At 45.1% G+C, this 144,179-nt stretch overlaps 1 protein-coding gene across 1 annotated transcript; it reads left to right on the top strand.

Moving 5' to 3' along the window:
- The first annotated feature begins 30,043 nt into the window (after positions 1-30,043).
- LOC136638852 (heparan sulfate glucosamine 3-O-sulfotransferase 3A1-like) lies at positions 30,044-127,574 on the top strand. Its single transcript, XM_066612883.1, has 2 exons — positions 30,044-30,435; positions 126,956-127,574. The coding sequence occupies exons 1-2, from the start codon at positions 30,044-30,046 to the stop codon at positions 127,572-127,574; spliced, it is 1,011 nt and encodes a 336-aa protein (XP_066468980.1).
- Positions 127,575-144,179: the final 16,605 nt, after the last annotated feature.

Raw genomic sequence — 144,179 nt, 5'->3', positions numbered from 1 at the left:
CTATCTCATGCAGCCTCACAACAACCGTTATAAAGTCTGGAGGCTTATCAAACAGCTGCTACATGGAAGTCATTTGTCAAATGCACGTCATGCTGAATTTCCTTTCTCCATCCCAGTAACTCTTCACATGCAGTCACATGCCATGAAGGAGACTCTCCCAGGGAATGGTGGGGGATTCTCAAGTCTGGTTTTGAAACAATGCAGAGGTGGTATTTCTGGTTGCAATCAGGCGATGCTGTGCACCTCTGAATTATGCTACTGGCAAGCTCTTTCAAAGATGCCGGTGTTTACGCAGTTATGAAAATTTCAGGCATAATAGGGAATGAGACGTTGATTTAAATAGAAGATTACAGCCTCAAAATACTATTTCTTCCAGCCAAACAACTGAAAGGGAATCACCAACTCTTGCCAGTGCCAACCCTTTGATCAAATACAATACTGTGCCAGTCAAATAACACTCATACGGACCAGGCATAAGCGGGAGGTGGGAGAAAAGAGAGAAAACATCTCTAAAAATTTCAGGGGAAGTCTTCTGGGAGCCTTGCACTCTCAGTAGCCTGAATCACTGGCAGCTTCTGCAAGTGGAAGAGACTCTTCTTCAAAGGAGTAGAGGTCCTTCAGGAAATCTTGAAGAGGGAGGCATCTTGGGAGGATGGTTGGAGAGTGATGTTTGGGATTCTTTTTTAGGTGGTCTCTGGATGTTGAGTGCATTCATTATTGATTTTAGGTGTAAAAAGGAAAGCATGTAAAAAGAAGGCAGAAGCAACCTTGGCAAACATCCAGGAATAATTCACAAAATGAAATCACAGCACTGTATCGTACTTGCAACTTGCATACCTCGATGGGGACATGATAAAGCTGGAGGAGCCCAGAAAACATGACTACAGTTAAGGCTGGTTCTACTTTTCCCATTCCAGCAAGCTATCAGGAGGGTGCTTTCCATTTTTCACCCATCTGCTATCAATTGTTCCTAACCAAGTCCATCGGTGTTTCCACCCCTGCTCCGTGTCCTACATGTGTGAATGATTCTTTGGCGGATGGAACACTAGGTTTCCTCCAACGCTGGGCAATTAGATTTTTTTTGTTTGTTTGTTTGCAGACATCAATCAAGGTGTCGGGGCCCCTCCCAGATGCCCTGACCCCCGACTTACCTGGGAGCAGGCACCCCATGCCCAGGGTGGGGAGGCTTCACTGGCCCCAAAGGGGGCAAAGCAGGTTGGCTCACCTCAACCAGCCAGAGGGGGCTGGCAGGGCAAACAAGGAACACAGAAGGAAACAAGCCAGGAACAGGAAAGGCCTTTTCTGACCCACCTGGAGGAAGGGGAGGGGCCAAAGGGGGCAGGCTTGCTCCATAAAACAGGGAGGCCAGGGATGAGAGGCAGTCAGTGTGAAGCAGGAAGCTGTGAGGTCAACAGCGCCTGCTCCTAGGCCAGGTTTGGCAGCTCTGCTAGGGAGGAGGACAAGGGTGCTGGAACCCCTTCCCCTCCAGCCAATCTGAGGCCTCCCTGGGGAGGAACAAGCCTGTTCCAGGCCCCTCCAGGGGAAGGCCCCTACACAAGACATTACTAGCATGCATACTAGTTAACCTAAGGGCTGCCCATCAATGGCAGGAATGATGCGGTTCACATCAGGCAGTAGATGCATGGAGCAGCGAGCAGACCTGATGTGCCTTTCTCATAGAATCTGCCTTTGCCTCCTTCCAGAATGCTTAAAAAAAAAAAAGAGCTGTATAAAATTTGCTATCCCCCCACCGCTGGCGCTGTCACCACCTCCACTGTCACCACACCTCCTCCTCTTTCAACAAGCTAGCGAACAGGCCCCTACCCTCTTACATCCCTTCATCCTCTTATGGACCCTCTAAACCAGGGGGATCAAACATAAGGCCTACAGACTGGATATGGCCCCCAGAAGTTCTTTATCTGATATGGCCCTTCAGGCTCTCCCACCACCACTACATGCTGATCTCAGCTGCTGAACTGTGCTGAGGCATCACTGCTGAAGGTGCAGCTTGCATGATAATTGGGCTGTCCCGTATCTTGAAATTATGATCAAGATTTCTGTATTTTCTCTTCTCTCATTTGCAGCTGAGTTCCTGAGTGAGAGAAAAGTGCTTCTTTCTGATCGCAGCCTGCTTAATGACATCACTTCCGGCACTCAGCAGGCATCATGAATGCTATTCGGTCCACTGTATGAAACTAGTTTGACATCCCTGCTCTAAACAAAGCAGGAAATGTGGAACATGCTAGGAGTGCTCCCAGCACTGTGCAAAGAAGGAATGTAATGAGGAGGTAGGGGGCCTGATCAGTGGCAGATCTATATTTTTGGGCCCCTGAAGCTTGAACTGTTATGGGGGCCCCTTCACAACCAGCAAGGAGGTCTGGGTAACCATGATTATCTTCTTTAATGGAGTTGTTCCATGACAGATTACCACAAATTTCGTTAAAATTGTTGAAATATATACAACAAAAAATTACCAATTTGAGTTGTGTGACTATTACACTATATTAATATTCTCTTTTTTAATACCCCTTCTCATAGAGGAATGAGGAAAAAATTTTAAGGAATGTGGACTAAAGTTGTTTCTGGGGCCCCGCCAGGATTAGAGGTCTGGAAGCTTAAGCTCCACTAGCTTCATAGTATGTCCGCCTTTGGGCTGGATCATTGCCCTAGTTTTTCCCAATGGCAGTGGCCACCAGCCTACTTAGAGATAGCAGGCTGGTGGCTGGCTGAGGGGTGAAAAGAGGCTTATGCAGTGCCTTGCTACCAAATTGCCCCTCTCCTAAATGGGAGGAATGAGAAAGAGACCACAGTGGAGGTAGCAGTGGGGTGGCAAATTTTCTATGCCTCAGGCATGACTGCTTTCAGACCAGGCCTGACTATCCTTAACAATGCCTTAAAGGCAAGATCATGCAGGACATCCACTGTGCTGAGAGGGACTGTCATGAATCTGAATACTGTTTCGCTGGTGGGGAGACATGATCCAGCCACCTATAGGTTTTTATCACCTGTTTTTATCACTCAGAGGGATATAATATGTGCTTGACTCATTGAAATGAATGAAAAGCAAAAGTACTTGTGCACTGAACTCACTGAGGCTCAAGAGGCTTACTCTTGAGTAGACATGAACAGACTTGTGCTGTAGGGCTGCAATTGTGTGCACACCTATTTAGAAGAAAGACCTTTTTGAACTCAATAACACTTCTATAGAGAGGTTTGGGCTGTATCTTCAGTTTGCTAGTGCCAATAGCAGACGTTTACTGAAAACTTCTTAAGAAGAAAGTACAGTATGAATCAATTCATAAAAACTAACAGAGGGTCTAAGGGGCAGCACTACAAATAACCAAGATCTTGGTCTCAATCTCACTTCTTCCATGAACTCACCAAATGACTTTAGGCAAACCTCAATTTTCTCAGCCTCAGTCCTCCATCTGCTATATAGAGGTAATAATACCTAAATATTGTGGCAAGATCTGTGTAATGTGTATGTGAAGTGCTTAAACACTGAAATATTATTGGAATTAGATATAATAAAGAAAGTTGAGGCTTCTGAGGTTCCATATATAAAACATATATAAAACCAGGTCTACTCAGCCTTCTGCAGGGCTCCCAAACATGTGGAGGCTGTGAAAGTAATGATCGCAACCCACTTCCGGTTTCGCGATCACAAACCGGAAGTAGGTCACAATTGTTATTTGTACATTCTCTGCATGTTGGAGAGCCCTGTGAAGGCTGGCGCGGAGCTCCCTGCACCCCTGGAAGGCTGCTGTACGCAGTGGTGAGTCCAGCCAAGCCTCTGTGCCCCTCCAAAGCGATGCCATCCTGGTGATTGCATTGCTGCCTCCCTCCTCCTTAAGGGGACAGAGGCCAGAGCTTTCTGGCCTGGGGTGTTGCGATGCCCCACTTTGGGAACCGCTGCCACAGTTTAAATTTAAATCCAGTTATACTGCCTATTGAAATGACCTTCTAGGAATCATTAGACAGGTTCTAGCCTGTTAGCCTTAAAATATGTCATTTGATTTAATTCTAAAAGGAAGGAAGTGTGTATGCCACTGTTAAAAGATTTTCCTGATTAATGCTAGAAAGACTTGATCTGGAAGTTAGTGGATGGTTCCAAGAGGACACCCAGCACCTTAAGCAAAAGCTGCTTCATATAAACTGCTATTTCTGCTACACAATAAACAAATGATTTGTTTTGGTCATACTGTGTGTGTGTGTGTGTGTGTGTGTGTATTTTCAAAAGTGGCACATCTGGTCAAAGGAAGGGAGGTCTCTCAGAACTGCTTCCAACCCCCCATTCTCAACCAGTGAGCTGTGGATCATTGAAACACTGGCCGTGGATTCTCATGCAAATAGATGGCCGACATGAGCAGATGTGAAACATTTGGTTCTCTTCTTGTTGGCTTGTAAAGAAATAATGCAACTGGGGGGAAAGGTGGTGTGCACAAGGGGGGGTGGAGGGGGGATATAGATACTTATAACAATGACTTTCTCCCTTGGTGGCCTACAACAATGGAGTTTATGTTGGCCTATGCCAAATTCTGAGCACTAAGTAAGCGGGACCAGTAGCAGCAGAATCCAGGTACAGCACGCGCACAAATATTATAAATACATGGAAGTGTGGGAGCTGTGTCGTGTCCAGAGGGGACTCATCAATCATTCTGTTCCCATCCTGAGTTTATAAAGCAGTTCCTAGCAGCACTTAAACGGTTTACTCAAGCAGCAGAGGAAAAAGCTTACAGCATGCTTCAAGTATGTCGCCTCTACTACAGCAGAGATGTGGGGGTACTCAGGCAGAGAGTGCCTCCTCCTCCTTCTGCCTGTGCTCCCAAAAAACTCTGAGGGTTCATCCATTAAAACTGCATTTTACCCTTTGGCCCTGTTCCACAAAGCAATAGGGGCATTTAGTTTGGGATCTAGCCCTGGCTAGACGGAATTTGCTAGAAGTAGGCAGCAAATCTGTGTGGGGGCAATTGCGGCCTGCTTCTAGGATAATGTGGAGACAGATGACAGATACCCTGGAGTAACATTAATCTGCTGCATGAATGAATGTATAATGTCGACATATTACAATAACATAATAAGCTCCATAAATAAAATTAATGCTACTATCATTATGTGTACTAAAGATTTTAAAGCTAAGCTCCACAAATGTTTATACTTAAATTTATATTTCAGAAGCTCTCCAGAGTCCACTTTTAACTACTGCTGTTTTGTCTTGCATTATGGGTCAAAGTGAACAGCAAAAACTAGAGTAACGTCTTCAGGCCAGGAGACTTGAGCTACATTTGTTCTGACCCTACTTAGGCCTTCTCATTCTCACATCCCCAGCTCCAATATGAGGATGATAATATGTACACAGTTATAGTAAGGATTACAAATGTAAAATACTTTGTGAAATACTTTGAATTCTTTTAAAAGTTGTATGCAAATGCTAAGTAATTAAGGGCACAATCAGGTGTCCTCAGAAGTAAGTCCTATTTTGTTCAATTAGGTTTACTCTCAGGAAAGTGTGGCTAGGATTGCAGACTAAGGCTACAATCCTATTCACACTTTCCTGGGAGTAAGCCCCATTGACTATAATGGGACTTACTTCTGAGTAGACATGCATAGGATTGGGCTCTCTTCATGCTGAAAACCAACATGGATACAGTGGAAGTCATTTTCCCAAATGGCATGTTATTGCTTTTTTATTTTTTAAAGTAGGTAGCACAGGTGTGGGCTGAATCCAGATTAAGCAGTATTGCAGCACAATCCTGAGCCCAGAGTTGTGCCACAGTAACTACGGCTGCAATCTTATACACACTCACCTGGAAGTAAGTCCCATTGAACTCAATGAGACTTACATCCGAGCAGACATGTATAGGCTTGCACTGTAATTCTTTTTATAATGCCATTGTACAAATCTATGGTAAGGCCACACCTGGAGTATTGCATCCAGTTCTGATCGCCACATCTCAGAAAGGATATAGTGGAAATGGAAAAGATGCAGGAGAGCGATGAAAATGATTACTGGGCTGGGGCACCTTCCTTATGAGCAAAGGCTACAGCGTTTGGGCCTCTTTAGCCTAGAAAAGAGACACCTGAGGAGGGACATGATTGAGACATACAAAATTATACATGGGAAGGACAGAGTGGATAGCGAGACACTCTTTTTCCTCTCACACAACACCAGAACCAGGGGACATCCACTAAAATTGAGTGTTGGAAGAATTAGGACAGACAAAAGAAAATATTTCTTTACTCAGCATATAGTTAATCTGTGGAACTCCTTGCCACAGGAAGTGATGATGGCATCTGGCCTAGATGCCTTAAAAGGAGACTGGACAAATTTCTGGAGGAAAAATCCATTACGGGTTACAAGCCATGATGTATATGTACAACCTCCTGATTTTAGAAATGGGCAACGTCAGATGCAAGGGAGGGCACCAGGATGCAGGTCTCTTGTTATCTGGTGTGCTTCCTGAGGCATTTGGTGGGCCACTGTGAGATACAGGGCTAGACTAGATGGGCCTATGGCCTGATCCAGTTCGGCTGTCCTGATGTTCTTATGTTTTTTTTCTTAATACAGAGGGGCCAGTATGTGTGTGGAGGGTACCTATGTTCAATCATCTTCTTGTGTAGCAGGCTTGGAAAGACCCCTGATTGGGGCCTTTGGAAACAGCGACCAGTCCACTCAGACAATAGTTGCCTAAAGGGAGCAATGTTTTGACACCTTATGGCAGCCTTAAATGTCTCCTTCAGTAACAGTATTTTTACACTTCAAGTTTAAAGAACCTCTTCCTTCAATCACTTGGTGATGTGAATGCAAAAACTCCATCAGCCAAGCTGTGGCATACCTGGGGGGAGGCAAGGGGGACAAATGCCCCATGTGCCAGGCTTGGGGGCAGGACACTATGCTGCCATCAACCCCCCTGAGGCGCCCCTCACAGCACTCAGTCAGCTAGTGTGACACTCAGTTGCTCAGTCACAGTACTCAGCTGCCCAGAGGTGTTCTGAGGGCCGGGGAAGAAGCACACAGCCTCCCCAACCCCCCAAAAGCCTTGTAAATCCCTCGGAGAGCCAAAAAATATCACTCCCAATTTCATAGAGGAAACCAGAAGTGACATGTATATGCCCTTAGAAGGCATTCTGAGGACCAGGAAATCTCCCCAGCCCTCAAAAGGCCTTCTGAGGGCTGAAAAAAAATCACTTCCAGTTTCCTTTGTGAAACAGAAAGTGATGTTTTTCAGCCTTCTGAGGGCTTTAAAAGACCTTTGGCAAGTCAGGGAGGCTGCATACGGCCTCCCTGGGGCTCTGGAAGGGAGGCGGGGAGCAGTAGCCTGGCCATTGAGGGGGCGGCAGCTTGCATCATGGCACTGGGTGATACTGGGCCAGGATTGCCACTGAAGCCAGGATGCTCTTTCAGATCTGCATTAACAACGCTCAGTCAGAGACATAAGTCATAAGGGAGGCTCAAAAACCATTTGAGCTTCATTGCATGAAAAAAGGGATAATTATGTCACTGGGGAAAAAAAACAAACCCATTATTCCCAACAAAACATCTTGATCACTTCTGAGCTCTCATAGTGGCAACACTAGAGAGTGGCCCTACCAAGGCCCACAGTCTCTGAGGGACCCCATCATTTGCTGTCACAGGATTTGCAGCAGCAGACTGACTTTGAAAATCTAGTCTCACATGGTGGCTTTCTCTACTCAAGGTGTGACACACATGGATACTTCCTTCTCCCTTCTGTCCTCCCCAGTGGCCAGGAGTCTAGCTTACTCCCAGGTGGCAGAACCACTTCCTAGGAGCAAGCTAAGGCAGGAACTACCCTCTCCCTCCCTCCCTCCCACCACCTCTGCTGAGTAAGCTGGAAGGATAGCGGCACATGTGTGCTTCACATGCATGTACAATGGGATCCAGAAGTGGGCTTTGCTCAAAGTCTGGGATGAGCCTATTAAGCTACTCCATTGATCCATCTTGCTCAGTATTGTCAACACTGACTGACAGCAGCGCTCCAGGGTTTCAAACTGAAGCCTTTCCCAGCCCTACCTGGAGATGTTGGAGACTGAGTCTGGGATCTTCTCCATGCAAAGCAGGTGCTCTACCACTAAGCCCTTCCCTGAATTCCAGTCAGCAACGCAGCAGGCACCTGTGGGAAATTTGAACTCAGGACCACTCAAAGTGCTTAAAAAACCATGAAACAAAGCCCTTGGAGAAGCAAACAAGAAGCTGATTGATTCAGGGAACATATTTTCATCTGCATAAACTCTAGTTCAAAGTAAGCTTCATCATCCCCATGTTTGCTAGGTTAGGTTTTTTTAAATCATCTTTAAACTCCCATGCTGAAGTGATGCAAGTTAAAAGAAAGAAAAAACCTGAGAAGAGAAAATGCAAAAACAAACCTTTAGGAAAAGACAAAAATTGGGACTCCTGGAGGAAAGAAGGAAAGTATATCCTGTGAAACAGCTGGGAAAATCATTCAGAGCCCAGTTCTTCAGAAAAGCGTTTTCCTGTCCACACAGACACATTATGTTTATTGTGATTTCATTTTGTGGTGCATTAAGGGCCGGATTTTCAAAACACTCCAGAGTGCAATTGCTTGCACAAAACCGGCCAATTGAACACAAAGTCATGGGTGCTGCATATGCAAATCAGGCATGAAATTGCATTGACATTTTGTTCCCCTAAACTCTTGAACCACTAGCCCGAGACATTTCTTCAGAAGACACCCAGACCCTGAAGAAGGACTGTTTGTTTTTGTGAAATGGCTGCCTCTCCCTTGGCAATGCCAGAGAAATCTCATTGCATGGGAGAAAAAGACCTACAGATATACAGAGAGAGAAAAAGTCTGTCAATATTCCTTTTAAAATATTGATTTGGTACTGCATATGACATACGCCTTTTGCCAGCAGAGCAGTCATAAATATAAGTACTAGGCCTCAAATGACCACCTCTGCTTCAGAAGGTATAAAGCAAACAAAAGAAGAAATATCACCATAAAAGTCATGAAATCCTCAATGCTGATGGCTTGTTGAACCCTTACCAGCTGATGAGCAGAATGGATATTGGATTCTTCCAAGACCTACCTGTACAGAATCTAGTGACTGGGCAAGTGGATATGACAGGAGACAAAGATAGGTTGGGACTTCGATCCCAGCTAGTACTCCTGCGATAGAGTAAGTTCCATTCATGCGGGGGAAAGGGGTGATTTTCAATAGTCCTGCCTTTCACTGACAAATTCTCTGTGCCCCCTGAAAATATGCCTTTTCCCTCTTGTCTGACTGGTATTTCCATTACAACAGTACTATGTGGGATCCAATTCTAGATGTGTAACACAAGCTACAGCCACTATTTAACACAGGTTTCCCTACACAGCATATCCCATGAGCTGCTGATATTAAAATTATTATTATTTTGCATATCACAGCTGCCCATTCTTTAGCTGGACTTGGCATTAATTACTAGTCGGGCCCCACCCAGGGGCCTAGAACGTCGTAATATATTTGCAAATGATGTGTGCTGAACCAAGCAGGGTAGGTTGTCAAAGTTCAGATGTTTGAAATGCTGTTCAAGCATTTTTGGAACGGCACCTGATGGAAGGTGACAGAATGACCAGGGTAATATGCAATTGGGGCAAAAAGCTTAAAAGCCACACTGCTAAAGCATAAAGGCACATAGAATAGTGAAAGCTGTTTTTATCTAAAAATCATAGTTAGTCTCACAGAAAAGCTGCTTGAAAGACTCATCTTAGAAGCTTTTTTTCACAGAAGCTGAGACCTTGGGCTTCAAAGGCTGTGCTACAGTTCGGAATTTGGAAAAGGGAAGTCGTATCTAAGGCAAAGATAGATAGGCTACATCTTGGCAGAAGTATACGGCCTGCCAAGATATCACAATGCTGAGAAAACTCGTATATGCAACAATTGTAATCATTAGAAGTAAGTTTTAGCTGCTGGCTCATCAGTTGGCAATGTTTCTTGGCAGACTGATATAGTGTCTAGCTAGCTGGCCACAGACACCTGCAAGAGACAAATTTAGAAAAAAGAATACATTTAATTAGATAACCAAGAACATCCTTGAGAATCAGTCTTTGTTTGAATTGCAACTGAAATGGAGAAAGGAATGTTTGGAGGGGGTTGATGCACGGTTGCTTCAAACAGTTTGCCTGGCATGTAATGTCTGAGTAACTTGTTTGAAGGTAAATGGGAGAAGGATTTCTTAAAAAGAAAATTTGATGCAGTGAAAGTTTGACTTGTTTTATGTTAAAATATATGAAAAATCACAAGAAGCTGGCTAAAGCCTTAGCCAGCCACTAAAGGGAAGACGATACTTCTAGCAAGGATATACACCACTATAGATCCCTCAATACCAAATGTACTCAAAGTAACTGGTCACAAATAGAATTAAGACTGTTAGTAAAACTGTTAAAAGGAAGTTGAATGGACCTTGCCTCCAGAGATTGGCAGACAGCCCCACAGTGTTTTGCTAAAAACAGGAAAGAATGCAGGAGAGATAAGACAGGTGGCTCAAGCAAGGCCATCCTAAGAGTCTGAAGGGAATGTATGGGTTTGAAGAAATGGGTTTGAAGTTCTGCCAAGAGGGACAGTCCTGGATAAAATAATGTTATAGCATCCCCTGCTGGTTCTTGAAAATTGTGTAATTCTGATGCCTGCTTACCTGTCTCAGAGCCCCCTCCCAGGAAGCCAAACCTGTAGCAACCATCACTACAGAGTAACAGAGAAAGGGGGGGGGGGTGGAATAAGGAAAGAAGAAGACAGGTGTTATGCAGGATCAAAGAGACCACTGAAACCAACATAAGTTTAAGGCTTTTATTGTGAGGAATGGAACCTGAACCAAATAAAAACACCCTTGTTCCAAATTCCCTGATTGAGTGAGGACCTGAGGCAGGCACTAGGCAGGCAGGACTATAGACACTGGCAAGAGATAAACTTTAGAAGAACAACACATATTTTAGTTAGATAAAGACAATGCTATCCCTTTTTGAAAGTAAAGAGGAGGCGAGAAGATAAGAGGAAGAAATAGAAAATACCAGAGAAACTTCTGCCTTTGAACTCTCTCTTTGAATTGCAACTAAAACAGATAACAATGAGCAGATGGGCGTCATTTGGCAGAAGAACACCCATCTTAGCAAAGACAGTCTACCTATGTCCACTTATAGTTTTAAAGATTGTTATTCTTTCATGCTTTTAAGGGCAAAAGACAGTGTCATTACCTTAGCTAGAAGCCTTACATTAAAACACTGGAAGAATTATTTTAGAAGCTGTTTGTTACTTTCACAGAAGTCTCACAGAAGCTGGGACTTTGAGCTTCAAAGACTGTGTTAATAAGGAAGAGACAAATATAAGTAAAATAGTCTTTGCTCTAAAGTGTAACCAACATATATGGGGACATAGTAGTCATTAGAAATAAGTTTTAACTGCTTGATTCTATTAAAAGCAACAAGGCTAAGTTTGACTAAAGATGCTTGAGACTCAAAGTCTGGAATGAACCCAGATAAGCAAATACCAGTCTGGGCAGACAACCTTGGCAGAGTCCGATGTCTTGGCAAAAGCATTCGCTAAGCCTGTATCTCTGTAGCCTGTATTGTAACGCTTTAGAAACATGTTTGGATTAAAACAAGAGAAAGGAACGCGGAAGAGATAAGAAAGGTAGCTCAAGCAAGGCCATCCTAATCAGGAAGAATCTGAGGGAGATGTATGCCAAGAAATGGGTCTGAAGTTCTGCCAAATGGTCAATGCCAGGTCAGTCCTGGATAAAATAATGTTATAGCACACTCTACTGATTTTTGAAAACTTTGTAATTCAAAATGTTTAATTTTACCTTTTATGGAAACTGTTACCTGAAACAAGCCTATCAAGTGCTTCCATATAAAGCCTATAAAGTTATCCATAGCCTATTAAGCGTCAGCCCCATCTATGATGTCAAACGTCAGCCAATGGGAAGTCTACATTTTCCTAGAATTGTATAAAAAGTGTCCCACTCCTTTGAAGAGTGCTTTTTCTGGATTTGAGCTGAGTCTCCCAGAGGCCCCAGACATGTCTTGTTGAAACAATAAAGAGCCTTCATAGCCTTCCACCTCTCAGTGTCTTGCTTATTTGGTCTCAGCGGCACTGGACAAACCCACCCCTGTCTACCAAATGGCGCTGCCTTTCTGGGCAGGGTACGACAATTCAATATATTTAATTGTTTAATTTTACCTTATTTGGGAACCTGTAACTTGAAGCTCACCTATCAAGTGTCTCTAAGGCTATCTACAGCCTATTAAGAGTTAGCCCCATCTATGATGTCAAACTTCAGCCAATGGGAAGTTCAAATCTTCAAACAAAGAACCCAGAATGTTATAAAGAGTCTGGTTAACATTGATACTCGCTCTCAATGCATTGGACAGTAGTCTCATGAGATGCCCATTGCTAGCAACAAAATAAAAGCTTGCACCCTTGACTACTGAGTCTTGCTTTCTGGACCTTGCAACACACCCAGTGTACCAATCACCACTGGGATAACCACTGCTGGTTTGTGCTATCATCTTTGAATTTCAATTTTTTAATCCTGATACTAATTTTTTCATGTTCTTTTTTATCAATTCTATTATTGCCAGGTATTGCTATGTCGATGATGGTTATTTTATTTTTTCTATTATTGTGATGTCTGGTGTATTGTGCGTCAAAACTTTATCAGTTTTTTAATTATAATATAGTTGTTGTTAACAGTATTTATGTACCACTTTTCAACAGAATGTTCACAAAGCGGTTTACAGAGAAAAATCAAATAACTAATGGTTCCCTGTCCCAAAAGGACTCACAATCTAAAAAGATGCAAAAGAACACCAACAGCAGCCACTAGAAAAGGCCCTGCTGAGGTGAGGTAGGCCAATTACTCTCCTCCTGCTAAATAAAAGAGGAGTACCCACTAGAAAAAGTACCTCTTACTCAGTAAGCAGGGATAAACTCAAAATAGGTCAGTTCAATGTCTAAGGGCACAATCCTAACCAACCTTCTAACACTGACATAGCTGAGCCAATGTGGTATGCACTGTATCCTGTAGTGGGGAGGCAGTCAAGGGGACCTCCTTGAGGTAAGGGCATGTTTGTGACCTCACTTTGGGGCCGCATTGCTGCTAAGTCAGTACTTGAAAGTTGGTTAGGATTATGCCCAAAGTCATACACAATGAAATTTAACAATTTGAGGAAATACTCAGATCTGAGAACCTGGAATGTGGCATCTTTGTTAAGTACCAGCACTACAGTGACTTTTTGTGCAACAATCCATTTAAGCCAATGTGATTCCGAAAACACGTGAAGTAGGTATAAAGCGAAGAAGAATTCTGAGCACGTCTCAAGTTCTTTGGTCTTCGTTCTTGAAAAACTAAAGCCAGTCCTCAGATATCCTGAATTATAGCTTCCAAGTAAAATTCAGCTCTGGGTTCTTATTTTAAAAAAATAATTATTAATATTAACTGTTTCCACATAAAGAAGTGGCCTGGGTGTTAAAACTTTAGAGAACAAACTGCCTGCTCAGAAAATAGTTTTGCTTGACTTCCATTGTTGGCCCTTGTCATCTATGATATATGCCCGCTCATGGCATTCGTGAAATGCTTTTATCACTGACTATTTGATGGTAGAAGATCTTTTGTTCCTTTTAGTACCTTCTGAAAAACACAAGGCCCCCTTGGGCATGCTTAGGGTAACTTTCTCTCTCCAGATGCTTGAGTGAAAGAGTCACAGAATGGAGTAATAAAATCTTAACTCAAAACAATTGAAAACAAAATAAAGTCCTTAGGCTGTTACCAGGCATGCTTTCTAAAACACATGTAATGTGGGAACAGGGGACATCTAGTGTGTGTGCTGGGACCAAGTGCAGTGGCTCCTGGCACAAGCCAATGGAATGGCATGAAAAGAGGAGGGAAGCGAGCTTAAAGGTGCAAAAATACATAGCTTTTATTTTGGGGATCAGTACAGTAAATTGAGAAAGGAAATTAAAAAGAAATGCATGCTATGTACATAACAATCACACAACTAAGCCCTAAATGTCACCAGTTCCTACAATCCATAAGGGCACAAAGGGAGAAAGAAGGGACAGCAGGATGTAAGGAAATCAAGAGACCTTCCCAGGGGGAACTTGGGCTGAAGAACCAGACTTTTTGCAATAGCCGGAGGGGAGGGTGAGATGAGAAAGGCCAGGGAAAGAAGGAGAAGGAGCAGAGAAGTACCAAGGTTCTAACTGCAGCAACAGACCATGGCTGGGTCTTTGTCCTCTATAGCCTGAACCAGGGCTACTGGCAAGGAGTCAGCCCCTCAGTGAGCCATAAAAGCACTTCACTCACTCGCAGGAGACTCTTGCCTCTCTGACCATGCAGTTCCTATAAGCAAGGCCTTAAAAGAGGCCTGAAGACCTTCTTATTTCAAAAAGCCTTCTGAATCTAGAGTTTTTTTTATAAAGGAACAGTTGCTGGTGCTGAGTCGTGCTTGTTGATTTTTATTAACTATTTAATGTCCTTAAGACCAATGGTTTTTATTGCAGTTGTTTTGCTGCTAGTTGGCTTTTAATATAGTGTTTTATGTATTTTAATGTATATTGTATGTATTTTTAAAATGTTATGAACCGTCTTGGGTGCCCTTCGGGGACAAAGGTGGGATGTAAATGGAGTAAATCAATAAATAAGTGACAGACAAGAGCTCAAAGGAAGTTCACCTTTAGTGTCCCAGTTGTCTGAGTAGCTGTGCTGACATTTAAGGGTTCCCACAGAAGTGAATGGGGATTGCAGAAGAGCACAGAAATTCATCCATTTTAATGGAGTATGCATAGTAGCCATTTTTTGGTGGATCATGCTATAGAATAAAATGAGCTTGCACCAATGAATTACAAGAATGTGCTGTGCCTTGTTCTTTTCTTTCGTATGATTGATATTCAAATTCTTGGAATTATAATGCCCTCATAATTATAATTAGAGCTAGCAGTTTCACTGACAAGGCTGTTGGTCTGGGAGAGAGGCAAGTTAGTATGTAAAAGGTGGTCTTTGGATGACATTAGACATATCCAGGATATTGGCCTATAAATCTCCTTAGTTTACTTGTCAGAGGAAGCACTGTTCTTGTTGTTGGGTGCATTACTTTATTGGCCCCATAAATTCTTGATGCTGACTCATTATGGCAAATTGTACAAGGAGATAGAAAAGTAATTGGCCAAATGTGGGTGTTTAACACAGAGAAAATGCTGGAAACCCGAAAGGTGGTTCTGTGAACCAAAGTTGCCTCTCAGGAAAGGCTTGTGAACATGAATTCATACAACTAGTGTTCAATTGGCATTTATGAGCTGATCAGCTTCCACATTCCCTGCTTTGTTGCCCTGGGAAAATATTACTGCTTTGATGTGTTAAGATGGCTCTCTTCAAGATACCTGAACTGTGAAAAAGAGAGCTGCAAGGTTGATTAATTAGTGAAATCAGTAATTTCCTATAATTGCCCTGAATGGTGTGCCGCAGGAGTTTGGGGGAGGGTCATTTATTAGTAGGGCCATTGGGGGATGTGAGCCCCCTGCCAACAGTGCAGGGTGCCTTGTCAATTGTCAAAAAATTGATGGTGTGCCTTGACAATTTTAGCGCCTTGTCAGTGTAGTGTGAGATGAAAAACGTTGAACATTGTGAGTTAAATTAATCAATTAAAACATTTTGCCCAATTAAAAAGATGCCTGTCATTGATTTTTTTAAAATAGCTCCTTACAAAAACCCATGAGTGACAGCCACTGTCTTAGAAGATGCATCCTTTTTTCTCTCATACAGAGGAGGGAATGTCTTTGGCTATGACATTGGCCTCAAACAATGATCTGGACATTGACTCTGCAGAGGGATTGGAGCTAGTGTAGGCCCTGTGGTCTCATGCACCTCCATTTCCAGAGGAGCTGAATGCTGACTGTGAGCTAAAGAGATCTCTTTAAATCAGTATCAAATCAGGAGCTAGGATTGCTGATTGCCTGGACTCCTTTAGCCTGAACTCTACTCCCCCGCATATGAATCCCACAAGAACTATAGAACATAAGAAGAGCCCTGCTGGATCAGGCCAGAGGCCCATCTAGTTCAGCTTCCTGTATCTCACAGTGGCCCACCAAATGCTTCAGGGAGCACATTAGACAACAGACACAATCTGAGTCCTGGTGCCCTCCCCTTCATCTGGCAATCAGAGGCAGCCTACCTCTACCTTGCACATACCTACCATGACTTGTAACCTGTGATGAACTTTTCCTCCAGAAATTTGTCCAATCCCCTCTTAAAGGCACCTAGGCAAGATGTTGTCACTACTTCCTGTGGCAAGGAGTTCTACAGACTTGCACTGTCTCCTAATACAATCTCCTATCTCACCAGAAATGTAAATGAACCTGTCAGTAAACTACCAAACAATAAAAATAAAAAGAAGTCAGGCGAGAACTATATTCTTTTAAGATTACAGTTCCCTGGAGAAGAGATGAGCCTGGCAGCCCAATCCTGAGCTGTACAAAGTGCAGGGCTGCCATATCCAGCATGCCCCAGGCAGCCACCGCAACCTCCTTGGGAGAAGGGAACATTTGTCCCCTTCCCCCGAAAAAAGGAAGTAGCCCCACAATGGGCAGTTCTGGAGCTGCCGCAGAATCAGAGAGCTCTGTGTTGGGCTGCGGGGCCCGACATGGATCTCAGGATCTGGTAAATCTGAGCTCCACCGGTCCCGCCCTCCTTCCACCCCATTCCCTCACTGGCACACCTCCTCCCTGCCGTCTCCCCACCCGGAACGCCTCCTCCCTGCCTCCGCCTATGCCCCCACCTACCGCTGCCCAGCGTTCAGGCAACCGCTAAGTGGTGGAGCACCGGTTTTCCACCAGCATTAACCCAGCACCAGCTGGTGCTGGGCTAGTTTTGGCTCTGGGCCAGCGCTGAGAGCTCACAAATGTACTTTATGGCACATTTGTGACAGTGCATGCAGGCGGTGAGCCACACGCACTGTTTAGGATTAGGCTCGGGCAGTGGGACATCTATGGGAATATCAGTCTGATTTGGAGACTCATCAGAATATGTTGTCTGCCACCTGGGAATTATCTTTGGTTCTGTAGGTGCTTCTTATGCTTTCTTCTGTTTGTAGGCAACTGATGGGCTATTGCAAAAAACAGTGTGCTGGATTACTAGATAGGTCTTTCTAGAACATTCCTGCAAAATGTCAATGAGGCCATCCGTAGGAAGTTCCCAAAATGAAATTGAAATGACAATTTTTTTTCATACATTAATTGCGCTTCTATAGTCCACTGACTCTATCTGCTTTCTAGCATATCAGATGTCTTATTCTGTACCAAGTCTTCTGAACTGTGTGGCTAGAACATTCCCCATTTGGCCATGAAAGCACTAAAGCTGCTGGATATCATTGGGTTTATTTAGGACTGCCATCCATTTACCATCCAAAATTTTAGTTGACTACCAGCACAATCCTATGCATGTCTGCTCAGAAATAAATCTCATTGTGTTCAAGAGGGTTTACTCCCAGGAAAATGTGTATAGGATTGCGGCCTTATAGTATGGGTATTACAGCCCAATCCCTCTCTCTATCCTACCTTCTCCTAAGTCCTTGGAGGTTTAAATGCTAGTAACATTGTCAGTTCTGGTGGCTATTAGAAGTAGAGGATAGGACTAGCTTATGTATGATTGGTAAGGCTTTTGTAAGCCTCTAAAAGACTCCAGGGGCAACCAACTCCCCACTCCCTCCTCTCAAAGAGTTCTGTTTCCATCACCTGCCTGCTAATCTAGGACAAAATAAAATGACTAATAAAATTGAACTAATAAAATAAAATTGAAGAATGAAGTTGCTGATCTCTTGACTAAAATATGCAACTTGTCCCTAAAAACTGCCATGGTGCCAGAGGATTGGAGGATAGCAAATGTCACACTGATCTTTAAAAAGGGAAGGAGGGGGGACCTGGGAAACTATAGGCCGGACAGCCTAACATCTATACAGGGTAAGATGGTGAAATGCCTCATCAAAGATAGAATCTCAAACACATAGACGAACAAGCCTTGCTGAGAGAGAATCAGCATGGCTTCTGTAAGGGTAAGTCTTGCCTCACGAAACTTATAGAATTCTTTGGAAAGGTCAACAGGCATGTGGATGCGGGAGAACCCGTGGACATTATATATCTGGACTTACAGAAGGCGTTTGACACGGTCCCTCACCAAAGGCTACTGAGAAAACTCCAGTAAGTCAGGGAATTAGAGGCTAGGTCCTCTCATGGATTGGGAACTGGTTGAAGACCAGGAAACAGAGTGGGTGTCAATAGGTAATTTTGACAATGGAGAGAGGTGAAAAGTGGTGTACCCCAAGGATCTGTTCTGGAACCAGTGCTTTTCAACCTGTTCATAAATGACATGGAGACAGGGTTGAGCAGTGAAGTGGCTAAGTTTGCAGACGGCAACAAGGTTTTCCTAGTGGTGAAGACCAGAAGTGATTGTGAGGAGCTCCAGAAGGATCTCTCCAAACTGGCAGAATGGGCAGCAAAATGACAGATGCATTTCAATGTCAGTAAGTGTAAAGTCATGCACATTGGGGCAAAAAATCAAAACTTCACATATAGGCTGATGGGTTCTGAGCTGTCTGTGACAGATCAGGAGAGAGATCTTGGAGTGGTGGTGGACAGGTCGATGAAAGTGTCGACCCAATGTGCGGTGGCAGTGAAGAAGGCCAGTTCTATGCTTGGGATCATTAGGAAGGGTATTGAGAACAAAACGGCTAATATTATAATGCCGTTGTACAAATCGATGGTAAGGCCACACCTGGAGTATTGTGTCCAGTTCTGGTCGCCGCATCTCAAAAAAGACATAGTGGAAATGGAAAAGGTGCAAAAGAGAGCGTCTAAGATGATTACAGGGCTGGGGCACCTTCCTTATGAGGAAAGGCTATGGCGTTTGGGCCTCTTCAGCTTAGAAAAGAGACGCCTGAGGGGGGACATGATTGAGACATACAAAATTATGCAGGGGATGGACAGAGTGGATAGGGAGATGCTCTTTACACTCTCACATAATACCAGAACCAGGGGACATCCACTAAAATTGAGTGTTGGGAGAGTTAGAATGGACAAAAGAAAATATTTCTTTACTCAGCGTGTAGTTGGTCTGTGGAACTCCTTGCCACCGGATGTGGTGATGGTGTCTGGCCTGGACGCCTTTAAAAGGGGATTGGACAAATTTCTGGAGGAAAAATCCATTACAGGTTACAAGCCATAATGGGTATGTGCAACCTCCTGATTTTAGAAATGGGCTACATCAGAATGCCAGATGCAAGGGAGGGCGCCAGGATGCAGGTCTCTTGTTATCAGGTGTGCTCCCTGGGCCACTGTGAGATACAGGAAGCTGGACTAGATGGGCCTATGGCCTGATCCAGCAGGGCTGTTCTTATGACTTCTGATGAACAACCTCTCGGTAAATATTCTGTCACCTTTTCCTGCAGTCTGTGGTTCATGGGGAGATGCAGAAGCAACTGTTTCTGAGCAGAGTGTCGTGTACAATGAAAAAAACACTGAGCCTTCTCCTAGCTGCTGTGCAAGAAGCATTGCTCCTTACAACTGTCCCTGTATTCATAGCAAACAATAAAGGTATGTCAGCTTTGCACCCGATACCATTTCCCTGGGAAAGGAGGGCAGCGCTTCCCAACTGGCATCCATCAAGGAGCCATCTGGGAGACATCGGCCACCAAGGCAGGAGCACCTGGACATGAATTAGTAAAGGAGAGTAAGACAAGAAGACAGAATAGGAAGCAAAGTCTTTTGAGGCCTTTGATAATGCTTTTCTGTCCTGACAGTGCGCATATGTTTTAACTTGATATACTAAACCGGGTTCATGGCTTCATACTGAGAACATGAGTCCATCACCTTAAGAATTCCTGAATATATCAGAACCACTCAAAGTGGAAGGGATCACAGAAATTGGACCCTAATTGTGTATTATAAGAATTAACTATTAAATAAGATGGCAAAAAGCAAATTGTTTAAAACAGTGCTTCTCACACATTTAGCACCAGGACCCACTGTTTAGAATGAGACTCTGTCAGAACCCAATGGAAGTGATGTCGTGACTAAAAGTGACATCATCAAGCAGGAAATTTTTTAACAATTCTAGTTTGCAATCCTATCCATGCTTACCCAGGAGTAAGTCCCATTTACTATAATTGTTAAAAGCATATACAGAGTAGCTTGTTAAAAGCACAGGTCTGTAACCATTCCCCAAATGTAGTCACATCCCATGGTAGCATCAAGTCTAATATCTTAAAAATACAATATTGAAATGAATGGGGACCCACCTGAAATTGGCTTGCGACTCAATGTATATGTGGAGAGGTTTGGCAACCTTACATTCCTAAACTTTTGTGCTTTAAGTTCAGATCCTAACCCCATTTCATACATGATTGAGACAGACCCAGATTCAGTCACAAGACTGGTGAAAAATTATATCTGAATGGACTCTACTCACACTCCAGAAGGGGAGAGAGAAGTGCATGCTCATGTTCCCACATCATGTATCAGGGTGGATGGTTTGGAGAGATTGTCCAATCTGGTGCACTGTAAACAGGCATAGATTTGGAGTGGAGCTGAAGCTGAGGGGGGCTCATCTAAAGCCACTGTGTGAGTTCACAGCTGAACATAGTTCAAATGCTTCAGACAGGGCCTATCCATGAGATGAGCTGAATCGGTTGCTTTGGGTGTGTACTGCACACACACCCCCCTTTGTCCACCTCTGCAGCTGCTTCAACTTGCTGCCTTTTGCCTCTGCTCTCATCCTCTTCTTCCTCCTCATCCTACTGCTCTGCCTCAGTCAGGGAAGCAGAGGGTGACAGGAACAAGTGCTGCCCGTCTTCCAAGAAAGGAAGAGAGGTCACCAGGCGACCCTTCGCCTCCTTGCAAAACAGGTCAAACACGTGCTTTGGGGGAAGACAGGATGGCACTTCTCCCAGCTTCTTTGTTCCAGCCTTGCTCTGTTGCTCCATTTCAAAACACAAAGCAGCAGAGCAAGGAAGAGGAAAGGGAAGGGACGGTGTGTGAGGGAGTTGGGTGGCCTGCCTCCAGCAGCGCTGCCAAAGAACATGGTGGGGGAGCTGGAAGAAGAGGTAGCCCTCAGAGACCCCATTCCACAATAGAAAATATAAGGTTAACACTTTGTGTATATTTTAAAAAGCAACACATAGTATCACAATGAAATTGGAATATAAAGTAGGCTACACTGACAAATATCTACATTTCAGTCACTGGCGTAATGGTGAAAGCCAGAAATGCAATCGCAGCATATCATAAAGATCCTGTGATCCTCCTGAGATGCCTTCTCACACCCTGACTTCAGTCATGTATTATAGTTTGTCCTATAATGAACTAAGGGCGCAATCCTAAAGCACACTTGGGCCGGTGCAAGTCTCGTGCATTGGCCTGGGACTGTTGCAAATGTGCTGTAAGACACGTTTGATCTGACTTGGGAGTTGGGGAGGCTGGTGCAAGGACATGCACTGTCTTCCCCATGCCGATGCTGGGCTTCCCACACCGACATGGGCCCTGGGTCTGGTAAGTTTGCACCAGCCTTTCCAGGCTGGCACAGGGGATAGGGGGGGCATGGGAAAGGCAGGGAGGAGGCATTTTGGGGCTGGGGGAGGGCTGTTGGTCCCATGGGTGGGCAGTAGGGAAGGGGGCGGGGCCAGGATCCAGCACTTATGCTGGATCCTAGCCCTGTTCCCGGGCAGCCTGGGGCAGCTCAGGCTGATCAGATTTGTGCCACCTTTTCAGATCTGAGTAGACCCGTTGGGGCCACTGCAGTGCGACACAGGGTAAAGGGAATTATTTCCAAGCCACAGCCAGCCCAAAACTTGTGCTGGGTACAGTGCAGGCCCGCTGGCATGCCTGTTTTAGTGCAAGTTAGGATTGTGCTGTAAATAAACTAGGCCTTCCTTAAAAAAGGAAAGTTTCCATTGCTTCCCAAATCTTTAGAACTAAACCCAGCCTCTGGTATAATGCTGGAGCAGCTACTTGAGAAGTTCCTGTAATTTCACTTCTTGAACGGAAGGGACTTTTAGCAATGTGATTCCACTTGGCCTAAACTGAGTACGAAATGCCCACATCTGAAAGGCAATGCAGCACCAGCATTGGCTAGAATGTGCACACTTAACAAATGGCTGTCTTCAACTTTATGTTTTGCCTTCACAATCTTCTCACATAGACACAAATAGCAGGTGAGGGGCTCCAAGGGCCTTCAGTGTTGTGTAAATGAGTTTGAGTTGGGCATCTTCTGGGCAAGGGAACCTTTGCAAATTGAGACTAAAGGGCCGAACAGGCTGAAGTAACATTTCATCTCAAACAGGAGGAGCATAAGGTAGTGGGGGGCCAATTTATGGTGCTGCTTTCCACTTCTGAGGTCCAGGCTGCTTGAATAGCCTTCAGGCTGGGTCACCCATGACATGAGTTTGACCATGTCAGCACAATTCCCAGCCAAGCCAGCACATTTGTCCAGGCACAATGAAAAGTTCCCCCCTCCCTCCCCAAAAGTCCTTGAACTTTCTGGTTGATTTCAAGGAGGGAATGCCCAAGAGATTACCCAGTTCAATAGTGGATTTGGATATAACAGGAGCCCCCATTGACTCCTTTCCTGGGCTCTCAGATACGCTGTCACTGGCTCCTCCCCGTTTGCTATTGTTCCTATTCATTCTAAAATGAAGAAGGGGCTTTTGTTGCCCAAACCTCATGGGGTCAGATAGCCCCTTGCTTATCAATCTGCCTCTCTCTTCTGTTTGCAACCTCTGTTCCTCTCCTCCTCCCCATGCAAACAATGCAATGTTTTCTTCTGGGGAAGTTTGCAGAGGGGGAGTGGTTGCCTTTGGCTTTTGACCTTGTAATCAGTTGTGAGGATGTGTTAGCCTCGGTGCCCTCTCCCCAAACTCCCCATTTAACCTCTAGACCTGTCTAAGTGATGGGAGAATGCAAAAGCAGAAAGCCTCCCAGTTTCCAGTGGAATGTGTCACTGCCTGCTCCGTTTGCAGCACCCCTTCCTGCCCAAGGCACCCGTCCGCTGGGCAAAGTAGCCTGGGAACACCTCTCCCCAGCTGGTTCGTGACAAGGCAATAAAGGAGTACTGAAGTTATTCACGTGCCTCCGTTTTGTTTCCTTGTTTGCAGGATGACAGTGGACTTAGCCTTTTTGAAATATCAACGCTCTTGGGTGCTTCAAGCTGTTTTTGTCCTTTAGAAAACAGAACATGATAAACTGGCTTTAATGTAAGCTGATTTAATGGATTGATTGAATAAATTGCCTGAAATACACATTTTTCAGTTCGACAGGGTTGTCATCGCAGCCTGTAAATCACTTTGGAGTCATGTGTTTCACCTTAAGTTGATGAAGGTGGATGAGGTGAGGTATGCAAGAACACTGATACATAAGAAACTGGTTTACACCAAGTCAGACCACTGGTGCATGTAGCACAGCATTGTCTACTCTGACTGGCAGTCGCTCTCCAGTTTCAGGCTGAAATCTTTCCCAGTCCTATCTGGGGACTGAACCTGGGAACTTCTGCTGGATCTAACATGGATCCCGCACAATGCATTTTGAGACCGATCCAAACAAACGGAAGCACTTTTAAGTCCCATTGAGTCATGGTTCCCAAACATTTTAGCACTGGCACCCACTTTTTAAAATGACACTCTGTTGGGACCCACCTAGCTTTATGAGACTTTTAAAAAAAAGGTCATCTGGGGAAAAATTATATTTGCATGTATTCATTTACAAGTAATATTTATTTATTTATTTATTTACATGAAACTCAATCAATTTCTCCTGAGACAGCCCTTATGAATAGCCTCAAGGCTTGAGGGGCTTAGTTATGTGACCCAACCTGCCCCATTACCTATCTTTGACGAACTTGGAAAAAAAACACACCAGCAAAAAAGATGCTCCAACATTTAGTTTCCTAAATTTACACATGCTTGCAAACTGCTGGAGCTCAGTTCTTTGCAGGGCAGTTAGTAGCTATCTGATTTTTGAAAAGCCTCAGGACTTGAGACAATCAGTTATCTGATCTTTTCATCACCCATATTTTCATTGGAGGCTCTCTGAGACGTACCAGAAATCAGGTTCCAGACCCACCAGAGGTTCCACCAAGGGTCCAGACCCACCAATTTTCCCAAGGCAGTTTGAGAAATGCTGCCATAGAGTTGAACAGGATGCACACCCCAGTCCTATCCAGGTGTAGTCAAACTAAATATTACTGGGACTTACTTCCAAGTAGCAGTACATAGATTTTAGCCATACTGCCACCTGATTGTTGCCCTGAGAACATTTTAACTCTTCCACTGAAAACCATTGTATTTTGGTAGAATGTTGCCTCTTTTGCTGGATAACGATTGTGATAGAGATTTCATTACCTAACAACATTCTTCTAGGCCAGTGAAGTTCAGCATTGGAGCTAAATTTAAATACCAAATAAACATGGGAAGATCTGAGTCAAATGTTTCGTGAGTAACATTTGTCTTCAGTTCTAAAATCCATGAAAAATATTTCAAGTGAAAAGGATTTTCCCGCAGGCTATGAAATAATGATGCCCTTACTAGCAGGCATTTGAGGCTGAAATGCGGAGAAGTGCCTATATATTATTCACTCTTCAAGCAGAACAGTTTAGTGATGAGAGAAATTAAAACATGGTATGCATAGTTATATGGAGACTGCTTTTCCAGTCTAGACGCTGTGTATGGAAGTGGATTTCTGCAGATGTCTCACTCTTCTGGGTCTGTACCTGTCCTTTCAAAAGGGTACTGGGGAATCTGCAAAACAGATCGATTGTATTGTTAGCTCTGAAAGGTACTGGTCAGCCATTTGCAAGGAGGCCCAAATTTAAACGCACCACTATCTCTGAATGCCAGATGCAAGGGAGTGGCGAGAGGGCACAAATCCTGCAGCCTTGTGTGCTCCCTGAGGGCCCAATCCTATCCAATTTTCCAGGGCTGGTGCAGTGGTGCCAATGGGGCATGCACTGCATCCTTTGGTGGGGTGGCAGTCACAGAGGCCTCCTCAAGGTAGGGAAACATTTGTTCCCTTACCTCCAGGCCGCATGGCAGCTGCACCAGTGCTGGAAAGTTGGATAGGATTGGGTTCTGAGGCATCTGGTGGGCCACTTTGAGATACAGGAAGCTGGATTAGATGGACCTTTGGCCTGATCTGGCAGGGTCCTTCTTATGTTCACCAAGTCATGAGTGTGATCAGAGTGGACAGAGTCTCAATCATCTGCTTTCAGAGATAAATCACTGTGTTCCTAGTGAGCATCCAGTTATGAGGGAACATCACTTGATGGGGTAGGGCATGTTTGGATTTTGAGCTGCAAATATGTACCAGAAACAAAAGTGAGCTCTGTCAGCGTGGCTTCACATTAGGCCTTTTATAACAAGAAGGTGACTCTTTGCACTCACCTTGTCACAGATAACTGAAGAAGAAATGAATTTCGGTCAACTTTGTTCTTTTGGCTTTTGACTTGTCTCCTTCCTGTTCACCTTTTACCCTGTTACATTGTTCTATCTACCAAATCAAGTTAGGCTACAATCCTATCCACACTTTCCTGGGAGAAATCCCCATTGACTATAATGAGACTTACTTCTGAGTAGACACGCATAGGATTGGCCTCTTAGATATACAGTTCTGGTGGGTGGTAGTGGTGGTGTTCAGCTGATCCCTCTATCTTAGAAGGGGTGAAATAGGAAGGATGATTAGTTAGGTACAGGAAATAGTCAGGGAAAAATAAGTTATGCTTCAAATTCTTGAGCTGAAAAGACTGAAGTTTAAAGGAATTAATAATTTGTTGAAGAATCTTATAGATCCAGCAAAAGGATGTAAATATAACTTTTGAGTTGATAAGGCACAAAAATAATTTTGAAAAACTATTGACGAATCCTGTTATTTTGAATGGACATGATAAAATGCAATATAAAAAGAGTGTGAACCCAAAATAAGGTAGGCAGAAAACAGGTGGTGACTCCTAGATGTCATTCTCACTTGTTCCTTTGCTCTCAGTGCAGCTTCCAATATCTGTGGGTAAAATTCTGTGATCAACAGCACAACCTTAGGTAAGTGTACTCAGAAGTAAGTCCCACTGTGTTCATTGGAGCTCTTACTCCCAGGAAAGTGTGCATAGGATTGCCGCTTAAGACTATGCTCATGGATATCCGTCAGTTCCTGAATATCATCTTTGTGTGCAGTTTGTATTATCCACTCTTGTTTAAGAAAAGTAGAAGTAGTTTTATTTTAAGACTGTTTTAAAATCTTGCCTTCTGCCACCACGGGGACAATCAGAGAAGCTTGTAACTGATATAACACAATTTACAAAATAGACAGGCAAGTCATTAAAATCATAATAGAAAAACACAAATAAATCAGTACCAGAGCAAAATAAAAGTTGTGGTCTGCAAAACAAAAAGGAAATATATCTCAAAAGCCAGTTGGACAAGACAATTTTTTACTTGGCATTTAAAAGAGCTCAATGTCTGGACAATTAAAGTCTCCTGACGAAAGAAGTTCCACAGGGGGCAGCCCAGACCTAACCTGCACTGGAGCAGCTGGACCGAGTGGCCGACTCCATACCCAGCACAGGTTAGGAGCTGGCTGGAGGTCTCCTCTATTTTTCCCCTTATCCCATGCAATGCTTCAGCCTGCCCAATGGACTTCTCAGATCTATGCCAGCTAAATCACTGCCGCAAATCCAAGCAGCTCCATGTAAAATTGCCAAACCCAGGAAGGGGGTTGGGATACAGCCGAAGCCTCCTCCGCAGATTCCACCCCCTCCTAGGCCTGTCTCACCCCCGTTCCACGCTTCCTTGCCCCATTACATCCCTTCCATGCCTCTGTTCCACTGTTCCACTACCCTGCCCCATTACTGTGCTGCTCGGCAGAGTACTTATCTCTGATGTCCTTTCCTTTGGATACAGCGACAGTGGGACAGCACCAGCCTTCCCACTTGTGCTGTTTGCTCTAGACTAGTTGCAAACAAGCTTTATTGTATGTTTGCGACACTCTAGGCTGGTGCAGCGGCTGCTGCACAGGCAGAAGAGGAGAACAGGATTACACTGTCAGTGTCTCTGCTGAGAATGTCCTGTCCATCTGACCTCACCCAAGATGTGGGACTTGAGGAAAGGTCTCTGATGAACGAATGTGTAGGAAGGAAGGTATGTGTGGGAGAAGGCCATCCTTCAGGTATGCAGGTTCTGAGCCATGTATGGTTCTGAGCCATACATGTATGTATGGTTCTGTATGTATGTATGTACATACATGTATGTATGGTTCATGTATGGTTCTGAGCCGTACCAACCAGCACCTTGAAAGGGGCCTGAACGGCAGCCAAAGCTGATAGTAATGCATGGAAGTAATGGAGTCAAACCAATCCCATCGCCCCCACCCCCTAAAGAACCTGGATTGCTGCATTCTGCGACAGGTGATGCTTCCAGGTCATTGCTTGGAAATATTTCATCTCTGGAGTTGAGTGGCCTAAGTTGAATTGTCTAAAACTATACCACTCTGAATGCACAGATAAGCAGGTTTTTTGTTTTTTTTTAGTAGGCTTCACGCTTTGGTTTCCTGAATGGCTTATCGTATTGGCAACCTTCAGTCTCGAAAGACTATGGTATCGCGCTCTGAAAGGTGGTTCTGGCACAGCGTCTAGTGTGGCTGAAAAGGCCAATCTGGGAGTGACAATCCCTTCCACACCGGGAGCAAGTGCAGTCTGTCCCTGGTCTGTCTCCCTGGCTATGGGCCTTCCTTCTTTGCCTCTTAGCCTCAGACTGTTGGCAAAGTGTCTCTTCAAACTGGGAAAGGCCATGCTGCACAGCCTGCCTCCAAGCGGGCCGCTCAGAGGCCAGGGTTTCCCACTTGTTGAGGTCCATCCCTAAGGCCTTCAGATCCCTGAATGGCTTACGGCTAAATAAATACTGGAGGTGCAAATGCCTTCTATTCAAAGGAAAACTGTGATAATCTCACTTTTTGTATTACTTTTTAGTACAAAGCTGATGTTGCTGATGTTGGAGGATGTACGAAATAGTGCATGACTGTCCATGTATGTGCATGTTTTAGTCTCCATACAGGTTATCATGCTGTTGATCTGGCCACCTTTTCTTTGGATGTGTTCCCTCTGCTGATAATGCCTAGAAGGACTCTAGCCATGATGACAACTGACTTTTTGCTTACTTTTTGCTGTTAATGTGGGGGGGGGGCACACAACTTTGTCGGGAGCAGTTTGTTCCAAAACACCTATTTATTCTTTTTTGTCTCAATAATTTTATTTCATTCCCTAAAGGTAGCAGGTTTGTAATTTGCCCTGTTCAAAAGAAATAGGGTTGCCAAATGTAAAAGAGAACAGGGGCTCATTCCCTGTTCCACCACAGGTGGTCCTCAAGACTAGAAGTGGTCCACAAGGTCTCAGGAATAAAATCACCTTTGATCACTTCCAGTGTATTGCTGAGCAAGCAATCCCACAGGAACCACCAGAGTGGTTGCAGGCAGTCCTTTCTCTGCCCTCTCTGGTGGTCCATGAGGAAGTCCTCACTTGGGAGATGCTTCCCCATGGACTGCCCACTGCTGGCATTGGAGAACAGACCACCCACAGCTGGCACTGCATGTGGTCCACAACAATGCCAGTTTTTGCCTCAGTGGTTTACTGGCTCATAAAGGTGGTAACCACTGGTTTACAGTGAACAGTGCTGGGAGGGCATTATGGGGTGGGCATATAGGGTCTTGGGAGAAGGGCAGATCCACAGTGGAGTCCCCAGTCTCATTATTTATATCTTGGAGTTGTGGCACCAAAAATGTTGAAGACAACTATTATCGTTTATGGGGGGGGGGGGGAGATGCACCTGTCTGCAACAGGTAGGCACTGGTGCTGTATCCAGGTGGACAGAAGCAATCCCCATCTCATCTCTTAATGAATCACTTGAGTTCTGCACCACGTGGGTGGGATTCATCATCCTGCAGCCGTGTGTAGCCATGGTTCAGGGTGCGACGGGCGATCCAGCCCTTCAGAATCACCTTTCCGGCTTGAATTTGGAGAAGGTCTCCCAGTTGGGAAGAGAAGCCACTCCAACCTGGGAGGCGAAGGTGGGTGTCTCCCTCTGAGTCCACGCCCCGCCTGCCCTCAGATCCCCCTCCTAGAGCCAGAGAGCCGCCCTCTTGCCCGTCTCAACGCCTCATTGGCTGCCGAGCACGTCCCTCCAGCGTGGAGGTGCTTTTTGGAGAAGTTTTCGCCAGCATCCAGAGCTCCACGTGTGGCAGCTGCCGGGAAGCAGAGGATCCCCCGTCGGCGAGGGTGACAGCGGGCGAGTGGAAGGGCTTTCGCCTCCCTCCTGTGCGGGCCGGGTGGAGAAGCCAGTCCGCGGTGACCCGCCAAGCATCTCCCGTGCAAAGGATTGCGCACGGCTCGTCCTGCCTCCTGGAAAGCCATCGCGCCGGCCGGCTGGCCTGGCTTTCGGTCCTCCCAGCATCAGCACCACCAGGCAGGCACGGCTGGGTAGAGGTCAGTGGCCGGGCTCGGGACCTCAGCCTCCCGGGGAGAGGAGGAAGCAGTGGCCGAGGTGAGACCTGCCCAGGCAGCAGCAGGTCCTCGCCCACGTTGACGCGCATCTCCCCTCTCGCTGAGGGTGCTTCTGGCTCGCGCCTGACTTCGCAGGATGGATCTCCCCCTGGATGCAGCCTCGGGCTAGGAGGACACGCACTGCTGCCTGCGGGGCGGATGAAGTCTGTGCCCTGCTGCTTAGATGCGCTGGTCCTTGTCGGCTCTGCCCCGCCTGCCTCGGTGCCCCCAAACCCCCCAGGAATCCCGCCCCCTGCAGAGCCTTTCTCCGTCCCGGGAGCGCAGATCTGACCGGCCCCCTCCCTTTCTGGCTGGGATGAAGCGCCCGTGAAGCACCCCGGAGAGGCCAGCGGGCAGCAGCTCCTCCAGTGGCCCACCCAGAACGCCCGTCCATGGGGCTGCTGGGTCCCCGCCGGTGCTAAGCGGCTGAGCGGAGGGGGGCGATGGCCCCGACGCGGGGGGCCGCCTAGCATGACCCGGGGAGCGGCGCCCCCCGCCACACCGCCCGGCCCGGAGCCCCTGCCCCGCCGCGCGCTGCGCAAGCTGCTGCTGGTTCTGGGCTCCCTGCTCATGTCTCTCTACGCCAGCTACTGCCTGGCCGGGGCGGCGCGCGTCCTCACCAGGGAGCCGGCCCCCATCGCCCAGGGCGAGGAGGTGGCAGGCACGTCCCGGGACCCCTGGCTGCAAGCCCAGGCCGGCGGCGAGGGCACCAAGCGGCTGCCCCAGGCGGTGATCATCGGCGTGAAGAAGGGCGGCACCCGGGCGCTGCTCGAGTTCCTGCGGGTGCATCCAGACGTGCGGGCGGCGGGCGCCGAGCCCCACTTCTTCGACCGCAACTATGGCCGGGGACTGGCCTGGTACAGGTATGCGCGGCCTGGCTGAACACTCCATTGGCTCCACCAGTGTGCCAGGCGCGGGGGTGTGTGTGTGTGTGCTTCTTCTCCCTTCCCAGCTCAGATGTTAATTGCCTTGGGCTGCAATCCTAGCCATACTTTCCTGAGAGTAAGCTCCACTGACTGCAACTGGACTTACTTCTGAGTAGACAGGCATAGGATTGCGCTCTTGGCCCTTAGCTGCCCCTGTTTGGGGGCTCTGGGGTGAATTCAGGGGGCTCTACTCTACCCTATAGAGCTACGAAGGTCTTGCCTATTTCACTCTCAGTTTCAGGGATGTTGAGGGATTGCATTATGAATTTGGTCTTGGAGCATCTGTTCTTTAATCCCAAATGTGCAGGAACAAGCTGTGATCACTTCACACATGCTCAGGAGCACTCTTTCCTTTGTTTACATTTGTCCATGGCTCAGCCCTGATACGAGGGGAGGGGTGAGTGGAAGCACCTGGGTCTTGGTTTAAGTTAGTTTTTGGACAACGTGAGCACTGCCCACTCTAATCTCAAGTCCACAGCATGCCTAAGGAGCCCACTCTTGCTCCTTTTCAAGGGCTTCAAATACTGTGGACTCTCCTTCCCACAACCCCATCTGTCAGCCATAATTCTTCATCAGTCTTTGTCCCAAGATGTGATCCTTTCATGGTAGCTTGAATGAAAGCCTTTCATTCCAAACTGACCCCAGAGTCCCAAATCTCTTTTGCAGAATCCAAACTTGTACCAGGCTCCCTATAGCACTTTTTCTTGTCCAGGGTCCTTGGCAGAGACCAAGCGTGAGTAACTCCACTCCACCATCTCCATCTTAACCAGCTACCTAGCATGTGGGAATGCATCAACCTTGCAGCCTTGAGTCATCCTCAACCAGCCTTCCAGTTCTAAACCACCTGTCAAAGCTACCACCAGCCTCTGCACTCTCTTAACATGCTAAGCTGTCACCGTCTTTCTGTCAAGCCCACTCCATTATTAGAAAACAGAAGGAAAGAAAAACCAAAACACACACAATTTTTTTCCCTACAAATATAGCCCCAAATCCTCTGCACAAGGGCAGGCAACAAACCACAGTGAGACATGAAAGAGAAAAAAGCCAAGTGCTAGCTTTGAGCTTCTTTAATTGATTTAGGCACATGCCAGTTTAAACAGACATTCTCTTTCCAGCCTTAACTGAAACCCCCCCCTTCTAGCCTCACACCTCTCCCATGAGCTCAGTTCCTAACTGAATCACCCTGAATCCACAACTGTACATATTACAATTTGCTCCCTACACAGCTTTATGCACATGCCACTATTGAGGTTAAGGTTTCACTCCTAGGAATAAGCCCCATTGAACACTGTGGAACCTACTTTTGAGTAGTCATGCCTAGGAGTGTGCCATTAGACATGCTATACAGAGAGCCTCCTGCTCATAACCAGCTCCAATACACTCCTACACTCCCCCAGCACCACCCCCTCCACATGTTGCCATTGCCACAACTTCCTCTATGAACTTTCTTTACACCTTGAACCTAAGTGCACATACAAGGAATAAATTAAATCTCATTAATTTCAACAGAATATCTGAGTCAAGTGTATTTTGGACTGGTGCCTCAAAGGACCCCCAGCCTGTTCCAACCCAATGTGTTTTCTAGGCCCCAAAGCTGCCCCATAAATGTTGCAAATAAATCAAATTGCCTTTCAGCCTTGCCATCTCCCTGTAAATAAATCCTTAATTAAAGCTCACACCCTTCCATGAACCCACTTTTTTTTTTTCTCCCTAAGCCATAAACCCTATTCTGTATATCTGACCTTTTCAGCTTCAGCCTTGAAAGTTCCCTACCTTGGTATCTGCACTGAACCGCTTTCCCCCTTATCTTCAGGGTCAAAGAGGAGGTGTGAGTGTGATCAGCTGAGCTCAATTAATCAAGGTCTCATTTGGGATGGAAAAAGGAAGAGGCAGTTCAGGCAAGGTCCCCATGCTTAATGGTCTAACCAATGTAGATTTCATACTTATATTTGAGAGGTGGGCCAGTTTATCACTTGTGTACAGAATCTAATAACTAGACGTGTTTGTTTCCAGTAAGATAGGATTATAGCCCAAGTCTTACTGAACACAACGGGCTTACTTCTGAGTAAAGTAAATAACACTTTTTAAAAATGTCTTTACTAATAACTACTGCCATTCAGCCCAGGAAAAGGTTTGAAAGTTTCCACTGGTGGTAACCACTTCCTCCCTTCCTATTACTTCTAGCTGTTAAATTAAAACAAATAGCAAGGAGTAATAGGTTGCAATCCTAACTTGGGAGTAAGACCCATTGACCATAATGGGATTTATTTCTGAGTAGACTTGCACCAACTCTTCGTAAAAGGAAGAGGCATCGCCAGAGTGTGGGCTGTAATTTTTACTGCTGTGTCACTCATTGAGTCTAGCATGCTCACATTTATGCACTCATAAAGGATAGAACTTGAGCCTTTGAGAAGAGAATGTTTGACTCTATCCAAAGAGACTTTTGAAGGCTGGTCTTGATCAGGCTGGAAGGCTGGACGATCAGCCCATTGGCATCAATGGAATTTAAGTGTGACAAACTTGATCTAGAGTGATACTGTAGGCTTTTATCAATAAATGTGTTTCCTCTTTTTTGTTGTTGCAAAGGAGAGCCAGATGCACAGATGTTTCATTTTTTCAGCACTCAAACTACAGTAGTTAGTCCTTAACCCCTCCCCGCCAAAAACACTATCCCAAGATAATGTGTCCTTTGTAACTGTGAGTACTGTATTGCTGTGGAGTGTATAGTTCCATAAATGTCACTAGCACCATTGAGAAATGCTCTTACAGCATCACTTATGATAAGCAAAACAGCGTTCCCACTCAGTCCTGCTGATGTCATGTTATGAACTTTTAATGGAGTTCTTTAGAAACACTTTGCATGTTGTATGTTTTGCATGTTCCACTCTAGCATTAATGCAGCTCTCTTTCTATTACAGAAGTGCATTTGTTCTTAATTTGTTTAAAAAGGGTGTCTAAAAATCTATTCAGTATTCATTTGGTAAACCAGACATGGTAAGGATGGTTGCTTACCATTTCTGGTGGACAGCAGTGACCCTCCTGGTAGCTGCCATTCTATTTTCCTACAGTGTCCTGGATACAGCACAGTTAGCGTCATTGTGGGGTGAAACATGGGGGCTGTGATGTTTTTATGGTAGCCACTGTCTTATTTTCCCCCATGGCCCAGGCACAGTGTTGCTGTAGAGCACTATGGGAAAGTAAAATGGTGGCTGCCTGGAGCCAGCTGTGTTGAGGACCTCTGTGGCACCCTGTATACAAGCAAGAAAATGTAATAACACTACACAGATAATAAAGCATGTTAGTAACAAAATGAACAAATCACTAACAAAATGATAAAAAATAATGGATAAGTATTAAAATGAACCATCAATTTACTAATAATGTGGTATTTGTAAGCCACCTTGGGCATTTGCTTTAGCCTAGGAAAGGTGGGATATAAATCTTTTAAATAAATAAATCAACAAATAACAAATGGAGAAATGAAACTATTAGTTTTGTTGTGAGAACAGACAAGAGAAAATATTTCTTTACTCAGCGTGTGGTTGGTCTGTGGAACTCCTTGCCGCAGGATGTGGTGACGGCATCTGGCCTGGACACCTTTAAAAGGGGATTGGACAAGTTTCTGGAGGAAAAATCCATTACGGGGTACAAGCCATGATGTGTATGCGCAACCTCCTGATTTTAGAAATGGGCTATGTCAGAAGGCCAGATGCAAGGGAGGCACCAGGATGAGGTCTCTTGTTATCTTGTGTGCTCCCTGGGGCATTTGGTGGGCTGCTGTGAGATACAGGAAGCTGGACTAGATGGGCCTATGGCCTGATCCAGTGAGGCTGTTTTTATGTTCTTATGTTGTGTATTCCAGTGTCTGTCTGTTGGAGTTGATGCAACTCCCTCTGCTTTCCAGAGGGGGCAGGATGCTGTCCAGAAGGGGTCAAGCTATGGCCCAGTGACTCTGACCTTTCTACCTGTTCTCTCTGTGATCCTTGTGGGGTGTGGCCCTAACCCTTTATCCTTCCCTTCTCCTCTGACCACCGACCTGTTAAGATGGTGTACACCAGGGCTCTGATGCCCAGGTCATCTTGAGCACAAGGCATGCAGGGTGAGACAGCTCTAGGGCTTTGCTATTAAGTGTTAGCTGAACCTCTGATCCTAATCAGAGTCTGTAAATATACCCTCAATGGAACTGTAAGCAAATAACTTCTTTTTGCAACTTTAACAAGCCATTGCCTCTTTGTCTTTTTTATTGATTAGCAGTCAGCCGGGTGAGGGAGGTTCTCTGGGGTGATACCCAAAGGGGGGGGGTGTCCGCTGCTTAAGCTACTCTACTTCCCCCCAAAGAGGAAACTATTTTTAATTTCCTCCAACTCTATCCTTTGACTTCCTGTTAAGTACTTTGCTATTTTCTGTATTTCTTTTAAGTGAAAGCTTAGGAGTGGCTTTGACCCTTGCCCATACTCATTCAGCAGCAGGGAAATTGGCATGTGCCAATATGGTGTACTGAATAGTCTGTTGAACTTGGGCCAAGGTACAAATATGATAACTGCTATAAAATGTAATGTAACATGTTATATGAGTCAAATGAGTCAAACACATGTTTCATATGTAACATGTTATATGAGTCATATGTGTATGACTGCATATGCATAACCGGTGAGTGCAGTCAAACACTTTTCTTTGAACAGGAAATGTGTGAATTGCATGCATGTTAATTTAAAACCAATAAGCCTTTCTGTCAGCCTTGGAATTCACTCCCCCTTTTGGCACTTTTGGGAGGATTATTTAGAAAGGCGGCCAAAATAGTTTGCGCATTCAGAGTAAACAACTTGTTTCAGAACTTTCAGAACTTGTTTTGTTTACCCAAAGTAACTGAATCTAACTATGATGATCGTGATGCCATCCTGTTCATTATCTTGATTTCTGATTGACAGGAATCATCTATGTGAGGGCTTTTAATAATAATAATAATAATAATAATAATAATAATAACAACAGGTATTTATATACTGCCTTTCTTGGTCTTTATTCAAGACTTTATTCAAGGCGGTTTACATAGGCAGGCTTTATTTAAATCCCTTATTAAATAGGGATTTTTACAATTTGAAAGAAGGTTCTTTCTTTCAAGAACAACTACATTCAGGTGTTTCATTCCGATCTGGCTTCACATTCTGGCCTCCATCCTCCCATGCTCAGAGCAGATGGAATAGCTCGGCTTCAGCTTGTCAGCTGCTCCAAGGTCGCACGGTGCCGGTGGCCTTGAACTGGCGACCTTGTGGATGTTATCTTCAGGCAGACGGAGGCTCTACCCTCTAGACCAGACCTCCTGCCCAAACTGGGGCATTGCGACGCCCCAGCCTGTGAGCCCTAGCCTCTGCCCGCTTAAGGGGCGGGGGCAGCCTGGAGGCAGGGAGGAGGCAGCAGCGTGATCCCCAGGATCGCGCCGCTCAGGGGGGCTGCAGAGGCTTGGGTGCACTTACCCAAGCCTCCTGCAGCCTCCCCAGGCTGCGGGGAGCACGCCGCGACCTGCTGCAGGGCTCCCCGCAGCAGTGAAAGTAAATGCGGAGCAATCACGCTCCACCAGCGGAGGTGGGGCACGATCGCTCCGCATTTACTTTCACTGCTGCGGGGAGCCCTGCAGCAGGTCACGCCGTGCTCCCCGCAGCCTGGGGAGGCTGCAGGAGGCTTGGGTAAGTGCACCCAAGCCCCTGCAGACCCCTGGGTGGCGCGATCCTGGGGATCTCGCCGCTGCCTTCCACCCGCCCCCGCTGCCTGCCCCCTGCCCACGCAAGTACTCAGTGGCTCTCAAACTCTCCCAGAGAGTTTGAGAACCACTGAACTATGTGATTAACTGCCTAATCCTATCCTTGGCCGCATTATAGCATGCAGCTGCGCCAATGAAGTGCATGCTGCATGCTGTGGTGGGGGGCAATCTGACAGTTTACAGAAGGTATCCTTTACTTACCTTCTGGTGGGCTGCTCAATTGCCTATGGGTCTCCTTGAACTTACGCCAGCTATTTTGCTGGCCCAAGTCTGAGGAGTACTGGTGGCAGAAAAATGGGGAGTAATATCCAACATGTGCAACTACCACCAAATCAACCCCTCCTTCCTTGGCACAACCCCCTGGTTCCTCCCTCAACGTGCCCCATTACTCCCCCTCCCTGCCCCCAGCCCACCCCTACTGCAAATGTAAAGGCCCTGTGGAGCCTCCTGGAGCCACTGCTGTATGTGCTGGGCCTCTCACTGTTTGCAGCAGCAGCTCAGCAGCGCAAGACAACAACTTCCACACTGCCGTAAAGGACCTTGGACTGCTAGTTTAAGCAGCTCAAGGCCCCCTAAATGAGGCAGAAGAGACTTACAGTGCAATCCTATGCATGTCTACTCCGAGGTAAGCCCCACTGTGTTCAGTGAGGCTTACTTCCTGGAAAATATGTATAGGATTGCAGCCACAGTCACCTGAAGAGTAAAACTGAGGGAGAAACCATAGCAGATAGGTGAATCAATTGCAGGGAGAATATTCAACTTTTTCAAGCTGTCTAATAATTTAATTTTTGTTTCCAAATATTGTACTGTAATCTTTCAGTCCCGTGAAAATGCTGCATTTGACCTGATGTTCACAACGGGTGGGCATTTGGTGCTGTCTAGGCACACAGGGTCCATTCTGTGCCCTAGAATACATGCATGCCACCCATGTCACCCCTTTACATTGTGTGTTGTGCGAATACACGTACACTTGTTGATCTACCACATCCATGGGATTCCCAATGGAGTAGAGTTTGTGAAACAATTATAAAATTTCCTGCTTTGAAATGTTCATTTTAAAAACAGGAATAAGTTTTTCGTTTTTCTTTGGAAAGGGAAAACAGTTTTTTTGCAGCAATTCTGCCTCAACAGGTTATTTTGACTATTGCTGTATGAAATCCAGCTTGAATCTTCTTTAATAATTAAGAACATCAAGCCTGATTCCACCAGCTATTCAGCACCAGCTTGACTCAGAGGGTCACTCATGTGTCTATGTGCATTTATGTTCCTTGCTGCATGTGGCTGGGGGCTGTGGAACGTCTGTAGTCCTGATTCCCCCCTTTCATAATTTACATAAACAACTTTCACAATGCTAGAATGTTGAAGAATCTAATAAACATTGGTTATAGGAGGTACCTGCAAAGGCGGCTTTAATCAAGTCCAATCAAATATTTTTTAATAGAACACATTTTTCATTTATTTGGAAAGGGACAAAAAAATGGAGGATGCCTCAATGATGTGCAAATAAACACCGAAGCCATAGGGCAATTGTTTTATTTGCAATTTGCATTGTTTAGATGGTTCTCCCACGTGCTTCTGTCATCTAAAGTTAATAAAGTTATGTCCTCTGGCAAGTTAATATGAAAATAGCTCGTTGGCTCAGCAAGCAATTTGTCTTCCTTGTACAGCAGAACAGCCTTTGTTTCCCATCAAATGTGCAAGAGTAAAACAAAGGGCTCTGTGGCTGGGATTGGTGGACACCTAGCAAGGAAATGCATTTGCAAATTTTCATCAGTACAACTCTCTTTCATTGGATGGTGTTGGAACAGAATTGGTGCATAAGATTGCAGTCCTAGGCTCGCTGACAAGGGAGCGACCTACGGATCTTGATGGGGCTTGCTTCTGAGTAAATGTGCTGCACACCTCATTCTGATTTAATCTTGACTCTAGATGCTTCGTTAATTGCCAGTGCAGTCCCAGCGATGTTCACTTTGAAATAAGTCCCACTCTCTTAAATGGAGCTTATTTTCAGGGAAGGGTGCAGAGGACTGCAACCTGAGCCTGTTGGTTGTAAGGGTAATAGTGAAAACAACGTCAGAGTAAATTCCGTTGAGATTAGCATTTCTCAACATTTGTCCCTCACTGTACCATTTTGCATGGTCTATCTATTGGAAGCGCCACTGGCAGTAACTGGTAATGATGTCATCTTCAGCTACTTCTGGGGTGGGAGGCCAAATGTGATGCGACACAAACCAGTAAGAGGCTCAGGATGGATGGGAAGGCTTTTTCAAGCATGTGAAAAGCACACTTTGTAGCTCTGCCCCCCATGCTAAGCCTCCAACCACTGTTGTGTCGTGTTGCTGGTCTCACTGCTGGGTAGCAGGTGCCCAGTGGTCCCTTGTGTTAACACCAGACACCGCTTCAAGTACCACTGATGGTATCTGTATCACTAGTTGAGAAATGCTGGTTTAGACAATTTTCTGACTGTGGTGATAGAAGTGTATTTGGGAAAGGGAAATGGAGACCATTGTATTTTAAATACCAAGATCCTCCCCTCCCCCAATTCCACAGATTTGATGGTATATGGATTATTTTGCCACTGAGAATACTTTCTATTCCTGACACCCCAAACTGCCTGGAACTGTATTTTCTTAACTGCATTTATCCAATTTTGCATGCCTTGAAAGAGGATCAGAAACATTAAAACCTCCAAAGTTTTTGCATTTATTCTGAAGGACATTTTTTCTGACTTTGAAAATAAGCACCTGATTTTTGGGGACGGTGCGTGGCCAAAAAAATTGGCTGCTATTCAGAACAACTGTTTATCTTTAGCTGTGATGCTAAGCAGATTTGGACATAAGTTCCACTGCAATCAAGGAAATGTTTTTGGGAGGGAAAGCTGCATCCAGAAACCTTGCCAGGGTGGAGACTACAGAACTGGATTGGGGACAGGAGCAACCACACATCCCTTACTGCTCCCACCCAGTTAGATTTCTTGAATTACTGCCCAGTCCTATCAAGGGGCTATGGCGGCAAGCAGTACTGCACAAATGCTGGACTCACTCAGATGCTCCACTGGTTCGGGACAGACCATGGAAGTTCAGAGGATGATTGGGGTAAGGAGGGAGGAGTGGGCTCGAAGGGGTGGATCTTGGCAGCAATGGCACATACAGGATCCTACCCCTTATTTTTCAAATTACCCTGCCCCCTTCTCCTCCTTGGACATAAACACAACTGAAGGCCTATTGAGGGGTTATATAGAAAAGTTGGCCTTCTGGTCACCTGCCCCCATCATAGCATGCAACATGTGCTCCATTGGCACAGCTGCATGCTATAGGGATAGCACTGGACTGCAAGTAGCATTAATTTCATAGAGATGAAATTGATCTTGGAACCATTTTGGATTCTGCTTAGTTTTGCATCCATCATATAATTTACCACTACACCCACCTTTAACCATGTTGTACACAAACCACACAGGGACATGGAAAATGGTATATTGCAAGAGCATTTGTAATAGGTAATGCAAAGCAAACTTGCAGTGACTCTACCTCAAAGCAAATCAAATATTTGTTCATTCGCAACCTTTCTTAAGCAAGTGGGCATCTATATTTGATACACAGACCTAACTTGTAGCCAGTGAGTTGGCCAGGCACATATGGGATTTGGCATCTGCTTTGGAGGTGGTCAGACCCTGGCCAAGGACCTATTACATCAGAAGACCCACCTGGTCAAGCCGACCCCTGAAGTTCGGTACTAGTGGCAGTGCCCAATGTGGTATTGGGATGGCAGGGACACGCAGGGAGGCCCAATTAGGATCTTGTCCCAGGGCCTCCAGCAGCCTGGCACCATAGATGGTTCTATGGTGTTATTCTGCCTCCCTGAAACACGAAGCAGGTAGTGAGATTGTTCTCCGTACCTTCCTAAATAGTGACTGAGACTGCAGTATGAGTTGTGCCTTGGCATCCTCAGGGATGTTCCCAGAACCCCTGCAGATGCAGAAACCAGAGGACAATGAAATCCACAGGTTAGTGCACACCAGATCTCCTGTCACGTCCTGAGGATGTTCTGAGACCTGGGGATATGGTGTGCAGCCTCAGAAGGTCTTCTAAAGGCCTTAGAATGTCGCTTCTGGTTTTTTGGGGAAAAGAAGGTCTTCTGAGGCCTCCGGGAGGTCTTAGAACATAACTTTGGGTTTTGGGGGAAAAATTGGAAGTGGCATTCTAAGACCTCCCAGAAGCCTCACTACACCCTCTGAATGGGTGTGTTTGTAGGATCCAGGTTGGTCTGACGCTGTGGGTTTGGAACCTGCGGGTAGTCAAATCCACAGATACCAAATCTGTGGATGAAAAGGACTGACCTATATTAATCTCATGTTTTAGTTATTCGATCCCTTGGAATTAGTAATACACAGGGCTGGCCCAGCCATGAAGCAAATGATGTGGCTCATGTCAGTGGCAGTGGAGTGGCGGATTTGGGTTGTCCTATACCCTGATTCTGTCACAGTCTCCCTCCAGCTCTCCACAGACCAAGCTGCATCACTTCCCAGTTGTTGATGGGAAGCAGATTATCTACTTCCTTGCTGCTCACCTTTTTCCTTCCCTCCTGCAGTCCCTTAAGTTCAGGAGCATTGGTGATAGGTAAGGAAACAGATTGCCACTGTCCACACCTGAAAAAAACCATCCGTGCAGTGGCAATCCAATTCATTCACCTAATTTCTTCCTCATGCAGAACATCTTTAAGGAACTGTTTGAGGAGGACCAATGTAAGGGGGTGAGGAAGTGTCCTCTTTTAAACAAAAGAGAAAGTGTGGTGTCTGCTAGGAATTCTCTGCATGATCTGCACTTCCTGTTTTGACTAAAAGGATGTATGGGAAGGAATGCGGGAAGTAATTGACTCTTTTCCTGCAGCTTGGCCATCTGTGTTAATACAGTGGGACATTTTAATAGGACTATTTGTGTCATAGCGATTAATAGTCTTTTGCACACGAAGGTCCAGTGACTTCAGAAATATGATGCTGAAAAGAGGAAGGGCGTTGCAAAATCACTTAAAGAGATATACACATGCCCTTGGCACTGCTGAGTGAGTGGGGAGAGCCACCGACTCATAACGTCCTGATTTTAGTTAGGTTTATCTTTGGAAATCTTTTCTTTTGCTTCCCACCCTTGAAAACAGCTTGAAAACAGTTTTGGATTAGCCCTACATGGAAGTGCATGGAGACTGGATTGTTGATTGCAAATCTTTAGCACATTTACCATTGGGAAGTGCACAGGTGTTGAAGACTACTCTGCAAACATTTCAGAGCCAACAAAGCACTTCAGCATCTGTTTAAAGCCTTGCAGAAGAAAACAGCTCACAGTCTAGTTCGTCTGAAAAGTAAGCGTTAATTGGGACGACACTGAAGTAACATCGGAAGCTAGTTATGGAATCTGTGCTGTTCCTCCTCCAGAGTTTAACATTACGGCGCATGCTTCCCCACCCCTGCCAGTAACCCATGTGAAAACCGTGCCTAATGAAGTTCCCAGCAATTAAGCTAAACCAATGCACTGTATGGATGTTTATGCTAGAATATATTAGTGAGGCCCAGTGTTTGGAATGTGGAGTGAGAAGGGGACACAGTGGCTTTGATATCAGTCTGAAGTTGTTCTCTTGGGATATTTTCCATTCCAGCTAACACAAGAGGACAACACTGACCCCTGCAGTTTGAAAAAATACAAATGGACCAGCTAGGAAAAGAAACTGATAGGAACCCTGTTTCAAAAACAGGTCTAAGAAGAGTTTCAAGTTGCTATTCTAATGGGAAATTAAAACCTTAGTAACAGTGTGGCCAGAAGCTGAATAAATGTGATTAAGCCCCCCCTTTCTTTCTTTCTTTCTTTCTTTCTTTCTTTCTTTCTTTCTTTCTTTCTTTCTTAAATCAACACATTAATTTTGATGAATCTAGGGAAGCAGAGAGGGTGTTCTTAGCAAAGCTCACTGCTAGCCAGTTCAAGTCCCACTGCTTGCTTATGGATCAGCATAGGAAATGAAACTTGTCTAAAGTGCTGTATGTTGACTCAAGGGAAGCATAGCTCCCCCCTCCTTTCTAGTGCTTTTCTTCTGTAAAAAAAAAAAATCAGATCACCCACAGGAGCATTTATTTTAAAGCAATCTCGGTGCTTTCATTTGGAAGCTCTGACACCTACGTGGATGGATCCATGCGAGTTAAATATGGAGGAGAATTTGAGTGCCTGCAGCAGTATTTTCTGTTTCACATCTCTAAGTTATGAGGTTCACAAGGGAGAAACTGGGAATGGTGGTGGGGGGGGGAGATGGGAGGGGAAAGCCAGCCACAATGGCTTCATTGATTTAAAAATCGAGGAATCACTGAACAAGTCTATTGAGCAGGCAGAGTTCAATAGCAGGTGAAGCTTCCTTCCACCACCCTCCTCCTCTTGTGTAATATGACTTTATAGAGCCCGCGGGGGAAGGAAGCCTTGTGTAGGTTGTGTTAAAAGTGTATGGGAGTAATCCAGGCCAGTTACAAAGTGCAGGGGGCGGGGAAAGGAATCATTACCAAGGGCATTCGGATGAAGGGGTGTTCTGAGAGTTGCTGTTTGGCTCTCTGATCCTTTGTTTAGGCAGGCACAGATTTGGTTGCCCACTGGAATTCCATTATCCTGTCAGTCACCCCAAGAGCGTCTATTTTGTATGTTTTAATCTCGCCTGTCTTTGTAAAGCTGCCACCGGATTTGCTAGAGGAAAGAATGTCACTATCTTAGACAGCGGGATGCAAGGAGATGAAAGATGATTCAGTGTACGATCCTTTCAAGGAGGTTGTTAAGTATTGGCACTCCTTGATGCCTCAGATCTGGGAAGTAACTCTGTCCTCTAATTAATACTGTATCTCTTTTCCTCCCCCCTCCCAAGCAAATGGGGATAGTGGGAATCAAAGCAAAGGGAGACGTTTTCAGTTCCTTGAAAAGGTTTGGAGAGGAGCCTGTTGTAGCAGCTGTAGGCAGCTGTGGAGCACCGTTTCCTGTACGGCTTCCCATCCACAGTGCCTGAAGCTTTTTCTCATATGAAAGGCAGAGATGAAATCTGAACCACCCGGACTGAAGAGTCTGGCAGCTGTGGAGGGTTCTGTGTGCATGGGGTGGCCGAACAAGCTGCATGTTCAGAGGGGCAGCATGGTGTCCCTCCCAGCAGTTCTTGAAGAAGCCATAGGTGTTTGTGGACACAGCGATTGACAAATTGCGTTAAGAAGGTGTACTTTGCAACATTTGTAGTGGAATGGGATAGACCTCATGCACATGGTGTTCTGCTTGAAAAGGGGGGGGGAGGTGTACGTGTGTACATGTAAACTTTGCATTTAGTAGGTCCCAGGATGAAGTTCCCGGGGCATCCTCAGATAAAGCAAAGAAAATTTCCTGTTTTGAAGAGAACTGCTGCCAATCAGTGTCAACAATACTGACCAAGATGGACCAATGGCCTGACAATATAAGGCAGCTTCCTATGTCTCTATCTCTCATTTAGTTGTTTACAGCAGTGGTTCCCAAACTGGTGGGTTGTGACCTATACCAGCCTAGGAAGCACCTAGCTCTGGTCCCTTAAGGGGCAGGGGGTGAAAGGCAGCAACGTGATCCCCAGATGGAGTGCCAGCCCCCAGGGGTTGTGGGGAGTCCTGTAGATGCCCCTGTAGGGCTTCTCAAGCCAAGAACTCAATTGAAAGCCACTTCTGGTTTTTGATCGAGAACAGGAAGTGTCTTTCAGTCAAGTTATTTTACTATTACAGAGGCTTGGGGAGCCCTTCAGGGGCATCTGCAGGGCTTCCCACATTCCTGGAGGCTAGCACTCCATCTGGTATGTTGAAACCCCATCCCCCAACAGCAGGACAATCCTGGGAATCGTGTTGCTGCCTTCCCCTCCTGCTCACACACTTCCAGTGCTCCCAGCTCCTTTGTAGGAGTTTGGGAAGCATTGGTCTACAGCATGAGAGGGGAAAGGAAGAAATGGCAAGGGGCAGAGTAAGGGAGCATATGAGCCTGGGGTCCATTCCAGGCACCATGCACGAAATGAGGGAAAGATGAATGCTCCCAAGTTGGTCGTAAGCCAAACTGTGAAAAGATCTGCTTAACTGTTGCATATAAAGACCATTTACTTTTCACAATTATAAATCGCTGCCAGATTTGCTGTGAAATTAGAAGTAAGGGAGGACATGAAGGGAACAGGGGAGCACTAGTCACAAAATAGCAAACCATAGTTTGGTATTATTTCCAAACCAGCTCACTGTAATTGACTTTCCTTATTCTTTGTTAACTTATGAGTTCTAATCACTCATCTTGTTAGGTAATTTTTTTTTTTGGAGGTATATTGATTTAAATTTTTAATCCTTGAAAGGAAAATTTAAAGTCCCACGCTAGAAAGCAGAGATTTTCTTTCCAATTATTTGCTGAATAGATAGGTCTTACCTTTAGAAACTGAGATCAACCTTTTGTTTTCTGTTGAATCTATCAATGACACCCAGCACTTTGACCTGTCTTGAATGTTGAGAGCTGAAGAGTGACAGCTTTCATGGTGAGGGCGTTGTTGGGTGGTGAGGGATGAATAGGTGAAGACTTGGTAGTTTGAGACCATATTTTCTTTGTGTCCCTTGAAGTAGAAATCGTTACCATGACTTATATGGGTCTAATTAACATTTTAAATATCTGGGTTCACCAATGACAGCTCCTTGAGTGTCACTACAATTTTATGCCTGTTCTTATCGTCTGAGTCTATCCTTCACACCTGGCTACGTCATTGCCCTTGATAGATTCACATCCACGTATACCTGATTTAGTATCAGACGATTTTGCTGTATCCAAAACTTTCAGTGTTTTGGGAGAAGTATCTAGGAGCACTGTCTTTTCACAACCAGAAGGGTTGGGTTATCTCCCCCAAAGGGAATGGTAGTTGTTTCAGAGAGTGTTTCTAAGATGTCCTCCTTTATCCAGATGGTGATCCTTGTGCCTGTTGACTGGCTTCAGGCATCGAATCCTATAAAAGCAGCTGTTGGCTCCTTGATGAGCTTTTGAACTCTGACCTATGTTTCCAGGGGTTGGGGTTTTCACAGGCTGGCTGGTCTGCTGGCAGCAGCTTTTAAATCGTGCTGTATCCTGTGTCTGTATCACCATGAGGTCTGATTGGGGAAGGGAGGGAGGGAAGGAGGGAAGTGCATCCAAGGTTGCCGGATAATACATCTTTAGAAGTAACTTAATTCATTTAGGACAAGAATAATCATTTGATTGTGACATCTGGGAGCAAGGTGAAGAATGTGCAGTGAGGTCAGTATGGGGTATAGGACTTGGGTGTTCCGTTTCCCTGAGCAAACCACAAAGTGTCTCTGAGCCTTTGAGTTTCTTTTGAGACACTTGCACGTACTGTGATGATAACATGGTAATGGGAGCCAGCAGTTTTGTTGTGTTATATAGTGATATTGTGGATCATTTTTCTTTTCCAGTACCAACAAACTAGGAAATGTTAGGCTTATCCAGAGGTCGATATCACTTCAAGTGAATGGGCAAATTTATTCCTAGCCTCCTGTTGCCTTATTTCGAATGTGGACACAGAACTATATTCTGCTGTTTAGTAAGAGGTACAAAATTATCTTTCATCTGTACCTCTCCCTTTTATAGGGGCAAGTCATTCCAGTGATTGCACAGCTTTGTAGTCTGCAATCTGGTTTGGCATATATTGCCCTCTGCATAGTAAAAATACATCATTATGTGGGCAGCAGCTCATGCTTTTTATTTCACATCTGCTAATGTAGAGCTGCTACCACTGCCTTGTTCTGAACTGGCAGTCAGTACTTGTGGAGAATGGAGACGGCCACTCTACATGCAGGAGAATATGGAATGAAGAGAGAGCAACCACAAGAGACTTCGTGTGTGCAAAGAGGTGGTTGTGATGTGCTAAATTGTGCGCAGCTCAAATTAAATTATTTCCCCTCTGCACCTGAAGCTGTTGCTGCTTTAATCACCTCTACTCTGCTTGCCTTGCATGGGATAGCTTTTGGTAGCTTGTCATCTGGCTGTGTGATGTTGAGTGCCATCTAGTGTATACATTAGGGGGAAGAGTTTTTAAAAAAAACCTAATTGGTAAACACTACAAAAGCTTACAAGCTGTTCTGGGATAAAATTAACTTTTTAATACATCAAAATGGCACTCTCGAACTGTGAATGTGTTGTTTTTCAGAGAAATACTGGGGTCGGGGTAGGTGCTTTGTTTATTGAAATTACGTACAGGAGTAATACACTGGTAATTGCAGTCTCTTCTGGACAGCTATGAGGAGTGAAATGGGCCTTATGCAGAATATATGTTTCCAATTCTTCCTACTTCCAAATGTAAAAACCTGCAGACTGCTTATTAAGCTCATGCTTGAAATTTGCTGTGTGACCCCTACGATCCTTAACCATCTGATCCAAGGTAATTTTGTAAGTCTTCTGTCGGCCTGGAACTGATCTGTAAAACTCTTGCACCCCTGAGGAGTTATGTCACCTGTATTTCTGCCCAAAGCAAAAAAATGCAAATCTTGGGTATTGTCTGGACCTTTTAAAAACTGTTTGAATAAAGTAAGTGGCAGAGTTCTGTATATGTTTTGCATACATAGCCCAGATGAATCATAGCAACTCTGTGATGGGTCTTTCTATTTCCTGCCCCCCATCCCCCTAACATTGATGCCAGTGGAAAAAGCAGGCAAGACTGGAAGGTAGTGCTGTGGGAGAAGGATGAAATCTAGGCTGCTTCTTCTGGAAATTAAAATTCTGCTCCTTCCTCCAAGCCCAGATAAGGGGCTAACCAAGGGGAAGTGTAGAATAAATCAATATTTGTATCCTTTTCAGCATCAATCCCACAGGTTGTGGGTACCTCAGGTGCTGTTCAAGCCTGTTGGTTTTTCAGGGAGAGTGAAGAACAGGAGTCCCTCTTTCTCAAGGCTCATGGGGCAACATGAAGCAGTACCTTCAGGCAGCAGAAGGCTCCAAAGGGTGGGTGGATGGGTTGGCCTGTATGTGCCATTTTCTTGCATCTCTGTCTATAGATATTTTTCCCCCAAAATGAACAGAAGAGGAATGCCATATTTACTTTTTGCTTCAGGCATGGGAATGTTTCAGGCTGGCCCTGAGCCTTTGCTTTTGCTTCCATTATAATTTATTTTGCCTGGATGATATGCCTCAGGGTACCAACTTTTCATCTTTAATCTGCAAGCAAAAGCTCACACAGCATCTTTGAAAACCAACTTTTTAGAGCATAGCAAATTTGCTAGCAGAGGTATAGCAGAATTTCGACATTCTTACCTTATTCTTCACCACCACCAAACAAGGTATGTTTGGGCCCATCCTTGCTCCCTGTCTGTGGATATGCTCAGACATAAACACAGGGGTAAGGAGCATATACTAGCATAATTGATATGTACTTTTTTCCCTAGGCAAGCACTCTTGCCATTAAGGAAAACAGGTGATGTGACTCATACCCCAATCCTACCACCATCCGATCAATAACATGCAGCCATGCCAATTGACTATGTGCTGCATGTTATAGTTCATGTGCGTGTGTGTATGGGGTGTGTGTGTGATCAGATAGCCATGAGAGGTGAGTAGAAATAACTTTTACTTATCTCCTGGTAGAAAACCTGATCGGCAATGGGTCTCTTGGACCCATGCAAGCTGTTTTGTTGATGTAAACTGAGAAGAGGAAGGGAGTGGATCTGGGCTTGGAAAGGGGGATGGAATCCAGCCTGCACAACTGCCACTGAGATCCTCCCCCTCCATTCCCCCTCCAGCCCCCCTGCGCTCCCTACCTTGAACCGCCCATGACCAAATCCCTCTGCCATTTTACTTGCTCTGGAGTGGGCTGGGTCTGTTGATGGTGGGCATGTGGAGCTGCTGACCATTTGTACCAACAGAACATGAATTCTGTCATCAGAAAGAGCCCCTAGGATTGGACTGTTAATTGGATACTTGGAGATACATTAATCTGTGACTTCTGTCCTTGTAGAATAAATTGCTATTTTCTTCTTGAACATTTGATGGGCCGAAGTTAACAACTGATATACTCCTTTGCTCCTTAAATTGGCAAAAAACTATAGGTGTATATCTAGAGACTTAGTAGTAAAGACCTTATTGGAGGAGGTAATGAAAAGGTCATTGGCCTGCTTTCTTGAAAGAGTGTAGGTGTTAATCCCAGTATCCTGGCTATATCCCAGCTCAGGTAATTCTATTCTTTATCCCATGAAATTGACCCTGCAGTTTCCATTAGAGGTAGCATCATTCCCCCCCCCCCCATCTACTTGCCTACTGTTTTACATTGTTCTATGGGATGCAAGAAAGACTTCCTGGATCTAGCCCAGAAGTAGTAGAATTTCAGTGCTGACCTTTTGTCTATAATCAGCACAGCTCATGGTTAGAGGTGGGGTAGAATCTGTTTACAAGGTGACTGTAAGGCAGTGCTTCTCATATTGTGGCTCCCCCCCCCCCTTGGGGGGCATACAGCATCTGCAGGAAGGATGAACATAACATTTGAGGAAGTGATGAGATTCTGAGGCAGATGGAGCCTTATTCCCAACATCAGCAACATACAGATGGACTGTATCCCCTAAAGAGGGGGATCCACACTGATAACCCACATTAGATTGTGGAGCTAGCTGTTACCCTGTCGTTCAACTCATTATTGGGAAGACCTAATGCTTTGTTCTAATGCTAATTCTCAGTGTGTAGTTTTAGGAAGGGTTGGAACTGTCCTGTTCTATCACCAGTGCACTAAACCCACTGACCCTTGCACACAATGGCAGACTCCATGAATTCAGCTCTTTGGAACAGCCAGTTGGTGCTGAAATGCAAGGGGCAGGAATGTTGAATACTTTAGAACAACTAAAAAGTTTGAGAAACACTGCTGTAAGAGAATTTGCATAATAGCCCTTATATTGAAGTCATTGGGTAGGTGTTGGAAATGGGCAAATTCATCTCATATTAATTTAGGAGTGATTTAAAGTGTTCAGAAAAAAAAGATAGATTTCCTTTTCAAGTCAATCCAAGGTCCTGAAAAATGACCCATACACTGAGGAGCCTGAAGCCCAATCCTGAGCTGCCTATTGCGCCAGGACTGCCACGGAGCTGAAATGGCTGTCATGGCATCCTGCGTGGAACAGTGCAGCTGCTGCCGGCTCCTCAGGGGAAGAGAGCTTTTGTCCCCTTCCCCCAGGTAAAGCAAGTAGCCCCACAATGGGGTTACTCAATTCTGCGGCAACCCTTTGGCTGCTGAAGAATCAAAATCCTCCATGTTGAGCCCATGGCCCAACACAGAAGCTCTGGATGCGAAGGAGCAAAGCTTTGCCAATCCTGCCTCCTTGCCCTCTCCTTGACCTCCCCCACCTCTACCCTGGAATGCCTCCTCCCTGCCACCCCCACGCTCCCACCTGCCTCTCCGCTACCTGGCAGTTCAGGTGGCTGCAGAGTGGCGAAGCAGTGGTGGTCTGCTGGCGCTGAGCTAGAACCTGTGCTGGACTGGCACTGAGAGTTGCAGACATGCCTTGTGGCATGTTTGCAACACTCAGCACTGGAGGAGGACCAGCGGCAAGAGCTCAGGATTGGGCTCTAAGTCACTCCATTATATTGAATAAGGGCAGAATTCACATACAGGTGGGGGACTTCACTATTCACAAGGGATCTGTTATCAGATCCCCTGCAGATACCAAAACCACAGATAAGGAAATCTGCAGTTTGGGCCCCTTTAAACCATCCGAAAGCAGCTGGAGCTGTGCTCCAGTTGCCTCCAGAGGGCTTTTTGAAGCCTGCAGAGGTTGTGGGTGGATCCATGCAGCCTCTGTGGGCTTCAGACAGCCCTCTGTAGATGACCAGAGCTGTGTTCCAGTCGCCTTCAGAGGGTTCAGGTTGGGCCAAGTCTGGCTCAACATGAGTCGCGGGGGGGGGGGGGCTGGGTTAAGTCAGATCTTCAGATATAAAATCCACAGGTAAACAGGTTTCACCTGTACTGCAGAGCCAAAAACTAAAGGTGGGAGGGGGAAACTAGTTCTCTGTGAAGGACACTTGGAAGAACTGTTTGAGGAACCGGTTTCCTCAAAGTGGTTCTGGGGGCTTAATGTTTGCGCAGCCCAAACCAGGAACAATGCTGTCAAGGAAATCACTGGTGTTGCATCAGCTCCAACAGCTGAGAATATTGGACACACCAGTGTGACGATCTAACCTTTTGTCCTGTTTAGCCCTGAAGAGGAAGTGAGACTGAAACTGAGGGTTGTCTGGAGAACTATAGTTAACAGTGCAGTTCTTTTCCAGATCCCCCCCTTCATATGCACATCCCATTAAAATATCAAAGTTTTTAGATCCAAAATGCACCTTTATCTAGATTGGCAGTACCATGCATATCTCATGCCAAGTTGTGTGGTTGACGAGGACATCCAGAGAGGCTTTTGTGGTGAGGCTTCACAGATGAGGTGTCTCCCTTTCTCTGAATGTCCACTAACTAGTGAGCCCGAGCGGTTCCAGTAGTGATACAAGGTCAGCTTGCTTCCATCATCTGAGAGAAAACTGCATCTAAAGTCTAGTAAGTGAAAAGATCTTATGTCGCAGCAGATATATTTTATGGGTTCCTATTTTTCTTGTATTTTATACGATGCTAAGCTCTGTGGGCACCTTTGCTTTGATAGGCAGGGTACAACTAGTTACAGTGTGATACAAATAAAATAAACGTACTGCCATGCACCTGTAGAATGGATTGGGTTGCAGAGTAAAAGAAGACACCACTAGTACTCTCTTTTACAACCTCCAGTGAAGGCAATTCCTTTGTTTCCTGAATAACCATTCATCTACCCATTCTTATTGTCCAAATATCCTTTTCCTCGTATTAAAACTAAATCCTGCCTGCTGTGCCTGAAAACCCTTCCACAGAGGTTGAAGAAGCAGGAGGTTCCCTTGCTTTTTATAGTAGCTGTTTGCAGAATTGAATGCTGCTTATTATTAAACACATCTCCTCCTTTGTTGATCTTCCCCCTTGTGTTTGGCTTATGCCATAAAGCTGGGACCCCACCCGCTCACTTAGGCTGCAGACATAATGACCTCCCCTTACACACACACACACACACACACACAGAGAGAGAGAGAGAGAGAGAGAGAGAGAGAGAGAGAGAGAGTTCGTCCACAGTAGTACCTTTGGGAGCAAGATGACTGAGTAATCTGGGACTATGAAGAACATCAGTGCGCTCCTTGCCACACTGTCATTAGATGCCTCCCTTGCTCTCTTGGGTACTTGAGTAACTGCCCATTATCCCTTCTAATCCTTACAATAACAGAGTCAGAGTGTCAAGGGGTCTCTCTTGCACAGGCCATGGTGGGGGGGGATGATGACATGACATCAGTCTTTGATTGCTGCAGTGGAAAAGCCCTGAGAAAATGAGAGGTGTGAGCTGTGCTGGGATGGGGAATTAGGCAAATTGAGTACATACAGGCTGTGGATTTAAAGAGGCTGACTGGAGCTATGCAGATGCAGGCCCAGATCAACATGGCTGCAGCATGAGTTGAGCCCGCGGCATTAAAACAGCAGATCTTTTTTCCTATACCTCAAACAGAGAATTCTCTCCTACAGTTTCCAGGGCTCCTCGAACATTAATTGCAGCCTTGCTGAATATTTCTGGCTTTTCCTTCTCTGGCATTGCAGAGTGACTTCTGCTCAAATCTGAACAGTTGAGATTTACAGCCAAGGCCTGCCTAGTGCCAGCGTAACTGGACACTTCCTCCCATCAAGGTAAACTGCTAATTTAATAGAAACCCCCAGTGCTCTTGTGCAAAGTGGGATGGCCTTTCATTTAGATTGAATTCAGCAATGAAATGTGTTCATTTCCGCAATCTAAGGTGGACGTATGTTTGCACGACCAAGTTCTTGCCTGAAGGAGCAGAAGCAGGCAGGATCCACTTGAGGCTGATTTTAATTGAGTAACTTTTCAGGTCTGGGAAACTGAGTGCTGAAGGAGCCCAGAGATTCTGTGGTCTGCTTCAGGACAGAAAAAAGCAGGGCTGTGTGCACCATCGAGGTAAACTAATCTACTTTGTGCTGTGTCTAGTTTGGTTTTCAGCAGATCTAGTTTGTGTGCACACTGAGAGCAATTAGTGCCACAGTACAGTTGTAAAACCTAGTACATTTCCTGCATCTCTACTGTCCCTCTCCAGCTCCATCTTCAAGCAGATATATACCGTCTGGCTGCTGGGAATGCTGTCCAATGCCTCTGCCCCAGACCCATTGTTGATGCAACTGACTTGGGCTACTGAAGCTAGAATACAGTCCCCTTCCTTGGCGGCAGAACAGAGCCGACTGGCTCAGCTTACTTCCCAGAATTATATCGATTCTTTTGCAGTAGAATTGGGGCAGCCATTTGTGTAGCTTCCAAAACCCTGTAGTTGTTTTGCACCCAGTATCACTTCTCCCCAAGGGCCCATCATCTGCAAAGGGGAGCTCAGTCCCCAGAGCCCCCTGCCGCCTGAGATGTAGAAGCCTCTGGGAGCCATTTGCTGAAGTTGGGGGCTGGATGAAACATTGGAGGGGTGACTCAGCTGAGCAAGTTGCATTGCCAATAGTGGTGGGCACCGCAAGGGCTGGAAGTGGCACAGGCCCTCAGCAACTGCTTGAATACTGACTCACCTTGCTTTGGGGTTTTTTTTAATGCTGGATTGGTTTGACCGCTTGGCTGGAACATGTGGTGGAAAGACAGTGGAGTGTCACTGAAAGCAAACAGGAACGCTGGTATTTCCTCGTATATAGCCAGCTTCAGGGAAGACCCTCAGACTTGTAGAGAAGAACCTGTGCAGTTCCAGAGCCTTGACAAGTCTGACCATTGGACTGTGTGACGGCCTAAGCCTCCCTTCAGAAACTGCAGTCTGATATTTAAGAATACAGCGGTGTGTCTTGAAATTGTTCCTCCTGTGACGGACTGAAATAAAGATTCTAGGATTTTTATTTTATTTCAATATCTTTAAAATTCTAATATCAAGCTAGAAACCTGAAAGTTTGCTTTGGTTGCTAAACCTGCAGTCTTTCTTTCCTCCCCCCCCCCCCACCTTCAGTTGGCTTATGAGAATATTTTGCCTAGTTTGGACATAGGCTATGTCTTGTGCACAAATTTATCTCAGGGTCTTACCAAAGCACAGGACTCTTCTCCCCCCCCCCCCATAGCAACATAACAGCTTGATGTGCACCAAAAAGAAGCACAGTAGGATGGAAGTTTATGTGGTATTCAGAGTATGTTAGGAGAACCCTCAGGCGCAAGGAGCATGACAGGCCTGGCTGCCAAAACAAGCCCTGTGTCACACATGCTCATGGATTCTGAAAATAAAGAATAGCTGGAAATTCAAGCAGCTGGCTAGAAAGCTTCTCAAGGGGCCAAAGCTGGGAAACATCTCACACTCTGACCTAAATACATGGTGCAAGTGTATAATTGAGTCTGATGGGCTTGAATGCCCCTAGTTAGACACAGCCTCCGCTTTGCCAGTGCAGCTCTGAGCAGGTTTACTGACTGAACTGGATGGCTCATTTATCCCTTAGCACACCCCTCCTCCCCTAAGCCCAACAGCAAAGGAAGCCCCTTGTATCTTGAAGGCTCTTTCCTGATACCCATTTTTTTCTTTTATGCCTGCAGTGCTGCTGTTTTCACATAGGAGTCCAAACATGGCTAGATTGTCACTGCCGGGCCTGGGACCAAGCAGAATGCGTGCGCTCTCCCCTTAAGCCAAGATGATGTGTGGGGGCTTTCAGGTCTCTCTCCACATGTGCTTTATGGAAGTCATCTGTTCATGGTGTCCTAATTGCAAATGATTAGGAGGCATTTGGCAGGCTGACAACGAAACTTTTGGAGCCAGGCTCATGTGTGTGAATATCCCTGGTTCTGACATGCCCATCTGTGCAATGCTGACATTGCAGTGCCTTCAGCCCTGGCATTTTTTTAAAGGCGTGTTTTAATATTCGGAATTATCCAGTAAGAGTTACTAGGTGCACTTTGCTAGCTCTATAGTGCAGCCTCCCCTTTCACTCCAGTTTGAAAGAGAAAATGTGGTGGGTACCAAACATACCCTTTCCTCATGTCTGTACCCTGATTTTCTCTCGTTTCTCTACAGCCCAACAGAGAAATTGGGAAGTGGCCAGTGTGGAAGTGTAAAAAATTCACCAGCTCTGGAATGCCTGTGCATGGCAGGCAAGATCACGAGCAGATGGTTTCCTCCTGGTGTTGAAAGCGAACGCATTTTGGCCTAAATTTCACAGTTCTGACCTGCCAGTTCCCTCGAAGGAGAAAAGACTGCACGTTTCCCAGTTGCCCTCAGAGTTCAAAGAGAATAACATTTCTGGTGTGCTTTTGCACACATAGTATGTGTGGTTGGTTTGAATGGTGGTCAGAGAAGAACAACAGTGAAGGTTTATGGTCCTCATGAAGATTTGTAAGTCTTCAGAAGGACATGAATTCTAAACATTTTCATGTCCTTCTGAAGACTTACAAACCTGTAATGAAATTTGGAGAACTTTTGCTTTCTTTAGTCTCCAGAGTACAGGAAAATGTTTAATATCTTTAATAATAGTAGCAGAAAAAGTTCCAAACAACACAGTCCTGGAACGTGCTGGAATCCCTAGCATGTATGCACTGCTGAAACAGAGACGCTTGCGTTGGCTCGGTCATGTCGTGAGAATGGATGATGGCCGGATCCCAAAGGATCTCCTCTATGGAGAACTCGTGCAAGGAAAGCACCCTACAGGTAGACCACAGCTGCGATACAAGGACATCTGCAAGAGGGATCTGAAGGCCTTAGGAGTGGACCTCAACAAGTGGGAAACCCTGGCCTCTGAGCAGCCCGCTTGGAGGCAGGCTGTGCAGCATGGCCTTTCCCAGTTTGAAGAGACACTTGGCCAACAGTCTGAGGCTAAGAGGCAAAGAAGGAAGGCCCATAGCCAGGGAGACAGACCAAGGACAGACTGCACTTGCTCCCGTTGTGGAAGGGATTGTCACTCCCGAATTGGCCTTTTCAGCCACACTGGACGATGTTCCAGAACCACCTTTCAGAGCGCGATACCATAGTCTCTCGAGACTGAAGGTTGCGAACAAGTAAGTAGCAGATAAATGATAAATACAGGTTGGACATTGGTATCAGCGGGAGAGGTTGTATGCCGCCTCAAAATGGTTGGCAACCTTCAGTCTCGAAAGACTATGGTATAAGCCAGGGGTGCTCAAACTTTCAAGTTTAGGGATGCTGGGCCTTTAACAAGTGTATAGAAGAGAGAATTTCAGCAGGTGCACCTTGTCATCCCACAGATGACAAGCTGCACCTGCTGAAATTATCTCTCCTACACAGTTTTAAAGGTACAGGATCCCTAAAGTTGAAAGTTTGAGCACCCCTGGTATAAGCCTACGCTACCTGGTATTCTCAGGCGGTCTCCCATCCAAGTACTAACCAGGCCTGACCCTGCTTAGCTTTTAAGATCAGACGAGGTTGGGCATGTGCAGGTTAACAGTTGCTGCAGCCTCAACAGATGTCAGAAAGCCTGCTGGACATGACCGGAACAAGGTTCTGGTTGTATCCAGGAGGTCCTCTGTGGGTCATCCTGCTGCAGGTTCGGAACCCGTGGTGGGTCAAATCTACCAGCAGTGCACCCACCAAAAAAGGTGCCTTTGTGCTATGCACAAACTGAACATCTGAATGGAGTGGCCCTGGGTCTGGGGAATCAGATGATCCTGGAGAGATAATCATGTGAGAGTGTTTCCCTTCAAGTTACAAAGCCTGCATCAATCCTTCATTCTGGGCAACCTGTCACTGAGGGAAGCCAGTGGGTCATTCTGCTGGCTAATACGTCCCCCTTATTTGTTTGGTCCTTTGCTGCACATAATTGCTGTCTCTCTAGATGTGAGGCCTGGTCCTTGTCAACATCTGACAAAGGTGAAAAGGGAGTGGGAGGTGTGAAGGGGAAGGCCAGAGTAAAGAACAAGAAATATGAGCCCAGGACTCAAGTCCATTTCCTTTGGTCACTACTAATTGGGTACAACACTTCCCCCACCTCTTTCAGCTGGATATGGGCACAAACAAAGTTTTTCTCTACAAGCCTGAGGGTTGTAAACATTAATGGAATCAGAGGGCCAGTTCGTACAGCACATGGGTTGAGATTTTATGGGTCTGGTTATGCAATTGTTTCCTCACAAGCACTGCTCTTATTTTTACCTGGGTGTGCTGTAACCCAGTTGCAGTATCTAGCATCCTGATAAATGTGGTTTGAGTCATCCTGGTGGTGAAGCAGTCACACAAAGGCTTTATTGCATTGTCACCTGTGTAATCATCCCATCCATTTGGTTCTGTGAATTGGCCCTAAATAGAACGACTATACCAGTGAACCACAATTTCTGCTTGTGTAGTGTAAGAGTATATTTACTAAGTATGCCCAGTCTTGGATAAAGGATCCAATAAAGGGATCCTGAAATCTGAAGGTTTGTTTCTTACCACTGAATACTGCTTTCTCTGCTCTGACCACCTTAGAAAAAAGGTAGCAGAGCTTTTTGGTACACGGGTGGGTAGGAGTACTCTTGAATCCATTTTTATTATATAGCCCCTGCACTTCTCTAAAGTTTACTGAATATCTGTCAATTGTCCCTCATTTAAATTAAATACTTTTTTTTAAAAGAAGCTACCCAATAACCATATGCATCAGGAAGATGTTTCAATGTGGTAATGGAAGCATCAGGCTCCCCCCCCCCTTTTTGGTATGTGTTTGGCTCACTGGAATTTTTCCTTGTGTTTTCCCATCAGTGCAAAATATTTAAACTTCCAGCCCATAAATCCAGGCTCTTGGCCATCAGGGAGTTGCAGAGGGGGAGGAAGTGGAAGTCAAAGGCAGAAAGCTTTGAGTACCTTAAAGGTCTCGCATCAGGATTGTGTTTCTGCAGCTTTTGAATCTGCCTTTCATACTGGGCACTTTTATAGAGCCATTCAATCCCAGGATGTAAGAGAGATGACATGAGGCGTGGAGGGGCTATAATGTTAGGCACTGGATCGGATTTCTCTCTTTCCCTCCACCCAAGTCCTCAGGAGCAGCCTCATTCGGTGGCAGGATACACTGTGTCTAAAGAATGCATTCCTCTGGCCTTATTGGACAAAGTGGTTTAAATCTGCTGCATTTCCTAAAGTAGAAGAGGATACTCATACCATACTTCTTTCAAGGGGGAGGAAGAGAGGAGAGGTTAGTAGTGTTGGTCAGATCATGGCCAGTACAATAACATTCATTCCTTCATTTTCTTTGTTTTTCGTTCCCTTTTTAATGTTTTCTAAGCAATTCTTGGATCTTTTCTCTTCAGACCCCCTCCAATAGGTTTAGTATCAACTGAAGCAAATTCTGATGAAGGATCAGTACTAATGTATCAGCCACATATTAGTGTATCTGGATTTCCCCTGGAAACCTGTGCGCACATAAACTTCTGGGCGCACCTTTAAGGGAAGCATCTAATAGGGAAAAAAGCATTTATGTTATCTTGACAATTCATTTCTAAGTCCTATACCCTTTGAGTTTTTTTTTTTTTTTTTTTTTTTACTCTTATAGCTATTGCATAGTCTGGGAAGTTGTTGTTGGCATCCTTCAGCCTTGGAAGACTATGGTATTGCACTCTGAATGGTGGTTCTGGAACAGCTTCTAGTGTGACTGAAAAGGCCGATTCAGGAGTGACAATCCCTTCCATGCTGAGAGCAAATGTAGTCTGTCCCTAGTCCGTCTCCCTGGCTACAGGCCTTCCTTCTTTGCCTCTTTGCCTCAGCCTGTTGGGCAAGTGTCTCTTCAAACTGGGAGAGGCCATGCTGCACAGTCTACCTCCAAGCGGGACGCTCAGAAGCCAAGGTTTCCCATCTGTCAAGGTTCATTCCTATGGCCTTCAGATCCCTCTTGCAGATATGGTCTACTTGTAGGGCGCTTTCCCTGCACGAGTTCTCCATAGAGGAGATCCTTTGGGATCCAGCCATTGTCCATTCTCACAACATGACCAAGCCAACGCAGGCCTCTCCGTTTCAGCAGTGTATACATGCTAGGGATTCTAGCTCGTCCCACGAGGTGATACCGAGGATGTGTCAGAGGCAGCGCATGTGGAAAGCATTCAGCTTCCTCTCCTGTCGTGTGCGAAGAGTCCAAGACTCACTGCAGTACAGAAGTGTACTCAAGACACAAGCTCTGTAGACCTGGATTGGCGAAGTTGGAGTGTCCTCTCTAGTGCGCAAAGCCTGGGTAAAGTAGATATGGAGGATAGCCTGTTACCCATGCAGCAAATCCTCCCTCTCCATGTTTCTGAAATGGTCCAATGAAAAGGCAGAAGCCAATAAGATTGGTTCCAGCGGCGTCGCAGGAGTTGCCAGAACGTGACCGTGTTCAGCCATGAACTGCCTCAGGGACTCCGGCTCCAGATTTTGCCTCGAGGTTGACTCCTGAAGCCTTTTCCATAACTGGATGTAGCCACAAGGCAGTGGAGGTTTGGAATCAGAGTTTTCCTCCTCTCAGTTGAGCTGCCTTCCCAGGCTAACAAGTCCCATCTACCCAGTGGCTGTTTAGTTGCCTCTTACGACAAGTACAGCCTATTCTTGTCTGGGAAGTAAATCCCACTGAATCCACTCTTCAGTAAGGAAACCTATTTGAATATTGCTGCCTAATGTGCACTTTATTCTGTGAAAAATGCCCATTACCACATGGATCTCTCTATGTGTGGTTTGACCCTGAGTAGTGAGATAGTACCTTGACCTTCAGGGAGGTGAGGATGAAGTCTCAGAAGCCTGTTGTAACTTATTTGCAGAACACTTTGCAGGACTTTGCAGAGTCTCAAAAGGCTTATCCCAGTGTGAATGTTGTTTGTCTGTGGTGTGTTGCTATTAATAGGATAGATGCCTGAAAGAGCATTTCAGTGCACATTTTGCCATGACATGAATTAGTTTCATTTGTTCTCGCTGATGGTACTATGCAGCCAAAGGTGATTGGCTTTCATGATGTCCTCACATTCACTGATGGGTTGGAATCACATAGGCAAGGAGCATCAAGATGCCTTGTTCATTCTTAAAAATGGCACCTAAGCAGCAGCAGGCTTTTCACATTCCTCAGAAACCATTCATCTTGGCTTTGAAATTGTTCAAAGTCATTTTTTTCTTCTTCTTCTAGATCAGTGGTTCTCAAACTTTCTGGAAGCTTTACCAGCCAAGGACCTCCTCAGCCCCACGCCCGGGGCAAAGCTCCACCATGGCGCCCCATGCAGAAATCCACCCCCCACCCACCAGAGGCTCATGGAGCCTCGCGCGACCTTCTCCCATGTCGGGGAAACCTCTCTGAGGTTCCCTAGCACTATAAACTGTGCTTCTGGCAAACCGGAAGCAAGTTTCCGCCCCCGTCGGGAGCCTCAGAGAGGCTTCTGTGGGGTCCTAGCAGCCAGCACCTGGGGCATCTGCCCCAGGGAAGCCTATGGTAGGTACTCAACTGAGCTTTACTCCAAAGTAAGTCTTTGCAGGAGAGGGGCAAGTGCAGCAATGCGATCCCCAGGTTCGCGTCACTAAGGGGGGACAAGGGGGGTGCTTTTACTTACTGTGTGATAGGGCAAGCAGCAGGAGGTGCAGGGAGCCCCGAGGCTTGGAATCTTCAGAAATAGCAAGTGCAAGTCACTTCCTGGCTGCATTCATAAACTGGAATAGCTTGCCCTAACACACAGTAAGTAAAAGCACCCCCCACACTCCCCATTAGCGACACGATCCTAGGGATCATGTTGCTGACTCCCCCCTTCCCCCACGCCTTAGAGGGATGGGGGAACCGTTACACGAACTGGTAGGTTGTGACCCACCAGTCTGAGAACCACTGTTCTAGATCAAGAGAAGGGTATAACGCAGCCTGATATAAACTAGCCCAATGAAAGGGATTAACAGATATTGAATAATTGCTGATAGAGCAACAAACAGAACTGAAACCAAAAAACTCTTAGACACTGTGAACTTGAAGAGTCATTTAGACAGTTACAGCCCAATCCTGAGCTTCATGGTGCCCACTGGAGCAGTGACGCCAAAGCAGCTACCACTGTATCCAGCGGGTGCCAAGAGGTTGGAAATCTCCTCCAGGGAAGCCTCAAGCCCTGCAATGAGCCTTCTCATGTCTGCGCCAGCTATTTTGCTGGCGCAGACTTGAGGGACTCCATGCTGGGCTTCCTGGCCCAACATGGAGTTCAGGATAAGGTAGTGCAGAGTTCAGGATATGGTAGGCGCCATATGGTAGTATAGGGAGTTCAGGATATGGTAGGTGCCACCAATCCTGTCCCAGTTCCTCCAACCACCCTGCCCTCCCAAAGCCCCCTCCCCACCCCCAGAGGCCACCCCACCGCCCAGTTGTCACACCCCTGGTGGTGGCGCATCCTTCCTCTGCTGGCTCTGGGCCCAGCACCTGACTGGCGCGGGCTCACTGCCAGCACTCCCTACTCTGAGGGTGCTGTAAACATGCTTTATGACATGTTACAGCGAGCCTGGGTCTGGGAGAAGGCTGGGAGAAGAGTGGACATAGGACTCAGCTGTGCTTGTTAGAGGCTGGGGTGGTGACTGCCCAGGGATTAATTGCTGTCTCCTCCTCCTCACCTCCACAGGTAGCTGTTAACAGCAGGCTCTTGCCTAGAGGTGTGAGCCTCTGACGTGCGCCGAAGGGCAAGAGCCAAAGGGCTCTTGGCCGTGGCTCTTAGCCCGTTGATCTTGCCTCAATGTGTTGGACCTTAACCAATCCATCCACAACAAAGAGAAAGAGAGAAATAGAAGGAGGAAAATCTTTGCTACTGTGCTCCTTGGCTGAGCAAAGAGGAAACTCCAAACCAGAGCAACAAAGTAAAGGTGCTGCGTGGAGGGGTTTTGGAAACGATGTTGATAGACCTGACCAAGAAGTGTTGGTGATGGCAACAGAAGGGAAAGAGGAATAAGCCTGCTACTGCGTGTAGTAAGAGGTAGCTGCAAACTGTGTTTTGGACTCCACCCAATGATAGGGAACAAATCTATAACAAATGGGAGATAATGACTAATATTTTAAGCTGTGTTTTATTTTTCTTTTAAAATCAATTTTAGGTAGCATTGTAATTGATTTTTAACTTGTTCAGATCCTGATCGTTAGCCTTTTATGTGTTTTTATATTCCTAATTTTATTCCTGAAGTGCTATACTGGCTCCCTACTCCTTAATATTTCATATTTTATCATATGCTTTTATTTTATATTTAATACATTTAATTCTTATACTTGGTCTACTGTTTATCTATACCTCCTTGTTTATTTTTAACTCATCTTAATCAGTTAATTTGATCAATAATTTTAATAATTTTACATTCATTATTACCAATTTTATTAATACTTTTATTTAACGAATCTTTTATTTAACGACTGCCCATTTAAACTAGCTATGGCAGTCAAGATAGTTATCAACTAAATAGAAAGCTTGATGGTGAATGTATATCTCCCTCCTACAACTTGTAGTCTAGACCTGGAAAGACAATGGATTGTTTTGGAAGAATATTTATTGAGTTTGCAAGGCAACTATCCCCCAGCTATCTGCTAATTGGGGGAGATTTTAATGCTATAATTGGTGCAAGTGACAATCAATTATTATTGTCTAATTTCTGGAAAAAAGATTTTTTCTATTATAATGCCATAGAAGGATCACTCATTTCTAAGGATAAAATTATTAACAAGGCAGGAGCTAGATTGGTAAATATGACTTCTAAACTTTCACTAACCATTATAAATGGGAATACTTTAGTTAATCCATGTGGTGAATATACCTTCATCTCACCACAGGGAGCTAGCGTCATTGATTATATGTTGATTGATGATGTAAATTATCCTAAAGTACTGAACTTCACAGTGAATGATCAGGCAATAAGTGATAATCTTCCTATTTCCATTAAGGTGCAAGTTGAAGATGTTTTACACTTCAATATTGGTCAAACAGAAACTCAGATGCTGCCTTCAAGGCAGAAATGGACAACCAAAACTGCTGAAGCTGCCAAAGAAATTATTTGTGCAGCTAAGGTACAAGAGCTTAAAAACGAAATGTTATTTGAATCAGACATAACTATAATATCCAAAAATATGTTATCACTCTTAAGAATGTTCAATCCTATTTTACTATCTAAGAAAGAAATAGAAAAAAAACTCGTTGGCAGACAAAGAGGTGGTTTGATAATGATTGTAGGACAGCAAAAAAATCAATGGAAACAACTCTACAAATTTTTTAAGGAAAACGTTACATCAGATGCATGTGCCTCCTTGCTTTGAGCCAGAAGGGAGTATAAAGCATTATTGAAAACAAAGAAGCAGCAATTTATGAGATCCAGATGGGATAGGATAGTCGTGGCAGCCAATGAGAAGTCTGGTATATCTTTTTGGCGACGAATTACTCCAGTGCTGAAGCCGAAAAGTGTTATTGGATCATCTGTATCTGTGGTAAATTGGAAAAAAAACATTTTAAAAATCTTTACAAGAAGCATGAACAGGAACCAGATTTGAACTTTGAGATCCATCTTGCACAGTTAACTGAATGGGAACTTGTTACTTGTAAGGAAGTCATAACGCTGACTTAAATTGAGGAAATCTCCTGGGATAGATGCAATTCCTGCAGAGCTTTTTAAGATAGACCCGATCTGGTGGGCACAGGTACTCGCACCCTTCTTTACGCTGATTAATGATGGAATTATCCCAAGTTCTTGGAAAGTATCCTTGGTAGTGCCCATATATAAGAAAGGGGACAGGACAGACCTGAGTATTTATCAACCAGTCAGCCTTTTAACAGTGATTGGGAAGATGTATGCATCTCTATTGCAAGAGAAACTGCTTGATTGAATGGAACAGGAGCAGATACTAGGAGACGAGCAAGCGGAGTTCAGGAAAGGCTACTCTTGTATCGATCATTGCTTTACTTTGGCGTCATTGATGAGTAAATATGCATTAAATGTTCCTGGCACCTTATATGCAGTATTTATAGATCTAAGAGCTTCCTTTGACTCAGTGTCTCACGCAGGACTCTGGAATAAATTGAATTCTACAGCTATGCCTAAAAGATTGTTAAAATTAATAATGAATTTATATATGGAAACTCCTAATATGTTAAACTAAACAAAGATGGAACTATTTCTTGCCCCATATCTGTTGAAAGAGGGGTTAGGCAGGGATGTGTTCTTGCGCCACATTTATTTAATCTCTTTCTCAATAACTTTGTTCCTAAATTACTTGATTTAGATATACATTCACCATGCTTAGATAACAAACCAGTTCCTGCCTTATTATACGCTGATGATCTTGTTCTATTGTCCAGAACTCAAATTGGTCTTATATGTATGTTGGCATCCTTCAGTCTCAGAAGACTATGGTATTGTGCTCTGAATGGTCGTTCTGGAACAGAGTGTCCTCTCCAGTGCGCGAAGCCTGGCTAAAGTAGATATGGAGATTAGACTGTTACCCATGCAGCAAATCCCCCCTCTCCACATCACTTAAATGGTCCAGTGGGAAAGCAGAGGTCAATACGGTTGGTTCCAGCGGCATCGCAGAAGTTGCCAGAACGTGACTGTGTTCAGCACCCTAAGGGACTCCGGCTCCGGATTTTGCCTCGAGGTTGACTCCTGAAGCCTTTTCCATAACTGGATGTAGCCACAAGGCAGTGGAGGTTTGGGATCAGAGTTTTCCTTCTCTCAGTTGAGCTGCCTTCCCAGGCTAAGGAGTCCCATCTACCCGGTGGCTGTTTAATCGCCTCTTACAACAAGTACAGCCAAACTGAGGGCCTATTCTAACCCCAGCCCCCAGGGGTTAAACGTGCCATTGGTCTTAAGTTGGTTGTAAATTGGTCTTAAACGTGCCATTAAATGAGAATAAATCTAAAACAATGGTTTTTACAAAACCAATAAGAAGGACCAATGAAAGATGGAAAATTGACCCATATAAGTTGCAGCTGGTTAATGAATTTCGCTATCTTGGAGCAGTGTTCCAATCTAACCTTGCATGGTCCAAACATATACAGTATTTTAAAGGGAAAATTGAATTGACGCTACTAGCATTGAGAAAAATTTTTTACATCAAAAGAGGACAGTATGTGCCAGTACTCCTAAAGGCATATAAAGCAATGGTATTGCCACGTATGTTATATGGCTCACCGATCTGGTTTTTGGGTTCAATAGAACAGCTTGGGTGACTCCAGCAAGTCTTTTTTCGGAAGCTTTTAGCCCTACCCCCATGCATAGCCTCTGAAGTTATATGGTTAGAATTGAGACTTCCAAAGATTCCAACCTTGATTTGGAAAGCTATTATGGGATTTAAATACAGGCTTACAATTGCTGAAAATCTTCCTATTTTCACAAAACTAGCAGCACAAGAACGCTGCTGGGTAAAATGGAATAACAACATTAATATGAAAATATGTGAGCTGCGCGTACAGTCACTAGAAAAATTCAGTGGAAGAAGCCATTCGCTGCTTGTTGAAAAGTTATTAATTCAAGATTGGGATTGCCTTCTAAGGGAGGTTAAGCATAAATGCTCCCCTTCTTATTTCGGAATTAAATTTCCCACTAAGTTTTCTTTACCCATTTATTTTTACGTGCTGACGGTTCCCAAGTTGAGGCGTGCTTATGTGATTACACGATGCAATGCTTTACCAACGGCACAAATGAAGGGTCGTTTTCAAAGGATTCCTCCTGAGCAGCGTTATTGTGATTGTCCCTTAACTGAATTAGACACCCCGGTGCATATCTTTTTCCGATGCCCAAAATATATAGGAGGGAGAGATTGATTCTTAAAGAAATGGATACATAAATTTTCTATGTTTTCGAACTCTTTAAGACTGAAATTACTATTAAGTAGTCTCTGCAAAGCGTGTGTTGTGGATATAGCTAAATTCTGTTTCTATGTGGTTTTAAACTCTGGTTTTAAGATTTTAGATAAATAGGTGTATGGCTTATGTGCTGATCAATCTAATAAACTTGAACATGTTACAGCACTAGGTCTCAGCACTGGTGCTGGGCCACTTTAGGATTGGGTCCTTAGTGTGGTCTGTCAATGAACTATCTGATCTTGATGCTACATTGTTTTTAAATGCCTTCCAACTAAGCAGCTTTCTTCATAGACTAGCAGTTAGTGCTGATTGTAAACACGGGTCTAATCTTGGGCATGCCGATAATTTTAGACAAGAATCTAAAGAAATTGTGGGAGGGAATTTCATGCTCCATCTGCTACTTCAATTGCAGTTCTTGAATGCATTTTCTCAGATGCAGTCATGGCCTTTTTACATTTTGACAATGGAAACCATTAGGCAACGTTTTAATTTATATTAGCAGTAGTACAATAAATAGATTGTGTGCCTATTCTGCCCCTGTGGTCAAGTTGAAAACGTCCCCACTCAGACCTGAATTCACTTGGTAGGCAAACCACTGTCACTTATCCTCAGCCACACATCTGTAATATGGGGAAAAATTATATTGGCCTGCCATATAGGATTGTTGTGCAGGATTACTGGCAAAGCATATGCAAAGCACTTGGGAAAAATTTTTATGTAAGTGCTAAGCATTGTATATCAATTGTGTTGCAGCCATGTCAGTGGAACCTCTGAGATAGATTGGTTGATTGGGGGGGGGGGGAATCTGGCAAGCCACTCTGTCAGTTCTCCCAGATCTCGGTATGTAACAATATAAATGAAAATTGTTATAAGATGATCTATAGATGGTCTTTAACTCCAAAAAAATTAGCGAATATGAGTAACAAGCTATCTAATAAATGTTGGAAATGTCATGAACATGAGGGGTCTTTCTATCATATGTGGTGGATGTGTAAGAAAGCAAAACATTTCTGGTCAGAAATATATATAGAGGTCACGAAGGTATTAAGATATACAATTCATAAGAGTCCAGAACTGTTTTTGTTAGGTTTAAACTTGGAGAAAATAGTAGTTAAAGATAGAGCCTTATTATGGTATATGGTGATTGCAGCAAGGATGGTGTATGCGAAGTATTGGAAACAAGACAAAGTGCCCGATATAGATGAATGGTTACAAAAGATGATGTATATGATGGAAATGGACAAACTTATGAGGAGTTTGAATGAGGAAATGTCAGAGAAATTTTACTCGGAATGGCATAAATTTAAAGTTTATCTGGAGAAAAACTAGGAGGTTAGGGGTTTATAATGCTTATTAGAATGTCAATAAGAGTAATATAATGAACAAAAGTTTATCTTGGTTAAAAATAAAATTGTAAACGGTAAAAACGCTGTGGGAAGTCCGAGGTGGGGAGGAAGGGGGGGGGAGATGAAATATATAATGAAATAAATGAAGATATGTAGAAATGTAATGATTGAAATGAAAGTTGATGATTTGGATCTACTGAAGATACAATGTATTGAGAAAATTTCAATAAAATTTAAAAAAAAAGTACTGTCAGTTCTCCAATAGTAAACAGCATACTGTTGGAGCCCCTGGCTAGTTGCAAAAACTCAGACACCTGTTTGCTGGCTCTGTTTCTCCTTAACCGCCATCCCTGACAATAGCCGCCAAGGACACTGAGCTGGTGTGCACTGTTGAAGCATCCTTCGCTCTTAACTCAACAAAACACTAGAGGTGTTCATGTGACACCATGCAATATCATTTCTGTCACACTTTGCTGGAGCAGGATTGCCAAGATTCCCAGCCCCCCACCTCAGCCCTCAGCTTGTTTCCTGACTGTGGGAAGGAGAGAGATTTACCTGCCTTTTATTTCTGACATACCCCGAGCTGCCTGCATCTGTGTCAGTGTCCTTTGCTGCTGTCGTATAGCCTCCCTTATCCTTGGTAATAATTACTTGAGTAAACAATATCTTCTCCACGCCTTGATCTGTTTATTTAGATTAAAGTGCCATTGAACTGTCTTTCCTTTCTTGGGCCCAGACAGTAGCTCTGTTTTTCTAACCCATCTTCATGGCCCATTTCTCTTCGCATTGTGTGCTGTTAATGTCAGTGAGTGCGTTCCTTCTTGATGCCTCTCCAGGGCACTGGGGATGGAGTATCCTGCCCCCAAGAAAAACCCACAGGCAAACTATATAGAACGCGAGGTTTTTTTGTTTTTTTTTTAAAATGGGGCATTAAATGCTTTCCCTCCTTTCTGTCTTCAAGAGGAAATGCTTGTGCACCCGTGTGGATTTTCCTTGCTGGCTGCATAGCTATTTCTGGGTTACCCAGGCAATCCACTCATTACACCGAAAGCTGATCCATATTGAGCTGGTTAGTTACATGCACTCCAAACTTTTTTTCATTTAAATATATTGCAGAGATATCAGCAGGAGCCAGGGACGCTCTGCTGTCAAATGTCAGCCTTGCCATGACTCTATCTTTCCAAACTGAGTAAATTCCTCACCCCTGCGGTGCAAGCTTTAATTTCTCATTATTATTGCTTTAATAAGACTGATACTTACTGTACATTGCTCATTTGCAACTAAAACTGGAACCATTAGAGCAGTAACTGCCAATTACCTCCTGAGCAGTACAGCATGCAAATACTTCCATTAGCTTCTCTCTGAAGCAGAGGTGCGGAGCAAAGTTGCACATGGCCTGGAATAGAAGAATGCAGCAGGGGTGGACAGTTTCTGCCAGCCCCTGGGATGACGGCTGTTGAAGAAGGGGGTAGGCAGACCCACAGCATCTATCATAGCATGACATTGAAGCAGAAATAGATGATTCCGCCACTTTAGAACTGGGTGCTAGGCCACAGGAACTCATAACGCAGAGTCACATTCAGGCTGTATGTTACAACCATTTCGGAACATCAGATAGATGTTGTCTATCACAAAACCACTTCCCAAGATTTCATTGTTCTCTCCCCACATTCCATCCCAGATTTTTTGTGACTTAAAAATCCAGAATCCAGATCAAGAATCCAGAGCAAGGCTGTTCAGATATGGTCTGGCTTAGTTCTCAGTGGCTCCCACTGCGTTCAGTTGAACAACTTGAATGGCTGCAATTTTAGACACAGCTGAGAGGCGAACCCAGCTGGAACTTTCCATCCCAGCCATCAAACATCCAAAATGGTTGGCAACTTTCAGTCTCGAAAGACTATGGTATAAGCCTACAGCACCCGGTATTCCCAGGCGGTCTCCCATCCAAGTACTAACCAGGCAGTGTTCCAAATATCTATTTGTGAGAGCGTCAACGTGGCTGTTGCCTTCCTCCTGTGTTTGGTTTTGCTCTTCTAGTTTATTCTCCCTTTTCCCTTGAAATAATTACTTGAGTAAACAATATCTTTTTCAACTTGGGTGGGAAGCAGTACCATTAAAAAGAGGGAGGGAAAGGTATAGGCCAATTTTGATCCATGATCAAAAATCTTTGGAGAGTTTCCCATCTCCCATCCTCTGCCAACAAGAAACTACAAAAGAAAAGCCACAAGAAGATTGGCTGAGCCTTTATGATATCACTAGCTTCTACACCCATTCAATTCCTTCTCCAATTTCTCATAACTATTCACTTGTTTTTATTTCATAGTATTCAATCCAGCATTGCTGAATAAAAATCAGCAATTAATAAAATGTGCTCATATGTGTTGAGGGAAGAGGCTATTGTGGAAATGAAAGATCATAGGGCAATAAAGCCTAGGTATTCGCTCCCATCTACCCACCCACCCACGCACCTCCCCCCCCCCCAAAAAAAAAACCCCTTCCCATTAGCACTGTCTACCTGCTGACATTTTTTTCAGGGAACTGTATGACCAACACACAGTTCAAAATGATTGATGAGAAAGGCAGAAGTAGAACGTACGGGAAGGTGGGATGGCTGAGACACTAAGGGCGCAATCCTGAAATGGCAAAGTGCCGAATAGCACTTTTGCGCCACCAGGAGAGCAAGGAGGCCGGCCCAAGCCTTGTTGGGTCAGCGAACAAGTAAGCCTGCACTGGCTGAGCCAGGCTGGAACAGGAGTCTGGGGGGCATAGGTAGGGCAGAGAGGAGGCATTTTGGGGTGGGGGTGTTACCAAAAGGGCTGTTTTGTTTAGGGGGGAATTATTACACTACCCTTATTGGAACCTCAGAATCTCAGGCTGGATAACAAGACAGTGTAATGCAGAGAAATTCCCTTTTGCTTAAAGAGGAGACTGAAAGATAACTTTTAATAAAAGATTATAGTTTTATTTCAAAAGCACAAAGGTAAACATAATGCACATGGATAAGGGTATGTTTCTTGGTCCTAATGCTTGAATCCAGTGTGCTTAGCTTTCATGGTGGTTGCGTGTAAAGAGTATTTGGTGCATCCGAGGAAATTAGAAAAAGGAAAGGTTGTAGGGAAGGATTTTAGGGGTCCCTGGTCTGCCAAACCCAATTGCTAGCTAATGATGGGGAGAGAAGGGGAGAAAAGGAAAAAAGGAAAAAAATTCCAGACGCCAGATAGTTACCTGTCTTGTAGAGCAGTTGGGAGGGGGGGGGAGTCCTGTGTGGAGGACCCTCTGACACAACACAGATGTGTTGTGACCTTGGAGGGGGAGCCAGAGAGAGAGATGTGAGCCGAAGCCCTCTCTTAAAAAGGGGTTTTCTGACTCTGCTGAGCTGAATGGTTACTTCCTTACTACCAGCAGGGTGCTTGGGAGTGTGTGAAAGGATTATCAGCAAAATTCAATGGGGTCTAATGGCTGGCTTCCTAGATGGGGGAACTTAAACAATGGGCAACACAGTTGCAGTTCAGAAGGCAGTTTTAGGTTTGCATACAGTACTTAAGCAGTGATTGAGTTAAAACAATACAATGAATAGGAGACACTTAAACAATGATTTAAGATGCCAGACTTCTTCCTATAATGTATGATCAGGGAGGTGGATTTAAGATGCCTATAACCACAGGAAAGTGGAGGTTGTGTAAGCTTGTGACTTGACCTGATTGTGACCTGTGTGTTGAGGTTTAATCTGCATGGAACTTCGGTCTATAGTACATAACCAGATAAAGAGAAAATCACAACTAAAGGGATTTTCATGTAACAGGGGAGGGCAGGCAGTAAGTGAGGGGGGTGGGACCAGGTTCCAGCACTTGTGCCCAGATCCTAACCCTCTTCCCAGGCAGCCTGGAGCAGCTCCAGGCTGCTCAGATTGGTGCCACCTCTTGAGGTGGCACATGTCTGAATAACCCCATTGGGCTGCTGTGGTTTTACCTGGGGTAAGGGGAAGGAATTCCCCTTGCCCTGGACCGAGCCATATTCAGCCCCAACCCTGCACTGAATAAGGGGGCAGGTCAGCCAGCTTCCCTGTGCCAGCATGGGTTAGGATTGGGCTGCACAAGCCTGAGTCTGCAATCCTATACACACTTTCTAGGAATAAGTGCCATCAAATGCCCTGTAAGATAAGGAGGCAGATGACGCAGCAGAAGGAGCAAAGGAAGGAGGGAGAGAGGCAGGAGACCCCAAGAGAAAGAAACATGGAGAAGGTTAGCTAGAAAGAGGGAAGAGAACATGACGATGACTCTTGCCCACCAACTCAGATGTATTCCATCTTTTGAGTACATTTTCATGTGCTTTCCCACTATCACAGTAGTTCATTCAGAATCATTTTTGATTCATAAAAAGAGTAGGAAGAGCTTTTATTCTTTTCAGTTTTTGACAAAATTGTGTGTCATGGACATACCAACAGTGAATACTGCTAGCCTAACTGCCAAAAGTGGGTGTGGGGTGGGCAGCAGGGCAAAGTGAGTGACTTTCTAGCTCTGTTCATATCCTGTACTTTCTCCAGAACTGACAATGGGGATAACCTATGTTTACGAAGGAGCTGACGACGCCTACTACAATTAGGCATTTTACAGCCTAAACTGGCACACTTAAAAACAACAGCAGAACGTTGGCTAAATACACCACTGCTCATCCTACCCCTGTGCTCCTGCTTTGTGGTTCTGCCAGGCATTATCTTTGCAGAGTGCCTAATTGTTCATTAGACTTGTCTATTGAAATAGTGCACACCTGCTGGGGGTGAGTAAATCCCTCTCTATTTGTAGCTATGCTGCCCTAAATAAGTTAGTGTGGCTTAGCTAAATAGACCCCAAGATGGTACGTAAGCCTTTTAATTCCACTGACTGCTCCCTGATGGAACAAATGCAGGGACTCGGCAGAGTCTTTTCTTGAATCCTTCCTGCAGGGAAGAGAGGAATGCAGGGTATGGCAGCATCTTGATTTTTGTCCTGGGAAAAGGGAAGCTGCTTTATAAGGCAGATGGCAAAGACTGATGAAAAGCCCTGGTTGACTTAATATGCATTTTGGCATGGACAGGATATAATCTGAATACAGCAGTGGTGTCGTTTTAAAACATATCCTGAATAGGCCTGCTCGGCATTTGATTACATTGCGAAAGCAACCTGCTGCATTGTTTGCCCTGCTTCCCAGACAGAGTAAGGCTGCAATCCTGTGCGCACTTTCCTGAGAGTAGGCCCCATTGAAGACAATTTGATTTCCTTCAGAGTAGAAAAGCATAGGATTGTGCTCTAAGCCTCTTCTGACATGACTAGTAGTTATTAACTACTTGCTGGCCCAAATGAACTGGTTGGCAACCTTCAGTCTTGAAAGACTATGGTATAAGCCTACAGCACCTGGTATTCCCAGGCGGTCTCCCATCCAAGTACTAACCAGGCCTGACCCTGCTTAGCTTCCAAGCTCAGACAAGATCAGGCATGTGCAGGGTAACAGTTTCTGCCAATGAACTCCCTTCTTGAAAACCAGGGGTAGAGGAAAGACAGAAGTAATGAGAGGGAGGAGAAGACATGGCAGTGGCATACCACTCATTACTTCTGTCTTTCCTCCACCCCTGGTTTTCAAGAAGGGAGTTCATTTGGGCCAGCAAGTAGTTAATAACTAAGGAAAGGGGACAAGGAAGGGGAAAAGGGGGACAAATTCTCCAGGCATCAGCCTGGGTGGCGTCACACAGCCATTCACCCCCCTGTGATGCTCCCCCCCCCCGCACCACCCAGAGGTTATCTGAGGGCCAGGGAACTAGTGCATTACCTCCGGGCTGCTGCTTACCAGTCTCCCTACCTCTTGCCCTTTGCTCCCGATTTGCTGGTTGAAGGCAGGTCCTTGCCGGTATGTAGACTTGGCTGCTTCACAATTGTTTCTTTCCACAGGAATTAGGCTTGCCAACCTAAAATGAAAATGTGGACCCGAATTGTCTAGTTCAGGAGTCTCTAAACTTTTTGGCTGAAGGACCGCATCAAATATCTGGTACAGTGTCAAGGGCCGGAAAAACAAAAATTAAATATAAAATTTAAATAAATACAATAGAGATGGAACTTAGATGATTGAATAAATGAATGAATGGGCTCAAATGTCTAGGATTTCTCCAAATACAAACACAGCCCAAAGCACACACTTAAATGGACCCCCATTTCCCCACCCCACAAGCACAACTCCAGTTGTGTTTGGTCAACTGGGCCAGAGGCTCTCCGGGATCAGATGATGGTCACGGGCCAGATAGAGGCTTGCCACAGGTCACATCTGGACCCCAGGCCAGGGTTTGGAGATCCCTGGTCTAGAGACCCCTGGCCTAGATCATTCACCACTCCTGGAAAAGGAGCATTCAGTTCATGTAAATGGGGTCTACTTCTATAACCATAGGTAGGCTGCAGTTTATGTAGTTTATATGCATATGTTTATAAGTTAAAGCTGTAAACTATGTGTTTATAGTTTACATGCTGTAAAGATTACACAGGCAGTGTATAAGGTTCTTGCAGCACTTGTTCTATAAATCTGCTCAAGGATGATGTTTTTGATGCCATAAGAGAGATTCCTGTGGTACTTGTGCTGTTAAATTCCATGCAGCTGTTTCAAGAGTGGATGTACTAACAGCCCAGTCCTATCACCTGTCACTTACCCCCACCTCCTGCTGATTCAGCTGTGCCACAGGAACACGTTGCATCGTGTGGGGGAGGGGGGGCTGTCCCGGAAATGTCCTCCAGATAAGGGAACTTTTCTTCCCTTGCCTGGAGGAAAACCTTTGCTGTCCAAATGGGTCTGCTCAGATCTGCACCAGCAATTGTGCTGGTGCAAGTCCAAGTGAATCCAGAAAGGAGGATCAGGAAAGGGGTAAGGCTATCTGCAGCATCACTGCCACCGATACTGTCCCTTCCCACCTATGATCTGCCTTGTTGTGGCGTATGCATGGAGCTTCCTGCTGTTTCCACCAGTGGCTCCTGAGGGCACAACAGTAGCATGACATTTATATTGTTGCAAGGCTACTTTTAGCAGCAGTTCACCATATCTGCTGCTGCAAGTCCCCCACTGGATTGGAGCATTAGAATCAGAGAGAGAGAGAGAGAGAGAGAGAGAGAGAGAGAGAGAGAGAGAGAGAGAGCCTTGCCTAGCCATGCCCTCCCCAACCAACCAACCCTAATGCTGGTTAGCCTCCTTGTTCTGCAAATAGTGAAGCAACAAAAAAGTACACTCACAAGTCCTTCTCAGATTTAAAAAAAAAGAAGAAGACGAAGGGAGCTGTCAGTGTGAAGAGCATTCCCCTAAGGGCGAGTCCTCCCATGACAGCCTGATGTCTGTGTTCATTATGCACATCCCTTTCTTATGGCCTTCATTACTCGCCTGCTATCTTGTGTCATTAAGATATCAAGTTCATTTAGGTACATCCACGTTGGCAGTTTAATTATGTCTGAGTATCAGTCCGTATTTTATTCATGGGCTAACACAGGGTGGTTGTCAGACATGGGGGCCCAGGAGATAAAGGCAGAGTGGCTGCAGAATGCTAATGCCCTGCTGGATCTTGCCTGACGAACACACGCACTGGTTATTACCCAGCTGATTATTTCATTCATTAAGACCACAGGCATCAGCTCTCTTCGCTCTGGATTATTGTGTACATTCATCTTTTGGTAAACAATTACCTGACAAGGCTGAGACAGGAGGGGCAGGGAGAGTGAATGCCCTGATGGGATTTTCCCTGCTTTGGGTCAGCAATGAAATGCTGAGCGGAGAATACCCTGTTGACACCATCACTTCATTAATCAAATTAGGGACAACAGTGCATCACATGTGCTGCATGTCCCCGAACAATGCTCGACCAGGTTGTATTGTGCTGTGCTGGTGGCTTCGTTGTGATTGGACCTGCTTCCAGTGTGTCAGCATTGGGAACAAGCAGGAAGATCCCAGCGGTAACCTTCAGAAAGCATTCCTTTTAGAAGTGCTGGGTACAGCCACAGCTCAGTTGTCAGTTTCTCTTTCTTTCTTTCTTTCTTTCTTTCTTTCTTTCTTTCTTTCTTTCTTTCTTTCTTTCTTTCTTTCTTTCTTTCTTTCTTTCTTTCTTTCTTTCTTTCTTTCTTTCATCCAAAGCATTTGCACGAAAGGAGGTGCTTTGCTTACTGTCACTCTACTCTTCTTCTGCTTCTGCTCCTCTATGGCGTTGTTAACTGTGTGTATACCGTTGCCATGTCATTCATAATCTGCACTGCATATCCTGCAGATACTAAAGTATTGGATTCCATCCCAGCCTTCCCTTGCCTAACTTCCTGGTAATATCCCAGACTGGCAGGACTGGCCTCATGTGGCAGAGAAATGGGAATGTTGTGACCTTCAACCTTTTACCTTGGGGTGACCGAGCAATATACAATACCAACCCCACAGGTGGTAATAAATCCAGCACCAATTTTGTCATATCTGAAAGTTGCATGAATGCCAAAGGGTGACCTCAGAAAATCCTTCTCTTTTATTTACTGTTTCTCATTAGCAGTGGAGACAGTCAGTGCCGATATTTTATAATATCTTTGAGTATCGTATGTTAATCCTGGCACCACTAAATTCACTCTCCGTATCTAACAGTCTAAAATAGGTTTCTACCCCTGGCATAGAGGTAGACAGAGAAGCATTTTTTTGCTATGAAAATGGAACATTTAAGGAAAGGTTATTGTGTGTGGCAAAGAGACAGTTCTTAACTTTTGACCTTGTTAAATGTGGCTATAATCCATTAAATGAGTTGATGAGACCTATGCAAAAGGTCTGATTTGCTGCTTAGCTGTTCCTTTCCTTGCCTTGAATGAGAGAAAATTTTCTTCTTTTCTCTATTTCTCTCTGAGATGTCTTTGCCCTCTTTGACTCAGGGGTGCCCTTTGCTTACCATAAAAATTACATTTAACGAAAGGAGAAAAATAGAGCAGTGGAACTATAAAGAATAGCTTCAAGATTATACGAGTGTTGTCCAATATATTTCAGATAGTAGCCCAAGGTCAGTAGTTCTAACGCAGATAAAGATTTTTTTGTTTGGCCTTGCAGTGGTAGAAAATATACAGCAAACTATAAAGAAGTCATATCTTGGAATAATGTTCTCTAAGGGGGTACCTCATGTACCATAAACCTGTCCTGTGATGAGACCAAGGATAGAGATTAGAAATATCTGGGACAGAAGGAGTTGTTTTAAGACTTGAAAGGGAGCATTTGTTTTGGATGGTCCAAGTGGCCTGAGCTGAAGGAAGGAGAAGCAAGGCAAGAGTTTTGAGGCTCACTGTGTTACTGGCACATTGGATCTAGGAGGACTGATAATCATCTTCCATCCCAAGCTATGGGAACAGCTTCGCAAGTCCAACCACCCAGAGCTATTTGGCCAAGTTTCTCTCCTTGATGGTATGTAAGAGTAATATGCCCTGGACCACTGTTTTCAATTTCTTGAAACGATGAATATCACCCGTGCTTGTATCAGTCCATTGGCTGTTTTGCCAGTGTATATACATATTCAAGTTATTTGCAATATTTGAAGCCACAAGCCCTGGGGAAGGCAACTTAGGATGCCTGAAGAAAGAAGGCCCTCTTTTTTTTTTATTGTGTGAGTTTGGAGGCCCTCCCTCTGGAAGATGGAACCCTTTGAAGAGCTCCCCAAATCACTATTCAAATTCCTTGCTTAGATTCTTCCAGGAGAGATGGCAAAGTTCGCTTTCGGCTTGCTGGTGTTTGAATTTTCCTCTGCAGAAGATATCTGCAAGTTCCAGGAAGCCCCCAGTTGTCTTTAGCACCCAGAGGAAAAATCGAAGGGAAGGCTTCAATTACTAGCATGAAAAATGAGTTGCCTAAGAGGAGGCCTTTCCACTCGCCAGCGGTGCTTGTTTTTAAAACTGAATTATAGAGACGGCTCCATTTCCCCCCACCCCTTCCTTCTAGAGACAAATGCATTAATTTTTCTCAAAATAGACAAGAGGGAAGCAGAGGGAAAATAAGATAATAAGAGTTTCTTTGTGGTGATTTATTTGCCTTTGTGAAAAAAAGAATGTGTGCTAGGACAGCAAGCATACTAGTGGCTGGCCAGGGGGAGGGAGAACAAAGCCGGAAAGATTGCTAGAGCCCAAGAAACATTGTTGTTTGTTAAATTATCTAGGATTATTGCTGACTAGTTTGAGAAATATTTCAATATGTGTATAAATCATATGCTTTTCAGCGCATGTAGGGATGAGCTACATATTATACATGTCACGTAAAAAGTACTGGAAAGAGCCTCTGAGGCAGTGCTTTTCAATCTTTTTTTGTCTCATGGCACACTGACAAGGTACTAAAATTGTCAAGGCACACCATCAGCCTTTTGAGAATCGACAAGGCACACCATGCTGCTGGTGGGCAGCTCACTTCCCCCAGTGGCCCTACGAATAAATGACACTCCCCCGAACTCCTGTGGCACACCTGCAGACCATTCGCGGCACACCGGTGTGCCACAGCATGGTGGTTGAAAATGGCTGCTCTGAGGCATGATTTAGGCTGCCACAGCACATGGTTTGGCCCAACCCTAGAAAGGTTTTCAATGCTAGCACAAGCATTTCCATACATTCCTGGCAATTCTTAAGGTAATTCAGACGAGCTTAAGCCCTGTGCAAATGTGATGATGGACACCTGGAATTGTGGAGCAAGATGGCTTGTGTTGTCCTCACTTGCAACTACCACACATTCAGTCAGAGGTCTTTGTAGTGTGAGTGTGAGTGTGTAGTGTGAGTGCTGAGTGTGTATCTGTGCACTTACAGCCTCCTTTCTGTGCAGTTGAGAGTGCTGCTGGTCTGTCAGTCTCCTGGAACAAGGAGATAAAAACACATTGAAATGTGTTTCCATGCATATTCTCTCATGGGATCATTTTTAGCATTCAGTATGAACCTCCCCATGTCTGTAAAAACCTTTAGAAAATAAGGTGATAATTCAAAATGGAAGTGTGCAAGTGATTTGATTTTGCAGGTTTAGCGTAGAATGGAAAAGGCACATATGCTGTTGCTCATATGGGAATTGCTAATCCAGGTAGACATATGACAGGGTTGCTCTGAAGGTTGTGAATTTTGAGCTTTCTTGAATTGTAGCATCACTTCCTGCTCCCTGTCTTGGATCATTTGTTTCAGTTAATGAGGAACTCTCTCCAACTTTGCTTGCTCCAGGTTACGGTTTGCCTAATTAACTATCTCAACACAAAACAGAGGTGAGAATGAAAATGGCCCCGGATTATCCAGAGACTCTCTTCTGGTTCCTTTCAGTATTTTTTTAAAAATCCATTTGTAATGTAAATGGATGTAAGGTTACCTGAAGCAAGGGTAAGAGTTCATCTCTAAGATGTTAGAAAGAAATTACCTTTTCCTGGTTCTTTTAGCTGAGCAGCCAATCAAATGAAAATACTTGCAGTTACTGTTCAATTAGAACATCCTTATTCTCCAGCACATTAACATACAGGACAACATACCTGTCCAAGGACAACAGGACCAACTCTCCAAACCTCCCCTTGCCTGGGGTTTATATAGTATGCAGCGTGATGATGTTTGCATCCCTCATGTCTTGAGGTACTCCACCTTCTCTCCAGCAGAGACAGAGGATTTCATGCAGCTCAGTGACGATGATCTCTTTGCAGCACTTTAGGACTTCAGCAGGGATGCTGTCTTTTCCAGGTGCCTTGCCAAAGGCAAGGGAGTCCAGGGCCACGTGAAGTTCTTCTAGGGTTGGTTCACTGTCAAGCTCTTCCAGCACAGGCAGGCACTCAATGTTGTTCAGTGCTTCTTCGGTGACTACATTTTCTCTGGAATATAGCTCAGAGTAGTGCTGCACCCAGCGTTCCATCTGCTGCGCCCGATCCTGGATGACCTCACCTGTGGCAGACTTCAGAGGGGCAATTTTCCTCTGTGTTGGACCTAGGGCCTGCTTGATATCGTCATACATCCCCTTGATGTTGCCTGTGTCTGCTGCTATCTGTATCTCGGAACAGAGCTGGAGCCAGTAGCCGTTAGCACTTCTCCTGGCAGTCTGTTGGACTTTGCTGCGAGCAGTTCGGAGGACCTGCAGGTTGCGCTCACTGGAACAGGCCTTGTATGCTGCTTGAGCTCTCCTCTTTTCCTCAGTGACTGGTGTCAACTCCTCAGAGTGGGCTTCAAACCAGTCTGCCGCCTTGTTGGTCTTCTTGCCGAATATGGACAAGGCGGTGTTGTAAACGGTATTCTTGAAATGTTCCCATCTGTTGGATGCGTTTGCGTCGGCCGGGCCTGGAAGAGATTCCTCAAGCGCTTGTGCAAATTCCTCCACTTTTCTCTGATCCCGGGTCTTGCTGGTATCAATGCGAGGTCTTCCTTCCTTTTTCGTGTGATACAGTTGCTTTGTTCGCAGTTTCAGTCTGCTTCACACCAGGGAGTGGTCAGTGTCGCAGGCAGCACCATGATAACTGCATGTGATCTTGATGCTGGGAAGGCTGGAGCATCTGGTGAGGATCAGGTCGAGCTGGTGCCAGTGCTTTGATCTTGGATGTCTCCAAGAGACTCTATGTTGGGACTTTGTGTTGAAGAACGTGTTGCTGACACAGAGACCGTGATGACAGCAAAACTCTAGCAGGCGTTGGCCATTTTCGTTCATCCTCCCAGTGCCAAACTGACCTAAGCAAGTGGGCCATGAACTGTTATCAGCACCAACTCTAGCATTGAAATCGCTGAGGATGAACAATGGCTCTTGGATTGCAACAATGGATGCAAACATCATCACGCTGTACAAGAACAAAGGTGACAAGGGTGACTGCAACAACTACCGCAGCATCTCTCTCCTTAGCGTTGTAGGAAAGCTGTTTGCCCGAGTTGCACTAAAGAGGCTCCAGGTACTTGCAGAGAGCGTCTATCCAGAATCGCAGTGTGGATTCCGAGCCAACAGGTCCACCACTGATATGGTATTCTCCCTTAGACAACTGCAGGAGAAATGCAGGGAACAACGACAGCCACTCTTTATAGCCTTCATAGATCTCACAAAAGCTTTCGACCTGGTCAGCAGAGATGGCCTCTTCAAGATTCTCCCCAAGATCGGATGTCCACCCAAGCTCCTCAGCATCATCAGATCTTTCCACAAGGACATGAAGGGCACTGTTGTCTTCGATGGCTCCACATCAGACCCTTTTGACATCCGAAGCGGAGTGAAGCAGGGCTGTGTTCTTGCGCCAACCTTGTTTGGGATTTTCTTCGCTGTCCTGCTGAAGCAGGCCTTTGGAACTGCAACAGAAGGCATCTATCTCCGGACCAGATCAGACGGAAACCTCTTCAACCTCTCCAGACTGAGAGCAAAATCCAAAGTCCAGCTGAAATGTCTGCGTGACTTCCTCTTTGCCGACGATGCAGCTGTCACTACCCACTCTGCCAAAGATCTCCAGCAGCTCATGGATCGTTTTAGCAAGGCCTGCCAAGATTTTGGACTGACAATCAGCCTGAAGAAAACACAGGTCATGGTTCAGGATGTGGACTCACCTCCCTGCATTACAATCTCTGCGCATGAACTGGAGGTTGTCCATGACTTTGTGTACCTTGGCTCAACGATCTCCGACACTCTTTCTCTCGATACCGAGCTAAACAAGCGCATCGGTAAAGCAGCTACCACGTTTTCCAGACTCACAAAGAGAGTCTGGTCCAACAAGAAGCTGACGGAACATACCAAGATCCAGGTCTACAGAGCTTGCGTCCTGAGTACACTTCTGTACTGCAGCAAGTCATGGACTCTTCGCTCACAACAGGAGAGGAAACTGAGCGCTTTCCACATGCGCTGCCTCCGACGCATCCTCGGCATCACCTGGCAGGACAAAGTTCCAAACAACACAGTCCTGGAACGTGCTGGAATCCCTAGCATGTATTCACTGCTGAAACAGAGACGCCTGCGTTGGCTCGGTCATGTTGTGAGAATGGATGATGGCCGGTTCCCAAAGGATCTCCTCTATGGAGAACTCGTGCAAGGAAAGCGCCCTACAGGTAGACCACAGCTGCGATACAAGGACATCTGCAAGAGGGATCTGAAGGCCTTAGGGATGGACCTCAACAAGTGGGAAATCCTGGCCTCTGAGCGGCCCGCTTGGAGGCAGGCTGTGCAGCATGGCCTTTCCCAGTTTGAAGAGACACTTTGCCAACAGTCTGAGGCTAAGAGGCAAAGAAGGAAGGCCCATAGCCAGGGAGACAGACCAGGGACAGACTGCACTTGCTCCCGGTGTGGAAGGGACTGTCACTCCCAAATTGGCCTTTTCAGCCACACTAGACGCTGTTCCAGAACCGCCTTTCAGAGCGCGATACCATAGTCTTTCGAGACTGAAGGTTGCCAATACAAAATATAGTATGCTGTAAACAAGTACGTACGTAGTTACCACGTAACTGCTACATCTTCCAAATTATCACCACCTTACCTAATTTAGACCTGTTTTCTCCAATGAGACCCTCTTATGAAAGCTTTGGCTCTCATCCCTGGACTTTCCACAATTCCCAAATCAGGAGGTCACTCTGCCCTAATCATTTTATAACATCTTCCCATATCTTGACATGTTTGTGCAAAAAGTCCCTGACAAAAAGTCCCTGGCCCACATCCGACTAAGGCCTTGGTCACAACATGTTTTTTACTTTATCCTGCTGCATAAGCAGGCTGAAGCTGAAACTGTATTCTCTCTGGCTGATGCCATGACACTAGCCCTGTCTTGTATGTTTGCATAGTTATATTCATTCCTGGCTCTTCAGATGGCCTAACTCACTTCTATTAGATGAATATAAGATTATGAATGTAAGAGTATATAGAAATGGGTGAAACCACTAATTTCTCTCACAAGATCTTGGTAATAAGCTCAACAGCAGCAAGTTCTCAAACACGAGAGTGACCCAGATGCAAACTAGAGGTAGTAGAAACCTTTAACCAAACCTTTTCAGAGTACAAGGAAGGATCAGTGGGATGGCAGCAGGGATACTAAAATGGCCTAGCCATCTGTAAGTGAGAAATGATTTCAGTTCTGCCCCAAGTCCAGCAGTTTTTGGTTTCATTGTGAACATTCACTTAGATATGCCAAGCTATAGCCATAGTAGGAAGAGGGCATCGCATTCAAAATTTGTCTGTACGGCAAGGAAGGAATGGTTGACAGAAATCTGACTGAGGAAGATTTCACTGCCGTCATCCATTGTGAACCTTCAGTGACTGTGCTTTACGACATAAGCTTCTGCTGCACTGGTTTTAAAGCAAAGCTATATGCAAAGCTAGAACATTCAGGTGGGAGATAGGTAATAGTTTTAAGTGGAGCTGAGTGATTTCAGAAAGGCTTCACTTTCCTCATGGGAAGCATATACACACATGCTCTTCAGCACTCTCTGGCCTCTGAGACAGTGACACCTCAGTGAAACAGTTTTGAACCAACACAAAACCCTTGTTTACCAGAGTTGGAAGTCTAACAAGTTCCCTCCCATGAGCAGGAATCCCTTCTTCAAACCATCTACAACTCCCTGACAAAAGGCAATGTCTCCAGCCTCAGAATGTATAAGCCTTCCTGGGTCAGAACAAAGATCTACCTAGTCCCTTGTCCTGACTGCCATAGTGGCTAACCTGATACCTTGGGAAGCCCACAAACAAAGCATGACCGTCACAGGTGTGTCTTGTTGCCCTGGAATTGGTATTCAGTGAGATCCTGCCTCTGAACATTGGAGGCATCATGAAGTCATTGTGCATACCTATTAGCCATTGACAGACATCTTCTATGAATTTGGTGAACATCTTTTAGGGTCTATCTTAAGGGTCAAAATTAAACATGTGCATGTGTGCATTTGCACATGTGTGCATGCATACTTTCTAGCTTAAATAGTAGCCACAGGGTTAATCAGGAACTGCAGCAAGAGTAGCTTTTATCTGCTCCCCCTTCCAGAGTCTCAGACTGCATTTAGCCTCCATGGGTAGCATTTGCTCTGGGAAACTCCCACTGGAGCTCCCTTTGGTGGAGGGGAAATCTAGATTGAGACCATGGTAGGGGCAAATGGTTAAGCCCACTCACCCAATATCACAGTCAGATCTTAGTGTGCCCCCCAAAGGAGAGCCCCCTCAGATTAACTAAGAGAGTGGGCTGGAATGTATGGGAGGTGATCCCTCAGATAAGGCCTACCCCACAGGGTTTTGTTACCCTGCACATGCCTGATCTTGTCTGATCTTGGAAGCTAAGCAGGGTCAGGCCTGGTTAGTACTTGGATGGGAGACCGCCAGGGAGTACCAGGTGCTGTAGGCTTATACCATAGTCTTTCGAGACTGAAGGTTGCCAATCATAATCATCACAGGGTTTTGTTAGGATAATGGAAGGGAGAGAACCCATGTTCACTGCCCTGAGCTCCCTATAGGAAAGTATGTAAATATGAAAAATAAAATTTTTCTCTTTCTCTGAGAAAGAGAAAAGCATTTCTGACCACTTTCTTCATGCCTCATATACTTTTATAAACCTCTGTTTCCCCCCATTATGTTTTTTCCTAAATTATTTTATTTTGTTTTAAAGCGTCAAACTTTTTTTTTTTTTGTCACAGAGAGGATGCTCTAGCCTCCTGATAGTTTTGGTGGCCATTTTTTGCACTTTTCCAGCTCTTTTCCACTCCTTTTGAGAGTAATTTACAGTATGTCAAATGCAACTTTGTATATATAAAGGCATTCCAATACTGGCAAACCAGAATTTGCTGAATTTTACTTGTTCCGTTCATTTAATTTTAACTACTGAACAATTAATGTTGTGCATTAACTTTAATGATCACTAATTAGTTTGGTTAGTAAACCTATTTAAGTAGGCATATTTAAATAACCACATTAATTTAACAAGTAAACAAAAAGACATCTTAATTTTCTCCCAATGAGAAGTACAATAACTCTAAAAGAACTTGGCTGATGCTTTGACATGATGGAAAACTCTTGAGATCAGCAGAGTGCAGGTATAGCTTTATGATACAACCTCAAGAGAAGGTGTCTGGTATGCTTGTAGTGTACAAGCCCTCCATGGTCCTTGGCTGATGGACAACACATTTTTTCGCTTGTAGCTCCTTCTCAAGACTAAGATCTGAATTATATAGATTGCAACCCATTCAGTGCTTCAAAACGGCTTTCACTTAAGGTATCAACTTGATGAATTGTGAGGTTTTGAGCACATATGCATTTTATGGCAGGGACAGAAATGGGGAAAAAAAAGGAAATGGAGTCTGGGGCTGAAAAAGGTATCCAAAGATCATATTGCAGAGTGCAGAGACCCTACATTTCATATCATAAAAGCAGTAGTCTATTATCTTCCTTTCCTCTCCCAGTACACCAGATAGAAGACAAAATTGACTCTCGATTTCATAAGTGATCCACATCTCATCCACCTCTTTAGTGTACAAATGGAGCACACCACACAGAGGTCTCCTGTAAATTAGAAGGTTTTTCTGAACATACAGTAGAGAAGCTCAGTTTTGTGTATGATAAGAATCAGCAGTTACTGTGTGTCCTCCATCTCAAATTCTTGTGGCTAAGTGGCAGGAACCAAGGCAGGAACAGCAATGTATTAAGAACATAAGAACAGCCCCACTGGATCAGGCCATAGGCCCATCTAGTCCAGCTTCCTGTATCTCACAGCGGCCCACCAAATGCCCCAGGGAGCACACCAGATAACAAGAGACCTCATCCTGGTGCCCTCCCCTACATCTGGCATTCTGACTTAACCCATTCCTAAAATCAGGAGGTTGCGCATACACATCATGGCTTGTACCCCATAATGGATTTTTCCTCCAGAAACTCGTCCAATCCCCTTTTAAAGGCGTCTAGGCTAGACGCCAGCCCCACATCCTGTGGCAAGGAGTTCCACAGACCGACCACGTGCTGAGTAAAGAAATATTTCCTTTTGTCTGTCCTAACCCGCCCAACACTCAATTTTAGTGGATGTCCCCTGGTTCTGGTATTATGTGAGAGTGTAAAGAGCATCTCCATATCCACTCTGTCCATCCCCTGCATAATTTTGTATGTCTCAATCATGTCCCCCCTCAAGCGTCTCTTTTCTAGGCTGAAGAGGCCCAAACGCCGTAGCCTTTCCTCATAAGGAAGGTGCCCCAGCCCCGTAATCATCTTAGTCGCTCTCTTTTGCACCTTTTCCATTTCCATTATGTCTTTTTTGAGATGCGGTGACCAGAACTGGACACAATACTCCAGGTGTGGCCTTACCATCGATTTGTACAACGGCATTATAATACTAGCCGTTTTGTTCTCAATACCCTTCCTAATGATCCCAAGCATAGAATTGGCCTTCTTCACTGCCGCCGCACATTGGGTCGACACTTCATCGACCTGTCCACCACCACCCCAAGATCTCTCTCCTGATCTGTCACAGACAGCTCAGAACCCATCAGCCTATATCTAAAGTTTTGATTTTTTGCCCCAATGTGCATGACTTTACACTTACTGACATTGAAGCGCATCTGCCATTTTGCTGCCCATTCTGCCAGTCTGGAGAGATCCTTCTGGAGCTCCTCACAATCACTTCTGGTCTTTACCACTCGGAAAAGTTTGGTGTCGTCTGCAAACTTAGCCACTTCACTGCTCAACCCTGTCTCCAGGTCATTTATGAAGAGGTTGAAAAGCACCGGTCCCAGGACAGATCCTTGGGGCACACCGCTTTTCACCTCTCTCCATTGTGAAAATTGCCCATTGACACCCACTCTCTGCTTCCTGGCCTCCAACCAGTTCTCAATCCATGAGAGGACCTGTCCTCTAATTCCCTGACTGTGGAGTTTTTTCAGTAGCCTTTGGTGAGGGACCGTGTCAAACGCCTTCTGAAAGTCCAGATATATAATGTCCACGGGTTCTCCCGCATCCACATGCCTGTTGACCTTTTCAGAGAATTCTATAAGGTTTGTGAGGCAAGACTTACCCTTACAGAAGCCATGCTGACTCTCCCTCAGCAAGGCCTGTTCGTCTATGTGTTTTGAGATCCTATCTTTGATGAGGCATTCCACCATCTTACCCGGTATGGATGTTAGGCTGACCGGCCTATAGTTTCCCGGGTCCCCCCTCTTTCCCTTTTTAAAAATAGGCGTGACATTTGCTATCCTCCAATCTTCTGGCACCGTGGCAGTTTTGAGGCACAAGTTGCATACCTTAGTCAAGAGATCTGCAACTTCATTCTTCAATTCCTTAATAACCCTTGGGTGGATGCCATCAGGGCCCGGTGACTTATTGATCTTTAATTTATCAATGAGGTCTGAAACATCTTCTCTTTTAACCTCTATCTGACTTAACTCCTCGGTTAGGAGGGGCCGTTCGGGCAGCGGTATCTGCCCGAGGTCTTCTGCCGTGAAGACAGATGCAAAGAACTCATTTAATTTCTCTGCCATCTCTAAGTCTCCTTTTATCTCCCCTTTCCCTCCCTCACCATCCAGAGGGCCAACCGCTTCTCTGGTGGGTTTCCTGCTTCTAACATATTTGAAGAAGCTTTTATTATTCCCCTTAATGTTGCTGGCCATGCGTTCCTCATAGTCTCTTTTGGCCTCCCATATCACCTTCTTACATTTCTTTTGCCACAGTTTATGTTCCTTTTTATTCTCCTCATTAGGGCAAGACTTCCATTTACGGAAGGAAGCTTCCTTGCCCTTCACAGCCTCTCTAACTTGGCTGGTTAGCCATGCGGGCACCCTCCTGGATTTAGTGGAACCCTTCTTTCTTTGCGGTATACACCTCTGCTGGGCCTCTATTACTGCTGTTTTAAGCAGCCTCCATGCACTCTGGAGAGATTGGACTCTTTTTACCCTCCCTTTCAACCTCCTTCTAACCAGCCTCCTCATTTGAGGGAAGTCCGCCCGTCGGAAGTCAAGGGTTTTTGTGAGAGATTTGCCTGGTATTCTTCCCCCAACGTGCACGTCAAAACGGATCGCAGCATGATCACTGTTCCCCAATGGCTCAGTAACGTTTACATCTCTAACCAGGTCCTGCGTACCGCACAAAATTAAATCCAGAGTCACCTGTCCTCTGGTGGGCTCCGTGACTAGCTGATCTAAGCCACAGTCATTTAGCACGTCAAGAAATCCGGTTTCCTTATCGTGACCAGAACACAAGTTATTTTTCCGAAGTGCCCTGGCTTCCCATCGTAGTGTCACTCCAGACAGGGGTGCCCAAACCCAGGCCCTGGGGCCACTTGCAGCACTTGAGGACTCCCAATGTGACCCTCAGGGAACCCCAGTCTCCAGTGAGCCTCTGGCCCTCTGGAGACTTGCTGGACCCCACACTGGCCTGACACAACTGCTCTCAGCTTGAGGGCGACTGTTTGACAACTCGTGTGAGCTGTGGGACGAAGACTCCCTCCACTGCTTGCTGCTTCACATCTGTGATGCAGCAGTGGCAGCGAAGGAAAGGCCAGCCTTACTTTGTGCAAGGCCTTTTATAGGCCTTGAGCTACTGCAAGACCTTCATTCATTCATATAAGTTCGTCTTTAATATATTCATTTATGTAAACTTATGTAAATTTATTCAAATTTTAAATGTCTCGGCCCCCAACACAGTTTCAGAGAGATGATGTGGCCCTCCTGCCAAAAACTTTGGACACCCCTGCTCCAGAGCAATGCAAACCTGGCAGCCAGGACAACTAAACAGTCCCCCTGCTGCAGCAATGAAAGTGACTACTGTAGTGCCCACTGTTCAGGAAGCCCCACTCACAGCAGCAGTGAGAAAAGGGCTGTTGCCTTCTGTTGCTGCAGCCATGCTGGTGACTGCTGCAGCTGCCGGCTAGCCTGGGGCAGAGCATCATTATGCCCCTAGTGCAGATGCAGGGCTGTATTATGGGGGGAGGCAATGGAGGGCATTGTTCAGAAGCCCATTAACTCAACCTGACACAGGCTATAATCCTATGCACGCTTTCCTGGGAGTAAACCCCATAGAATTCAGTGGGACTTACTTCTGAGTAGACATGCGTAGGATTGGGCTGACAGTTGTCCCTGATGGAACACTTTGGAAATTATTTGACCAAGACTGCAGTCCCCTAATAAAGTCCCCTTGGCTAGGAAGGCAAACCCACTAAATTCACTGGAACTTCCAAGTAGACAAGTTTAGGATGTGACATTAACCTGTGTCTTTTCTCATGTGATTTGCTCTCCATATGAATGTTATTAGTGGCAAGAAAAAAGAAATCAAACGTACTGTTTGCCAGTGTAGGATTTGCATTTACATGATAGACCAGTTGACGTTTCGTGTGAAAAAGGCCTAATAGCAGATCATTGCATGCATGGAGCTTTGGTGTGCTCACATCACAGTGCATGGTTTCAGACGACGTTGGTGAGAAAAGTAGCAAATTACCAGGCAGTAGATGTTTCTTTTCACCGTGGCAGGAGAGTAAATCTGGTTGAATATTGAGAGCCTACCACCCACAGAGGTTGAGATGGCAGGTTGTGGATTATCATTAATCTTCTCAAATGGTTTTTAGTCTAATTTTATTTGGTCCTCCCTTTCCTCATCAACTGCATGGCAAATGCAACTGCCAGAACAGTGAACTTAAACGTTTAGTCAAATGCTGACTCATCGAGCTGGTGAACAGGGAAGCCTCTTATTGAGACACGCAACTTCCTGAGTGGACATAATTGAAGCCTAAGGAGATTTCCCCTCCCCCCCCCACAGATTCATGGGTTTTCAAAAGCAGAAATTTGCATATTAATAAGAGGCTGTTCAAACTGATTGGCTTAATGTGTTTGGGGTAAGTATAATTAAATGTCAAGGGAGATATATTATGAAGTAATGAAGCTGGAGGTAATTTATCAGAAATTGAGCCTAGAGAAAGGCATTTCAAATAATAAACAGTTTTTTAACCTTCCTTTTATAGGTAAATTGCTTAGTCTGTACTAAGACATGCCATTTTTTTAAATTGCGGGGCCAAATAAACAAAGGTGCTTTTTCTTTCCAGAATGGATTTTTTTCCCCCAAAGTATTTATCTTCCCAAGGATAAAAGTTTCAGTCCATCTGCTGTAGAATCAAGAGAAGCAATCATCCTTTATAGCATGGCAGTCCATTATTGCTACCTCCTGTTGCCATCCAGAACTGTAATTTAGTCTCCAAATGCTACTGAGGTAGACAGGAACTTGTAGAATAAGACCTGGTTTTCTAATCTATTCAGCCTGGGTGTATTTGGGTAGTTTGGGCTTCATTTAGATTTTTTGCAGTCATGAAAAGCCGTGAGGGATCACTCTGATCATTCATCCATTTACCTTTCTCATATGTGCATACAAATATGTCTCTTGAGAGATGGTCACATGTTGGACTTTACCAAGACCTGGATTCAGGTATTCACACATTCAATGCAAAGTACTTTGAGAGCTGATTTGTAAAAAAATGAATTCATTCATTCATTCATTCACGTGGAACTATGAGTCCTGGTATAGCCATTCTGTACCTAGGTAAAATATAGTATGTAAGTAGCCTTCCATTGCAGATGGGACCTCTTGCTCAGTTTGTATCAGACAGGAGCTGTGAATTCCATCCAGCTTATTCAACTTGCAAGCATATTCAAAGCTTGTTTGCTTTTTTGTTGTTGTTTATTTTTCTTTCCCTTTCTCTTCTGCCACATACATCCAAAAGAGGCTTACATATGATAATTGTCTCTTGTAGAGGGATGAGGAACATTGTTTAGAGGCCATGTACCAAATTTTTAATTGTGTAGTAGGCTTTATTAACAAACATGTACACATACATCCATTCCAGAATCCCCCCCCCCTTACTGTAACCTACGGAAGAGAGAATCCACAGGTCGGGTCCATTCGGACCTCCACGTGCAGCCGGAGGTGTTCTGAGGCCCTTGGAGGTATCAGAAAGTCACTTCTGGTTTTTGTAAAACAGGAAGTACCTTTCAGAGGTCTTTCGGAGGCCTGGAGAGGCTGTTTCTGTAGGAAGCAACTTGAACCATTCACTAATGAGGCTATGCCGTATCTCCAAAACTAGATGTGAAAGGGCAAAACAGATGTCGTTTTTGGAATCAGCACCCCAAATATACCCAGGAATAGGTATAACTTTTAAAAAAGCAAAATGTGTGTTGGCCAATGTAAGTAAGTAAGTCAGTCAGTCAGTCAGTAAGTCAGTCAGTCAGTCAGACAGACAGACAGACAGACAGACAGACAGACAAAACATAGAAGAAAGGAAAAAAAAAAGGGTAACCCAATGACATGCATTAAACAGAATACCTCTCTTAAGGCAACGGAAAGCTTGTCTTAAAAAGGTGTGTTTAATCAGTCTCTTAAAACAGGGCAAGGAAATTGTCATATAACCAAGCAAGACTGAGAGAGAGAGAGAGAGAGAGAGAGAGAGAGAGAATTTAGACTTGGGTATTATAAGAACCCCCAGGGTAGGCAAACTGCAAAGCTGGGAGGAAGCTGCGCTCACGCTGTGATTGACAAACCCGCTGTGACTTTTCTGTTTATGTATGCTTGTCTTCACTCTGGGTTCGTAGGTTTAGCCTCTACCTCCACCCGTACTGGGTGCAATGTGTCGCTGTGAGCTTAATGGACCCCTAGGGTGCTTGCAGCGCACAAACCCCCTGCTTCCTGCGTGCCCTCATGCAACACATGTCATAACGATGGGCCTTTTTTTCTGGTATGAAATTGCAAATCCTCAGAACTACCGCACAGACAGTACATTTTCCACTGCAGGCTCATTTTGTTCCTGTCGAGTTGAGGTGGGAGTGAGAACATAGTGGGCTAGACAGTGAAACACAGGAGCTAATAGTGTGGCAGGAAGCTCTTTTTGTGTAACGGACCCCCAGCTAGAAGCAACAGCGTAGGCAGTCCTTAGAGATGACAAGGAAAGAAAGGTTGCTGTGTGTCAGTTTTCATTGAGAAGCACCAGAGTTTAGGGAAAATGAGCACTACTTAGATTAATCTCAGCAGGTCCACTGGGAGAATGTGAAATCACTTCTAATTTGGGAGTTGCAACAGAGACATTAACCAAGCACAGTGTGATGGGCTTTCAGGGTTGTCTAGAGCTGGTGATTTGGGAGAAGTGCCAGCAACTGACTCTTGGGCGATTGTGGCTTAGGTGTTGAAGTCAACCCCCTTGAATGAAAGTCTGATGTGAATTTTTTGACCCATGTCCAGATTGCTCTATCTCACCTCAACCCATTTTTGTAGACTCACAGTCTGAATGCCCCATGGACCATTTGCAGAGGCTATTCAGGACACCAGAATCCTCTACAAAGGACAATTTGTGTCTATGCCAGCATTTTTATTTGGTAATTAAAATATTTCTGCACTGCCAACTTCTACCAAAGCATCTCAAAGACACAGCTTTCAGCCAAGTAACAAATATATGTATTCACAGATCAGTCAGGACTAATGGGCTGAGTGTAGAATCAAGACATAGTAGAAAATGTAGGTAAGAGGGTCACAGACTAGGCAGCTCCATCGTCACAGCAAAAGGAAGTTGTTCAGATGGCATTGTCAGGGCAGATGGAGTGTTTCTAGGACAATGAAATGCCAGTGGTCCCTTCTGTCACTTGAAGAACTATGATGTCAGCCTAGGCATATCAGGGATATAGCTACAGTACCTTATTGCAGCCAGCTTCAATGGCTATGTTCAAGTGGAGCAGGCAGCAACAGGTTTAAGGCACCAGCCACTCTCCATGGGAGCATTCAGACCAGAGTGCAGGACTCCCTGGCTTGAGACTTGCAATGCCTTCCCTGGGCTTCTTGAAGTCAGTGGCATCACTAGGGTCCACGTCACCCAGTGCTGGAGGCCAGCACATCGCCCCCATGATGTGCCTCCTCCCGTGCAGTGAGCGGGGCAATGCCCCATGCATTGAGCATGGTGATGCATCATTGCCCCATCCTGCTGGTTTTTTCACTATAATTTTTGAAAGAACAGAGATATTTCAATGTGGTTTGTTTCATTGCACTGTGTATGAAATTATGCGTTGAATGATATATAACATGAGTACGTAGGATACGGTGACAGCTCAGGATTGGGCTGCTAGTCACCATGAAAACCAGTGTCTTCTTAATCTAGATAGGCCTCTGGATAAGAACATAACAACAGCCCCACTGGATCAGGCCATAGGCCCATTGAGTCCAGCTTCCTGTATCTCACAGTGGCCCACCAAATGCCCCAGAGAGCACACCAGATAACAAGAGACCTGCATCCTGGTGCCCTCCCTTGCATCTGGCATTCTGACATAACCCATTTCTAAAATCAGGAGGTTGCGCATACACATCATGGCTTGTATCCCATAATGGATTTTTCCTCCAGAAACTTGTCCAATCGCTTTTTAAAGGCGTCTAGGCTAGACGCCAGCACCACATCCTGTGGCAAGGAGTTCCACAGACTGACCACACGCTGAGTAGAGAAATATTTTCTTTTGTCTGTCCTAACCCACCCAACACTCAATTTTAGTGGATGTCCCCTGGTTCTGGTATTATGTGAGAGTGTAAAGAGCATCTCCCTATCCACTCTGTCCATCCCCTGCATAATTTTGTATGTCTCAATCATGTCCCCCCTCAGCCGTCTCTTTTCTAGACTGAAGAGGCCCAAACGCCGTAGCCTTTCCTCATAAGGAAGGTGCCCCAGCCCCGTAATCAGCTTAGTCGCTCTCTTTTGCACCTTTTCCATTTCCACTATGTCTTTTTTGAGATGCGGTGACCAGAACTGGACACAATACTCCAGGTGTGGCCTTACCATCGATTTGTACAATGGCATTATAATATTAGCTGTTTTGTTCTCAATACCCTTCCTAATGATCCCAAGCATAGAATTGCCTTCTTCAATGACGCCGCACATTGGGTCGACACTTTCATCGACCTGTCCACCACCACCCCCAGATCTCTCTCCCGATCTGTCACAGACAGCTCAGAACCCATCAGCCTATATGTGAAGTTTTGATTTTTTGCCCCAATGTGCATGACTTAACACTTACTGACATTGAAGCGCATCTGCCATTTTGCTGCCCATTCTGCCAGTCTGGAGAGATCCTTCTGGAGCTCCTCACAATCACTTCTGGACTTCACCACTCTGAAAAGTTTGGTGTCATCCGCAAACTTTGCAACCTCACTGCTCACCCCTGTCTCCAGGTCATTTATGAAGAGGTTGAAAAGCACCGGTCCCAGGACAGATCCTTGGGGCACACCGCTTTTCACCTCTCTCCATTGTGAAAATTGCCCATTGACACCCACTCTCTGCTTCCTGGCCTCCAACCAGTTCTCAATCCATGAGAGGACCTGTCCTCTAATTCCCTGACTGTGGAGTTTTTTCAGTAGCCTTTGGTGAGGGACCGTGTCGAACGCCTTCTGAAAGTCCAAATATATAATGTCCACGGGTTCTCCCGCATTCACATGCCTGTTGACCTTTTCAAAGAATTCTATAAGGTTCGTGAGGCAAGACTTACCCTTACAGAAGCCATGCTGATTCTCCCTCAGCAAGGCCTGTTCGTCTATTTGTTTTGAGATCCTATCTTTGATGAGGCATTCCACCATCTTACCCTGTATAGATGTTAGGCTGACCGGCCTATAGTTTCCCGGGTCCCCCCTCTTTCCCTTTTTAAAGATAGGCGTGACATTTGCTATCCTCTAATCTTCTGGCACCGTGGCCGTTTTGAGGGACAAGTTGCATATCTTAGTCAAGTGATCTGCAGCTTCATTCTTCAATTCCTTAATAACTCTTGGGTGGATGCCATCAGGGCCCGGTGACTTATTGATCTTTAATTTATCAATGAAGTCTGAAACATCTTCTCTTTTAACCTCTATCTGACTTAATTCCTCGGTTAGGAGGGGCCGTTCGGGCAGCGGTATCTGCCTGAGGTCTTCTGCCGTGAAGACAGATGCAAAGAACTCATTTAATTTCTCTGCCATCTCTAAGTCTCCTTTTATCTCCCCTTTCCCTCCCTCACCATCCAGAGGGCCAACCGCTTCTCTGGCGGGTTTCCTGCTTCTAACATATTTGAAGAAGCTTTTATTATTCCCCTTAATGTTGCTGGCCATGCGTTCCTCATAGTTTCACTTGGCCTCCCGTATCACCTTCTTACATTTCTTTTGCCACAGTTTATGTTCCTTTTTATTCTCCTCATTAGGGCAAGACTTCCATTTATGGAAGGAAGCTTCTTTGCCCTTCACAGCCTCTCTAACTTGGCTGGTTAGCCATGCGGGCACCCTCCTGGATTTAGTGGAACCCTTCTTTCTTTGCGGTATACACCTCTGCTGGGCCTCTATTACTGTTGTTTTAAGCAGCCTCCATGCACTCTGGAGAGATTGGACTCTTTTTACCCTCCCTTTTAACCTCCTTCTAACCAGCCTCCTCATTTGAGGGAAGTCCACTCTTCGGAAGTCAAGGGTTTTTGTTAGAGATTTGTCTGGTATTCTTCCCCCGACATGCACGTCAAAACAGATTGCAGCATGATCACTGTTCCCCAATGGCTCAGTAACATTTACATCTCTAATCAGGTCCTGCGTACCGCACAATATTAAATCCAGAGTCACCTGACCTCTGTGACTAGCTGCTCTAAGGCACAGTCATTTAGCACGTCAAGAAATCCGGTCTCCTTATTGTGACCGGAACACAAATTGACCCAGTCTATATGAGGATAGTTGAAGTCCCCCATGATTACAACCCTGTCCCTCCTTGTCACCTCCCTGATCTGTTTCCTCATTTCAAGGTCCCCATCCGATTTCTGGTCTGGAGGACGATAGCACGCCCCCAGTATTACATCGCTGCACAAGCCTGGTAATTTAACCCACAGAGATTCTACGGTGGAGTTGGGACCCACCTTCAATCTCTACTTTGCTGGATTCTATCCCTTCCTTAACATAAACAGCCACCCCACCTCCAACACGTCTCTGCCTGTCCCTCCTGTAGAGTTTATAGCCCGGGATTGCGGTATCCCACTGATTCTCCGCATTCCACCAGGTTTCCGTTATGCCCACTATGTCAATGTTTTCCCTTGTCACCAGACATTCCAGTTCTCCCACCTTTGCTCAGAGACTTCGGGCATTCGCATAAAAGCATTTGTACACGGAATGCCCCAGGATGGGCTGCTTATTCGCTCCTTTGTCCCCGCATCCTCTCATTGTGCCAAACCGTCTATCACATCCCATCATGCTACCTTTCCCAATTTCTTCTCCTGCTCTGCCTTTGTCTTGTTGTTCTCTAACCTTCCCATCCTCATCCCATAGGGATGAGGAGTCCCGAACCGGATGCCCCTCAGCTCCTGTCGGCCTTCCCCCAGGGATCAGTTTAAAAGCTGCTCTGCCACCTTTTTAATGTTATGCGCCAGCAGTCTGGTTCCATTCTGGTTCAAGTGGAGCCCGTCCCTCTTGTACAGGCCCTGCTTGTCCCAAAACGTTCCCCAGTGCCTAACTAATCTAAACCCCTCCTCCCTACACCACCGTCTCATCCACGAATTGCGAGCCCTGGTCTCCGCCTGCCTAGCTGTCCCTGCGCGTGGAACAGGTAGCACTTCAGAGAACGCTACCTTTGAGGTCCTGGCTTTCAGCTTCTGGATGCCTGCTCTTCTGTCATTTTCTTATTTTCCTATAGAGCAGGGGTCTCCAAACCCCGACCCAGGGGCCAGATGTGGCCCGTGGAGAGCCTCTATTCGTCCCGCAGCCAGCCTCTGATCCCCTGAGAGCCTCTGGCCCAGTTGGCCAAACAGAACCAGAGTCGTCCTTGTGTGTGCTTTATTTCCTTGGCTATGTTGGTGCTTGGATAAATCCTGGACATTTGAGCCTATTCATTCATTCATTCATCTAAGTTCCATCTCTAATGTATTTATTTAAATTTTATATTTAATTTTTTTTTTCCAGCCCTCGACACCGTGCCAGATATTTGATGTGGCCCTTTGGCTGAAAAGTTTAGAGACCCCTGCTATAGAGAGCTGGAAAGACTCGAACAAAATGTCCATTGCTTATGGAACTTTCCAATGTTTTTTCTAGAAGCAGCTGGGAGCACAGGAAGCTGGAATTGTGCCACACCAAGGATCAGGCAGCTGGACACAGATCACTACCCATCTAGCCACTGTTGCTGGGACTTGGAGTGGACAGTTCTGTTGTAAAGAGCTGCTGCTATAACACTGTGCTTGCAGTTCTCCTGTTTAGGCATAGCTTTGCTCTTCATTTAAACACTTCTAGCTCTAGCCTAGGCAGCTTTAATCAAAACTGAGCCCTGCATAGGTTAATGGAACTGAGTTCTCTATTAATATGTCCCTTATGGACTGCTGCCTGTCTGTCGCATTCCCATCCTCATGCCCATATTCATGTGCTGCATTCTTCCCCCTCCCCATTTAGTAGACTTTTGTTAAACTCCCTCCCCTCCATATGACTGTTTTCGGAATATGTTGATTAAAGCTTCCCTTTACCATCCTACTGACTATTTCTTAAAAGAAAAAAAGATTGCATCTATAATTGCCTCCAGTTTCCCTCTTATTACTCCTGTGTATTTTTCATCTTACATAAGAGCTGGTCTCCAGGAGTGGGGGGAGGAATAATTTCTGAATATGTAAACACTCTTGAACCATGTGTGATACTGGTTTACTAGCCTTGTCATTTTAAAACACTACATTTCTAATCTGATCCCAGGCAACAGCAGCAAGAGACACAATCAGATTGCTCAGAGATCACATCCCCTCTTGCTAAGGATCAAGCTAAAAACATGCTGTTTTTCAAAAGACAAGGTAACCCTTCTGTGCAGTAACTTAAAACCAAGACCATATGGTTCAGGTGTGTTTACACACCTCCCCACCCCATTTGCATTCCCTGTGTTTTGTTCTGTTCCTTATCTTTCCTGCTTTGTTGTTTTTCTTTTCTTTTTGTATGTTTTTCCACATCTGTCTTGTATAAATGGCACTGTCTGTACTATACGCCACGGCTGCTTTCAGTTGAAAGTGATTAAGGGCGCAATCCAAACCTATGTTGGAGCAGGCAAACCAGGAGGCTTGCGCTGCATCCAATGCAGGTTGCTCAGCCAGAGGCAAGGGGAAACTCTTCCCCTTACCCCTGGGTAAGGGCTGCTGGCCCCAGTGGGTCTTCTCGGACCTGTGCCACCTCTGGAGGGAGAACAAGTCAGAGGAGAGCGGAGCGGCTTGAAGCCGCTCCTTTCTCCACGGGGACGGGGGTTGGGATCCAGCATAACTGCCGGGTCCCAGCCCCACCTCTGGCTCCCCGCACGCCTGCCCATGGGGCTGCCCATTGCCCACCCTCCCCCCGCCCAGAAACGCCTCCTTCCCTCTCCTCCCTGCCCCCCACACCTACCTTTGCCGCTTGTGTCGGGGTAGGCGCGCCGACACAAGCGGCTGTGGGGAAACCGCTGCGGAGGCTTATGTCAGCCGACGCAGCTTCCTCTCATGGAGGCGCAAACATGCTTTACAGCACGTTTGCAGCCCTCCTGGGCCAGCCCAAGGGACCCTTACAACAAGGGACTTGGGCCGGCCCATGTCAACTTTAGGATTGGGCCCTAAGGGGTGAAGATGATCACTTCACCTGTGACATTCTACACGTGCAAAATATGTGGAATCCGAAAAATGAATTTGTCTTTTTGTATTTCATTTTTTTTTGTTTGAAATTTAATTCCTTTCATATCCTTGTAATTATTAATAGTTTCCTAAAAGGAATCATGAAAAAGAGCTCCTAGTGAATTATTAGCATTATATATCGTACTTTGTTCAAAGTACTGTACTCATATCTATTATCTCAGTACTGTTTACAACAAACCTGTTAGGTGGGACACTGTTATTGTCTCTATACTGTATTACAGCTGTGATCTTGGAACTCAGAAAAATTAGACAAAATAAGCGTGACATTAGTAGTGTGTATAAACTTGTATCTAACCCAATTTAAACAGCAGCAGGAATGAAAGTGAGAGGGAGACAGAATTGTCCTGCTTTTAGCAGCTTACCACCCTGCAGTCTCTTTCTCCATTGTCTTTAACACTGACATTCTTCTTTTCTTTGAAGAGGAACTTTTTTGTCTGCAGTGGATTACTTGCTAGACAGCATTTTCCAAGCATTTAGAGCAACAGTTCCACCATGAGTTTTCATATGCTTTTTTCCAAGAGATAATCAGTAGACTTTTAAAGTTGAAAAGCAGAATATTTAAAATACAGGGGTGTGCCACTTAATGGCAGGGATATTTTTCCTATCTCTGTTGTTATGCAGTTAGGACATTAAGTGAACATTCAACCCACTCTAGTGCTTTTGTTGCGTAAACAGACACTCCCTACCAGACAATAGGTGGCTGCACAAGCTACTGGAGATAGACTGCCTCTTCTTTGCCTTAAGAGAGACTCTGCTGTGCAAACAGATACTCTGCTGCAGGCTATGGGTGATGAGATTGCCTCATTAAGAGCATATTTATTGTGCTTTGACCACCATCATATATGCGGTCTACTGTTAAGTGAACGGTTGTTAAGCAGCTGCATCCCAGGAGCCCCAACAAGTATGCTGAGGAACTAAGGAGTTAATCTGGGCAGGTGGGTGTTGCAGTCACCTTCCCCCCCAGAAATGTACCTACTCCTCAGCTCAAACACTTGAAGCGATGAAGTTCCAGTTCTGGAATTTCTACAAATCATTTGGGGCAATTTCCTTTCACAATAACAAGAGATGTTTAAGCAGCCTTTCCTACTATTTGTTTTATTATAGAGTACAAACATTAACATACCCGCACATTATTGAAATACATCAGAAAGGAAATATATTAAAGACTGTTGTCTACTTTTACTCATGTGTTCCACAAAAAAAAATTCATTATAAGTGGCAATGTACTTTTACAAGAGGTGCATTTATTTTCTAACAGTGGGCTCTGTTACCCATAACAGTGGTTACAAGTCAGCTAGTATAGTTTTAAATACTGAAACCTTGAAGAAGATTGTGATGCAGCCTCCTCGCCCACACAGATTCCAGAAGCAGTACAAACCCTGAATGAGACACTTGACTAGGTAAGAACTAAATGTACACATTATGCTCTCACCGCTAATGCACGTCACCTCCGTTACATGCATTACCATGTACAGAAAACATTTCTGATGGCAGATCAGACGTCTAGGTCACCAGTAGATCTTTGGGAACTGGTATGTTTATTCCTTTTTGCAACAGTACATTGATGCAGAATATGTCACACTAACCACAGTATATAAAAGGGTGGGGGGGGGAGTCCGCTATACTTCTCATGTTCTGCGTTCCCAAGGAACAATAAAGCTAGTTACTTACATAGGTACAACAGAAGATGAGTATATATAGGAGGAAGAAACATAAATGTAGTGGCAGGGGCCTGAGATCAGTGTTAGAACACCTGTTCTGCATGCAGAAAGCCCAGGTTCAATCCCTTGTCTTGTTAACATTTTTGTTGAAAGTTGTATATAAATATTGTTTACATGGCATTAATATAATTCCTTCCAGAACCACATCGAAAGGAAGGCTTTAGGTTGTGGTCTCCTTCTGTTCCATAAGCAAATGGGGTAAGGGGAGAAATCCTGAAGAGGAACGGTACTCACCAACAAGCTGGTGTTGGCATTATTTTGAGATGTCCTTTGTGTAATTCCAGTTGGAGAACCCTTTCTGGAACAACTTTTAAAATGGAAGAAACCACTCTCAGGTCTTTTTTCTCCCCAGTTAATTATACCAGGTCCAGAAGAAGAAAAATATTTCGGGGGGGGGGGGCATATTGTGACGATATCTACTGCGGCGAAGGCAGTGGCGTAGCTAATTATTGTGTAGTCCGGTGCCAAGTTCAAAATGTTGCCCCAGAAGTGATGTCACAACAGGAAGTGACATTACGCCCAGGTTTTTAAAAAAGTGAAAATTGGGAGGAACCCACCTCCTCCCCCCAGCAGCTTGCCACCTACTTGCTCTGCTGCCTTCCCCCCAGTCAGTGGCATAGCTAAGGCATCTATCTGCTACCTGGGGTCAATGAAGATTTGTTGCCCGCCCCAGACAAAATCAAATTTAAATAAGTAAATAAATAAAAAGTATGCCCCTTATCGGTCAGAGACACTGCTGGAGTAAAGAGGAATGGTTATTCTCCTCTTGCTAAATATAAAAGGGACACCACTGGAAAAAGTGCCCTTTTACCCAGTTAGCAGGAGTAACTGAATTATGATACATGGAAATGAGAGCTGACTCTTATTAACACCTTATTGAACAATCAGTTCAATACTAAGTTCAGTCAGAACAATCAGTTTCACAGGTCAGTTTTGTGTTAAGAAAATCTACTTTTTGTTCCATAAGGCAGTTGTGTTTTCATTTTATGGTTAATTGGTCATAACTTTTGATAGAATACAGATATTCCAATGCAGTTTGTTTCATTGCATTCTGCATTAATTTCCAATGATTTATAACATGATGGTATTATTCAGACATACCATGATTTTCACAATTTTGGTCACTTGTATCAAGCTCAGCTTGTTGCCCCCCTAAATCTTGATGGCCAGTGCAACTGCTACCCCCTTCACCCCTTAGTTATGCCACTGGGTAGAGGGAGACTTTAAAAAACACCTCCTGTTGCTGCAAGGGAAGGATTTGCTGCAGACTTCTGCAATCCCAAGTGCAGCATTTCTGGCAGGAAATTGCTTCTAATTCAGCAGGATTTTTCTTCCGGGAGCAGGAATTAGACTGCTTTCCCTGCACTACCCAGTCTGCATGCATCTTCTCTCCCCACCTCCTTTTCCTCTTAGAAAATCATTCCTGCCCAGAGTTCTTTGTAAAAGACCAAGAAGCAAACAAAAAGAAATGTAAAAGGGTGGCTTGCGTGATAATTGGGCTCTGATCATAATTTGCATGTTTTTCTCTTCTGTCATTCGCAGCTAATGAGTTCCTAGGTGAGAACAAAGGGCTTGTTTCTGATCATCACCTGCTTAATGATGTTTGATCTTCTGTCTTATTCTCTTGCCACTCCCCCCCCCCCATTGAAGTTCTTCAGAGCTAGGCATTTTGTGAGGCATCCCAACAACAATAAAACAATTCCTTACTGTTGGCACAAGGGGCGTGATGGTATAGCATCCAGAAGTTTAAGTTGTCCCCAGTGTCCATGGCAGAGGAGCGGAACAGGTTCTATCATTTCAAGGACATTATTTCAGTGGCTTGTATGTATGACTTGGCACAGGTGTGCACCTTCTTCATTGAACAATTAACCACATGTTCATAAACATCTGACTAGAGTTTGAGAGTATTGGGGAAGCAGTTAGTAAAGTAAATATTGTTGTGCCCACATCTTATACATTCTCAGCTCTGTCCATGAATGAAGACCAGTGAGGGACTAGCATGGGCAAGAAAGTTGGACAACCCCATTGTGGGACTGCTTTCCTTATGCAGGGGAAGGGGAAGAATGCCCCCTTCCCCTGAGAAGCTGGTGGCAGCTGCCCAGTGCACTCAGGATGCCACGGTAGACATTTTTGCACCACGGCAGCCCAGCATGCTGGGCTGCTCAAGATCGGGCTGTCACAGTCCAATCTTATGGGCCTTTTCCAACAGTGGGACCAGTGCTAGGATTGTACCACTGCTAGGCCGTTGACGCTATTGCTGCAAAACAGCTGCAGTAGCAGATCCCTGTAGCAGTAGATCCCAGATGGCACTGATGTGGGGGGCAGGGATTGGCCAGAGAGGGGGAGGAACTGTGGGGCGTGTCAAGACTGGGAGGGGATGGATCCGGTAGCAGTGACTTTTGCCAGATCTTATCCCCCATTTTTCAGCTCAACACACTCACTGGTAGTCCTCTGACTTATGCCAGCAAAAAGCCTTACATTGGTCTGAGGAGACTCATATAGACAATTGGGCAACCTACCAGAAAGTAAGTTAAAAATACCTCCTGCAGGCTATCCAATTCCCCACCACTGCCATAGCATGCAGCATGCACTCCATTGGTGCAGCTGCATTCTATAATGTGGTGATGGAGAGGATTGGGCTGCTAGTGTACTTTTTGGAGCTTTTAAGACCAGTGTACAGCCAATGCAAGAACAGGACCACTTTGCCAAGGAACAAACCAGAATCAGCATAACCAGTTGAAGCTGCAGAAAGCCCAAGGAACGTGACTCTCTGCCAGCTCAATGGCAACTGTAGAAATGTAAAGGCGGTGGAAAGGACTAAAGAGCCAATGAGCCAAACATTCGGGTTATATAAACTGTAATGATTTCCTTGTTAAAACCACAAAAATCAATGAGCTGCACAGCTAATGGCATCAAAGGGTTCCTTCTTGTCGATAACACTTAAGGAACTGATTGTCTCCAGGAGGTTTGCAGATGCGCTTCTCGGAATAAGCTCCATCTGGGATTCTCAAAGGTACAACAGTCCTGGAGCGCAGTAGGATTCCATGTCCTATTTCTCCTGCAGCCAGTGCTAATTCCTTAACAATAAGGCCATAAAAGGGAGAGATTATGGGGAACCTTCTTAGATTTGGCACTCCCAGATTACCTGAAATCCTAAAAAGAAAAGCTTTTATTTTTTTATTGCATCAATAATTCAACAAGGCAATTAGGAGAGGGCTTGTAATCGGCAATTAACTGTGATCAGTGTGAGTTCCCCCTTTGCCCAGTAGGCCAGCTGATCCCCTATAGCTCAAGTTCAGCTCTTTGGAAGACCCAGTGGCCATGATTCAGAAAATGAGAAAAAGAAAATAGCAAAGAAACAGCCCCTCTTCTTCTTTCCTGCAAATCTTGTCATGTCAGACCACAATCCTGTCGTCTTCGGATGGCGCAGCAGCTGCTATGCTGGCCAAAAGTGTCACAAACATGCTGTAAAGCACATTCATGATACCTCAGGAGTAAGCTACACCAGTGGAGCAGTCTGCCCCACCTACCAGCACTGCACTTGGACCTGGGGCCACCAGTGCAAGGAGGTACCGCTGTACCAAGCAGTACAGGGCATGGGGAGGGTGGCATGGAGGGAAGGAGGAGGCGTTCTGGGCAAGGGAGGGCAGAATGAGGGGCAGATCAGGCCCAGGAGGTTGTGTGCCCAGCAGAGGCTCCCTCCACCATATCCTAATCCTTCTCCCTGCCCTCCTGGCCTTACACCAGGCTTTCCAGATTTGGGCTGTCAGTAGCAAGCAAGCACAGGCTGTAACCCTCTCTAGGTGTTATAAAATCATGGACAGTTCATGGCCAATGTCTCTAGTTGGGGGAATCTCTTCCCAAATACAGTGTTTGCAAATGCTGTATGCATGATGTTTGGGGCTGTGGAGCATGGTGGGGGTGGAGCTTGCTGGCACATTCCCAGATATTGTGAAGTTGAAACTCTCCACAGTTTTATATCATCTGAAGAGGGTTTATTTGAAGTATATATAAAATTCATCTTATTCTGACATTTGGAACTAGTACTAGACAGGGAATGCAGTATGTCCCCCTTTGAACCAGAGATGCCACTGAAGTTCATTATTACCTGGTTCAAAAAGTAGGAATTTGTCCATCTCATAGTGCGGGGTTATATTATGAACTGAGTGTCATTTTCCATAGAAGATTTTCTCTAACTTGGGAGCGGAAGTGAGATTCTGCTCTTGCACAGTCATAGGAAGCAGCCTTATGCTATCATTCCATTGGGCCAGCTAAGCTGCAATCCTGTGCACTCTTTCCTACAAGTAAGCCCCAACAAGCACAATGAGAGTTACTTCTGAGTGGACATGCCTAGGATTGTGCTGTTGGTTCAAAATGGTCTGTACTGATTGTTAGTAGCTCTCCAGGGTTGGGAGGGGGCAGTCTTTCCCAACCCTACCTGCAGATTCCATGGAGTCAACCTGGGGCCTTCTGTGTGCAAAGTATGTGCTGAATAGAGCAGCCACTCCTTTTAACTCACTACTCAGCAACAGCAGCAAACTGTGTAGAAGTGAAAATCCTGTGAATCATCACAGCTGCCGTGGGTGGAACTAACAATGCCTGCCTTGCCTTATCCAAATCACTGCTTCATTTGTTTGTGCTAGTGGCATACACAATGCCCCTATTAGCTGTGACTGACACACACCTGTTCAGATTCCTGTTTTTCTCAGCAAAATAAACAGAATGCAGAAGTCTGGAAAGGCTCAGGTTCATACTTTCTATCTCTTTTATACTTAATGCTTTAAACGCACATGTGTGTATTACAAATAAAGTTGTCTGTACCCCTAAACCAGAACTGTTGTGGAAAGCATCCTTCACAAGCACATTGTGGACTCATTGGCTACTTCTGTACCTGTACCACCACACTCTACCCTTTTTACCCAGATGAGCAACATTTCTCAAGGTTTATTATGTTGTGATCAAGTGTTGATTCACGTACAGTGGCAGTCCTGATATCTTAACCCTTCCTGGTCCCAGTCTATCTTGTGTCACCAAATTCCTGGTGCAGGTCAAAGTAGACCCATACCAGCAGTGGAGGCTTACCCCTGGGAACAAATGTTCCCTTATCCACAGGAGACCTCCAGGATTCCTCCCCACCACAGTAGAATGCAGTGCACGCTCCAGTGGTGTGGCTGCATTGGTGGGGGGTGGGTAGATAAAATTTAGCAATTAGAATAGGAAACAAATACATTAACTCCAGACGTTTCTGCATTTGGGGGAAGAGGAGGGTAGGTCAATTGCCTGTCTTTCATCAGCAGTTATACAGACTAACAGGCCATTGATATAAGTGACCAGTGTTGTAGGACCTACCCTCTCATCTAAATTCCTTCTTGTTGTTGTGAGGGTGTTTGGGTAGAAACCTACAAGTCGCTTCCAGTTCAGCTGTTTCCCAGGTGTATATTTATGGTTTGGCTGATGTCTGCATGCAACTGTGATGAATGTTAAAGCAGAAAATTCTACCTTGGAAGCAGTGAGCAAGGACAGATAACACAGGCCTACAAAACTGAGGGTCAGAAAATTTTTCCCAAACTTTATGGTGGTTTGATATGAATTTGGGGTGCCAATTCAAAAAATGGCATCCGTTTTGCCCTATCACGTCTAGTTTTGGAGATATAGTATAGCCTCATTAGTGAATGGTTCAATCAACTTCCTCACAAGGAAGCCATGGTGTAGGCTTCTCTATGATGGTCCACTCTGCATCCTTTTACACATCCAGGATCATTGTAGGGCCATGGGGATAACAAACAACCAGTGGCTTGTGTAGGGCCAGCAACAGAAGGGATTGGTGAAGGCTTTCCATATATCCTGCATAAACCAGCTGCAGCAGAGCTGCCAAATAAGGAATTTGGGGCCAGGCATAAGGGGGGGGGGGTAACTAGGCCACAAGTAAATCCATTGCAATCCTGCTTGGACTCATGTTGGCAACCTTCAGTCTCAAAAGACTATGGTATCGCGCTCTGAATGGTGGTTCTGGAACAGTGTCTAGTGTGTCTAGTGTGGAACAGTGTCCGAAAGGCCAATTCGGGAGTGACAATCCCTTCCACACCGGGAGCAAGTGCAGTCTGTCCCTGGTCTGTCTCCCTGGCTATGGGCCTTCCTTCTTTGCCTCTTAGCCTCAGACTGTTGGCCAAGTGTCTCTTCAAACTGGGAAAGGCCATGCTGCACAGCCTGCCTCCAAGCGGGCCGCTCAGAGGCCAGGGTTTCCCACCTGTTGAGGTCCACTCCTAAGGCCTTCAGATCCCTCTTGCAGATGTCCTTGTATCACAGCTGTGGTCTACCTGCTTGGACACTACTCTTAAATTAGGCACCAACCATGCGTAATCATCTATGGTGCCAGTGTGAGTGGGGAGAGAACCCCTTTCCTGATTATTCATGGTATGCTTGGAGTCTAAGTTGGAAGCTGAACAATCTGCTATTAAGAGACCAACACAACTGAGTGTCCAGGACTGTTCTTGAGTGATGACTCTCCTGCAGTCTTGTCAATTGAACTCTAAATAGAGCTTTCCTGTGATTGAATTAGCTAAATTTTTTTTCTAATTCAATCACACTGCATCTTCCGAGTTATGTCTGCTAACCTCCATTACACCTAGGAGCTATTTACTACTTACAAAGGCTGAGCATGAGAATGTATTTGCTTGCTTATTTATTGGATTGTGTGTCGCGTTCTCTGCTGTGAAACATGGAGCCCGAAGGGGTGTCCAATTGCAGGAAAACAATAATGGTGATAAAACATTCTACAAATTTAAGAACACAAATGTTGAAAACCAGAAATAGCCAGGAATAATAAGTTCAGAGTGAAAAGATATACAGATAAAAAAATAAAAGGAAAAGAGCCAGCTCCAGCTACTAGTTGCCAGGAGAAACTGCTTCGCAACAGAGACAACTTTAGCTAGGCCTGTGACAAAGTTCACACTGGAAAACTTTCATCTCAGAATTGTGAGGAGCAACAAGGGAACCCAACCCACATCAATTATGGGTGGTTGAAAGCCATGGGTGTGTGTGCAAAGCTCACCGTGTGCCCCAAGCTCTTCCTGGTGGTTACTGACTGGCAGCCACCATCTCTTCTCTAGAATCCCCATATAATTACGTACAAGACCAAATCCAAGGCAAAAGTAATATGGAGGAAATTTCAAAAGTATTGCTGTTTTCAGGGATAGAATAAAATTCACAGTAGGGAATATGAAACTCGCTGAGCACTCAGCAGAGGTGGTCCTGGGCTTTTCCCTGCCTGGGGCCACCTCTGCCTTTGTGCCCTTCCATCCCTGACCTGGAAGTAATTGAGGTGATGTCATCTTGCCTCAAAGCACAGTGCTTGGGGCATTTGCCCCCCTTGTACCCCTTTAGGTATACCACTGGCACTCCAAGTAGTTGCTGGTTGAAAGTCACTGTTTCCCCCCAGACACCCCTAGAACAATGACATAATGTCACTCCATGAGACTTTTAGTCAAACAAAATGGTGTCACAGCCTGTTCTTTTCCCTCCAGAAACCTCTGTCAGAGTCATGCTGCTTCATTATGTGGCACCTTCTAGAGGGGTAGCCAGACTGCTAGCTAACAAATGCTAGTCTGTTGCAGCAAAAATAACAAAGATTCTTGTAGCAGTCTTTCATTTTGTCTGGAAAAAAATATGAGGGCTTCTTAACTCTATAGCAGTGGTTCCTAAACCTTTTAGACACTCTAGAACAGTGATTTTCAACCTTTTTCAACTTGTGGCACACTGACAAGGTACTAAAATTACTGACAAGGTACTAAAGGTACTGACAAGGCACACCATCAGTCTTTTGACAATTGACAAGGCACATCATGCTGTTGGTGGGTGCTCACATCCCCTAATGGCCCTACTAATAAATGACCTTCCCCCATACTCCTGCGGCACACCTGCAGATCATTCATGGCACACCAGTGTGCCACAGCACAGTGGTTGAAAATGGCTGCCCTAGAGGCTGCTTCCTGATTTATTAATGTGAAGGGGTGTGGCTATAATGGTGATTGGACAGCAGTGCCCCCCAGTAGCAGATATTTAACTATTGATGCACGTAGCTTAATGTGCCTTGTCAGTTTCATGATCCAACCATAATTGGGTCACAACCCACTGGTGGGTCCTGGACACACTCTTCAGGAGGCACTGCTCTGTAGTCTTAAGTAACTAAGGATTTGGGGCTTTGCACTGCCAGAACTGGTATTCAGGCATGACAAGACTCTTTCCAGTACCTCAAAAGTCAGCCAGCATTGTGCACTCTCAGGCCACAGCCACGAATAGGCAGTATCCAGGTATATGCACATATAGGGTATATATGTGTACGTATATATGTTATGATATGCTACGTGTGTGTGTGTGTGTGTGTGTGTGTGTGTGTGTGTGTGTGTGTGTGTGTGATAATACATGGATCATACTACATAAATGAGACTGAGGCCCAAATCCTAACCAGTTTTTCAGCTCTGACATAGCTGTGCTAATGGGGCATGTGCTATATCCTGCAGTTGGAGGGCAGTCATGGAGGCCTGCTCAAGATAAGGGAATATTTGTTCCCTTACCTCAGAGCTGCATTACCCTTACCTTGGTGATGGAAATTTGGTTAGGACTGTGCCTTGAGACTCCTAGGATTCTGAAATTTGTGGCCAATATTTCTGCTTCTCAGACTGTCACAGTTGACATTCAGCTTCTCCTGCTCAGAAATGAAAGGCCAAGTCGACAATGGAGAGGCACTGGGAATCGTTTACTTTCCAGGATATTTACTTGTTGCAAGCATCTTGCTCCCTGTGAAGAAAATAAGGAAGAGCAGTAGCTTCTGGATGACAGCAGGCAGTTGGGAGTCAAAGCAGGACAAGTAAACAGAACACAAAATAGCTTCATAATAAACCAAATCAAAAATGCATCTTCTGCTCCGGCTTCCAACCTTAAGCCATTTCTGCCCAACATTGCATATATGCAACAGGGATCAAATGTGTACACCTATGGGCTGGGCAGGAAAGGGTGAATAAAAGGGTTATGTTTGCTAATGCTCTCATTGTTCCAAGGGGAAATACCAGTGCAGTCTGCATAGTAGCAAGCAGCCGGGCTCTCCAAGGAGAGTACTTTAGAAAAGGCACTCAATGTGCCTTTCAGGACTCTCATTCTATGTGGGCTCTTATGCCTTTTGCCAGTGAGATGTAGACATTCCTTCCAGCATTCCCTGAACAGCTCCTGAACTTTACCCACAGCAGTTGCTACCCGAAGTGTCAGTGTAGGTTTGTTTTGGCTCATTCTTGAACCCCTTCAGGGGAGTTCTGTATGTCTGTGACTTGAAGAAAAACAGTAAATCCCTTCTCCCTTTCTGGGACTGAATGTCACACACAGAAGCATAAAAGGTGTTTATCCATGAAAACAGATCAACGGGGCCACATGGCATTAAATGCTTCCATTTTCTTTAGTAAACTGTAGCAGGATGAGGGAGGGACTCAGAGGTCACAACCATAGTGAGGAAATGGAAGGGTAACCTAACCCTTCTATGGTCTTTATCTGGTACTACCCCCCTACCCTATAAGTGCTATTTGCCAAGGGGGAAAAGAAAACTACTATTGGTGCCAGTGTTTTTCCATACCCTCAGCCCTGTCCTATTGAAGGATTACACCAAATGTCCCCTTACCCCAAGAAGAGCCAAAAAACCCCTGCAGGAGGCAGTGGAAGCTGTGCCAGTACCGCTGCATTGTCACATGCGGATTTACTGCAGGTAGGATTGGACTTTCTGATAGTTATCTAACACATAACCAAAAGCTATATGCTGAAGTCAATGGCGGACTTCCTTGATATAAGTGAGTTTTCATTTGTTGCAGTATCGTTCTTTCACTGAAGATCAATTGTACAAATCAGTTTAGGAACAGATCATAGAAGTTCATTTACAATTTGCATATTAGAAATCATGCTGGAAACCATATTTCCATTTTTTTTTTTTGTTCACAATGTCAAACAGCAGGATAACCATTTCTCTCTCCTGTCACTACAATTCCTACCAAAAGAGAACCAGAAATGGTCTGTCAGTGAGAAAGAACTACAGGAGAACTAAATATTACATGCAAATGCATGATTTGCTATCCTCAGTTTCTGTGAGGGAAAAGCAGCTTTAGGAGGAGGCAATTTGGACTATAGCAGCAATGTTGGGAGGTGCTCCACTCAGCCCTTTCCCTGCTTTCCACCACAGTTGCCCCTTCCAGGGTTCCAGATATGTGATTGAAAGCATAAACCTATGTTGGGAAGCCTTTGGAGGTGCACATCTGGGGGAATTGTAGGGAAAGGGTTAAGCTCTCCCTCCAGTCCTTCTATGCTCCAAATCACACCCCGCTTCCTAACTGAAGTAGCCATCATGATGTTGTTACATGTGTTTGTTTGTAATGGGGTCACGGTGTCCTGCAAAGTGTCTTGCCACCAGCCTGATATTCTATTCCAGCTACTGTTCCCACATTGAGAATTCCTTTTGTACGAGTACAACAGGAGTTATCAAGTTACCTTCTCAAGCACAATTGTTTGTACCACCTTTTCTTTCCTGAGGGATCTGGGGGACACTTTTTTTGTATCAAGGTGCACCTGAGTTCACCCACTTGTGAGTGACTTACCCAATCCTATGCCTGTCTACTCCATTATAGTCAATGGAGCTTACTCCCAGTCCAACTTTCCAGCACTGTTGCAGTTGCAATGCAGCCCTGAGGTCAGGGAAGAAATATTCCCATACCCATCACAGGAAGCAGTGCATGTTCCATTGGCACAGCAGCACTGGCACTAGAAAATTGGATAGCATTGGGCCCTTAAAGAGTATGTGCCTCATGATGAACGAGTTCCAGAAGTTTCTGGAACTTCCAATCTAGGGGCTCACATTGTGCATACCATATTTATGAACTTCCTCTTAGGAGCTCAAGCAACTTCTGTAAATCTTTTGATGTCAGGTTGTTGATTCTATAGGTGAGAACAAAATCTTGTCTTCTGAATGTGTGAACCATCTATAACAAGGTGCTTTTGGTTCATGAGTTAAACTGGTTAGGAGCTCTACAAGCTCAATGGATAGGTAGCAGTATCTGATAAATGCCAGCATTATGTAATTATCCAGCAAATTTGATTCCACTGTGTTGAGCGCAGCTGATCAGAGATGAGTTGCAGCTCACAGCAGCTTTTTAAAGTTCCTTTTCAGGCTATCTGCTTCGCCTTGTCTGTGTTCAACTCTGTTATTTAAAAAGAGTTTAGAATAAGCATCAGGTTACTTATCAGTGAGGTAAAAGGAGAGGCAGGAATGTGATGCACAGAAAGAGAGCTTCTCTGATAAGATGTAGCTTGACAGATAATAGCGTGGAAACAGATGCCACAGGCTGCTGATGTAATGAGATACATAAATACCGAGGCCTGCTTGAATAAATGGAGGCACCCTCTTCCATAACGATGTCTGCTGGAGCTCCAGACATCAGGAGCTGTATGTTTCAGCACCAGCACTCAGATCTGTTTGATTTCAGAGACAGAAAAAGATGTGTTACATTGAGATTTTAATCAATAGGTTCTTTTTTCCACATCCTGGCTGAGTGTGACATCTTGCCTTGTAGCAAGCATTGGAGATGGTCTCTGTGATTGCACAGTTACTTCGCTCGATGAAATTAAAGCTGCCTGTACAGCATCTTACTAAATGCCTCTTTCCACTGAAGCTTAAGTAAGAACTTGACCTTCTAGACTCAGGAAAACGAAACACATAGCAGATCCCATCACTTCCTTAGTAAAAGGGCATATTTTCACCCCATTTAAAGGGCTGTGTGCCTTATTGTGGGCACTACGGTTGGAAAATGGCATTTCGGCATACTCTCCAAAAAGCTAAGGCCACTTTCATAGTTACAGACAGCTTGTGCACAGGTCAGTTTTATGTACCATGGTCTTATCCATAAGTCAGAAATATGACTGTCTTCAATACAGATAGTAGCCGGAGAGCCCAATGCTGAGCTCCCGTGGTATGCAGCTGCAGCAGCACCAAAAACGGCCGCCGCCGCAACTACACCCCTCAGGCAGCTGTAGGCAGCACCTCAGGAGAAGGGGACTTTTGTCCCTCTCCCCTGGATAAGGGAAGTAGCCCTGCAGTGGGGCTACTTGATTCACCGTAAAAGCGTTTGTGTCGGGCAGCGAGCCCCATACGAACGCTCAGGATTCAGTGGAGCTGAGCTCCACTGGTCCCACCTCCTTCCCTCGCCACTCCCTCCCCTGTCACTCCTCCTCCCTGCCCTCTCCCCAGCCTCCCCCTTCCTGGAACACCCCCTCCCTGCCTCTCCCCACGCCTCCACTTATCTTACCACAGCTCAGCGGTCTGTTCGACCACTGAGTGGCGGAGCTCGGGTGCTGGTGCTCACCCAGTGGTAACCCTCACAAAAGTGCCTCACGGCACATTTGCAACAGTGCACACCAGTGGTGAGCCAGTGCGCTGAGCCCAGGTTTGGGCTCTTAGCCATTTTCCTATACTAACTCTCTGGCTGGTGAAAAACTCAATGAAAGTGTCAATTCAGTGTGTAGAGGTGGTGAAGAAGGCCAATTCTATGCTAGGGATAATTCTAAAAGGGGTTGAGAATAAAAGAGCCAAAACAGGGGGGGCCCCCATATCTGCAGATTCTGTATTCGCGAATCAGGTCCAGGGCCCCCCAGTGCGCGCACTCCCACATGCACCCTCTCCTGGAGTCTTCCTAATTCCTTATAAGACATTAAAAACGTCACTTCTGATTTCTCCATGAAACCGGAAGTAGTTTTTTTAATCTACAGAGTTCAATCTGAGGTCAGCAGAGGCTGGGACAGATGTTCTCGGCCTCTGCTGAGCTCAGAGGCTGCTCCGGGGGGGGCGACCCCCTGGGACCATGGGGACAGGCATTCACCAATATCTGCAGTTTCAGCTATCTGTGGGGGGTTCCAGAACAGAACCCCTGTGGATCACGCCTGTATTATAATGCAATTATAAAAATAGCATTAGTAAGGTGCACATCTGGAGTACTGTGTCTAGTTCTGGTTGCCACATCTCAAAAAGTACATAGTGGAATTAGAAAAGGTGCAGAAGTGAATGACCAAAGTCCTCTTTGGGGACAGACCCCTGTCCCTAGTTATCCATAGACAAGGCACTCTTTCTTGGCTTCAGCCTCTACGTTTGCCAACATTCTGCTCTCCGAACATTTGTTTTACATTCTAGAGTGGCCAAGGAACATGACTCAGGTTGTGACTCTGCACCTAACAGGGCTGTGAAGATAGAAGTGGGACTAATTCTCAGTGACTGGGTCAGATGATGGGGCAAGAAGGTCTAACATATACATTAGTGGCATCCTGAGTATTCCAGAACACTTGGGCTGGGGTGAAGACTCTTGCCATTTCATCCCTGTAGCCCTTTCTGCCACTTGAACTGCTGCAGAGATGGAGGTAAGAACCAGCCATTTTAAGACCTGTGGCTGGGTCCTCCTGGTAGGTCCCTCCTCTGGTAATTGTTGTCTGCTGCTCTATTGTTGCAGCCATTTTAGAGATGGAACTATGGGGGTTGGAGCCAAATACCAAATGAGTGACAAGGCGAGGCAATTAATACGCTTGTTTTAGTGATTAGTTGTGAGCCACCTTGAAGACCTGTATGAAATGCTTAAAATTAATGAATTAAAATCCCTGAATGCCTTTTTCCACTGCCTCCCATGCTTGCCATTCACCCGGGGGGGGGGGTTTGAACGCAGTACTGTTGGGGGCACTGTGCCCGCTAACATTGGGTGACTTGACCCTAACAGACAGGAATTCCAGATCAGGGAATAAATGTGGCTCTGTGCAGAGACATAATTGCAAAGTCCTCTATGCGCATGCCACTTGCCATAATGAGGATAGCCATCAACCTTACAGGGCTGTTGTAAGGGCTGCTGAGATAATGTATGTGGAACCTTCTGAACCCTCTGAAGTGCTATAATGGCTAACTCAGTCCATCTTGCACTTCTGGCAAGTACCTTGAGCAGGATAAGGCACCTCAGCATTTTTCCACGTAATGTTTTCTCAATCAGTGCAGGCCTTCATTCAGTTCCTAGGAGAAGGCGCACGGGATACAATAGGTGTGTGAGCCAGTTACTGGAACCAGGTCCTGTCTGCAAACACAAAGACTTATTTGCAGTGGAAATGTAAATTCAGATCTTGTTTGCACTTCACCCAGTGCTGAGGATAATGCTGTTAAAGAACTCCTATTGAGGAGCTACCAGCAAGTGAGAGATCTGGATACGTTACAAAGTCGCACGACATAGGAAACCTCCCCTGCCCAAAGCCACAGGCATCCCACACAGTTGTGAACAAGCCTAAAGAAACAGCAGAATTCATTAGCAGCCGCTTCTTTCATGAGATGGAAAAACACCGTCCTGTCTGCTGGGTGATGTGTGCGCCAGCAGAGAAGTCTCCGCAAAGCTTTAAAAGAATTCCACCATGTGCAGGAAAGCGTTCAGGACAGAGCATTTATGTTACCTCCTTTCTGAGTAAATTCAGGCAGCTCTGGTTCATGTCATAGCCAGGGAGCCAGCTCCGATTTGCCAGCTTTGGGTTCAGCCACAGTTGTATAGGTGTTGGATAAAGTCTCAATCTATGCTTGTCAGCGCCTCCATATAAGCCAGCATGTCAAGCAAGTTTTATTGTGGTAGCTTTGCCACATCAAATAGTTATCTGAATTTATACACACCTATACACATTGTTCCTGCAAGGTGGGCACCTGAGCTTTTTTGGGGGCTTATGTATTAGGATTGGATGCTGTTTCTTACACTGCCACAGGAAAGACAGAGAAGGTTCTTGCCTACTAGAGAAGAACTCTTAGAGAAGGTACTTACCTGCTAGAAGGTTCTCATGTAGAATACCCATAACTAGAGGTTCCTGGTGTGTAAGAAAGGACTACAGCCCAAGTCTTACTGAACACAATGGACTTCCAAATAAATAACACCATTTTCAAACACCTCTACCCATAGCAATACACGGAGGGTGAGCAGGGTAGGGTGGGAGGAGAAGGAGCTGCCGTTGCCATGGAGAGACTCAAGAGAATCTCCCATGTGAAGATGCCAGAAGAAGGCAGCAGTGGCGTGGGTCTCTCGATCATGACAACCACAGTGCCAGTACTTTTTCCTGCCTTCTCCAACTGCTAATGAGCTTCCTCTCAGAGGACCCGCCATGGCTCAGAGGCATCTGGGAGGAATCTCATACAGGGATGGGGAGGATGAAAGCAGGAACTGCCACCAAGTTTCTCCCTTGGCCCTGGGAAAACTAGCCCTCCGCAAAGCTCAGGGTCCCCTCAGCCATGGAACCAGTCCTGCACAGCTCCTCTTCATCCCTGTGTGGCTTGTGCAGGTCAGCTTCCAAATAAATTGTGCCCATTCTTGATAGATATGGTCCATTCTGAGAGGATAGCAGGCTGGGTTTAATAGGACTTAAGTGTATGTTGAAAAGCACTGAGAAACCTTTGATGTGGGGAGGGGGTACTAAGTTAGGTGTTTATAAGATACTCATATGTTTGTAGGGGGCAGGCACATGCTGTGAACTCTAGTTGGGGATTAGTCATCATTGCACATGCTCCATTTGCCCTGGGCTAGCTAAAATCCATCCCTCCAAATTTTATTTCTTTTTTTTTTGCCAAGCGCAATGATGCCTGCTACGCAGAACCCACTGTTTGTGGAGAATTTTCAAACGACGAGCCACTATGTAATTAAATATTGAAGGTGAAAAGGCTGCATAACTTATTTTGCAGAAGAGGATTTTCACATCCCTTCAGCTTAATCCCCAAGCCTCATGGAGCCAAAACATTTTTTTTTTTTCTATACATGGTCTGTTTGTTTGAGTGGGGACGTGGATTAGATATAAGTTTATACTGGAAAGCAAACTACAGCCTTCAAAAAGAGAATACTGGCTTATTTTTCTAGGCTCTGGATAACTCCATCGCACAGTTTCCTGTGCGTACTGCTGTCATAAGACACAGTGGCTATGAGGAACTGCCTTATGAGACATTAGGGCTCAATTCTAACCAACTTTCCGGTGCCGAAGCAGCTGCAGTGCAGCTCTAAGGGAACAAACGTTTGCATACCTTGAGGAGGCCTCCATTAGTGCCCCCCCCCCACAGGTTGCAGAGTGCACCCCATGAAATAGAGGGCATGCACCCAATCCTAAGCATGTCTACTCAGAAGTAAGTTTTAATGAGTTGACTCTCAAGGAAGTGCGCAGTGTCACAGTTGGAGGTTTTTTGCCCCCTGCAACATGGCCAAGCTTCTTGTTCTCTTCGATCGAATAGGTTGCATTTTATTTGCCCCTTGTCCCAGCGATGCCTATTGGCTGGACCTGCTCTACCTTCCAGTCAATGAATGTGTACTGCTGGGGCCTCCTTCTGCAATTTGCCTCTTGCAGTTGACTGGGAAGGAGATCATAGGTGACAGAGCGGAGTTGAATAGCGCAAGCTCCCTTTGAACCCGGAAAGGAGGAGGAAGAGGAGATGAGAGAAGTGAAGCAAATGGGCAGGATGGAGCAGAGGAGAGGGAATGCTGCATGTCAGAAGGACACAGACAGAGCCAATCGAAGCATGGCAATCAACTGTGTACCACTGCTGCCATGTGATCACTATAGCCCTATGATTGTAGACTGCATGTGTGATTCCCTGCTGAAGTTTGTTTGTGGCTGGTATAATTCTGTGATTCAAAGGCATAGCTAGGTCATTTGGCACCCGGGGCCCATAAAGTTTTGTCACCCCATACAACATAATTAATTGATTCTTTAATTATGTAATCATTTATTATCATGACTAATTATATTATTTATTAATTATATTATTAATTGATTGATTGATTCACATTTTTATATCACCCTTCCTCTAAGCAGCTCAGGGTGGTGTACATGGTTCCTCTCCTTATTTTGACCTCACAACAACCCTGTGAGGTAAGTGAGACAGAGATAGTAATAGTCATAACATGAAACGAATAATAATAAGGGCCAGAAAAATAAATGCAGTGAATATTTCTCCACAAGCAATGGATGAAATTCTGCATCAAATGGTATATAACTGATGATATTATTCCCAAAAGCCATGATTACCAGAATTTTGCTCACTAGTGTGTCACCCCTCCCCCCGCAGAGGATTTCTCATTGGCCTGTTTTGAGTTAAGGCAGTGGTTCTCAAACTTTTAACATTGGAACCCACCTTTTAGAATGACAATCTGTCCAGGACCCACCAGAAGTGATGTCATGACTAGAAGTGACATCATCAAGCAAAATAAAATAATTATAAATAATTAAAGAAAAACAGATAATTAAATAAGGGGAAGCCAGCCCTGTTTCAGCAAGTGAATATTCTCTCTAGCCTGCCTGCAATAACACCCCCCCCCCAACAAAAAATAAGTGAGATTTTCAGCCCTCCCCAGTGCCCACCTTACCAGCTCAAGCCTCTGTTTTATTCTTTGGGGGGGGGGGGTGCTGCCTTCTGGAGCATTTGTTGAGCTAGTCTTGGATTCTCCTTTGCCTGACTTGACCAGCAGCCAAGACATGTTTGCTTATCATGAGTACACATGACCATGTGGCTTACTTTCACTTTCCATAGGGCTCAATACATTTGTCTACCTGGAGGGAGGGACTTCTTTCTTGGGTGTTTTTTGGGAGCAGCTTTCATTGGATAGGAACCATTCTGCTGCCGTTGGATTCCCCTCAGCCCGCCCTTTCCGACGAATGAATGCAAGATCGCCTATTTGCGAGTCAACATGCAATATGGCTCGGTTTCACTTTCCATAGGGCTCCATGCATTTTTTGTTTCCAGTTTTTTGGCCATAACTTTTGATGGACAGGAGATATTTTACCCCGGTTTTTTGCATTGCATTCTGCATGAAAGTCCACATTCAACGGTACATAGCATGATGGGGTTACTCCTAACCTCTGCGATGTTAGCGATGTTGGCTCATTTGTGGTGTCATCCCCCCTGGCTGGTACCTGAGGCATACTGCCCCCCTACCCCTCGCTAACTATGCCACTGACTTCGGGACCCATCTAGAATCTGTCAACCAGTTAGATGTGGCACAGACTTTATTTAGAAGTGAATGTTTCCAGCTACTGCACCCTGGCTGTGATTTTTTAATGGCATCGTATCTTAATGTTCCTTTTTTGTGCTTAGTGGTGTGCTTGCACAAGGGTGGTCCTGATGAAACCAAGCTGGGCTGGCAAAGCCTTTTCCAGTGAAAAATGGATGCAGTGCAGTGATTAGCTGTATTGTGCCAGCAGAAGAGGATTAAAATCCCATTCCCATTCCATCCATGGAGCACTTTTTTAAATTCATTTTCCAGGTGTTTGGCTCACACATGTTCAGCCGTACTAGGCAAACCTCTGGATCTTCTTACAGACAGTGGTCCACTGTTTATCTGCCTACTGAAAAGTTCCTTGGCCTCCAATTCTTTCCTTCAAATAGAATAAACTTGGCACTTCTGTGAGATGCTCAAAATGTAAATAAATCACCAAGTGAACCAGTGCAAGAAGCAGCAAACTGTGAAGTAACACCAAAGAGTGTCAGGATACAATGATCCTATGGTGGATCAGATGGCTTTCATCAGAATTTTCTTCTCATTTTCCCCTTTTCTTCTTTCTTTCAAAGCCTTAAAAGTTGCTGACTCACAATGCCAGTGGGAAGGTGTTTTGTCGTATTTCGTCCTGCCCACATGTGCAAAAGCCAGATAACTCTGCATTAACAAGCAGCTTTCATTTCTAACCACACTGTCTTCCAAGCACCGAAGCATCTCCTGAGGAATAGCACCCACTAAATCATCTCAGACTGTCCTGAGATGAACTCTTGTTACATGGTTGTTATGTATTGCGCTTCTCTGAACTTAGACAGGGAAACATGGAGTTGGAAGAGTCCAAAGGAACTTCTAGACTGGTGGTGGCCAACATTTTTGGCAAATGTGCCTTAAGTTATGGCTACAGCATGGTGCCACTCTATTGCCACTGTGGTACTGTGAGCTCCAGATGGGAGCAACTACCCAACTGGGAGAAATACAGCTCTAACAGTTGGCTGGACAGTGGAAAGGGGTCTGATGATGTCATCGACCACTGCCAGCCTTCAGTTGCCGGTGTGGAGAGCAAACTGGCTGCATCTGGTTAGGCTGTGCAGAGGCTGGCTTCCACCCATCAAAGGGGAAGCTGAAGAGGAAGGAGAACGGGGTGGGTGGGGTGAACCAGAAGGACAAGAGTGGGAGGACAAAAGCAGAAGGAGAGCCAGGGATATGGAAGATGGAGCTGCCCCTTGGACCGTGAAGGGAGGTGAGAGAGAAGAGGAAGAGTCATGGAGAAGGAAAGAAGGAGAACTAAGAAGCGATAGCCCAGATTGGCCCAGGGAGGAAGGTGGGAAGGAACCAAGGGAGGAGAAGGTAAACTGGTTCTCAGGTTTAGGAATGGATGTAGAAAATTTCCCAGTGACTTTAATAATTCATTTTTTTCTAAACACAATTTTGAGCTTGTTTCAGATCCTGCCAGCCCATCCACGAGGACAAATGAAGCAGTTACCCCAAGCAGTAGATTGATGGGTGGTTGTGCCCCATCTCTGCCCACCTTCTTGTCTCCACTGCTCCTTCTCATAGCACTCCCAGAGTTACAAAAAGAAGGGGCAGAGAGGCAAAGGAAATATGGAGGGGAGGAGAGTGGGAGGAGCAAGGCTGGCCCAACTCGGGTAAGTGGGGGGCAGCATTTGGCATGCGAACTTAGGGCCCAGTCCTATCCAATTTTCCAGCCCCGGTACAACTACAATACAACCCCATGGTAAGGGGAACAAATGTTCCCATACCTTAAGGACACCTCTGTGACTGCTGCCCCACTACAAGATGCAGTGCATGCCCCATTAGCACAGTTTTACTGGCACTGGAAAATTGGTTCATCATTCTTTACGGTCACAGACCTAACATGAAAATTGGATAGGATTGGGCCCTCAGTCATCAGGAGTTTTGGGGCTCACCCTAGCCCCAATATGCCATGGGGAATACAAGAGAATCTAATCCTTCCCTCAACCACTAGTCCTGATCCTCTTCTTCTGTCCATCAGCCTGCCTGTGTCCTCCCAAGCTCTTTCCACCAACACATTCGTATTTGTTGTGGCTCTAGTGGTGGCTCTGTTGTGGCATTGTGTGAACCTTTTTTCTCTTTATTGTTGTGGAGTTCTAGTAATGCCTTTCAGCTGAAGGGTGGTGGCAATTAGCCTGGAATGATTTGTCCTTCAAGTCAACCATCAGCTTGCGGCAAGCTGTGGTCTCACTTTGTGGGGCTGGGTCATGTCACCCTGGGTGTGAATGGATTTCCCTTTATCCTGACAGAAAGTTGTACTTGAAATGGATGGCAAAAGAGCAGCATTGGTGCCACACAGCATGATGATGCCACTTGACAGAAAATACATAAGCAAAGCCCATGTGTGGGCTCGTCTTGAAGGTGCTTCTTTGTTGCTACCACTAGAAATATTAACAGTTGTCTAGAATAGAAAGGCTGCCATCAAGCAATGAAAGGACTTTGGGGATGTTGGTTCATCTCAGGCTTCCAATTCAGGTCTCTCTAGTTAATTTGACAGATGCTGAAACCAAAGAAATTTGGTCACAGCAAGAACATCTTGTGTGAAGCCAGCAGGCTCCTTTCCCCTCACACAATGGCTGCGCAGAACAGAGCAGTCCATACCATCATATACAAGATTCTTGTCAGAGTGCTGAGAGCCTCTGAGAGCCACAACATCCTCTAGTAGAACCCAGACTAGGAGGAAGCCCCTTCCAAAAGCTCTTAAATAGGCAGTTCTTGATATTTGTGTCTTTCACCATGGGTTTGCTTCTGAATGCCATCCTCTTCCCCACACCATGATAAAGAACAAATACAGATACATTCTGACTGGTGTTGTTGAAGGCCCCTCCCTACACATCACAATTAACAAGGTTATAGAATTGAATTTGTACTTGTTGTAAGAGGTGACTAAACAGCCACTGGGTACATAAGGCTCGTCAGCCTGGGAAGGCAGCTCATCTGAGAGAAGGAAAATTCTGATCCCAAACCTCCACTGCCTTGTGGCTACATTTAATTATGGAAAAGGCTTCAGGAGACAACCTCGAGGCAAAATCCGGAGCTGGAGTCCCTGAGGCGGTTTGCAGCCGTATACAGTCACACTCTGACAACTCCTGCAACGCTGCTGGAACCAACCGTATTGGCTTCTGCCTTTCCATTGGACCATTTCAGCGACGTGGAGAGGGAGGATTTGCTGCATGGGTAACAGCCTATCCTCCATATCTACTCTACCCAGGCTTTGCACACTGGAGAGGACACTGTTCCAGAACCACCATTCAGAGCGCATACCATAGTCTTCCGAGACTGAAGGATGCCAACAACAGAATTGAATATCTGACTGCACACTATATAGAATAATAGCATAATAGAGTTGAAAGGAACCTTCAAGGCTGTCTAGTTGAACCCTCTGCTAGAACCAGGAAAATCCTCTCTAGACTAGAGCATCTCCAAAAGGTGCCTGTCAAGCCTCTGCTTGAGTGAGGGAGAAGCCATTGCTTCCCTCAGGAATTGCTTCCATTGTCCAACTGCTCTTACCATTAAGAATTTCTCCTTGATATCCAGCTGAAGTCTCCCCTCTTGCAATTTAAGTCTATTAGATCTCATTCTGCTCTCTGAGGCAGCAGAAAACAAATCTTTGCCCTGTTCCATATGACCGCTCTTCTGGTATTTGAAGAGCACTATCATGCCCCTCTGGCCTTCTCTACTCCAGACTCAACATACCAAGTTCTCTCAACTTTTCCTCATTGGGCTTCCAGACCCTTGACCACCTTCATTGCCATCTTTGAATCTGCTCCACTTTGGCTGTCTTCTTCTTAAACTGTGGCACCAGAACCGGACACAATACACTACATGAGACATTTTGCACACGGTTCATGCTTCACTTTTGTGATAAGACTTTCCAGCCTGTGGGACTTGGAGGTTTGCATAGGGAAGATTAGGTCACACAGTGGACTGTGCATTCTGCCAGGCTTTCCTTTGTACAAATAATTATTTTCCCCCCTGAGGTGTTGGCTTCAGTTTCTTCCCCATTGTTTCTCTGGCAGATATTTAATAGCCCATGTGCCTTTTGGAGGCCATGCTCAGGTCAATGGTAACAAAACCAAAGATAAGGATAAACGATTGTATCAGTGTGTGCAAAAGCTCAGGGATGGCTCCACCAGAAGGCCTGGAAATAGCGTGCTGTAATATGCCACTCTTTGTTCCTTGCACCCCAGAGCATCTGCATGGAAACTGTATCTGTACTACAGGAAACTTGCCTGCCACTGCTCTTTTCTTCCTTGCTTGGCATCATATAATGCAAGACACAATTGCCCATTCAGTAATTGCCATCAACCATTGCAAACAGAGGATTAGAATGCTGGAGGGGAGCAAAGGGGGTTTGTTAAAGGGGACACATTGCATTGTGTGATGCTATGTGAATGATCAGTATTCTTTCCATCCCAGAAGAAAGATTATCCAAACCAAAATCAGCCAGGAAAAGTTCTCACCTAAGATCCTTTATGTTGGTAAAGGGAGATGTCATGACTGGACATGTTTGATACCAAGACTGGTGGAGGTTGAGGGGCACGAGTGACCCTAAAAGGTTGGAAGAGCCCCTTAGGCTTGGTACAGAATGGCCTCAAAACAGGGGAAGGCATAGAAACATGCCTTCTCTCCTGCTGCTCTCCTGCTGTCTCTGAGCAGTAGGCAGCACAGGAAAGCTTGTGCATAAACTCTCCACTGGCCAAGTCTGGGAGTTAGGTTGGAATGAAGCAAACACAGGCCAGTCCAGGACCCCAGAGTCACAGACCTGGGCATAGAAGATGTGCACTCTCAGGTATTCACCCACCAAGATCAATGGTCTCTCCCCCAGGATGCTTTATGGGAGGCATTGCTTCATCACATAATAAAGAACCATAGTGCAGAGAATTGACCTGGGAGAAGGCATGCCCTGAGATCCATATTCTCCAAGTCCAGTCCTTTCCCCCTTCGGATCCTCTGCACTGCAGAGGAGAGCACTACCTTGCTGTCTGTAAGGAGACAATAGCCTTGTAGGTGGGACATTATCTGCAGCCTGTTCCATCCAAGGGCACCTTGCAAAGCCTCTTGGCTCAAGCCAGGGTCTTCCCAGCTCAAGCAGAAGGCTGCAGGAATGGCTGCTGTTCTTGGAGAGAACTAGGCTCAGGCATACTTTCTCAACCCAGTTAGTATTGAGAGAGGGCCTCCCTCCCTAAAAGAATCCTGGAGAGAACTGTGGGTCTCAGAGGACACTTATCACAGTGTGCATTGCATTGTCTCAACCCATTCCCTCCCCCCTGCCAAAGTATGGTTTAAGCTGTCCTTTCTTAGTTTAAAAGATCAGGGATGGGAGGAGGTGGAACTGGCCTTGGGCAATGCATTTCTGCTCAGCTGAAGTTCCTCCACACAAGTTCCTCCACATTCACAAATCCCAGCCTGTAGCTCTGTAGTTCAAAAACTCCACCATCCAAATTCAGCAAGCCGAGGCCCTGACAAGGCAAGCCTCTAAAACAGTGTTTGTCAATATTTGTCCTCCACCGTACCACTTCACGTGGTCCAGCTAGTCAAATTACCACCAGTAGTAACCAGGATGACATCATCACCAGTTACTTCTGGATTGGGAGGCCAGATGTGATGGGACAAACATCAGTAAGAGGCTCAAGGTGGACCGGAAAGCTTTTTTCAAGTGTGTAAAAGCATGCTTTGGAGCTCTGCTTGCTGAGACGAGCCTCCTACAGCTGATTGTTGTGTCATGTTTGTGGTCTTGCTACCAGGTGGCAGGTGTCCAAAGTTCCCTTGAATACCACCAGACACCACTTCAAGTACTGCTGGTGGTTCCCATGCCACTGGTTGAGAAACACTGCTCTAAAGTATGCTTTAGCGTTTGTGAGTGTCCATTTTAAAAAAAATTAACAGCAAAAGGCCCCTCTTTTTCCAGTCCAACAGACTACAGAGCTCTTTAAAATAGATGTAGCTGTGGCATTCAGGCTGAAAACTAATGGATCTCTGAACCACTGAGAGATTAATGTTCCAAAGAAGTAGCAACAGAGGACATGTTTGTGAAACTATTATTATTCCAAACTACATGAATCACAGTTGTTAACTGGTGTTGAGCAATTGATACAAGCCTCAGCCTAAGACTTTAAGTATCAACGTAGGTATTGGCACACTATGTTCTGATGTTCCTACAATGTTCAATGTTCCAATGTTTTTTGCAGATCTGATGGTGTTATTTTAGTAAGGTGCAGTTGTTTAAAGTAATTTGTAAGTTCACGAGTCAGCAAAAAACATGCATTTTTGTGACTCAAGTCTGAGTCACCTGACTCAAGTTCCCATCCCTGTTCATTTTGTCCTTTGTATGTAACCTACATGTGTGGAAACAAGAGGTTCAAACCCCTCATACATCCTTTATTGCCACTGTGTTGTAACAGACAAAGCAGATTTTAGTGGGGCTCACAGGAAGACTGCAGTTTCCTCCAGCTTAAACATCCAAAACCAGTTTAGTACCTTTGAAGTTTTGGAACCAGATTCATAGAAGGCTCAGTGATGTACAAGTAGTAGGTAGATCCACAATAAGCCTAGTCAGCAACCTAGTCACGCCAGATTAGGTTGATCAGATGATTCTGTGGCTTAGAAGATCAAGCTGCTAAAACTGTGCATATTTCTTTGCAGCCTGAATACTTTGAAAACAGACAGTATTTTTTGTCAAATGCTGGTACTTGTCAATATGTGAGGAAAATGTAACAGATATCATACATAGTTCTTCACTAGCAACCTTCATTGTTCCAAAGCTTCTATGCAGAAAGAGTCTTTAGTTTTTAGAAACATAACCTCAAAGTCTAGTTGTAATATCAATAAATGGGTTTTAGAGGTGAAGCTGTGACTGAACACAGCCCAAAGAGGCAAAATGGAATGGTTAGGAAACTGAATAAAATATACTCTATATGTAGTATATTTATCTAAAATGTACTCTCTCCTTTCAGAGAAGTCATCTTCTTCTACTAAGTAATTAAACAGAGCTCCCAAGGCCTACTAAAATTAAAATAACACAGTTCATTTACTTTGGCAAAAATCATTTGCAAATGTGTTTGCCAAAATATTTCTGTGGCTCTGGTCTTTCAAGTGGCTCCTTTTCAATAAAATCCAGATGCCATCCCCCCATAAAGCCCTACAGACTGCTGTTTATGCCCATGAAAGATGCCTTTGTCATTAATTAATCCCTCCAAAGTTGTGGCTGGACATTCCTCGTGGCTCCCAAGAACATGCAATCAGTGGTTGGGTCCTGCCAACACAAGCAGAATAAGATTGCATTCATCTCCTGCTTCTCAAGAAGATCATTGTGCCACAAAGATGTCACCTAAACATTTGATTATCCCAGTGAATCAGGCTTTAAGCAATACCTTTTCTGTTTGCTTTGTTGGGATGGCACTTCTGTAGTTCCTCTCATTTATAAAAATAGATCATTAATGTTCTATTTTTATAGGCCTGGGCCTATTGTGCATCATCTGGGAAAATACTTATTATTTTTATGGTGTTGGATTTTGGCTGACCCTTTCAGAAATCACTTCATTTTTTAAAGGGAGAAAGCTCACAAAGGCAATTCTTAAAATAAGATACTCCAGGTTCAGCCCTTTTCTTCTAGATAGTGGTCAGCTTCTTTTGTATGTTCAAACAGAAAATCGCATAGCTTTTAAGGCATGTACGTGGCATTCATTCTGCAGCATACTAAATAGATTTCAGTACAGGTCTCTATCCATATAATCACATGCTAATAGGTTTGTTTCATGAACAATTGTTTCATGAACTCAGACGGAGCAGTGTGCTGAGGTGTCACACTGATGACAAGAAAATATATGGAAATAGAAGATTTCCTCCAGCTTTGAACTGCAATAAAGTTCATTAATACACTTTTTGTAATGAAATGTAAATAGTATAAGACTTTCTGTTTTGCTTTCCAGGTATTTATTTAGTAGTGTCATGTAATGCAGTGGTTGGTTGCAGCCTGGTTTTTAAAAGACGTCAAGAATGTATAATAGACGCACCCTTTCCAATGGTGTTTTCACTCATTCCTTTTGTTTCACTATCATCATCTCTGGCCAAATCGTTTTTTCAGCTTACTCTGACTGTATTATTAAACTGAGCACCATAACCTTGGAGTGTCGAAATACTGTTGTAACAACAATGAACCCTTGATTTAACAGACCTCAATTCAATGGATTTCAAAACTAATGGACCGTTTCCAATGGCTTCAGAAGTTTGTAAACTCTCCCTTACAGTATCTTCAGCAGCACCAAGGGGTGCTGAGTAAGATTGTTAGAAGGTGGGGGGGGGGCAGGCTCACCTACCTTTTGAGACTCCCTTGGCACTGGAGTTTGCACTGCCACTCTCCTTTCCATCTTTGGAGGAAGCAAGGTGGATTTCTCAAAAGCTTTTGTCATTTAAGCTAGTGCTCATCACCCTTGGTAGTGAATTTTGTTCAGTTAATTATGTCTCTGGGAAATTGTACTTCCTTTAGTCTATCCTGAACCTACTTACTAGCCAGCTTACTTGAGTGCATCCTAACTGCCAGTATTATGAGAAAGAAAGAAAATTATAACCTGCGGAGCAATTTGAGATAAATAAGAGGCAGATATCATGTCTGTAATCCCTATGCACCCTTCCTGAGAGTAATCCCTGCTGAAGACAAGAAAATTTACTTCTGAGTAAATATGCATAAAATTGTGCTATGTATCAGTTAAACTTCTAAGTGTGAAATGTTCTGCAGTGTTTTCAGAAGGATAATATCTTAAACTCAGGACTAGTAATGATTTTTGTCATATTGGCATGGTGTTGGAGTTGTGGGCCATTCTGACTCAATAGGGTTGCAGTCAGACCAGGCTTAAGCTGATCTACCTACCATAGGAAGCAGTTCCAAATGCTGCCGCCACTAGCATTTGTGCGACACTCACACACACCTATTGCCACCTTCTCACCTCCTCCACTTTTGGAAGTCCCTGGCCTAGTGTGCATTTTAAAGGTCCCTACTCCCAGCAGTATAGGCAAGTTTAAAGGAAGAAGCAGTCTGCTGAGCCTGTAGCAATGACTACCTCATTCTCCAGGTCCACCACTGGACAACCTAGAGATAAGGCAAGCCAAGCCAAGCTCTCCCCCACCCTCATCTCATTAGGAAAACATGTATAGAATGGAGGAGGGATGGGCCTGAGGGCTGGCAGGCAAGCTTGGGGTGCAGAGCTTGTCACCTCCCCCAGCCTGCCTCTTAAAGTGGTCAGGCAGATGGCCTAATAAAGGGACTGCCTCTGATTGTGTCATCTGTTCTTCATCACAAGGGATCTTAGGGCCCAGTTCTATGATCTTCCTGCCATAGCAGGAAGTGGGCTGCACTGCATGCTATGGTGGAGGGGGGACCAATCAGGAGGCTTGGAAGGGAAAGGGAAAATATTTTCCTTTACCCCTTCATAAGCCTCTCAACCACCAATGGGTCTCTTCAGACCTGCGCCAGCTCTTTTGCTAGCACAAGTCCAAGGAGACGAAGGGAGCATGACAGTTGGCATCAAAGGCAATAGCATCTGGTGCAAGTTTCCTGCACCAGGTGCCAACCCCTCCAACCTCCAACATGTCCCCAGCCCTCTCCCCTTTCCACACACCCATCCCCACCCTGCCAACTTATTGACAGGTCTTCTCCCCACCATCATTCACAGGGCCTCCACAGTTTCTCTGGCCATATTCCAACAGCCACAAAGTGCATTCCGGCAATGGCAACACCATAAGATTGGGCAATTCAGCAAATAAAGCCAATCACTGCTGGATCACTGTATTAACTGTTAGGAGATGCCATATGCAGAATGAATGTGGTTTAAACCTCAGAGGATGTGAATACTCCCATACTGGGGTTCTAGTGGAAAAATATGGAGTTCCTTGTCTCTTCTCAACATGGGGTTTTTGAGAGACATTTATATGAATATCTGCAAAATTTAGGCATAGTATTTACTAAATTGAAGGAACTGAGGAGACTGTTCTTTTGAGATGACACTGCAGAAAAACTTCAGTGTATACTCTTACAAAGCCTTCAGTGCATACTCTTCTGTCTCCTGTTTCTGAAATGCCAAACATGTGGTCACCAAGTCTATGAGACCCTCTAAAATTAGGCAAGAACAATCCTATTGTTACAATTCTGCAAAAATATTTTTTTCCTCTTCTCATTTGTATTAGGGATTTAATGCCAAGAACTCTTGATGGCCAGATCACCATGGAGAAAACGCCCAGCTACTTTGTCACCAAGGAAGCTCCAGCTCGTATCTCTGCCATGTCGAAGGACACCAAGCTCATTGTGGTGGTGAGGGACCCAGTGACCAGAGCCATTTCTGACTACACACAAACTCTGTCCAAGAAACCAGACATCCCCACCTTTGAGAGCCTGACCTTCAAAAACAGGACTACAGGCCTTATCGATACTTCCTGGAGTGCCATCCAGATTGGCATTTACGCCAAGCACCTGGAGAACTGGCTCCTGTATTTCCCCATTGGGCAGATCCTCTTTGTCAGTGGGGAGAGGCTCATCAGTGACCCTGCAGGCGAGCTAGGCCGAGTCCAGGACTTTCTGGGCCTCAAGAGGATCATCACAGACAAACACTTCTACTTCAACAAAACCAAGGGTTTTCCGTGCCTGAAGAAGGCCGAGGGGAGCAGCAAACCCCACTGCTTGGGCAAGACGAAAGGGCGGACCCACCCCAACATAGACCAGAAGGTGGTGCAGAGGCTGCGGGAGTTCTATAGGCCTTTCAACATGAAGTTCTACCAGATGACTGGACAAGACTTTGGCTGGGATTAAGCCTGGAAAAATATAATTTAAACAAATAAAAATGAAAAATATATTTTTGTACATATAAATAGAGAGGGGAAATTAATATTTGTGCTAATGTCTGGTGGTTCCAATTAATATTTTAATTTGGATTCATATGTCACTGTTTTCCATTTTCCTTATTTTATTGGTCAGGATTTATAGTATCAATTTCCACAGGGCCAGAAAAGCATGAGGTGAAGTGTGGTCTGAGTTGCTTGATTCTGTTCCTCAGTGAGACCAAGACATGGCATCATCTTGATAGACAGGATCCAACTTTCCCATCTAACATCGCTGACCTTTTACAAAATAATTTGGGGCAAACCAACTTTTCTGGGGTCAGTGTGCAGATTTGTAAAAAGCGATGTTACTTTTTGAGCAAAATAATCAGGGTTAGAAGGAATCTTTCTAGTTATACTGCAGCTTGACCACGTCCTAAGGTATGAAAGTTCAACTTCAGCATCATAAAAGTGGCTTAGAAAAATTTTTCGTGATGATATTTGCAGGCAGTAACATGATGTCACTCAGGCGACACTTAACTGGGCAGTTCTCCCTCCTCAGCAAAGGTACATCCCAATTCACTCACCTGACTCCCACTTGACTTCATGAACAGGCATGTGACCAGAGTGTGCCCAGCACAGTCAAGAATTGAAAGTACCTCTCTAGTCCTATTGCAGCATTGCTGATTTCTCAAGGATAACAGTGGCTCTCTGTTTGCACGACTGAAGCTAAAGTACACCATTGGGATTGGGCCATTAGGCATTTACTGAAGAGTGGTATGAGGTCTTGTCCAAACAGATGACTTCAAACCTAGATGTTTTTACAAAGAAGATCCAATATCCAAACTAATTAAGATAAAGTATCTTCATTATGGTTTGAAAGGCTTTTCAAAGCCTTATTTCTCCACCCCCCAACTCACCCACCTGTTGTTTCCATAAAGCCTTATATTAGCTCAGATTTCTCTACCGAGAGCCTAGTGACAGCTGGGCTGAGCTGAAGAGTCAACAGTAGGGAGCAAGGAAGCTCAGTCATTTTCCCTGTCGTTCCCCTCCCCCCAGCACTGGAGGTCAGGAGGTCAGTGCTCACCACCTTCAACCAATCCACTCAGCCTCTAGTCTCAAATCAGAATGTTCCGTCTCTAGCCTTAAGCCCTTTTCTGGCAGTGTCTTGTGCCGTAAAACATCTGGGTAAACATTTTATAATCACCCAAACAAAAGAGGGAAAGTAGCTGATAGGTCACTTGAGAATGTAACAGAGGACAAAGCTGGCTTGCTCCAGCAACTTACAGCAACTCTTCTGTCCCAAGTCTTTTGCAAGTTTACTCCAGCAACTGAAAAAGTGACTCTTCTGAATCAAGTCTTTTTGATTCATCCCAAGTGCAGGGATCACCTCTTGAAAAGGTTGGTTTGTCTTTGACTCCCCCCCCCCCCACTAAAGACAAAAGAAGAACAACAGTATTAATCTTATGTTGTACTTTCTCAGTGTACTCAAACAGCTGATGCTGTACGGGACACCCTTGGTTTGCAAAAGCTTTCCCTTGGCAACATATGGAAGAGACTGCTGGATCTGCCCCAAGTTATTCACCCTTTCAAAATTCCTCAAAAGGGGAAAAAACATTTTTCAAACAATGATTCATCCTTTATTTTATTTTTATTTGGGCGGGAGGTAAATGTCAGACCAAGGGCCCAGTCCTAACCCACTTTCCAGCACCAACATAAGGGCAATGCTGTTCCAAGGTAAGAGAACAAACAAACAAGGAGGTCTCCATGACTGCCACCCAACTGCAGGATGCAGCACATGCCCCACTGGCACAGCTATCCCAGTACTGGAAAGTTGGTTAGGATTTGGGCCCAAATTGGATAATTCCAATTCCAAACGTCTGGACAATTCCAGACTATTTGGTCAATTCCAGACAAATAATTATAGGTCTTCTGTTGCAGTCTCCCGACATCATCCCTTGACATTCCTGCTTCATTCACATTTCCAGCACAAAGGGCCAAACTAGATGTGACATTGGTTGGCATGTGTTTCTTTTCACTTGTCTGCTTTGTTCACAAAGAAAGTGAAACAGAATATTTGAAAAGGAGCTCAAGGGAGAAGAGTGCTGTACTTCCCCACCTTCCCTCTCCTCTGTTCATTCCATTGCCACTTTTCTATAGCCCCACATCACTTCCAATATCAGAAAAAGAAAGAAAGAAAGTTACTGGAGCACTCACTGTGAAGAAGTAGCATTCAGGAGGGGGAGAATCAGCACCCTTCTCCTGTCCGCACAGAAGTAAATGTTTTAGGACACCTTGGATCAGTGCTCTAGAGTAGTAGTTCTCACACATTTAGCACCGGGACCCACTTTTTAGAATTAGAATCTGTCGGGACCCACCGGAAGTGATGTCATGACCAGAAGTGACATCATCAAGCAGGAACATTTTTAACAGTGCTAGGCTGCAATCCTACCCACACTTACCCAGGAGTAAGTCCCATTTACTTGAATATATAGTTGCTTGTTAAAAGGACAGGCCTGTAACATTTCCCCAAATGCAGTCACTTACCATGGTAGCATCAAGTCTAATATATTAAAAATAAAATATTGAAATGAATCTGAACCCACCTGAAATTGACTCACGACCCACCTAGTGGGTCCCGACCCACAGTTTGAGAAACACTGCTCTAGAGGATGGCCTGGATATGAAACACTCTGAAATGGGGGGACAGCCATTCTGTCTATCCCAGCTGGTAGAGGAGCAGGACACACTCTTTATAGGGGTAATGCTACCCCTTACTGTGTGTAGCTCGGGGCACTCTCATCTAGATTTCACAGGTAGAGAAGCACACTGTAGTATGCTGTTTTTTAAATGTAATGAGCAGCTAAGTGAAGCCTAGATGTATATGATCCCATGGGAGCAATGCTTCACAATAACTCAACAGGATTTTTTTCGTTTTCTCCTTCTTTAACTTTGACTAGTGTACATGGTAAACTTCTATGGCTGAAAAGCGAAAGCGTGCAGCTTTTACACATTGCTCCTACGCATTATTTTGTCATGGTGAGATACATGCAATAAAACCACAAAAATGTTGCAAAATACAATTAAAAGCCAGATTGTCACATGCCCTGATGAATGAGCCTCTTACTTTTCAGGACAACTGGTGTAATCAATCCAAACAGATATCGCATTAATTTATATAAGATGGATTCTGGGGCTCCTATTCAAGAACATATCTTCCGAAGTTTATTTATTTTAAATAGTTATAACTTTGTCTCTCCTTTTCTACCCAGTATATAAGGTATACCATATAAGGCCTGCCAAGAGAGATATCCATGCCTTTTTTATTAACAGGGGGGGGGGGGAATTCTCTTTCCTTTGTACATAATATCTTTATGTTATTTCTTTGCGTTGTAATCCTCTCATTTCCTCACTTTGATGCTATTTCTGTATGAGCTGAAATACTTTTAATTTAATTTAAGGCTGAAGAAGCACATATTTTAATAAAGTTTACGGGTACTGAGAGACTGCACTGACTTTTTGGCTTTTAGACAAAGAAGGAGAGGCACATGATGCAAATCAAACTCTTTAATATGTACCATATTTTTAGTGTAATTTTGTGACTCTCTTGATTTCTGTGAGCAGTAAATTTGAAGACTTATTTAAAGAATGGAAGGGAATGCTCAGTCCTCAAGAGGTGCAAATTGCCAGTGACATGAGGTGCAGAACAGCCATCCCTGATACTGGAAACAGATGTCAATGAGGGCATAGCCCAAAAGGATAAAATTACCGTATTTTTCGCTCCATAAGACGCACTTTTTCCCCAAAAAAATGTGGGGGGGGGGGAAGTGTGTGCGTCTTATGGAGCGAATACTGCAAAGCTGCAGGCGTTCTCAGGGCAGCAGAGCCTCCTTGGCAGGTGCTTCTGCCCCTGACCAGGGTCCTGCCTGCGCTCAATGGTAATGCAAATGCAATGGTAATGCAAATTGTAATGCAAATGCCGGCGCTCAATGGCAATGCAAATGTTCACCGCTTAGTGACAATGCACTTGCAGAAAAATACTACAGTACCTCATTCTACCAGTGCAAGGATGATAAAGCAGAAAAGGCTAGTATATAAAATTCCTTTTAAACTAGAGGTAGTAAAATATGCTAAGGAGCATGGAAACAGAGCTGTGGAGAGACATATTTTATTACACTATTTGGTTCAGAATATTTTTTTTCCTGTTTTCCTCCTCTAAAAACTAGGTGCATCTTATGGTCAGGTGCGTCTTATAGAGCGAAAAATATGGTAGGTTCCCATACTAACCAACCAGCCAGTATTTTATTGATCCAACCAGTAAAACCATATACTGTCAGACAAAGAGCATTGTTCTGTAAATCAGCAAAATATGGATTTTCCTAGGCTTTGCCCAAAATCCACCAGATTTTGATAAGCTTCACCCATAATCTCCAAGTTCCATCCCAGGTATACCTTTACCTATCTGGGTCTGTCTGCAGGGGTGGTATTGGGGCTTAGCCACACATCCATCAAAGAGCCTATTTGATCAGGCCACTCTCAGATCCTCAGTCCCAGTGGCAATGGTGGCACCCAATGCATCACCTGGAGACAGGTGGGCAGGAACAGCGTGTGCCTGTGCCATTGGAAATCTGCCGCCCACTGCTTGAACACGATCATGAGCACTCTCTTTTGGAGGGCAAGTGGGAAAACAAGCAGGTGTGCTTCTGTCCCCCCTTCACTTTACTTACAAAGTATGAGCCATGCAGCCTCCTCAGTCAGCACTTTTTCTGTTTGAAATGAACAGGTGAGGGGATGCTGGGAATCCAGCTTCCCTGGCTCATGCTCATTACAAACAGAAGGGAGGGTGCATGCAGTGATGGTTAAGTACACGGAAAGGCAAGCAGGTTTCAAATCACCTTTTTGTGCCTACTTGTTGCCTCAAAAGCATCAGGTAGTCAGGGAGAAGTGATTTGGAGCTTCAGAAGTTTTCCCCCTTGCACATGCACACACATACTTCCTCCTCCAACAATGCTGCAATCCTCTTGTGACTTGCTCCCAGCAAGTCAGAAGAGGATTGGAGAGCCCAGTGGAGTGATGGGCTGGAAAGGATGACAGACAGACAGACAGGCAAGGGGCTCATCTGTTCACCACCATCAAAGGGTGCCAGCCTGCACCAGGTGGCCTCATGGTTGGACTGCCCTTGCAGGTGGGCTACCACTGGGCCTCACTACAGAGCTTTGCTTCAAGGCCCCCAGCAACCTGACAGCAGCCCTGTCTGCCTATTTTAGGCCTATGAAGCCCAGCACGTAGCAGAATGAGGTGGGTACAATGGATTGTAGCATTTCAGATTGCAAATAAGGACTGAAAGTAAGGATTCCCAGAGCAAGAAAGAAAAAAAATACCTCCCCTGCAAGTAGAAGCCAGCATAGCAGGGTTTAGGCTGGACCAAAACCTTTCCAGAAAGTTAATAGGGCTTCTTGAGCTTGTAGGGAGGACGTTTTGTGTGGGACACACACACACACACACACACACACACTGCAATCTGCAGTGATACAATCCTTGTCACATCACAGGATTCTAGCACCTCATTCTGCTGCAGACATAGACCTGACCTCAGGCAGAGACGAAACCATCCTACCCACAATGTGTACACATTTAGAAAAGAGTTAGTGAGCATATGTATGCTTTGATGCTACTTTATTCTCTGGAGACTAGTGGGGGGGGGGTGGAGATGGCAAAGTGTTTTTTTGTTTTTGTTTTTTTGCCACAAAACGTAACTGACTTTCTCATGTGTAGCTAGACATTAAAACAAGGGCTTCCCAATTATAGAGCACATGTTCAAAAATACCTGGGACATTACAGACAAAATTAAAAGAGAGATATAACATTAAAGCATGGGCCAGTTCTCTGTCTCACAACTGGACACCTCCCCGTGCCCTTTGCCTTATGAGCAAAACTGTGAACAGATGTTTATTCTCGATTAACATTTTGTAGGATGAGATCAAATTGCTTTGAGAGTTGGATCCAACCCACAGGCCTCCGTGTCGCTGTCTATATATGGTTCAGGAATGGAACAGCAGTATGTTCACAAATCTAATGTTAATGCACAAAGGAAGTAGATGATCACACTCCACTTCGGAAATGTTTCCGCACGAAGCGTATCCAGTGGGTTGGCAGCGGAATGTCAAATTTTCAGTGTGGTCAGGTAAAATGGGATTTCTGTTTATTTTTTTAACATACACAAACAGATTAAATCCTATGAAAACACACTCCTGAACCTCAGAATATTATATTAAATTTCTGCCGTTTAATATACGTCTTTCAGCTTGGACAGTAAAATGTCTTATTCCTTTCCTGAGCTTTAAAAAATTTTCTTTTAATTTTTGATAGCCAGAGTTAATCATGATGGCTCAGCGTTCCTCCCAGGAATATTTAACAAGATTCTGACTAAAGGACTTGAGTTTAAAACACAAACAGTAGAAATCCTGTAGGGAATGTGTGTGGACAGTACAACTAAAAGGGAGAGTTTGGTGTAGGTGTCCAAGAATTCAACAGTGAAGACCAGGTTTTTCCATCCTGTGGGTTGCAACACAGTGGATGTGTTGGGGGGGGGGGTCATGGCAACCTTGGCTGGAGAAAGGTGGTGGCACACCTGGGCACCGTGAAACTGCAGTCACCTCCCACCCATCCACCATCCACTGCTGATGCAAGCTGCATCTGCCCAGTTCATGACAGGCCAGGCCCTGTATGTACCTATGAAAATGCTTCATACTCGTAGTTTGTATTTTTCCCCCTCCCTGCAGTCACTCCTTATTATTCCTTCTGGGTTTCCCTTCACTGCTGAGGTTACTATTAGGGGGTATGTAGGGGGTGTGCATTGACCCAGAGATAGTCTATCAAAGAGAATGGTGATTCCAAGTCACCTCTCTGCCTCCCAAATTTTTATAACGCCCTTCCTCCAAGGAGTTCAGGGTTGTGTACATAGTTTTATCCCCTGCTTTTGTCCTCACAACAACCCTGTGAGGTAGTTGAGGCTGAGAGATAGAGCATGGCTCATGGTCATCCATGAAGCTCAATGGCTAGAATTTCTTTTTGCAGCATGAGTATATTTTTGTATGGAGGCAGGCCTGGCCAGTGATTCCATGCTGCCTGAGGCTGCAATCCTATCCACACTTTCTTGGGAGTAAGCCCCATCGACTACAATGGGACTTCCTTCTAAGTAGACATGCATAAGATTGGGCTTGGAGTCAACCACAAATGGTTGGCTGGCAACCTTCATTCTCGAAAGACTATGGTATAAGCCTACAGCACCCGATATTCCCAGGTGGTCTCCCATCCAAGTACTAACCAGGCTTGACCCTGCTTAGCTTCCAAGATCAGGCATAGTAACAGTTGCTGCAGGACTGTATCAACCAAAACATGCTGTCTTTCTCCACCCCACCCCCAAGTAAAATAAAAAATCTTGCACATTTTAGCATGTGCTTGCCCAGCATAGCAGAGCTGTTGCAACCCCCTCTCAGTTCTTTCTCAGCTTTGTTGCCCTGGGATTAGCCTCTTTGCTCCACTAATGTCCTGTGTAAAATGACTCAGAGCAGTGGAGCTTTATGAGAGCCCAGTATGCCTGCTCTTCCAGGCCATTTTAAATAGGACCTGAGTGTTGGCAGCTGTTGGAGGTAACATAAGAGAAAGTTGTGGGAGAACTCTTCAACTCTCCACCTCCTGGTTCACTTGGCTGCTTTCTTAAGTGAGAGAGGGAGAGAGAGATAGAAGTGGCTATGGAAGGATTTTTTTTATTTTTTTTTTAGCAAGCAGGAAGTTGATCAGAGTGTGGACTGGAGCTCCTCTGTCAGCAGTGGATCAGAAGGGATATCAGGAAGACGCGGGATATGGGTACCACTTTCCTTTTTGCCACTCTCCATCTCACCACTGTGTCTTCTTCAGGTCACATCATCATTTGGCCAGTCCTGCATGGAGGAAAGAGATATTGGGTGCTTTTTGGGATGATAGAAGGCAGTCACCCTTCCTGGACTGTCCTGTAAATAATTAGTAAACACATGCAAGTGGCTTGCCAAACCTTTGTCTGCAGGATGCCTAAGGGAGGATAGGGTGGGCTAGCCAGTTGCCAAGCCAGAGCTTCTGCATGTCGCTTGAACAGATGAGAGGCAGTGAGAAAGAGGGCAGGATTCTCACTGTGTTGCTCCTTTACCCTGGACTCCCTGCCCTACTTCTTTGATGCCTGCTATGGAGAACAGCTCCAGTTCTGCTTGCTATAGTCAATAGGAAAGAAGGTTGGGAGGATAATTGGAGCAAGAGATCTAGAAGTTCTGCTTTCTCATACTCTCATTATCTCTACCTCTCAACTGCTAGACAGTCTTTGGAGTCAGGACCCTGCAACCCTCAGGCTGGTACTGACGTATGAGAGATCCAACAATGTATGGCCCCACACAGTGGTGTACTGCCCCTGTCGCAAAACAGGGGGCATGCCCTGGGAGCCAACTGTAAGGGGGCACCAGAACATGTACTCCAATTGCTTTCCAGTTGGGAAGCAATTGGAGCGCATGCATCCTAATGACATCATGACGCTGCATGGTGTCATGATGTCATGGCATTGCCCTGGACGCCAAAAGCCCTGGGTATGACTCTGGCCACACAACAGTGCCTAAATCACATTTTTCTTAGTATTATTTCAAGGAGGCCCTACATGGTCCCTCCTTAGAGCTCTGCATGAAATGTAACAGTGAAGTGAATCTCTTCTCATTCCAAAGAGGAGAAAGTGCTCTTCTTATAACAAACTTGTTTCTTATAATAAACTCCTCTGGGCAATTCATATGTTTCAATGCTGCAATGCTACATTTGACATGAAAAGTAGTCAACTCCCCCACCTTTCTTGTTAAAGGGAAAAAATGTGTGCAAGGACCCCAAACTGCTGCACAAAAATTCTGAGCCTTATGATCCCTGAATTGCCCATCTACCTTTTTATTTCTTTCCAATTTGCTATCAAAAACCTCATCTGTTTCCACTGGCAGCTCCCTTACAAAATAAAAAATGTGGTGCTTTGGTGCCCTGATGGCTTCTGCTTCCAAAGCCAGGATCTTAAACAAGAAAGACACTGGGAGCACATTAAAGATTCTTTTGGAGAGAAGATTAAGGAAACGATATTTGATGATGTTAGTAAAATCAGCTGGAGAAGTTGCCCTGTAGAAGGAACTGCTCTCTGTGTACTGAGTATTTTGTGGGGCTTTGGGGGATTATCCATTTGACACAAAAGCATACCAGGAAGGGCTTCAGCCACAGGCTTTTGGATTTAGGAAGAGCTTGTATTTGTGTCAGGGCATTCGTGAGACACCAGAGTTGGAGAAGTTGTGCAGTACCAATGACTTAAGGTCTTAAGTACAACTTGCAGTCTTGCCTTCATCCTGCCTGTTTCCTGGTCATTTTTATGCTGGAACTCTGGAAGCTTGTACTAACAAAATACCCTATAGAAAAGCTCAATCCTGAATCAGCTGTATTCATTGGAAGATCTCATTACGCATTGCGAGGGTTATCCAAGATTTTAAAAAAGGAATGGAGCCCTTCTGCTGTAGGGCAGAACTGAGAGATAGACATCTGGTGTTAATTCACTTCTGAAGTTAATTTACTTCAAAACTGGTGACAATGAGCCTAGAGCAGTGTTTCTCAAACTGTGGGTCGGGACCCACTAGATGGGTCACGAGCCAATTTCAGATGGGTTCCCATTTATTTTAATATTTTATTTTTAATATATTAGACTTGATGCTACCATGATATGTGACTGCATTTGGGGAAACGTTATAGACCTGTACTTTTAACAAACTACTATGTATGTTCTTTTAACAATGATAGTAAAGGAAACTTCTTCCTGGGTAAGTGTGGGTGGGATTGCAGCCTAGGATAGTTAAAAATTTTCCTGTTTGATGATGTCACTTCTGGTCATGACATCACTTCCTGTGGGTCCCAAGAGATTCTCATTCTGTCCTGGTGGATCCCTGTGCTAAATGTGTGAGAACCACTGTCCTAGAGCATCAAATAATCAGTATAATGTAGGCACTATAAAAAAAATCTATAAAAGGAACTCCCATCTCAGACCCCTATGTTCAGCAAAAGGAGTAGATTGGTAAGCAGTTTTCCTCTCCATCTTCCTCCCTTCTCAAAGTCTGAAGCTCAAATAGCTGAGACACAACAACTTCACTGAGTAGTGTAGTGTACCTGTTGGTTCACTTCAGCCTGTGGCAACCTGTTTGTGTTCATTTGCCAGCTTCCGCAGAATTTGGGGCAGGCAGTTGACAACTGCAAATGATTGAAAGGCAACACTGGTCTCACACCAAGTGAAATCCAACATGTGTCAACAGATGCACAGGACTAGAAAGCAAAGCATTGAAGGGGCTAGGAGCCAGCATAGACAAAACTTTTTCTTGTGGCCACATCACCCTGAAGTGATCATAAGAGTACAGCAGTGCCAAGGGAGTTGCTTCTTGCTTGCATACCAAGACACATGAATCATGCTGCTTTCACAGCTAGGTCAGGCCTGGTTGCTTGTGACTTGCCAAGCTGCACTGTATGGTGGCCCATGTGGGCCTTAATAAACCTACTGTTTTGACTGGCTACCTGAGGCTGGACAAAAGGAAGAATCCTCAAGTATATGGAAGCTGGTAGGCTGCATTTGGATTTGTGGGTGATAGTAGCATAAGTCAACAGAGTGACAGCAGCAGAAATGCAGTGGACAGCCTTGTGCAAGTTCAGTGCCTTTGAGCCCAAGCCTATGCATGTCTACTCAGAAATAAGTCCCATTATAGCCAATGGGGCTTACTCCCAGGGACGTGTGGATAGGATTGCAGCTTCTGTTTCCAACTGCAACAAGAGTCTGCTTGGCCTGCATAGCAACTGGGTTTAGGAAACCATAATGGAACACATTCCATGATTGAGACTGCCAAATGAGAAGAAGGAAGAAAGGTGTTAAATAGTTCAAAAGAGTTATTAAAATAGGATGGGTGTAAAAGAAGAGATCAAAATACCAATACATATCAGACAGTGATGAATATTCTGTCAGTGCTTGGCAGACTGCTGGCACTGAACAAGATGACACTGAATAATCAAAAAAGCAGTGGTGACTGTGTGAAAATGTGAACCTCTGTGTAGCCTGTGGAGAAGCAGGAGGGAGTTGATCAATCGCCCCATCTATTCTGAATGTCTTCTTTTTAACATCAAGGTCCAGTTTCAATCCAGCAGCAGGGAGAGGTGTTGAGAGAAAGAAACTGGAACCGAAATCACATGGATAACGCTCCCCACTTTAAAAGTACTTCCACTAACTAAATTGCAATATCTGGCCTTCAGCATAGTGTAAACATGATACCATGATAGCTACTAGGGCAAAAAGGTGGAATTTGTTGCCATGCAAGCAAATCAGGCACACATGCGTACACACACAACAAGTCTGATGGCAGGAATATAAAGACCTCCATTGTCCTTTTCCAGCCACTTTGATGCACAATCAGGAAACCCCTTCAGCAAAATGGGGCATGGTATCTGCCACTCCCCCCAACCTCATCTGGTGACATGGGAAGACATTCTCCAGGCTCTTTGGTCTCAGTGTTTAGACTGACTTCACCCTGAAATGTGCCGACATGGAACAGCAATGTCAGAAGGCCATTAATAAAAGCTTTCATCAGCTGTCACTTCCCATTACAGCGGGCATGACATGGAAATGCACTCGCAGTGGCCTGGATGGTTTGGGAATTCCAACAAGGCCCTGCAAAAGGAACTCTTCCATTGCCTACCAAGGCACAAAGTAATTGGCTTTCATTTTCCTTTTGCTCCATTGATCCTTTCAAATTTAACCAATCATATTGACTCATGGGAGGTCAAACCTTGTGGCTCATACTAAATTAGCCTTGTCCCTCCATCAAGCTGCTCAGAGGCTTTTGCTGATGAGACCAGTGGAGGCTTTCATGAACCTCCAGCAATCATTTTCAAGGCAGCTCCACAGGTTTGTATCCCAGTAGGCTCCACACAGCATCCTAAACTGAGTTCACTGAAACCTGGGCTGAAATAAGGGGAAACTGGCTGAAGTGAAGTCCAGTTGTGTCACTAGGGTTGGTGTCACGCAGTGCAGGGCAAGGGAACAGCAGCAATGGGGATAGACAGAACAGGGTGAGGGAGGGAAAAATCTCTGGAGCCCTGGTCTATTGGGCTTCCCAATGTGAAGTCCAGGTCTACCTGTGTGGTAGACCTGGCCTCCAGATCAGCCTGGCCAGGAAATTTCCAGATCTTTTCCTTTGGCTTCACCCCTCCATGGTGTCGCCTGGTGCGGTCTGCACTCCCTGCAACTTCCTACTTGCACCAAGGGTGACGTCCCATCTGCTTGGCCTGAAAAAGAAAGAGCCCTGGTACATTCTGTCTCAGTAAGTTTGACCTTTTATCCCAATCACACTGTGCTCTAATGTTTCTCAAAGCACCAGCTTTCCACCTAGATGCTAGCACCAGCCCATGAATGGCTGCCTTTATGGTTTGGTAGAAACTAGACAGGACTTAGAGAGCACTGTGGAATCTTGCAGACTGAGTATTACTTCTGCTCTCGCTCTCTCTCTTTCTCTCTCTCTCTCTCACTCTGTGTGTGTGTGTGTGTGTGTGTGTGTGTGTGTGTGTGTGTGTGTGTGTGTGTGTGTGTTCCTGTTCTGCTTGAAATGCATCAGCTCTTACTTACGAAAAGCTCCACAAGTCATTTGTCACAGAAAGAAGAATCTATTCTATACAAAGTCAGGGCCTGCCTTTGTAAATTAGCTGCATATGAGTAATGTATATCAAATGGAGAACTGAGAGCTCATTTTAGTCCTGAAATTAATGTCTTTTTTTTAAAATGTTCAGAATTGTTTAGAATTCAGAACCACAAATCCCACAACCACACATTCACCATCCTATATCTGATTCAGTATTGATAGGGCAGGGAAGCACTTTTGTTCCCAAACTTAGGGGACAACATGTTATCTCAGCAAACACACGTTCCCAGAGTTGTGTTTGTTTGTTGAGGACCACACTGCACCTGTCAGTGGCCCCAATGTGCTTGGGTTTTCTTTGCTAAATAGCAGCTGTGGGGCTAGGATATCCAGCTTGAGAGTCTGGCACAGAGGGAGAGAACACTCACCCTCTACCCCCACTGCATTCTCAGTCTGGATCAGGTTCCCTGTAGCTGCTATTTAGCAAAGAAAAACTAAATACACCAGAGTCAATTATATCTTTAATGTAATGTGTAGTTTGGCACTGGTGACATAGCAGGAAAGCAGTGGTGGGTTATTGCAGGGAGAATCCTGTTGGGAATTCTTACCTATCCACACTTACCTGAGAATGAACCCATTAACTGAAATTGGATATACATCTGAGTAGACATGCCTAGGATTGGACTGTAAGTTTCTCTCATATTGCAAAGTTTTGCCACTGTTGGACATTTTTTTTTACAAACAAAGTTTTGTGGCAACCTAAAAATGAATAATTATATTCTGGCTTAAGTATTTATGGTCCCAAGTCCTTTTCAACAGATGCAGTATGGTTTTTGCTGCTACAATCAAAGGTGGCTAGCTACATGACTGGAATCAAAAGTGTTACAACATGAAAATACAACTTCACTGTTTCCTGGGTGGAAATTGGCAATAGAATTTCCAGGCATTGGAACTGTTCACAATTCCCATAGACAATCATGAATAATGGAATGTATCAAACTTATTCAGAACCATTGCAGAACAAAAGATGATTTCAATGTTAGTTATTACTGTAGAGGAGAGGGAGGTTTTGCAAGATGTAGCTTGTTATGAGGTAAAAAAATGGTCACCAGCTAAATTCCCTCTTCACCACTACCGTTACAGGCAAAAGAGCACTGTCCCTCTTTTTCATCTGGTCATTTTGAGGATGCAATAAACCTCTAAATTAAGAGAGATTCATTACAAGAGCCCATTTCCAATTCAAATATTTTATTCTCCTTACAAGTTTCAAAAGGCATTAATACCAGCAGCTAGAGCAGGGGTGCCCAAACCCCGGCCCTGAGGCCACATGTGGCCCTCGAGGTCTCTCAATGCGGCCCTCAGGGAGCCCCTAGTCTCCAATGAGCCTCTGGACCTCTGGAGATTTGTTGGAGCCCACACTGGCCCGATGCAACTGCTCTCAGCATGAGGGCGACTGTTCAACCTCTTGCGTGAGCTGTGGGATGAGGGCTCCCTCCACTGCTTGCTGTTTCACATCTGTGAAAGGAAAGGCCTTTCACAGCAGCAAAGGAAAGGCCAGCCTTGCTTTGTGCACGGCCTTTTATAGGCCTTGAACTATTGCAAGACCTTCATTCATTCATATAAGTTCATCTTTAATATATTCATTTATGTAAACTTATGTAAATTTATTCAAATTTTAAATGTAAATTAATTCTTTTTTCCCCCGGCCCCCAGCACAGTGTCAGAGAGATGATGTGGCCCTCCTGCCAAAAACTTTGGACACCCCTGAGCTAGAGGAATAATATAATCAACTTACAAAGCTGCTTATGGAAAATAGATTAGACAACTGCTTCATGCACACACAGACACACACTCTATGTCTGTGAGACAAACAGTTCTAAATAAATAATGAGTTTCAGAGTTGTTTCAGACATTGCTATTTTGCATCGTAAATAAAAGCTGGCTATGTACCCAGTCTGTTCCTGCCACAGGTAACAAATAGCAGCTTATCTCCGCACATCCACCAACAGCATCACCACTTCAACTATCAGCCTCAGTGGAACCTCTCAGGCAAAATGTTTCTTACTAATGAATGAAGAATGAAAGGGGAAAGCACTGAAATAAACAACATTGGCTGTAAGTGCTCATCTTCAGAGTTCACAGGTTTCTCCTGGAGAATACAGGAGAGAGAATTATCCAGGTTATATGTGATGGTCAAAGGATGCTTATCACAAGTTAAAATATCAGACAATGATATTTGTCGGCTGATGCAACAGCACCAAAATGGTTTCCAGAGGTCTCCTCAGGGTAAGAGAATGATTGTTCCGTTACCCAGGCTTAAGCCTCCATGGTGCAGGAGGAGGAGGGTTTACTTGGACCTGCACTAGCTACATAGATGGTACAGGTCTGGGTGGACCCATGCCATGATATTGGGTCTGGGAAAGGAGTTAGGATTTGGCAGATGCTGCTGCCGCCAAACCCACCACCTTCCCAGACGTGTCCGCCCATTCTCCACACCTGTCAACAGCCTGTTCCACCCTCCCTTCACCACATCACCACGTCATTTTGCCCACCCTGTTTCTCCCTACCCCACCCCTCCTGCCACCTTACCTTGAGTGGTAGAGAGCTCCAGATTTGCTGGCAGGAAGGCTTCTGAGCACACTGCTGGAGCATCTTTTATGGCTGGCACTGACTGCTTAAGGCATTCAGCACTAGTGAAGAGGCACAGTGACATCAACCAGCCTGAACTGGATTGGGTTGCTGGTAATCTCAAACCAGCACCACTGCAACTTATCAAAGAAGAAACAAGACTTTTCCCCTAGAATGAAATGGTTAGGCATCGATGGCCCAAATCCTAACCCACTTTCCAGCACAGGCATAGCTGTGCCAATGGGACGTGTGCTGCATCCTGTAGTTGGGCGTCACTCACAGAGGCCTCCTCAAAGTAAGAGAATGTTTCCTTACCTCAGAGCAGTATTGCCCTTATGTCAGTGCTGGAAAGTGGATTAGGATTGCGCCCGATGTCCCTTTCACTTGAAAAGCTGTTGCTCTGGTTGTACATGTGGATTTTGTGTTAAAATGAGAGCACTGATGTAGAGCCATTGTGGAACAGAATGGCAGAGAGCAAAGCAAAAAGAAAAGTTTCATCTATGCCTAATAAAGGTTCATTCATTCATTCAAGAAAAGTTTCAGAGATATGGAGTGATCTGAAAATGAAATTCAAAATATCTTACACACTTTACATGAAAAACCTAAATGTCATTAATAGCACTGGGCAGCCCAATCCTGAGCTGCCCGGGGCGCCCAGTCTTAGCAGCACCAAGAATACCTCCCGCAGGATCCTGTGCACCTTGGACTACCACGGGAGGCATCTCGGGAGAAGGGGACTTTCATCCCCTTCTCCCGGGTAAGGTAAGCAGCCCCACAATGAGGCTACTCAGTTTACCACCGACCAAAAGGTTGGCAGTAAAGTAAAGGCATTCACATAGGGTACCAAGCCCTGCACAAACACCTTGGATCCTGCAGAGTGGAGCTCCACAGACCTGCCTCCCTCCCTGCCCCGGCACGCCTCCTGCCTGCCCCCTTTCTGGGTCATGCCTCCGCGTCATGCCTCTCCCCACCCTCTCTCTGCCCCCCCACCGGCCTCCCCCCTCCCTGGAATGCCTCTGCCCCACCCCTGCCCTCACTTACTATGCCTTGGCTTGGTGGTCCGTGAGGGTCTGTCCAGCCAGCGCCGGGCTAGCATGGCACATTTGCCACCTTACGGCACATTTGCGACAGTCTGCGGTGGCACAGAGCCGTGGCACGGAGGCCAGGGTTGGGTTCTTAGTTGCCTACAACAAATAAATAGAATGTACCTATCTAATAATATATCCAACATTAATCCAGTCAGTGGTGGACCTCTCCAGCCC

This window comes from Tiliqua scincoides, chromosome 2 (genome assembly GCF_035046505.1).
Source record: "Tiliqua scincoides isolate rTilSci1 chromosome 2, rTilSci1.hap2, whole genome shotgun sequence".
Lineage (NCBI taxonomy): Eukaryota > Metazoa > Chordata > Lepidosauria > Squamata > Scincidae > Tiliqua > Tiliqua scincoides.
Note: the sequence above shows the minus strand (reverse complement) of the source record. Positions and strands in the feature narration are given on the sequence as shown.

Excerpts from the sequence above, each read along its gene's own strand:
- LOC136638852 (XM_066612883.1), top strand. The coding sequence starts at position 30,044 with ATGACCCGGGGAGCGGCGCCCCCCGCCACACCGCCCGGCCCGGAGCCC. Across the intron at positions 30,436-126,955 it reads CGGGGACTGGCCTGGTACAG|GGATTTAATGCCAAGAACTC; the intron begins GTATGCGCGGCC and ends CATTTGTATTAG.